At 50.0% G+C, this 107,924-nt stretch overlaps 6 protein-coding genes across 12 annotated transcripts in view; 2 read left to right on the top strand and 4 right to left on the bottom strand.

The window, feature by feature from the left end:
- The window catches only part of St6galnac1 (ST6 N-acetylgalactosaminide alpha-2,6-sialyltransferase 1), a 15,663-nt gene extending 4,489 nt beyond the window's left edge, over positions 1-11,174 (bottom strand). The window contains exons 1-2 of the mRNA XM_042702644.1: positions 11,059-11,174; positions 303-813 (exon numbers count right to left, since the gene is read on the bottom strand). Of these exons, the coding sequence (XP_042558578.1) occupies positions 303-813; positions 11,059-11,174 (627 nt within the window). The remainder of the gene's footprint in view (positions 1-302; positions 814-11,058) is intronic.
- A 15,254-nt stretch (positions 11,175-26,428) lies between these two features.
- Mxra7 (matrix remodeling associated 7) lies at positions 26,429-51,437 on the bottom strand. The gene is made up of 4 exons (XM_042702645.1): positions 51,156-51,437; positions 37,263-37,326; positions 33,683-33,776; positions 26,429-26,955 (listed from the first exon to the last, which is right to left on the bottom strand). The coding sequence occupies exons 1-4, from the start codon at positions 51,435-51,437 to the stop codon at positions 26,841-26,843; spliced, it is 555 nt and encodes a 184-aa protein (XP_042558579.1). The 3' UTR covers positions 26,429-26,840.
- Positions 51,438-58,852: 7,415 nt separating this feature from the next.
- Jmjd6 (jumonji domain containing 6, arginine demethylase and lysine hydroxylase) lies at positions 58,853-64,264 on the bottom strand. 3 transcript variants are annotated; one of them, XM_042702649.1, is made up of 7 exons: positions 63,880-64,264; positions 63,117-63,505; positions 62,295-62,581; positions 61,456-61,553; positions 60,897-60,985; positions 59,845-59,983; positions 58,853-59,210 (listed from the first exon to the last, which is right to left on the bottom strand). In XM_042702649.1, exons 1-7 carry the CDS (start codon positions 64,006-64,008, stop codon positions 59,079-59,081), a joined length of 1,263 nt encoding a protein of 420 aa, XP_042558583.1. In that variant the 5' UTR covers positions 64,009-64,264; the 3' UTR covers positions 58,853-59,078. The 3 variants fall into 3 exon arrangements, with proteins under 3 accessions (XP_042558583.1, XP_042558581.1, XP_042558582.1); XM_042702647.1 differs by lacking the exon at positions 60,897-60,985 and having other exon boundaries at positions 61,418-61,553; XM_042702648.1 differs by lacking the exon at positions 58,853-59,210 and having other exon boundaries at positions 59,864-59,983; positions 60,897-60,990; positions 61,418-61,553.
- A 387-nt stretch (positions 64,265-64,651) lies between these two features.
- On the top strand, positions 64,652-69,910 carry Mettl23 (methyltransferase like 23). 3 transcript variants are annotated; one of them, XM_042702652.1, is made up of 5 exons: positions 64,652-64,712; positions 66,748-66,852; positions 68,902-69,139; positions 69,420-69,504; positions 69,599-69,910. In XM_042702652.1, exons 2-5 carry the CDS (start codon positions 66,769-66,771, stop codon positions 69,771-69,773), a joined length of 582 nt encoding a protein of 193 aa, XP_042558586.1. In that variant the 5' UTR covers positions 64,652-64,712; positions 66,748-66,768; the 3' UTR covers positions 69,774-69,910. The 3 variants fall into 3 exon arrangements, with proteins under 3 accessions (XP_042558586.1, XP_042558587.1, XP_042558588.1); XM_042702653.1 differs by lacking the exon at positions 64,652-64,712 and adding an exon at positions 64,807-64,943; XM_042702654.1 differs by lacking the exon at positions 64,652-64,712 and having other exon boundaries at positions 66,764-66,835.
- Positions 69,911-70,185: 275 nt separating this feature from the next.
- Positions 70,186-73,276, bottom strand: Srsf2 (serine and arginine rich splicing factor 2). Of its 3 annotated transcripts, none has more exons than XR_006151416.1 (4): positions 72,707-73,257; positions 72,197-72,507; positions 71,876-71,979; positions 70,186-71,220 (listed from the first exon to the last, which is right to left on the bottom strand). XR_006151416.1 is itself a non-coding variant. In XM_042702650.1 (3 exons), the coding sequence occupies exons 1-2, from the start codon at positions 73,066-73,068 to the stop codon at positions 72,204-72,206; spliced, it is 666 nt and encodes a 221-aa protein (XP_042558584.1). In that variant the 5' UTR covers positions 73,069-73,276; the 3' UTR covers positions 70,186-71,220; positions 72,197-72,203. The 3 variants fall into 3 exon arrangements, 1 of the variants encoding a protein (XP_042558584.1); XR_006151417.1 differs by lacking the exon at positions 71,876-71,979 and having other exon boundaries at positions 70,186-70,619; positions 71,119-71,220; positions 72,707-73,254; XM_042702650.1 differs by lacking the exon at positions 71,876-71,979 and having other exon boundaries at positions 72,707-73,276.
- A 682-nt stretch (positions 73,277-73,958) lies between these two features.
- Mfsd11 (major facilitator superfamily domain containing 11) lies at positions 73,959-96,400 on the top strand. Its single transcript, XM_042702646.1, has 13 exons — positions 73,959-74,323; positions 74,837-74,892; positions 77,245-77,352; positions 77,842-77,921; positions 78,043-78,139; positions 79,907-79,965; positions 80,675-80,819; positions 84,295-84,335; positions 88,252-88,317; positions 90,673-90,798; positions 93,646-93,820; positions 94,562-94,697; positions 95,409-96,400. Exons 1-13 carry the CDS (start codon positions 74,228-74,230, stop codon positions 95,571-95,573), a joined length of 1,350 nt encoding a protein of 449 aa, XP_042558580.1. The 5' UTR covers positions 73,959-74,227; the 3' UTR covers positions 95,574-96,400.
- The last annotated feature ends 11,524 nt before the right edge of the window (positions 96,401-107,924 follow it).

Consider the following 107,924-nt stretch of genomic DNA (forward strand, 5'->3'; position numbering starts at 1 on the left):
TGCAAAGCCAGCTTGGGCAGACGAATCTGGGAGACTCTTCTCTCCAAAAATCTGTAAGTGGAGGTATGGCAACACACACACACACACACACACACACACACACACACACACACACACACACACACACACACACTGGCCACAGTGTCACCCTTTCAAGGGCTATGGGAAATGCTAGTGCCTTCCATTCACACGCTGTGCCGTGCAGCTCAGGGTTCTAGGCAGACCCTCCTCCTCTCTCTCTGGCCTGGTGTTGCTAGGCGGCTGCCTTTGGAAGGGCAGCCGCAGGCGGGGCACAAACTCACCGTCTGCAGGCCCCCCACGTCCAACCTGTACTCCTCCTCAAAATCCCACCGAGGCTCAGACTTGAAGTTGGCGGCCTTCAGCATCTGGCGTCTGGGGGTGGTGGCATTTAGGGGTGGGGGCGGGGGTGGGGTGGCTGGGGCAGCGGCTGCTGGGATCCCAGCTTCCTTCCTCGGTGTTGTTGCTGTGATGTTCCGTGTGAGCGCTGGCATTTCTGCCTTGTCCTGCTGGCTCACCCTTCTTCCGTGAGTCTCCTTGTCCTGACCTTTTGGTGCCTGCGTGTGTTCCGTGGCTCTGGGCATGGTGTCCTGCTCCTGCCTGGGTGCTGGGCTGCTCCCTGCGCTCCTGCTCACCCCGGCGCTGCGGCCTGTGGGCCCGGGCTGGGTGTCCAGGGCAGTGGTCTCTTGTTCCACCTTGGCCTGGTTTGTCCTCCATCCCTGGGTGGACGCCTGGAACACGGCCTTCCGTAACCACTTCTGAAGCCTTTCTTCAATCTTCTCTACATATTGATACCTTCTGGTGAAGGAGGGAAAAAGAGACACAGGTCAGAGCTGGCACTGGTGGCTCACACCTGTCATCCCAGCTACTCCGGAGGCTGAGATCTGAGCATCACAGTTTGAAGTCAGCCTAGGGGGGAAAGTCTGTGAAACTCTTCTCTCCAGTTACTCACCAGTGGTAGAGTGCTGAGGGACAGTGCCCAGGCCCTGAGTTCAAGCCCTAGTCCTGACATGCATGCATGCACGCACGCGCACACACACACACACACACACACACACAGAAGCATGACCAGGTTTTCTTCCTGTGTCTCTAGCAGACTTCCGGCTGGTGGAGATGGGGGGAAACGGCACCGCTGTCCTTTGGCAGTGGGTCTGGAGACTCACCTCTGACCAGTATTGGAACTGGATGCCAAGACCAGGGTTGCACCCTTCCCCAACGCTGGCCCCTGCTCCTTGGGCCTGCAGACCCCGTGCTACTATTGGGCTACAGAGAACTTCAGGACTGTCACTCTGGTTCTGTCACCTAACACCTGTGCCTCTGTGTCACATTAACTTTTTTTTTTTCCTCTCTGATTCTGGGATATGAACTCAGGGCTTTGTGCTTGTGAGCCAGGTGCTCTACCACTTAAGTCACACCTCTAGCTCCTTTTTGCTCGAGGTCTTGCCTTTTGCTCAGACTAGCTTAGACCTCAGTCCTCCTATTTACATGTCCCACAGGAGCTAAGATGATAAGTGCATGTCATCCAGAAGAGGCCCAGCTTTTTTTTTTTTTTTTTTTTGTAGGTCGTGGGGCTTGAACTCTGGGCCTGGGCGCTGTCCCTCAGCTCTTCAGCTCAAGGCGAGCGCTCTACCACTTGAGCTACAGTGCCGCTTCCGGTTTTCTGGTGGTTTATTGGAGATAGGAGATAGGAGCCTCCTGCCCGAGGCTCAGCTTTTTCTGTGGAGTCTCGAGAGCTTTTCCGCTTGGGCTAGCCTGGAACCATGATCCTCCTAATCTGTCTCCCAATTAACTATGATTGCAGACCCAAACCACTATGCCTGGCTTAACTTTTTTTTTTTTTAGTGCCAGTACTGGGACTTGAACTCAGGGCCTTGTGTTCTTGCTCTGAGCTCCTTCACTCAAGGCTGGTGCTCTACCAGTTGAGCCACATCCCCACTTCTGGCTTTTTGCTCATTGGTTAATTGGAGATCAGAGTCTGATGAGTTTGTCTGCCCACACTGGAAGAATGTAGTCTGTTTTTGTTGTTGCTATTGTTGTTCTAGGGATTGACCCCAGGACCTTGAGGTGCTAGGTGGTTACCACACCAACTATGTGTCCAGCTCAAGAATATAATTTTTTCTTTGTATATGTGGGTGTGACAGTCCTGGTTTGAACTTGAGGCAAGTACTCTACCACTTGAGCCACAGCTCCACTACTGGCTTTTTGGTGGTTCATTGGAGATAAGAGTCTCACAGACATTCCTTCCCTGGCTGGCTTCAAACTACAGTCCTCTCGTCTCAGCCTCCTGAGTAGCTAGGATTACAGACTTGAGGCACCAGCACCCTGCCTAAGAAAATAATCTTTTGGGGCTGGGAAGGTGGCTCAGTGGTAGAGCGCTTGCCTTGCATGCATGAGGCCCTGGGTTCGATTCCTCAGCACCACATAAGCAGAAAAAAGCCAGAAGTGGCGCTGTGGCTCAAGTGGTAGAGCGCTAGCCTTGAGCTGAGGGACAGCGCCCAGGCCCAGAGTTCAGGCCCCACGACCGCAACAAAAAGAAAAGAAAAGAATCTTTTGTTGTGGTTGTTGTGGGTCATGGGGCTTGAGCTCTGAGCCTGGGCGCTGTCCTTCAGCTTTTTAGCTCAAGATGAGTGCTCCACCACTTTGAACCACAGCCCACTTCTGGTTTTCTAATGGTTTATTGGAGATAAAAGTCTCATGGACTTTCCTTCCCAGGCTGGCTTTGAACTATGATCCTCAGATCTCAACCTCCTGAGTAGCTAGGATTACAGGTGTCAGCCACCAGTGCCTGGTTTAAGAATATAATCTTGGGGCTGGGAAGGTGACTCAGTGGTAGAGTACTTGCCTTGCATGCCTGAGGCCCTGGGTTTGATTCCTCAGCACCACATAAGCAGAAAAAGCCAGAAGTGGTGCTGTGGCTCAAGTGGTAGAGCGCTAGCCTTGAGCTGAAGAGCTGAAGGACAGCGCCTAGGCCCAGAGTTCAGGCTCATGACTGACAGAAAAATAAAAGAAGAATATAGTCTTGATGGGCTCTTCATATCCATTTTCTAGGGAGATCTGAGTGTCATGAAGCCAGGGATGAGATTTGTTCTGCACCTCACAGCACCGACAGCTCAGCAGGAGCCTGAGCCCGCGTGGGCCACTCTGCTAAACAAAATCTGGGCTGTCCAGGGCACTGCAAACACTGTGGCAGCTCAGTGAAGCCCTGCTGGGTCTGCCCCACTCTCAACACCCTATGAACGGTTTCCTTGGGCACCTTGATGTGGGCAAGAGGAGGTGAGCGGGGGAGCAAGGGTGGTCTCTTACATGAGAATCTCCTATCTCAAACCAGAGGCGTACACAGCTGATCACGGCCTGGGGGTCCCCAGGGCCCGGGGAGTTGAGCCAACCCCTCCCCCCACACCTTGGAGTCCTGTCTGGAGGCCAGAGAGGTCCAAGGACTCCCCAGAGGACTGCTCTGGGAAATCGCCAATCGTTCGATGACTTCAGTTTTACAGGAAGTCACAGCGACAAACTTGTGTCATGAAGTTTTATTTCACTGAATGCTCTATAATTAGCTACACCAATAATTTCTGGGGATTGAAGTGTTTAGGCAGTCATTTCCTTTTTTTTTTTTGCCAGTCTTGGGGCTTGAATTCAGGACCTGAGCACTGTCCCTGAGCTTTTTTTTTTTTTGGTCAGTCGTGGAGCCTGAACTCTGGGCCTGGGCGCTGTCCCTCAGCTCTTCAGCTCAAGGCTAGTGCTCCACCACTTGAGCCACAGCGCCACTTTTGGTTATCTGAGTGGTTTATTGGAGATAAGAGTCTCACGTACTTTCCTGCCCAAGCTGGCTTTGAACACAGATCCTCAGATCTCAGCCTCCTGAGTAGCTAGGATGACAGGCATGAGCTACCGGCGCCTGGCTCCCTGAGCTTCTTTTGTTCAGGGCCAGCACTCTACCACTTGAGCCACAGTGCCACTTCTGGCCTTTTCTGTGTATATGGTACTGAGGAATGGAACCCAGGGCCTCATGCATGGAAGGCAAGCGCTCTACCACTGAGCTACCTGCCCAGCCCGGATTTCCTTATTCTTTTTTTTTTTTGGGGGGGGTCAGGTCGTGGGCGCTGTCCCTCAGCAATTCAGCTCAAGGCTGAGCCACTTGAGCCACAGCACCACTTCCGGTTTTTTTTTCTTTTTGCTTATGTGGTGCTGAGGAATCGAACCCAGGGCCTCATGCATGCAAGGCAAGCGCACTACCACTGAGCCACCTTCCCAGCCCCCGGATTTCCTTATTCTTATGTTGGAATTTCCTGAGTGTCAGTTTGTGCTGGGGTGGTAAGTGTCTAGGCATCCTTCCTCCATGCTGCGCGGGCCTGGCCTTGCCCACCACCTGTGCAGCTGGCACTGAGTGGGGCCAGCATCTTCCTAAGAGCTCATGGTCCACAGAGACAGGCAAATGGGTCATACAGCACATCCAAGCCGGAAGCATCTTCATTTCCTAATTCTGCTTACTTGAGGAATACAGATAGAAAATATTGTACCTAGAAATAGATGTATGCAGGGCACCAATGGCTTGTGCCTGCAATCCTAGCTACTCAGGAGACTGAGATCTGAGGATGGTGATTGGAAGCCAGCCTGGGCAGGAAAGTCCATGAGATTCTTAACTCCAATTAACCACCCAAATCCTTGAGACTTTTATTTCGAATTAACCAGTAAAAAGCCAGAACTGGAGTTGTGGTTGAGTGAGAGAAGGCCAGTCTTAAGCAAAAAGCTAAGAGACAGTGCTTAGGTCTTGAATTCAAGTACTAGTATTGGCAGAAAGAAAGAAAGAAAGGAAGGAAGGAAAAGAAAGAAAGAAAAGGAGGGAGAGAGAGAAAGAGAGAGAGGGAAGGAGGGAGAAAGGAAGGAAGAAAGAAAGGAAGCTGGGCACCATTGGCTTACGCCTGTAATCCTAGCTACTCAGGAGGCTGAGATCTGAGGATCCTGGTTTGAAACCAGGCAGGACGGATACATCCACCAGGTTCTTATCTCCAATTAACCAGTAAAAAGCCAGAAGCGGAGGAATGGCTCAAGGGGCAAGGCGCCAACCTTGAGTGAAAAAGCCAAGTAAGAACAGAACATGAGGCCCTGAGTTCAACTTCCTTACCAGCACACACACAGACCCCCCCATCCTCCCCCTTCCCCTCCCCCCCGCCTCACACACACAGTGGTTATCTGGTTCTGAACTCCTCTGTGTGCATTCTCAAATGCACATCACTGAGGAGAATGTGGAGGCAAAGAAATGACGGAAGCTCCAAGGTCATTCAGAAGTGTAAACCAGAGAGCGTTGTCTATCCAAACTGAACTTGAGATGTGCACATTGCAAAGGTCATGCGCCAGAAAGGCTGGTAGGGGTAGATGATTGTTTATGAGGCTAAGAGCACAAAAGCCTCCTTTGATTCACAAAGTGATTTTGTAACTGTCCCCTCCCCTGCTCAGGTACAGAGACAATACCAGGCCCTGGCGACTTCTGCCTGCCACGTGTGTCCCTGGAGGGTGGGGCCGGTCACCAGACTCACCTCCCCTCACATCCTCGCCCTCAGCCCCAGCCTCTCCATGCCTCCTGTGGGCCTCAGGCTGCAGTTCCCAGACTCCTCGAAAGAAGTCCAGGCCACCTCCTGAGTCATGCACTTCCAGCTCCCTCCCCTCCAGAACCTGCTTCCTTACCCCAGACCCAAGTGTCCACAACACCCTGGGGCCTCCATTGTGGGCCTCCATCCTGAGCCTCCCCCCCTGGGTCTCCACCACGAGCCTCCATTGCCTCTCTGTGTTCTATCAGCTCTCCGGGGCCTCCTTTTACACTGGAAATGGAAACTAGCCATTCTACTTGGCTTTTCCAACTTCCAAGTTTCTTTTCCCTGGGAAAACCTGGATGCTTTGCATATATAACTAATTAATATCCTGGAACTTCAGCTGTGTCTAGGAGCTGCTTCTTTGCCGAAAAGCTGAACACTGATGGGGGGAGGGTGGAATGCAGAACTCCATATTCTATTATGCTGAGTTCTTCTTCTTCTTCTTCTTCTTCTTCTTCTTCTTCTTCTTCTTCTTCTTCTTCTTCTTCTTCTTCTTCTTTTTTTTTAAAGATCAAAGCCACTTTGTTTTCAGCTGATGAAATCTTACCTGGAACATATTCAGAGGGATATATCTTCTGGGAGCTAAAGAGAAACACTCAAAGGAGAGAGGAATAGGTCATTGCTCACGCTGTCAAGGTATAGCAAGGCGACAGGTACTCTCTGAGCTGCTTCCCTGTTACCTGAAGCCCTGCTTGAGAATCACCTGTCAGGTGGCTCAGGAGGCTGAGAGCCAAGGATCACAATTCAAAGCCAGCCTGGGCAAGGAAATCCTTCAGACTCTTATCTCCAATGAACCGCCAAAAAAAGCCAGAAGTGGTGCTGCGGCTCAAGTGCGAGGGTACTTGAGCAAAAGAAGCTCAGGGACAGCACCCAGGCCCTGAGTTCAAGCCCCAGAACTGACACAAAACCACCAAACAACAACAAAAAAAACCCCAACAAATATGTTCAGAGAACTGGCCCCCACAACACAAGTAAGAAAATGTTCTAAATTAAGCAATGGCACGTTATTAGTCAAGATTCCAGGCATAGCTGGGTGCTGGTGGCTCACGCCTGTCATCCTAGCTATTCAGGAGGCGGAGTTCTAAGGATCATGGTTCAAAGCCAGCCCAGACAGGAAAGGCTGTTCATCTCCAATCAACCGCCAGAAAACCCAGAAGTGGTGCTGTGGCTCAAGGTGGTAGAGCGCTTGCCTTGAGCTGAAGAGCTGAGGGACAGCGCCCAGGCCCAGAGTTTAAACCCCACAACAACAACAATTGGCAGGGAGCTTGGTGACTCACACTTGTAATCCTACCTACTCAGGAAGTAGAGACTGGGAAGGTCAAGTTCTGGGGTCAGCCTGGGCATTGTCCTGTATGCTGAGCATCCTCCATGGGGCAAAAAGGGTAAATAGGAGGATTGTAGTTCTGCTGGCTAGGGCACAAAAGTAAGATGGTTTGAAAAGCAGTGAAAGCAAGATGGGTCGGGGTATGTGTGGCTCAGTTGGAATAGCACTTGCCTAGCAAGCCCAGGGCTCTGAATTCAACGTCCTCCCCCACCCATTATAGAAAAACAACAACAACAACCCAGGAAAAGAACTTTCTGTAACAAGTGTGGTGGTACATGCCTGTAATCCCAGCACTGGGGAGGTGAAGGTGGGAAAATTAAGAGTTCAAGGCCAGTTTGGGCTAAAGAGTAAGACCGTGTCAGCAGCAGCAGCAACCACACACACACACACACACACACACACACACACACACACACACCCTCACACCCCCTCATGCTGTACCAAGGTAGGCTAGGCAACTCTGCAGCGCTGTTCCTGCCTTATAATACAGCTCCTCTGGGAGTTCCTGTGCCAGAGGTGACTATGGCGAGAAGCCCGGCTTCCCAGTCATGGTAAGCTACACTTCATGTGGTCGCTGCACCACTGAGGTTGAAAAGTTGAGCACAGAGCAGGAAAAGCAGCTTATGTGAAACCAGGGGTCCAGAACCGCTGTGATGGTTGACGGGCAACACCAGGGAATCACCAAGATGAAGCACCTCTCCCCACCCCTGAAGACCAGGAAAGGACATGGGGGACAGCGCTGGGTTGAAAGGAAAGGTGAGAAGGTCAGGGGTGGTTTATGCATTCTCAATGACGGGGGTTTGGGGTTTTTTTCCTAGTTAAATATGTCCGAAATGTTTGTGATAGTTTTATTAAAAGCTAAAAATAGTTCTAAAGTAGTGCAAACACACAAAGCCCCAAGTGTAACGGAGTATTGCTTAACTGGGAGTGTGCCAAGGATGTGTAGTTTGGAAACTTAATTTGTGACATTCAAAAAAGAACTTTGCCCCCCCCCCCATGGGTACTAATGGCTCTCAAGTGTAATAGTAGCCGTGTGGAAGGCTAAGAATGGAAGGATGGTGGTTCCCAGCCAGCCCAGGCAGGAAAGTCTCCAAGACTCCATCTCAATGGAAAAAGCTAGGTGTGGTGTCTCACACCTGTCAGTCCAGCTAGAGCAGGAATGAAAAATAGGAGGATTCCAGTCCGGGTGTGTACTCAGGAAGGAGTCAAAGCCCTATCTCAAAAATAACCAGTTAAACAATAGGTTGGAGGCCTGGCTCAGCGAGAGAGCACCTGCTTAACAGGTGTGAGGCTCTGGGCTCAAGTCTTGCCTCTCCCGGGGCTCGCACGCAAAGCCCGGGTGCTGTCCCTGAGCTCTTTCAGCTCAAGGCTACACTCTACCGCTCTATCTCTGGGGCTATACAGCACCACGGCCAGCATTCTGGTGGTGAACTGGAGATAAGAGTCTCATAGACTTTCCTGCCCACGCTAGCTTTGAACTACAACCCTCACAGCTCAGCCTCTTGAACAGCTAGGATTGCAGGTGGGAGCCATCAGCATCTGGTTAAAAAAGAATATTTTTAAAGAATGTAAAACTGGACACACATGGCTGAGATTTGGGGTGGCTTGTCCTAGGGCAAAGTTTAATGGAGGGGAGTTATCCTGGATGAAGGTCTGGGGCTCCGGGGAGAGGGGGAGTCCCAGGAATGGACTAGGATTTTCTGGGACTAGGCTTTGCTCCTCTTTTCTGTCCTTAGACGGTGCTTCCGGGATGTTTTATGCACAGAGGCATGATGGGAAGAGCCAGTGTTGCAAGGCTAATGATAGAGATGCAAGAAGGAAGCAGAGGCCATGTTGGTCCCAGCGGTTTGGGGGTGGTCCTGTCTCTTCACTCAGAGTGGGCATGGGATGCCATCCTGTCCTCTAGCTCTCCAGGCGCCATCGGTGACAATCTATCTCCCTAGAGGTTTGTACAGTCAGTGATGCTGAGTTTTTGAGCCCAGACCTTGGCACCGTGCGTGTGACCCCCAGGTCAGCGTGGGGTCCATTGAGCCTCCCGTGTCTCACAGCACTGTGCACACAGTGACATTTCCCACCGGCGCCGCTGCTTTCTCAGTTTGCAGGGCCCCTGCCTGCTGTGTCATACACTGTCCTCGGGCGTTACGTAAATGCTACTATCCCACAGTGAGTTTATCCCCAGCCTCAGCTTGGAATTAGCTTTCCTCCGCCCTCCTCCTCCTCCTCCTTCTCCTGCTCCCTTCCTCCTCCTCTGCCTGTCCTGTGGTTTGAACTCAGGGTCCGAGTGCTGTCCCTGAGCATTTTTGCTAAGGTCAGCACTGTACCCCTTGAGCCACACCTCTACTTCCAGCTTTTTGGTACTTAATTAGAAATAAGAGTCCTACAGACTTTCCTGCCTGGGCTGGCTTTGAACCATGATCTCCAGATTTCAGCCTCCTGAGTAGTTAAGCTTATAGGCATAAGCACCTGGCTTGGTTGTGTGTGTGTGTGTGTGTGTGTGTGTGTGTGTGTGCATGTTTAAAGAGCGTGTCTCAGGATGTAGCTCAAGTTAGCCTTGACTTTAAGTCCTTCTGCCTCATCCTCAAGTTGTAGGATTACAGGCCTGTTCCACCATACTAGCTTGAGAAACTATGGGAAGCATCGCAACACATATGACAGAACAAGATTAGTATTAATACTTAAAAATCTACACATAGGGAAGAGATGAGTAATCCAATGTAGAGACAAACAAAAGGTCATTCACAGAAAAATATAAGTGGTTAATAAACCTAAGAAGATCACTAAATTCACCAGTGGCCTGAAAAATGAAAATTATGAAAAGAAACATGCTGGGGCCAGGAAGGTGGCTCCGTGGTAGAGCGCTTGCCTTGCATGCATGAGGCCCTGGGTTCCATTCCTCACCACCACATAAGCTGAAGTGGCGCTGTGGCTCAAGGTAGAGTGCTTGCCTTGAGCTGAAGAGCTGAGGGACAGCGCCCAGAACCAGGGTTCAGGCCCCACGACCAACAAAAAAAAAAAAAAGGAAAGAAAGAAAGATGCTTACAGCTATCGGATGACTAAACCTTGAAAACACAAATGACAGTGCTGTTCTAGGAGGGGGAACACCAGAGCCTCCCATCCTCTGGACTAGACTGGAGAGATCAGCTCAATGATATCCATCAACATTGAGCACAACCAAGTGCCACCCCCAACTGCCCGTCTCCAAGTGCCATAGGGACTGACTAATTCAATGTTCTGCAAAACACTACAAAGCAATTACAAAGAAGGGAGGCGGAGGGCTGGGAAGGTGGCTCAGTGGTAGAGTGCTTGCCTAGCATGCATGAAGCCCTGGGTTCGATTCCTCAGTACCACACACACAGAAAAAGCCTGAAGTGGTGCTGTGGCTCAAGTGGTAGAGTGCTAGCCTTGAGCAAAAGAAGCTCAAGGCCATGAGCTCAAGCTCCAGGACTGGAAAAAAAAAAAAAAAAGTTAACCTATAAGTGAATATGATCAAAATATATTCTAGAAATCCATGCAGTCAGGCGCTGGTGGCTCAAGCCTGTAATCCTAGCTACTCAGGAGACTATCTGAGGATTGCAGTTCAAAGCCAGCCCAAGTAGAAAAGTCTGTGAGGCTCTTATCTCCAATGAACCCCACAAAAGCCAGAAGTAGAGCTGTGGCTCAGGGGTAGAGTGCTAGCCTTGAGTGAAAAAGCTTGAAGACAGTGTCCAGGCCCCGAGGTCAAGCCCCAGGACTGGCCAAAAATCCTGAGGATTAACTTGGGGCACAGAACCTCAGCCTCCATGGGAGGGAGGCCTTCCATTGTACTCATCGACCTTGCAGGGTGAGAATGACCTTGGAACACCTAGAAGGCCACCCCCACCCCCACCCTCACCACAGGTGTCCAGGAAGAACAAACTCCCAGGCTCTTATCACTCAGTCCAAGAGGAAACCACCACCCTCTGCCCATCACTTCTCACCGCCTGCCTGGATTCCTCCGTGGCTGCAGCCCCTTCCACCTCCCCACGTTTTCTACCCGTCCTTGTCTGCATTGTCCACAGGGTGCGCGTGGACAGATGGCACCCCACACCACACACTTCCGGTGTCCTGGACTTGAAAAAGAGTGAAACGTGGAAAGGGTGTGCCTCTTACCTGGAAGGCTTTGTGTTAGGTTCTTTGATAAAAGAAGGGAGGGCGAAGACCAAGAAGACCAACACCACCAAAAGCAGGTACCACAGCGCCCGGGGGCCCAGAAGACAAGATCTCATGGTGCAGGGCTGGGTTCTAAAGGAAATGTCTCAGTCCTGAGGTTTGATGAGGCAGCCAAGGCCTCAGCTCAGGCCCCCGGCCGGGCCACAGTGCCAACCCTTTATCCTAACAAGGAGCCACTTGGGTACCTGGTAAACACCACAAAAGGCCAAGTCTAGCCGGTCCCTTGCTAGGGAATGGAGGGAAGTTGCCGTCCGGCTGCTTTATGAAGGCTTCAAGGCTGGCGTGGCTTGAAGGAAGAGGAACTCCTTTGTTCAAACAAGTTCACCTTCCTTCTTTGTCTCTGAAGCCATATCCGATGTGGAATCCAGGAGCTCAGCCCCACGGCCTGAGCGAAGGCTCTGTGTCAGGGTACTTAGTCTTCTGGCTTCATCAGCAAGTGTGGTTGTGGTGTGGATGCCTGATGATCATCACACGTAGTGTCTTGGGATAGGAGTGGTGTCACTCCTGTCTTTCAAGCTTTGCTGTGTGTCCAAAATGATGACCACCACATCTGCTGCTTGCTGCCAGCCTGGTTCTCCAGGCTGCACCTTGAGGCGCTCATGAATCTCTCCTGGGCATGAGTGTCACCCTCATTTAGGAGTTGAGGATACAGCCTCTGTGAACCAGTGATTGCTCAGGATCCCAGCGTGCACCCACCCTGGTCTGGGGAGGGGTCGCGATCGTACTAGCCCAGAGAGCACATCCTCACCCATTGCCAGCAGTGCCTTTAGCGACCACTAACTCTGTTTTGATTGAAGGAAAGAAAGAAAAGAAAAGGAGAGAGAAAACAAAACAAAACACCAGATAACTCTTGGGAAAATGTACCACCCAGAGTAATCAAAGCAGGCCCAGTTTTCTAGGTTTCAGGAAAACTTAGAAAAGTCAGACAGGTAGTCTCCATAAAGTATGTGGAGTATTAAGATGGGAAGCACTGACTTTGAGCTGGACAGGTGTTTCCAGGGAGCCTTGTGGGGGTAGGTGTGGTTTGGAAGGGTGGGGCCTGAGAAGTTCAAGGGCCTGGGTTCAGTGCTCTGGGTTTCTTCTAAGCACAGCTGCATTTCTTTCCCTAAAGCCTTTGGCCTTCTGCCAGGTCATACAGACTGCTCAGAACACTTCCCTGAGAAGGGGTGGAAAGAGGTTAAGAATGTGGTGCAAGCTAGGCAGCCGTGGCTCACACCTGTCACCCTAGCTACTCAGGGAGGCTGAGATCTGCGGATCACAGTTCAAAGCCAGCCCAGATAGGAGAGTCGATGAGACTCTTATCTTCAAGTAACCAGCAATCCCCTCCCCCCCCCCCAAAAAAAAGAAAAACTGGCTCAAGTGGTAGAGCACCAGCCTTGAGGGACAAAGTGAAGAAACAGCATCCAGGCCCTGAGTTTAAGCCCCAGTACTGGCACCAAAAGAGAAAAAAAATGTGGCCCAGAGAACACTGAGATTGACACAGACAAATTCATTGCACATGAAGGAGTGGGGGTGCCCTGCGGACCCCCTCTTCCTCTCTCATAGGATGGCATCTATTCAAAACATTTTTTTTTTACCCTAACTAGTCCTTTACCCTGACTGTCTTTCCTATGCACGCCCCACGCCCAACTTTCTTCCTATAGCCTCTGCCGAATGCTTGCAGAGCTAGGTAAACGGCAGGCCCAATGGGAAGGCATTTTCTTACCCCAGCCTTGGTTGGAATAGAGCGTCTTTCTTCAGAGCTCCTGGTGCTAATCTGTGCTGTGCCTCTCAGAACTGTAGGGATGGGTTGAACCTGCGGATCTGGAGGCCAACTCGTGGGGAGGGATAATGCGTGGGCCATTTCCTGCGTCTCAGGTTCCTGCCCAGGGTTGTGGTGTCTGGGCTTGAGAAACATGTTTTCAGGGAAATCTGACTTTCAGACATCAACACAACGCCTGCGTTTTGGCAAGATCTACTCTTTTATTTTTATTTTTTTCTGCTCTTTACATTAAACCTCTTGACTTTCCTTATAAACCAGCCAGCAGGATATGCAAGAACTCCTATGTACATTGGAACTGTGCAAAGGTCATTTTCAGTAAAAGGCAGTAAAAGAAAAAAAAGTGCCTGTTCCATAGATATGAAACATGACATATTAAAAGAGTTTATTCTGCTTCAGGAAGAATCAACGCATGGAGTGACCCATGAAAGAGAGAATTGTAGGAACACAAATTAATTTAGAGCCAGAATCGAATGACTTGGAAATTAGGGCAAAACTGGTTTTTCTGCAGGGAAGAGGGAAATCAGAGTGTGGAGATAATCTGTGTCTAGCTGGGTGGAGCTGGAAATCCCTCGAAGACAGAGAAGACAAAGTCCACTCACCTAGAGGGTGAGCCCCAAACCCTGCTTTTCCTCAGCCAGCACAGTTTGCAAGAGTCTACGTACACACGTATTTCATACATACATGAGAGCTTCTGGGGAAATGAGGACATCTCAGAGGAGGTGGCTTAGAACTCAACTTTCTTTAAGGTTTTCAAATAAAACATGAAGAACTTGCTGAAGAGAGGCCAGGTGATGGAGGGGAGCAAGGAAAATTCGGGTGGGCAGGTTTGTGGTGCTGGATACAGTTGTGTGTGTGTGTGTGTGTGTGTACATGCATGCGTGGGCCCCTTCCCTGCTGGCACAGGAAGGGAGAGCTGTCCCTACCAATGGAGATTTTCTTCAGTATTGAGGCTTGAACTCTAGGTCTGGGCGTCATCCCTTAGCTTTTGTGCTCAAGGCTGGCACTCCACCATTTGAGCCTTAATTCCACTTCTGGCTTTTGGGTGGTTAATTGGAGGTAAGAGTTCCGTAGACTTTCCTGCCCCAAGGTGGGCTTGGAACGGTGATCCTCAGATGTCAGCTTCTGGAGTAGCTAGGATTACAGGCATGAGCCACCCTCACCTGACCACCATAATCTAATTTAAAAACACTTTTATCATCATTTATCTAGAGAGAGATCATGCCTAGTATATATTATCTTCCTAGCTGGTGCCATATGCCTGGAATCCTAGCTACTCATGAGGCAGAGATCTGAGGATCTTGATTAGAAGCCAGCCCATGTAGGAAAGTCTCTGAGACTCTCATCTTCCATCAACTAGCAAAATAGCTGGAAGTGGAGGTATGGCTCAAGTGGTAGAGCATTCACCTTGACAGAAAAAGCTAAAGCACAGTGTGCAGGCCCCGAGTTCAAGCCCCAGTACTGGCACTGGTACTCACAGACACACGTGTGTGTGTGTACACACTTCATTACAACCTCTGGTTTTCTGGGATCTGGCACTCATTTCCCTCACTTTGGAGGAATTAGACTGAGAGAAAGCAAGGGCACACCCTAGCCTGGAATTATGGTAAGGAGTCTGGCCTGAAAGAAGTGGGAGGTGAATGAATGGCTTTGCTTGTGAGTGAACGCACTGCACCTTCGCTGAGAGCTCAGGAGCGCTGGGCTCCCGGGTGAGTGTTATAAACTGTGTGGCATTGTCCGAGAGAAGGCCCGTGGTGCCTTTAGACTGGCATGGGCAGTGCACCTAGACAGCTTAGGCTCCAAAGGGTTCTCTCCACTGTTCCCCATGCCAACCGGCAAGGTTGCGGGGTGTGGACACCCTAAAGGCAGAGGGTGGGAGCCACGTGCATAACCACCCAGCACAAGCACCCAGAGCGGCCAGGTTGGAGAGGAGCTGCCTATTTGAACCCTCCAACAGCATGGCCAGGGGCACAGCCGTGAGCCAAACAGCCCAGTCCCGTCCGCGTCAGGGCTAATTCTAGAACAGAGCGTGAAGAATCCATTGGACTTGGAAGGACACGGAAGTGCAAGGTGATTGCTGGGCGCGGGCAGCTCACCTGCGGAGCTGACCAGGGACCAGAGGGACACAAGCTGTGACAGACCCAGGGGCAGAGGCCGGGCAAGGCCAAGGCGGCAGGAAATGCCAGGCCTGGGATGCCACCTGATCTCTCAGATGAGTCACACCAGCGTTTTGGAGCGGAGGGGACAAGAAGGTGGTACAGAAGCTAGAACTGGGGGAACAGCATTGAAAACCCACCCATGGCAGATGCCGGTGGCTCACGCCTGTCATCCTAGCTACTCAGGAGGCGGAGGTCTGAGGATCTCAGTTGGAAGCCAGCCCAGTTCACAGCCAGGCAGGGCAGGAAAGTCCATGAGACTCTTATCTCCAATTCAGGACCCAGAAAAGCCAGAAATGGAGCTGGGTTGCAAGTGGTAGAGGGCTAGTGTTGAATGATAAAAGCTCAGGGACGGTGCCCGGGCCCCGAGTACAAGCCCCAAGACTGGCATCAAGCAAAACAAGACTACAAAACGCTTGTAACTTCTCCACAGAGGAGGAAGAGAAAGAGGAAACAAGGTTACAGTATTTCTGAGGAAGCATTAGACCAGATCCTCAGGGGACCCTCAGAGAGAAAAGACAAAATCCCCTTTCCCACCTCCCTGCAGCCACAAGTCAGCCGGGGCAGCCTCCCAGACGGACTGGGGTGCGGGGGGCGGGGGTCTGCCCTTGTGGGGTGTCTCTGGCTGGAGGATGAAGGGTACTAAGGACATCGAGGTACCAGAGACAAGGAAGGCGGACAGCCAGCAAAGGCTTTTTTTTCCTTTTTCTTTTCTTTTGTTTTCTGGTCATGGGGCTTGAACTCTGGGCCTGGGCCCTGACCCTCAGCTCTTCAGCTTAATGCAAGTGCTCTACCACTTGAGCCATAGCACAACTTCCAGTATTCTGGTGGTTTATTGGAGATAAGAGTCTCATGGACTTTCCTGCCCAGGCTGGCTTTGAACCACGATCCTCAGCTCTCAGCCTCCCGAGTAGCTAGGATGACAGGCGTGAGCCACCAGTGCCCAGCTTCCTTTCTCTTCTTGCAGAGATTCTTTTTGTGTCGTTAAGAGATCGGAGGGTTAGAGGAGCAGCTCTGTTGGTAGAGCACTAGCCAATGAGTGAAAGCAGCAGGTGCTGAGTTCAAGTCTATATCTCAGACCTGAAAAATAAATAAGAAATGAGATTCCATCTAATGCCAGGGGGGAACCCAGGAGAAACAGAGTAGGCTAGTGCCTGACCGAGGCCTTCTTTAGTAGGAGTGTGTGCCCTGAAAACAGGATGGAGCCCCTGAATTACTACAGGTGATTCCACACGAAGTCATGTCAAAACAGTTCAAGCAACAGCTGGGCATGGTAGTGCAAGCCTGTAGTATCAGCCCTTGGCAGGCTGAGGCAGGAGGATGGACAAGTTCCAGGCCAGTCTGAGCTATATTGTAAGACCCTGTCTAAAAACAAACAAACAACAAAAAACAAAACAAGGCAAAGCAAAACAAAAGAGCAACAAAGTCCAATCTTCTGGCTCCCCTCCCCGCCATGTTTAATTCAATGATTTTGTAAACATGCCTATCCCTTGTAGTTGTCCTAGACAGTCCAGCTTTCTTGCTGCTTTTCCAGGAGACGCAAATGATTTGTTAGGTTTTCTAGAACTCACTAGATTCTGCCTCCGAGGACATATACATATGCTTACTATTATGATCAATATGGTCCTGCTGAAAATTATGGCAGCCAGTATCCTAGGAGATGGCACCTTGTTAAAACAGGAAGACAGCAGCCCATCCTGCCCAGTCTGGGTAATGTAAGCAGCCAGGGCTAGAGCGTGCTGCTCTAGAATCTCAGGGCAAAGGGATTATTTCTACCCAAACCAGAACAAAGGCGTTTTTTTCATTCAGGTTTTCAAACTGGGTCCTTTGTGCCAGCAGAATACTACATTTCAACAATCAGGGCTACGAAAAGCCAGTGGATGACATGGTATCTTCTCAGGCCTGGGCCTAAAATCTTCCATAGCCGTGGGGGCTGAGGGCGGCCCCTGGGCAGGCTTGGGAAGCACAGTGAGAGTCAGGGAGCAGGAACTGGGGTACCCCCGAACAGTCTTTCATGAATCTCTCTTTAGAAACCCCCCCCCCCCCCTGCCCCGTCATGAGGCTTGAACTCAGGGCCTGGGCACTGTCTCTGAGCTTCTTTGGTTCAACGCTAGCAACTTGAGCCACAGCGCCACTTCAGGCCTTTTCTGTTTATGTGGTGCTTCAGGCCTTTACCCAGGGCTTCATGCATGCTAGGTGAGCACTCTACCACTGAGCCACCTGCCCAGCCATCTTTAGAATCTTGAAGATTCTAAAGCAGAGACAGAAAGATGAGAGGAAGAGCAGACAGGGTCACAGGAGGGCTGCTGTCCTGTCCACAGGGGGCAGAGACCATCCCACCTTCCAGAACATGGCAACAGAACCTTCTCCAACAGCCGAATGGAAGGATCTCTACCCAGTCCTGCCTTGTGCTGGTCATATTCTGGTCCTGATATCCATCCCACGGCAGCTGGAAGCCTGGCCACAGGCAGCCCTGTAGCGTGTCCTGCCGCCCACTGTCCAGAAGGCTCTCACCACAAAGAAGTATGCGCCCCCCTTAGGCCTGCAGCGGGATGTGTGCCTCTTCCAGGCCTGTAGCTTTGGGCCTCTCCAGCTCCATGGGAGCTGAGCTGTGGCCCCAGGGTTGGGCTAATAGTAGCCGTCCAGGACCCCAGGTTACATATCGCCAAGGAAGACTGTTCTGGTGAAGAATAAAAAGAAGAAGGAAGCCACGTGTTATCGGCCACACCTGTAATCCTAGCTCCTCAGGAAGCTGAGTTCTAAGGATTGAGATTCAAAGCCAGCCTGGGCAGATAAATCTGAGTCTCTCTCTCTCTCTTTTTTTTTTGCTTATGTGGTGCTGAGGAACCGAACCCAGGGCCTCAGGCATGCAAGACAAGCGCTCTACCACTGAGCCACCTTCCCAGCCACCAAGTCTGAGTCTCTTATCTCCAGCTAACAAGCAAGAAGCTGGAAGTGGAGGTGTGGCTCAAGCAGTAGTATGCCAACCTTGAGCCAAAAAAGTGAAGGGGGAGTTAGAGATCCTGAGTTCAAGCCCCAGTACGGGCACTCAAGCAAAGGGGTTGGAGGAAGGCTCAGGGGGTAGAGCACCAGCCAAAGAGCAAAAGTATCAGATGCTCCGTTTGAGTCCTGGTCTCAGAAAAAAAGAGAAAGAAAGAAAGAGGAGGAGAAAAAGAGCGAGATAAAGAAAGGGAGGGGGAGGGGGAGAGAGAGAGAACCGACATTAAGTGCATCCAGTGACCTGCTGCCCTGAATTCCTTTATAGCAGGAAGTGGCCAGGAGCATCAGCCCCAGAGTTAGGCAGGCCCCTGAGCTGCCTGTGCAAAGCAGCTATTTACTGTGTGTTTACTGTTAATCATTACCAACGATGTTTTCCAACACCTTCTGTTCCTACAGATCATCTGACACTTCCCGGTCAATTGGCTAACACCCCAATTCTATGCTGGCACTACCAAGATACCAAGAGCACGGTAAATCAAGCAAAAACAAATAAAAACCTCTTATAAAAATGAGCAAGGGGGCTGGGAAGGTGGCTCAGTAGTAGAGTGCTTGCCTTGCATGCCTGAGGCCCTGGGTTCAATTCCTCAGTACCACATAAGCAGAAAAAGTCAGAAGTGGCGCTGTGGCTCAAGTGGTAGAGCGTTAGCCTTGAGCTGAAGAGCTGAGGGACAGCGCCCAGGCCCAGAGTGCAGGCCCCATGGGGGCGGAGGCAGGGGGCAGGTGCGCAGGAAGCCAAGCGCTGGTGACTCACATCTGTAATCCTAGTTACTCAGGAGGCTGAGATCTGACGATCATGGTTTGAAGCCAGCTGGGTCAGGAAGTTTGTGAGACTCATCTCCAATTAATCACAGAAAAAGCCAGAAGTATTGTTATGGCTCTCAAGTGGTAGAGTGCTACCTTTGAGCAATAGGAGCTCAGGGACAGTGCCCAAATTCAGAGTTCAAGCCCCAGGACCAGGAAAAAAAAAAAAGAGCAGGAGCCAAGAGCCTGTACTCCTAGTTACTCAGAGCTGAGATCTCAAGATCAAGGTTCAAAGCCAGCCCAGGAAAGGCCATGAGACTCTTACCTTCAATTAACCCCCAGAAAGCTGTAAGTGGAGCTGTGGTTCAAGTGGTAAAATGCTATCTTTGAGCACAAGAGCTGAGTTCAAGCCCCAGAACTGATAAAAACAAACAAACAAAAACCCCACCAAAAAACCTGTGCCTAAAGACTGAACTTTAGATTCCATTATTTCAAACTTACTAATTCTCTCCTTTTTTTCCTCCCCCAGTCAAGGCTTTAGGAAATGCTGCTGCTGAGTGAGTCCTCCCTGGTCCTAGCTTGGTGGTCCTGGGTTTGTTGTTGTTGTTGTTGTTGGTCATGGGGCTTAAATTCCGGGCCTGGGCACTCTCCCTCAGCTCTTCAGCTCAAGGCTTGCATTCTACTATTTGAGCCACAGTGCCACTTCTGGTTTTCTGGTGGTTAATTGGAGAGAAGAGTCTCAGGGACTTTCCTGCTGGGCTGGCCTTGAACCACAATCCTCAGATCTCAGCCTCCTGAGTAGCTAGGATTACAAGTGTGAGTCACCAGCTCCTGGCCCTACAAATAGTTTTGACACCACAGTGGCATGATGTGGATGGTGTATTTGGTCTCCTATACCTACAGTTTCATTCCTGAATGCAGACGCATGGAAGCTCCCTGCACGTTTCCATCTCAGGGCCTGTTTCTCGGCAGCTCAGGCTCAGGTACCAGATTCTAAGGGAACATGGGAACTATAATAAGAAAAAACAAAACAAAGAGCCAGCTAGGCATTGCTAACTTGTGCCTACAATCCTAGCTACTCAGGAGGCTGAGATCTGAGGATCAAGGTTCAAAGTCAGCCCAGGAAAGAAAGTCTGTAAGACTCTCATCTCCAATTAACCACCAAACAGCCAGAGCTGGGGCTCAAGCAGTAGAATGCTAACCTTGAGCAAAAAAGCTTAAGGGATAGTACCCAGGCCCTGAGTTCAAGCCCCAGTTCAAGTACCCAGCACACACACACACAAAGATAGCTAGTACTGATACGTTTTCCCACTGAACACAATGAACACAGTACTTGTTGAGACCAGGGCCCAAATCCCTTTTGGTTTCTCCTTGGTACATGGGGACAGACACACATACTTCATTCCATCCATCTGTATTGATAATTTTCTACGGCCCTTTGCAGAGAAAAGCTCCCTTTGTATTTATTTTTGTGGTGGTATTGGGGCTTGAACCCAGGGCCTTGTGCGCTTTGCCTCCAGCTTGTTTGTTGACGAAGGTGTGTGGTTGGCTGTCTAGGCTGGCCGTGTCCTGCCCAACCTCCTGCCTCCATCTACTGAGCAGCGTGGACCCCCACACCTCGCTCTTGGCCCCTTTCTAAGCTGCGTTGAGTGCTGTTTTCTTCTGCGAAAGGAGGGTGACACCCCCATAAAGTGGTGAGGGTGGCTGAGCACCTGCAGTGATAGAACCGCCACAAACCCTGAGAAGCTAGCGGATTCCATCTCACCTTGCCTTGAAAGCCCAGACCCAACGTAATCCCGTCTGCATTCAATCCCAGGCTCTCGCCCGGGGAGTCTGAAAGGATAAAAGGGCCAATTCATTCCACTGCACGTTCTAACTTGAATCCCATGTGCTTTACCCTCTCCAATGGGCTCTTTTCTTCCTGGAACAATTTTCCTAATTTCCCTCACCCCGCCAGCTGCTTCCTCTCCTGAAATCTGCTTTGTGGCAGAAAACCAGATAGCACCTCACCATTCTAAAGTGAATGTTAGAAAACATTCAAGGAGCTACGCGTCTGACAGCCTGTCAGCACAAACTGTCCCACTTCGGAGCGTGCCACAAAGAATAAAGTGCTTTAAAGGAATGAGAAAAGCGCTGTTTTTCCCTTTCAAAACACGTTGACTGCACATGAGGTATTTAATGTGGTTTGGTGACCTTGCTACGGCATTTCACTGGTAGAGAACCTAAGCCACCCCCAGGCCCAAAGATGCCAGGTTGGTGGGGACCTGGCCCTCCCGGGGTACACGGCCCACCCCAGAGGACCTGGCTCTGCTCTGGGAGGGACACCAGGCACACAGCCCCGGCCACATCCTGGCGCCATCCGGGTTTATGTGTGTGCACCAGGTTGCGTCTCTTCTGTGAACAAGGCAGGAGAGGACACACGAGGACTGGGTGGCTTGACACCCCCCTGGGCCACACCCTGCCCGATGCCCCACCAAAGCACCCAGCCCGGCCCCCACCCCATGGGTGGGATTGCCAGGTGCCGCTCCTCATTGGGTAACATCCCTTGTCAATCATGGAGGGAATGAGCCCTTGGGTCTGGCTCATCCAGATACAAGGCTGGTTGGAGAGGGCGATGGATGGATGATGGATGGATGGATGCAGTATCCAATGACAGTCGAAGCTGTCACTTTTGAGGAAGACTGGCAGATGCTTGAACCACTGAAGCACTGTGGAGGGATAATCGGCTGTGCTGATTGGACAAATCTGTGGGTAGGTGGTCTTCCCTAAACACAGATCCTTGTGGTATATAAAATGGGAGACAAGGCCTGGGAAGGTAGCTCAGTGGTAGAATGCTTGCCTCACATGCATGAGGCCCTGGGTTTGATTCCTCAGCACCACATAAGCAGAAAAAGCCGGAAGTGGTGCTGTGGCTCAAGGGGTAGAGCGCTAGCCTTGAGCTGAAGAGCTGAGGGACAGTGCCCAGGCCCAGAGTTCAAGCCCCATGACCACCAAAAAATAAAAATAAAAAACAAAGTAGGAGACTAATTGAAAGGGTAACCTTTGTCTTCAGGTGAACATTTTGGCTTGTGCTAAGGTTCTTGAATTTAGTAGGCTTCTTTCAGCGTTATCTAGATGATTCCTATCAGGGCTGGATAATAGTAAATGTGTGCTGCTTGGGAATTTAAAGCTAGTATTAAATAGTCGTTGGATAGGAAATGGGTTGATGTGTGTGTGTTGATACTAGGTCTTGAATTGAGGGACTAGGCACTGTCCCTTAACTTTTTCGTTCAAGGCTGGCACTCTACCACTTGAGCCACAGCTCTACTTCTGGCTTTTGGGTAGTTAATTGGAGATGAGTCTCATGGACTTTCCTGCTACAGCCGGCTTTGAACCAAGATCCCCAAATCTCAGCCTCCTGATCTTAGCTAGGATTTATGCATGAGTCACTGGTGCCCAGCTGAGAAGAAAATATTTTCTAGACATGATCAATCTCTCCCTCCTCCCTGTGGCAAAAAAAAAAAAAAAGAGTTACTGTAAGGACGAAGCTCCAGCTAACGCAATGGTTTGTCAGGAAGGGTGGAAATAGTAATAGAATATACCTGGTGGGAGCCTCAGAGGGAAAAATAGAAAAAGTGAAAAGGATGGCGGTAATAATCATAAACAGTCAAAAACCTGGAATTTTCCAGGGCTGGCTGCTGCCCTGCTGGCTACCAGCATTAGACTCAGAAGGGCATGCTGTCAGAGCGGGCCTCAGACAGTAGCTGGGAGCCCCGCAGGGCTAAGGATTTTTGGTACCCTGCCTCTCCTTATCTCTCCCTCAAGGCTGTGAGGAAAAGGGAAAGGAAACAACTTTCACCTCCTCCCAAAAATTAAACCTTCCCACGTACCAGCTCTTCTGCAGGGAAAGAGCCTCGGCCTGATCTCTGGTAGGCCGACGGGCCTGATGGGTGGCTGTGGCCCGGCCCTGCAACCCTGCAGCTGTGCTCAGGCAGCAGAGCCTCTGCTGCTCTTCAGCAGTGCCTGCTTCCACTGGAACAAGGCCGCTCTGCCAGGACCAGCCATTCTTCCTTCCAGGCCTAGGGATCTGCTTAGACTATCAACTTGGACTGTTAGACTATTAAGTACCAGGAGATCCTTAGGACTGATGTGTTTTTTTTTTTGTTGTTGTTGGTCGTGGGGCTTGAACTCTGGGCCTGGGCGCTGTCCCTCAGCTCTTCAGCTCAAGGCAAGTGCTCTACCACTTGAGCCACAGCACCACTTCCTGTTTTCTGGTGGTTCATTGGAGATAAGTGTCTCACAGACTTTCCTGCCTCGGCTGGCTTTGAACCACAATCTTTAGATCTCAGCCTCCTGAGCACCCAGCTTTTCTTTTTTCTTTAAAGGTATTTTTCCTTAAAATTTAAAATTTGTGGAAACCCTTATCCCTCCCAAAGAGTTCAGAAATATAGACATTTTTTCATTTAAAAAATGTGTTAGGTTTGGCACAGTGGCAGGTGCTTGTAATCCTTGGAAGGTAGAGGTAGGAGGATCAATACCTGAGATTGGCTCCTAAGGAAAAAAAATGTAAGATCATCTGGAAAATAAGTGACACAAAAAGGGTTGAAGGTATGGTTCAACTGTAGAGCAAGCAAGCTTGAGGCCCTGAGTTCAAACCTCAGTACTGCCAAAAACAGTCACTTTGATAATGGTAAAAGATGACAGAATAGACATTAGGCCACTTTGGGCAGGCAGTGAAATCCTCAAACAGCCAGAACGCTGGGCTGAGGTCACACTATCACTTAACAGGAAGGAAAGAGTTTTAGGGTCCAACAAGGAAACTCGCCTATAGATTGCACTCCTGGATGGGACCCTTAAACTTGCAACATCACATGACTTGGAACATTTCTGTCTCATTTTACCTTTGAGGTTCAGAGCTATTATCTTCTCTTCTATCACAAAGTTCACTGGAATCTCATTCCCTCCTTCCCTCTTTCTTTTCTACCTTCCTTCCTTCCTCCCTCCCTTTCTTTCTTTTCTTTTTCTTTTTTTGTTTTTGTCGGTTGTGGGGCTTGAACTCTTGGCCTGGGCACTGTCCCTCAGCTCTTCAGCTCAAGGCTAGCATTCTACCACTTGAGCTACAGCGCCACTTCTGGTTTTCTGGTGGTTTATTGGAGATAAAAGTCTCATGGTCTTTCCTGCCCGGGCTGGCTTTGAACCTTGATCCTCAGATCTCAGCCTCCTGAGTAGCTAGGATTACAGGCCTGAGTCACCGGTGCCCGGCTCCCTTCCTTTCTTTCTTCCTTTCTCTTTCTCTCTTTCCTTCCTTCCTTCCTTCTCTCTCTCTCTTTCCTTCCTTTTCTTTCTTTCTTTCTTTCTCTCTCACTCTTTCTTTCTTTCTTTCGTTCTTTTCTTTCTTTCTTTCCTGAACTGAAGCAAGCTCAGGTCCTTCTTCCATTGAGCTAAATCCTTAACCCTTCTTTCTTTTCCCCCTAGTACTGAGGTTTGAACTCAAGCACTAGTTCTTGCTGAGCAGGTGCTTTACCACTAGAGCCACACCCACCCAGCCTTTTATGAGAGACTTTCTTTGAATGTAGTGTGACACTGGGATGTGGTAAGATCTAAATGTGCCAGATTGTGTGTGAGGGAGCGTGCAGTGAGAGTCGATCATGGGTATTTGTGAACTCTGATGCCATAGTAAGTTAGAAGATAAAGGAACTAGAGTCCAATTCGGTTATGGTCTGGTGGCAGCTGTGCTCCTGGTGTACTTTGCCGGAGGTTACCGTGCACGCACCATAGAGCCAGGATGCAGAAGTTATAGAGCCCTCGGCAAGACCGGGAATTTATATTCAAAGTAGGAGAAGGCTTCCTAACAAGCCAGCCATTTTCCTCATGGCTGCAAACCTCAGCCCAAAGTATCGCAGCCAGTCAGAAACCCACATGTACTCTCTCTCTCCCTCTTTCTGCCTATGCTGGACATGAACTCAGGGCCTGGGCACTGTCCCTTAGCTTTTCCCCTCAAGCTTAGAGCTCCATCACTGAGCCACAACTCCACTTCTGGCTTTTTGGTGGTTAATTGGAGGTAAGAGTCTCAGGGACTCTCCTGCTGGGGCTGGCCTCAAGCTTGAATCCTCAGCTCTGAACCTCCTGAGCAGCTAGGATTACAAGCTGAGCCACTGGTGCCTGGCTAGTTGGGTAGCTTTATTGCTGAGTATATGAACGTTCCTTCAGTTTGTTTTTCCCACAGCCATGGGGATTTTGACTCAAGTGCACCAAGCTATTCCTGTTTGGTGTGACTAGACCACAAGGACCCATGGATTGAGGAGTGGACACGGAGATCTCCTGTGAGTTGGGCAGCACAGCCTAAGGGGAGAGTAGGAGGACAAGGCTGCTACCTTGTCTGCTCATGTATGTCCAGGGACACGGAGGGAAGATACGTCAGTGCTTCCTGGAACCTGGGAAAGGGAACAAACAGTCCTCAAACCACAAAAATGTGAAAAAGCTTTCCCACTAAAAAAAAGTGGTATTTTTTTACTTCCTGCCTTCTTTCTCTCTCTCTATTTCTTCCTTCCTTCCTTCCTTCCTTCCTTCTCAAAGAGAGGGAGAGAGCAAGAAAAGGGTGACATTGTCCAAAAAGAAATGTACTCATTACCTGACTTATGTAACTACAATCCCTCTGTTTATCACCTTTACAATAGCAATGAGAAATAAGTAAACATTTAAAAAGCACCAACCATTGAAATAAAGTTAAATTTAAAAAGCACGTTTGGCCACTACAACAGATGGAATATGTCCATAGAGGAGCACAAAGAATGGTACAGATGGGAGCAGGTCCCCAGCATTTCCCAGCTGGCGAGAGGTGATGCAGCAAACCCCACAGTCGGTGTTAAAATAACGCTAGCTGGCACCGGTGGCTGACGCCTGTAATCCTAGCTACTCAGAAGGCTGTGATCTGAGAATCACAGTTCTAAGGCAGCCCAGGCAGGAAAGTCTGTAAGACTCTAATCTCCAATAAATGACCAAAAACAAACAAAAACTCCAAACCCCCAAACCCTACCCCAGAAGTGAAGCTGTGGCTCAAGTGGCAGAGGACTAGCCTTGAGCAAAATAAACTCAGGGACAGTGCCCAGACCCTGAGTTCAAGCCCCAGGATGTGAGTTTTCCTTAGTAATGAAAAGTACATCTCGGAGCTTTCCTAGTTCCTCCCGTGTCCTCTTCAACACAGCTCGCCCATGGCCAATGAGAAGCAGGACCTGCTTGAAGAGGCCCTGCCATTTCCCCCACCTCAGCCACAGCCACCCACAGGACCTAAGTCCCCTCTATCCCACACACTATCCAACAGGACCCTTTGCCCACAGGCCTGTCTTCTCTTTAGCGAAGAGGCCTTTGATCTCATTAAAGGTAGCTGGGGATGGAAGGCAGGGCCCTGAGCATGCTGGACTTGTGTTCCCCCTCCCTCCTCCCTGGCTGCAGCCCCAACCACACGTGGCATGTGTAGATCTAGGGCACATCTGTACTCAGGTCCTTATTTATTTGACTGATTGATTGCACTGGTACTGGGGCTTGAACTCAGGGCGTGGGATCTCTCCTTCAGCTTTTTCACTCAAGGCTGGTAGTCTACCAGGTGAGCCACACCCCCCACTTCCAGCTTTTTCATTGTTGTAGATTAATTGGACATAAAACGTATCAAGGACTTTTCTGTTCAGGCTGGTTTTGAACTGTGATCCTCAGATCTCCACCTCCTGAGTAGCTAGGATGACAGGTATCAGGAACTGCTAACAGCCTGCCCCAAAGCCCCCTCCACTCCCTCCATGTGCTGGGCGCCCAGCACCAAGCCCTGAAGTCAGCTCTAGTAGGCCACCAGCTGTGGGTCTGCACAGAGACAGGTCTGGGTCAGCTGACCACAGCCCACATCACAGCTGGAGCCTCTTCAGCAAGCCCACGTGCTCGGCGTGAAAAAAAACACGTGTGAAGAGCTCCATGTGAACTCCTCTAAAAGGACACATCCACTGCAAGCACCGTGCAAATCCATCTCTAATGCATGTCTACGTCTATGTGGATAAGCTAGGCCCGTGGGAGCCTGGGAAATCCCAAGTGCGTGGGTCGGGCTACATGTCATAGAGCCGGAGCTGTTCCTGCACGTCTCCGTCGGCCATCTCCCCGAACGTCTCCTTGTGGTCCTTCATGAGCTTGAAGATGGCAGCCAGCTGTTCCTTCTGAACTCTGTCGAGAAGAAAGGAGAAGAGGAAGAAGGTGTTTCTCACCTCGGGGGTGGGCTGGGGCACGCTCCTCTCGTTGGCTACTGCCTTTGCTTTCTGGAAGGAGGGGAACTCCAACACCAAGCAAACCTTACCAACCATGCAGGAGCAGTTTGCCCAAACACACTCAACCCTGAGATTCCCACTCTTTGGTGGACCGTGGAGGGTTCACTTCGACTCATCGTGCCTCAGTTTCCCTCTGGGCCACACTTCATTATTGACTCTTACAGTGAGACGAGGAGGAAGAGAGCATGCCCCTTTAGGGTCTTGTCATCCTAGGAAGATCCAGGTTAGAAATGGTTTCAGACGAGCCAAAGATGGAGGAAGAGCAAGATCTTATTGGGTGATGGGATCATCCAGATGTGAGCATCCAGACAGTCAGGCCACAGGGTGGGTGGGCTGAAATCCAGCCCATGGGATTTCCCTGCTCAGAAAAAAGAGGCGCCTTTTTCTATTTAGCACAGAGGTGTCCCTTGGCCACCAGGCTGCGGCCCCACCTTCCTACCCCCAAAACACTGGGAAGGTCAGCTGGGGGTGAACTAGTCTTGGTTCAACTCCAACTCTGTTATCTTTACGAGGCTCCGCCACACCATCTGACGAGCATAGGACAACACCCCTAGCAAACAGGAAGCAGCCGGAGTTAGGCGAAGTGTATGGTTTTGTTTGTGCCATCCTGTACTGGACAGCAAGGCTGGCTACTGCGTCCTGGCTCTGGCCTACAGTTCCGGTTCTTTGCTTCTGAAGTTCCTGCTCTCCACACCGTACCTCCTGGCACCTTGAGCGAACCTAAGCCACACTGTGTACTCCAGTCTCTCAGCCAGGGCCAGGCTGCAGGCCCCAGTGGCGGGCTGCCCACACCCCCACCATTACAGGAAGGCTAGTTCCTTAGAGCTGGGATTTTTGCTCATCCTAACACATTTCTTTGCTATAAATCCTCCCCTCCTGAATCCCAAATCCTCCATCCAGCAAGCAGTGGGCTTTGCTGTGTGGCTGTAGCATCAAGAAGCGGAAATGAGGCTGGGTGCCGGTGGCTCACACCTGTCATCCTAGCTACTCAGGAGGCTGAGATCTGAGGATAGAGGTTCAAAGCCAGCCCAGATAGGAAAGTCGGTGAGACTCTCATCTCCAGTGAACCACTAGAAAACTGGAAATGGGCGCTGTGGCTCAAAATGGAAGAGCAAGCGCTAGCCCTGAGCTAAAGAGTCCAGGGACAGAACCCAGGCCCAGATTTCAAGCCCCACGACCACCAAAAAAAAAAAAAAAGAGGTTGACATGCAGAGATTCTGGTTGGAAGAGGGGCTCAAGGAAAGGGACCATGAACCCAGGAGAGGGTGTGCTTGAACCCCCAGATGGAGCCACAGTCAGGCACGTGTGCGGGCATCTCCCCGAAAGAGTACAAGCTATTTTGTGTGTATTTTCTGGCTGCAGAGTAGCTTTGCATTTTAAACACAGAGAGCACACAACTTCATACTCTACTAGGGAGTAAAAGCTATCAATGAAAATTTCAAGTTATTGGTTTTCGAAGAGATTATTTTTAAACCCAAGGTAAACAGAAAAAAAAACACACAGTAATCAAGGTCATCTATGAAACAGTTTATTGGACTGAAGAAAGGCTGGATATTCACAGCCAAGTTTCAGGAGTGTGTGAGGCTTGCTGTACAGGCCAAGTTCAGAAACCTACCTACCTAGATTGAGAAGTCACTACTTTCTAGAAGGTTCCAGCCTAGATAGAGGTGTTGCTATTGCTATTCAAGATTGAGTGAGTACATGTGTTCATCTCGTGGCTCTGTGTCCTAAGTTGGTTGCCTGTTCTTCGAATCCCCGAACCCGAGACTTTAGGCTCAAGGACGCTTTCTGCCTCAGGAGCTGGCCTTCCATGGAAGGCCATTTTCAGAAAACTTACTGCTCTACAAAAAATATTCTCACCAACAAAATCTAAGAACTACAAAGTCGTTTTTGGTATAGTATAAATACTGTCAAATACAAAATTCCAGCACGCTAACCTAGAACAGATCTGATGATCTGCGGAAGTACTACCTAATCTATCAATCTCACTATGAAAAAAAAATGCATAGTCTGGAAACCTATTTCTCTTTACAAACACTGTTTTATGGCTTCGGCAAAGCAAAAGTGGGAAATGTGGCTGAGCTAGTCAGAACTTCAGTTAAAAAAAAAAAAGGCCTCTTTGTAATTAAGAGGGCTGGACCTGAGCCTCCTCTGGGTGGGAAAAAGAACCCAGTGCCAGGGGCTGGGAAGGTGGCTCAGTGGTAGAGCGCTTGCCTTGCATGCCTGAGGCCCTGGGTTTGATTCCTCAGCACCACATAAGCAAAAAGAAAAAAGCCGGAAGTGGCGCTGTGGCTCAAGTGGTAGAGCGCTAGCCTTGAGCTGAAGAGCTGAGGGACAGCGCCTAGGCCCAGAGTTCAGGCCCCACAACGGGGACCCCCCCCCCCCAAAAAAAAAAGTACCAGCAAAAAAAAAAAAAAAGCACTCAAGGGGCTGGGAAGGTGGCTCAGTGGTAGAGCGCTTGCCTTGCATGCCTGAGGCCCTGGGTTTGATTCCTCAGCACCACATAAGCAAAAAGAAAAAAGCCGGAAGTGGCGCTGTGGCTCAAGTGGTAGAGTGCTAGCCTTGAGCTGAAGAGCTGAGGGACAGCGCCCAGGCCCAGGGTTCAGGCCCCATGTCCGGACCCCAAAAAAAAAAAAAAAAAAAAAAAAGAACCCAGTACCAGGACAGCACACCCCAGCCCCAGAGAGAGCAGGAGAGATGGAGGGCAGCAGACGGTCCCTGATGGAGCTGGTACCCACAGGCCAGCCCAACCTCAATTATCTGCCAGTCCCTAAAGTCTGTGGCTTGGAGGGCAAAAAGAGGGGTGCTGGGTTCAACTCTACTGTGATTGGAAGTGTTGGAGCTGATGCAATCGGAGGTATCTTGGGGGTGGGGGGGTGTGAAGGAAGGATGTATAGGGAGCAAATCCGAGTTCAAGGTCTGAGCTGACACTCGATGCACCTAAGTGGAGTGACCATCTCCAGAGAGCAGCACCAAAGGCATCCCCAAAGATGCTGCTAGCCAAGGGGAAGTCCTGACAGGGGTCAGCATCTCCGCGCCCCTCCCCTCCGGGGTGGGGGTAGGGGGCAGGCTCCTCTCTGGGGGACTTCCACTTTTATCTCTCAAGCTTTTAAGATGCCAAAAGGAAAAAGCCTTCTGGGGGAGGCTAAAGACAACTTCATTATTCTTCAGTTCTGCAGAGAGAAACAGGAAGAAAGAGAATGTGTTTTACTCGGTACATCTCGCAGGTCTGTGGGTGTGGAGAGGGGGCCGTGGGGGTGGGGAAGGAGGATGTTTGGGACTGCAGAAGCCATCCTGGAGTGCATGGTGAGTTCTCACACACCCAGCCTGCCCCCATCACCAGCAGCCACACAGCCTCTGAGGCCTCCTGGACAGGAGCTGGACGGTCCAGTTGATCTTTGCTGTGTGGCTACACTAGCGATGTTTCTCCTACCCTAGATCATTCCTGTGGGAACTGGCATGCTAGGACGTGCATCCCCCTGGAGGCCGCAAAGCAGTGCCCAGCCGCAGGGAATTGGTGGAGCACGCACCGGGGACCTGATTTTGTGCCTCTGGCGCCCTCTCCTGGAGACTGCAGTCAGCGTGCATTTCCAGACACTGTCCTGAGACGGAAGAACCAGAACCGCGCTTGGCAGTGTGGTTCCTCCGCTGCCCTTTTCCTTCCTCACTTCCGCCTACCAAACCCCTGGTCTGTTGCTCTAGGGTCACATCCATTTCCAGACAAGTTGGCGCAGCCCTGTGGGCCTGCAGATGGAGGGGCAAGGGGTGCGGCTGGCCTGGCAGTGCCAGCCTAGCCTCCTAGCTGGGTCTACTTCCCCTGTGATCCAGGGGAGCTTACAGCTGTGCCTGTATTTTTTTTTTCTGGCCAAGCTAGGAAGCCAGGCCAGGCTTGCCAGCTTCACGAGTCCTGCAGGGGGTGAGGCCTGTGGTCTGGGAGCCGTCGTCAGCCTGCAAGCCGACCATCCCAGCCGCACTGAGCTGGAGGTAACTCTCCTGGAAGTGCAGATTTGACACTCAGAGGCGGAGCCAGTGGGGAGAAGCACAGGACCCTGCAGTCCCCCAGGCGGACCCCGAGGCGAGCACTGGGGGCACTCTGCGGGGGCAGCAGCCCCACCTCTGGCCTGCAAACCTGGCCACTTCCAGCCCCTGGGCTGTTCCTGCGTTGGGGACGTGCAGTTGAGCTCCAGGGAGCCCTCACTTGGGGCCCTCTGCTTCCAGTCCTGCCTCCCCAACACCTGGCTCCAAAAGCCACTGCAGAAGTGGGCAGGGGCTGGGGCTGGGTCTTGGGCTGGGTCTTGGGCTCGGGCTTGGGCTGGGGCTGGGGCTGGGGCTCGGGCTTGGGCTGGGGCTTGGGCTGGGGCTCGGGCTTGGGCTCGGACGCGGCCAGCGTGCATGCGTGGAGGTGGGAGGAGGTGCGGCGTTTCCGTGGGAACCGGCTGGCCCCCTGGGCTCTGAGCAGAGGACCACAGGGACAGCTGCACCCGCTGGCCCCGGGGCTCAGGCAGTTGACAATGACCTGCACGCAGTTTCCAGAGGACAGTGCTAATGTGGCTCCCAGGACTGCCGGGCAGCCCTGAGAGCTCTATCACGAAAGACTAAGGCAAACTGAGCAGCCTCTGCAACCCAAGCATCCCTGGAGGGGGGACGGGAGGGGCCCCCAGGCAGCCGCGGGCTGGGGCCCCATGCAGGAAGGAGCAGGCAGAGGAGGCAGGCATGCACATGCAGGGTGGGGTGATGGCGGGATGAACATGAACTCCAGCCCCTCCTCAGCTCCAGGTGCACAGTGTGCAGATGAGGCGCAGGGACACCTTCCTCACACCCAGAGCACCTCCTCAAGAGGTCTTCAAGTGTGGGTGGTGGTCCTGAGAACGGTGGAGGAGACCTGGGGGGGTCCGCAGACACCCCCACCACCCCGGCCCATGGGCAATGCAGTCTACTGTCTGTAAACGACACAGAGCCCTTCTCGCTCCCAGTCTCTGGGTCCTGGCTCTGGATATGAAGGCAGTGGCAGTCTGCCCCCCCCCCTCCCCTGCACCATCCGCTCCCTGGTCTCTCCTAGTCTAATGGCCTCTCCATAGTCACAGAAGGTAGACAGAAGGAGGCAATGGCACTGTCACAGCCGCTGTCCACAGGGACCTTAGAAGATGGCGGCTGCTGAGCCCGCTCTGTCTCTCATCCCAGAAGCTGTGAGCCACCCTTGTCTGCTGCCCCTGGTCAGCTCTGCTGCTGAGCCACAGACCACAGGGCCAGTGGAACGGCTGCACTCACAGCAGCTGGTAGGGTCGCGTGGGGCCCAGCCTGGTCTGCAACTCGGATTCCAACAACCAAACCTGTCCACCCTGCCACACAGGAGCAGACAGGGCTGCATGTCCAATCAGAGACCTCACCTTCTCCGGGTGAGATGGAGGCTACATGGCGACCTAAGGAGACTCACGGTGATGCCGTCCACAGCTCTGGGGGGTGATGTGATGCCCCCCAGGCTCACAGGGGGAGAGAGGCACTAGCCTCCAACCAGCTGGTCCAATAGGCCTGCCAGGAACTTAAGTGAACCTCCAGGACCTATTCCTCGGTGCCCAGAGATCTCATGCAGAAAAATGAGGTGGAAACGCGTTAATCGGTTATGGGGGTGATGAAGGGAGGTGGCGCAGCCCACGTTGGTGATGCTGGGGACACATCAGCAGACAATGAGGGAAGCACCACTAGTCTAAGAAACCGATCTTCTTACCAAAGGGTGTGCAAGAGCATTTGTGGCTCAGGACCTAGGGAACTTGCTAGAGGGAAGTGAGGTCAGAGGTCAGCTCAATCCTGAAATATAAAGGCAGCAGATGGGGGGGGTGTCAAACCAAGAGGCAGCGTGCTCAGCATGGAGAAGCCGAGGCCCCCCACAGAGCGGCTCGCGGGCACTGCCAGCCTCACCCCTGGGTGAGGAGCCCCCCTGCAAAGCCAGAGCTAGGCAGGCAGAGGCTGCGGGGTGGCGGGGTGCAGCCACAGGCGGGTGGTTGAGCTGCACATTTCAGTCGCTCTGCCCTCTGCGTACAGCTCCCGCTGAGACAGGGCTTGAACCACAGGCTCCAGACCCCACTGCGCAGGGCAGCGCGTGCACGCGTGGAGGGCAGTGTGTGTGTGTGTGTGTGTGTGTGTGTGTGTGTGTGTACATAGCGGCAGCCTACAGCCAAGGAGCAGAACAGATAGATAATAACACCACTGCCAGCACTGGGGGGGGGGGGGCGGCGGGGGGGGGGGGGGGGAGGAGAGCTGTTAGATGGATGAGCACCAAGAATCCCGGCTCTGTCTCCAAGTGATAAATTGGTTTTGTCGTGGACTGTACATGTAAGTGAACAGCTGGGTCTGTTCCCAGCTTTCTTCTGGCATCTCATTCTCTGTTTATGGTGGGGGAGAGTGGGGTGGAGCTAATGCTAGACGCGGGCCCTAATGCCCCCCCCTTCCGCCCCCGCCCCCCTAGAGCTCCTTGCTTGATTGCAGCCTGGCTGAACTGCCAGGATAGGAAAGAACCCCAAACCAAGAGGGATGGAGACTCCGTGGAGGCGAGGTGTGCAGGAGCCCCGCCCCTCCCCTGGCCCCACCCCTCGGTGCTCTAAAAGCCCCGCCCCCAGAGCCTTGCCTACCTCTGCTCCTCCTCCAGCTCTTCTTTGGTCATCATCTTCTTGTACTGGTTTCCTCTCAGTTGGCCCGGGCGGTACTTAAAGGAGAAGGCCTCTGCTACGGAGGGAGCCAAGAGTGAGCCATGGCCATGTAGGTCTTCCCTCGCCAACAAGGAAACCCCACGTGATTCCCTTCACCACCTTGACCTCTTCCATCTCTCTGTAGTGCAGAGCTAGGAAGTGCTCTACCACTGAGCGACAGCCCCAGCCCTCTGACCAAGAGGGGCAGGCCGGTCCCATGCCTGACCCCTGGGCCTGCTTGGGAACAGTCCCAGCCCCTGAGGTACCAGGAGCTCCCCTGAGCGCCTGCACCCAAGCTCATCCCATCCCTTTCCATGGAATGCTGTGGCTCCTCACAAACCTTATTCCCAGCGGGGGCGGGGGGGCACACAGGTGAAAAGGAGACACCGCCCCCTCCATGGGATCTGCCCTCTCCAAAATGACACTTTGCTCCCCAGCAAACAGCCCAGTGTCTGCAGGGCTCTCTGTCCCTCCTCTCCCTGTGCTGCTGTGCGCCACGCGGGCAGCTCCTCTTCCAGTTGCTATTCTAGAAGTGTTCTATAAGTATTTCCTGCTGCCCCTGCGGGGTCAGGAGCTGCCGCCTCCACACGTCTCCTCAGGACAGGCCTGGCCACCTTGACCTCTAGCTGGTGGCAGTCACATCCCATCAGGCAGGCTGAGGGGGGCTCAGAAGGCAAAGGCCTCTGGGAGGAGGGGTTCTCTCTGGGCTGTGAGGAAGAAGGTTCTAGCTATAAATTCAGAAGAGGTTGATTCCCTGTTGTCCACACCTCACTCAGGTCGGAACTGGTGGCTTCCTGCCACCCCGCCAGCTGCCCAGGGACTGGGGCTAGGAAGCCATCACTACATCTGCCCCTAACTTCTCATTCATTCCACAGACACTCAGTGCTGGGGACACCAAAAGAAGTTACTAGAACTTCCAGGAAGCAGATGCCTCCAGGCTTAGCGCTAGAAGCTCCATGCCTCCTGGCTGGTGGCCACCAGGAGCTTCTCCTGGTTTGGACAGATAAGGCCCAGAACCTGACCGCTACCCTGAGGCAACGTGGATCCTGGGGAGCAGGGAGCCAGGATGCCAGGGGCATCCCCCAAACTCACTCACAGTCCTGGCGGCGGCAGCTGCAGATCGAGCTACCACCAACCCTCGGTGTGGACCCAGCAAGGACAATTGACAAGGAAAACCAGCGCCTTTGCGGGGGGGGGGGGGGGGTCCCCTGCGTCGCTGTGCCAGAACGGTGAGCCTGAAAACTAGCCATGGACAGGGGACCAGGTGATGCATGGCCACATCCAATTCTGCTGGCCCAGGAGGGTTCAGCCCGTGAGTCCCAGGGGAGCAGAGGAGCCCGCCGGCCCCCCCTCCAGTCTGTCAACCTACCCCACCCCACCGCTTGCATGGCTTAGGGAAGTCATTTTAGCGACACTAATCAATTAGCCTGGGACACTGAGCTGCTCCCTTCGGAGGGGGCCGGGACCCCTCCCCCTCAGGCTGCCTCCTGACAGCTGCGGCCAGCAGCCCCCTCCCTCCGCCCTGTTAGAGTGGAGGAAGGCTGGGGGCTGGGGAACAGCTCCACGTGGGGCTGTGCATCTGTGAAGATGAGGACCCTTGAGCTAGGACGGCTGACAGGGGGTCACCCTGTCTCCTCGCTTCAGCCTCCTTTCTGTGTCATTACCCACAGCCCTGCTGAGCCTCTGGCTATGCTCCTGCCAGTAGCTAGCTTAATGCCACAAACAGGCTTGCTTAAAAAAAAAAATGTGTGTGTGTGTGTGTGTGTGTGCCGATACTGGGGCTTGAACTCAGGGCCTGAGCGCTGTCCCAGAGGCTAGAACTCTGATACGCCTCTACTTCTAGCTTTTTTGGTCCTTCATTGGAAATAAGAGTTTCACATATTTTCCTGCCCAAGATGGCTGCCAAGTGCCATCCTCAGATCTCAGCATGCTGAGTACTTAGAGTTACAGGCATGAGCCACTGGTGCCCAGCTGCTAAACCTGCTTTTTAGTTAATTAATTTTTTTGGTGGTACTAGGGTTCCAATTCAGGACCTTATGCTTTCCAGACAGGCATTCTACCACTTAAGTCATGCCCCGGCCTTTTGTGGTTTATCTACGAGATAGGGCCTTGCATTTTTGCCTAGAACAGCTTGGACTGCTGTCCCCCTATTTATACCTCCCCCACAGCTGAGATGATGAGTCATGCCATGGTGCATAGGTTTTTGTTAAAATGGGTTCTTTTTGTTTGGGTTATCCTGGAAACTTGATCCTCCAGATCTTTGCCTCCTCCATAGCTGGAACTTTAGGTGTGAGCCACCATGCCTGGCAGGATTTTTTTTTTTTTTTTGGATCCGGTTGTGGGGCTTGAACTCCGGGCCTGGGCACTGTCCCTCAGCTCTTCAGCTCAAGGCTAGCGCTTTACCACTTGAGCCACAGTGCCACTTCCGGCTTTTTTCTGCTTATGTGGTGCTAAGGAATCGAACCCAGGGCCTAATGCATGCAAGGCAAGCACTCTACCACTGAGCCAACTTCCCAGCCCCATGGCAGGATTTTTTTAAATTAGAAATATGTACTTGCAGGCTGGGAAGGTGGCTCAGTGGTAGAGTGCTTATCTTGCATGCATGAGGCCCTGGGTTCAATTCCTCGGTACCGCATAAGCAGAAAAAGTTGGAAGTGGCACTGTAGTTCAACTGATAGAGCCCTAGCCTTGAGCTGAATTGCTCGAGGACAGTGCCCAGGCCCAGAGTTCAGGCCCTATGACTGGCAAAAAAAAAAAAAAGAAAAAGAAAAAGAAATATGTACTTGCTGTGCAGATCTGAGAAGTGTGGCCATTCTGTTATTTTCTGCTCCAGTTTCTTTTGGAAGGAAACAGAAGCCCTATCTACTGTTTTGTTTTTGTTTTGTCGGACATGGGGCTTGAACTCTGGGCCTGGGCTCTGTCCCTCAGCTCTTCAGCTGAAGGCGAGCGCTCTCCACTTGAGCCACAGTGCCACTTCTAAGGTTTTTGTGGGTTTGTTTTTGTTTCTATCCACTGTTTTGTTCTGCCTGTCGTTTTGTCCTGCCTGTCTGTTTAGAGCTACTTGCAACCCATGGGTTTCTGCTGTGTTCTCTCCCTCCCTCAGTCCTCCTGGAATGAACAACACAGGCCTGGCAGTACGTGTCCAGTGCTCAGGGGTTGGCAGACCCCCCTCTCGTCTGCATCAGCGCCAGCCAGAGATGGCTTTCCAGGGCTTTCCTTTCACTCACAAGGCGGTGGTGAGGTATTTGGAGAGAAACGTGAGATTCACTTGGGTGGGGAGGGGAACGCTGAAGGCTGAGCAGAGGCCACTGAGCTTTTCCTCACAAGAGGCCCAATGCCTGGAGACAGGCATTCCACAGCAGCAAGGAGGGACCAAGGAAGGACCGGGAGGGCAGAGGAGGTGGGTGGTAGGCTAGGCCCTGGCCTGGGCACCCCCAGTCCCCTCCCACCACCAGCACTGGGCAGATCCGGCTGGGCCCCTCAGAGTCAGGCAAGGACTGCAGTGCAGGCAGGGCCTACTCACCATCCTCTTCCTCGGGCCCTGCAGGGGGCGGGTCCTTCTCGCTGTCGGAGTCCGGCTCCTCTTCCTGCAAGACAATGACAGGGTCAGGGCAGGCAGAGGGCGGGCCAAAGTTCAGCTCTGGCGGAAGATGGGGTAGAGGCGAAGCCATTCTCAGGAGATGTGAACTGCCTTCCAAGATGGGGACATGGGGGGCGGGAGGGGGGGAGGAGAGCCTCAGAGGCCCACTGAGGCGGCATCTAGCAGCAGCGCCTGTCCTGGACGTGGAGGCTGTGCTGTCAGAGCACGTGGGGGTTGGAGGCTGATGGGGGCTCCTGGTTCAAGAAAGATGTTCCTTTTTTGTTGTTGTTGCCAGTCCCGGGGCTTGAACAACTGGGCCTAGGTGTGGTCCCTGAGCTCCTTTTGCTCAAGGCTAGCACTCTACCACTTGAGTCACAGTGCCACTTCCGGCTCTTTCTATGCATTTGGTCCTAAGGAATCGAATCCAGGGCTTCCTGAATGCTAGGCAAGCACTCTACCACTCAGCCCCCTTCCCAGCCGGAAAGACGTTCCTGTACCTGCACCCTTAGGACTTCAGCCTCGACCCTGGCCAGACAGTGCTGTCTGGGAACTTGGGTGCCGTTGCTGGGCGGGGCTGGGAGTCCCACTGCCCATTTGCAGGGATTAGTGAAACAGAAGCACTGAGAAAGCTGGCTGGGCTGGGCTGCCCAGGGACCTTGGCCCTTAGCGCAGGCTGTGAGAAAATGGCTAGTCTCTCCCTCCCCCTCCCCCCTCTCTTTCTTTGGGGACAGGGGAGAGGGAGGGGCTGGAGACAGAGTTCATATGTATCCTGGGCTGGTCTTGAACTGGAGGCCCTCCTTCCTGCCTCCCCTTCCCTGGAACTCTAGACTGGCGTCTGCAGGCTCAGACCACCACGCCTGGCTGATGTCATCTGCTATCGCTAACCCTTTGTGTCCATTTTCCCAAAATTGGAACTCCACCTCTCCAGCCCATCTCGCCCACACAGGAAACTCGATACACAGATGCGAGAGGAGTCCTGCACTGGGGTGGCCCGGGCAGAAGGAAGGAGTGACTTCAACTGGCAGGAATGAGGATGACAGGGACGGGGATGGGCGGTGAGGGGAGAGGAGGACGGGCTGAAGGAAGAGACTTGGAAGTGTGGCTGGCAAACGTGGACAGGAGGCAGATTCAAGAAGGAACACAAGTCCTGGACAAATGCAAACCTAGGCCCTGGGCAGCCTGGGGCCCCCGGGGGCTAGACAGGCCGTGGCGGTGTGACTCCCCAATAGAACGGCCTGCGCTGAGCTGAGCCAGGAGGCAAGGCTTTCTCTTTCACCGTGAGTCACAAATGGCAAATGCCTGAGCCTTGAGCTCTTCAAAGAAGCTTCCTGTGCCCCACAAAATGCTTCCTGGAGGGTCTGTATGTAACAGTGTGGCCGGGGGCGGGGGGGGGGGGCAATACCTTCCCGATTTTGTACAGCAAAGTGTGTGGCTGCAGGGATCCAGGCAGGTCCCGTCTCGGCTCAGTGATGGAGCACACCCGCCTCTAAGGATCTGCCTCCAGTCTGGAAACATGTCTATTAAGATGGATACAATGAGCCAGGCGCTCTCACACCTGTGGTCTGAGCTACTCAGGAGGCTGAGAGCTGAGGACCGAGATTCAAGGAAGCCAACCTAGACAGAAAGTCCATGAGACTCTTATCTCCAGTTAACCAGCAAAAAGCCAGAAGTAGCTACAGTGGTAAAGCACCAGCCTTAAGCAAAAAAGCCAAGTAAGAGTACAAAGCCCTGAGTTCAAGCCCTGTATACACACACACACACACACACACACACACACACACACACACACACACACTTATACAATGACTCTTTGTGAGGCAGAAACCCAGACAGAGCTGGAGATAATGAAATGTTGATCCACAGAATTAAGTATCTTCTGGCTAAGTATATCTGGTGAACAGTGAACAAGTTCACTCAGACATTCCCTAGTCTGTTGTATCACAGGGCATGCGTACCAAGCAGTGCTGAGCATCCACAGAGGTATCTGTGTGTGCAGATGGACAAGGGCCCTTGATAGGCCAATCATGCAGAGGCAGGGGTGTGGCCTGAGGGGGTAGAGCACCTGCCCAGCAAGCGCCAGGCCCTGAGTTCAAACCCCAGTACTGCCGAAGAGAGGGAAAGAGAAATCTGAGGGAAAGCGGCAATGTGCAGGGTGTTGGGTACTCTTGGTGCAGGCATGAGGAAGGGAGTCAGCCCTGTGCTGGGAAGTACAGGCAGAAGTCTGCCCACTGTGGCTACCTGTGGGGAAGAGGGCGTGGGGAAGGCTGGTCTTGGGGAAGTCTGGTCTTTCTGCATTGTTAGTTTTTATTGAGGCCATTCAGGAGGGTCCTAATGTTTCCCCCTCTTCCCTCCCTTTTTTGGTGCTGGTTCTGGGGCTTTGGGCCTTGTGTTCTCATTCAGCTTTTTCCGCTCAGGACTGGTGGATCTCAACCGCTTGAGCCACACTTCCACTTCTGACCTTTTGTGCTAGTTAACTGGACATAAAGGGTCTCATAGACTTTTCTACTCAGGGTGGCTTTGAACTATGATCCTCAGGTCTCCTGAATGGCTGGGATTACAGGCATGAGCCACTGCGCCTGGCACTGTGGTCCTCCTGAAGGGAAGTCTGTAGGCACACAGGACCTCAGGCATGCATAGACAAAAGGCCCCTTGAAGGCTTCAGGGAGCAGCCTGCCACCGCCATTGTGCTGGGCTTCGGACTTGATGCAGAGCATCTGGAAAATAAATGTCTACTGTTGAAGCAGCCAGGCTGTGGTATTTGACCACAGCAGCCCTGCCAAACGACTACAGCCTGCTTTCAGGAAAGCAAGCCACATTCATGAAAACTTTGCCCCCGAGACATAGAGCTGATGGCACCCCAAGGCAGGCTGGGCCTCGAGAACTGTGAATCGCCGCCCCCCCCCCCCCCCCCCCCCCGGCAGGCAGGGTGAATGCACAGCCAGTCTCCACACACACCAGAGACCCAGCTTATCCTTACGGAATGGAGACATTGGATTGTGTGGTTTTTGTTTTGAACTGTTAGTCCTGGGACTTGAACTCAGGGCCCGGGTGTTATCCCTGAACATTTTTGCTCAAGCCTAGTGCTCTACTACTTGAGCCACAGCTCCACTCCTGGCTTTCTGGTGGTTAATTGGAGGTAAGAGTCTCATGGACTTTCCTGCCCAGGCTGGCTTTGAACTGAGGTCCTCAGATCTCAGCCTCCTGAGTAGCGAGGATGACAGGTGTGAGACACCAGTGCCCGGCAAAACCATGTTTCAATAGCAAGTACTCTGGGCTAGTTTCCCAATTGGGCTTTTTCCTCCACTGAGGTAGGAGAGGCAGAAGAAAGGGCACTGCCTCCCACTGCCAGGACTGGAGACTGAGCACAGAGCCGCAGAGGGGACGGCAGCTTCTCCAGACCACTGAGGCTCCACTGGCCCACTGCAGGCAGCACATGGCCATTTATGGCTGCCCTGGCTGACGGCAGCGTGATGGGGTGGCTGGGGCGGGGCTCAAGTGGTAGAGCAGCTGCTGAGAAGTGTGAGGCCCTCAGTTCACACTCACTGCAAGAAGGGACAGGGAAGAGGTAGAGATGGATGTCTGTCTGTCCCTGGCTGCTGGGGAAGTTGCCTGGCTCTGGCTGGGGTGGTCCTGTCCTGGGTCCTGCAGGGTCTGGGATTTGCCCCTTTGGTCCCCAGTCTCCTGCGGTGCCTACTTAAGAGTCTTCCTGAACCTCTGCCTACTCTCCTCCAATTCACTCTGCTTTGAGAACACATTAAAATCCCACCTTGGGGCTGGGAAGGTAGCTCAGTGGTAGAGCGCTTGCCTTGCATGCCTGAGGCCCTGGGTTCGATTCCTCAGCACCACATAAGCAAAAAGAAAAAAGCTGGAAGTGGCGCTGTGGCTCAAGTGGTAGAGCGCTAGCCTTGAGCTGAAGAGCTGAGGGACAGAGCCCAGGCCCAGAGTTCAGGCCCCATGACCAGACCCCAAAAAAAAAAAAAAAATCCTACCTTGCTGGGCACTGGAGGCTCACACTTGTAATCCCAGCTACTCAGGAGGCTGAGATCTGAGGATGGATGTTCAAAGCCAGCCTAGGTGGGTAAAGTCCCTGAGACGCTAATCACCAATTAACCATCAAAAAAGCTGGAAGCAAAGCTGTGGCTCAAGTTGTAGCGTGCTAGCCTTGAGCAAAAAAGCTCAGGAACAGTGCCCAGGCCCTGAGTTCAAGCCCCAGGACCAGCACAAAACAAACAAATCACAATATATTTAAAACCTTTGATGATCTCCCAGCAATCTGGTTTTTAGTTGCACACTTCCGGAAGCCCGTTACCTTATGGTGTAGTCTGCCTCTCTAGGCCATAGTAACAGCTCTGGAGCAGGTTCTGCAGGCAGAAGCTGATGTGCTAAGCTCAGGGTAGAGATGAGGAATTGATGCCTGCCGCAGGCAGAAGCCTTTCTTTCTTCCTGTGGGTTTTTCCACTTATTCACTTAACAAGAACACCCCGGAGCCCACTGGTGTGCCGGCGCTGGGGATGTGGTGCAGGGGCAGACAATGCACACTAAAATAAAAGATGATCTCACGCTGAATTAAATGCACTGAAGAAAGCCAGACAGGATGGGATGGCTGGAGAGAGGGGAGGAGGGAAGAGGAGGGAGGCGGCGACTTTCCATCTGATAGAGGACCCAGGCTGGGAGGGTTATACCAGGAGGAGACAGACACTGGAGGGTCCAGCCCAGGCGCCAGCCCAGGGTACTGAGCACCAGGAAGGCGCCTGTGGCTGCAGAGCTCAGGAGGGAGCAGGCTGCAGGATGGAGCTCTTGGAGCTGGGCCCTGGGGTGGGGGTACATGGGGCATCAGAGAGCCCCAGAGGAGGGGGGCTTGGAGAAGCACAAGCTGGGCCAGCCAGCCAGGAAAGCGGTGCTCCTACGGGATGCACGGAGAGGCAGAGATGACGGGAGCTGGGCGAGAAGGAAAATAGACCAGGACCGGCCTGGGCTTCTGGCCTGAGCAGTAGCGGGAGTTGTGGTGGGAGCTGGGGTGAGAGGAGGAATCTGTGGAGGGCGGCGCACACGCTGACAAATAAATCCAAGCCACTCATTAGCCACCCAAGAGGAGAGGCAGAGGAGGCCGCTATGTGCAGGCCAGGGCTGGGCTGGGTGGATGCATCCGGTCTCATGGTGGTGGAGGGGCAGCTGGTAGGACTGAGGAGGCAGGACAGGCCCAGAAGTCCTCGGGCTGACACTGGGCATGCGCTTTTCCAGTAGAGGCAGAGAGCAAAGGCAGAGTGCTGGCTGAGTAAGGTGCAGCTCACAGGGCAGAGAAGGCAGTGGGAGCTGGGGGAGGTGACAGGTAGGGACATCCCGACCAAAGGCAGCCATCCTTCAAGACACATTCACAAGCCTTAAACACTCTCACTCAGACGAACAGAGCCCGTCCAACTCAACCCCATCACATGACCACTTTATAGCAAGGCTCCTACAAAAAGGGATTACAGGACACCAAAAGCCTCAGAAAAACAAAGAAAGACATACAGCAGCCTGCAGGATCTCCAACCCTTGTCAGGAATGCACAGTAAAAGCCCAGCCTCCGTGTTTTGGGATAGAGAAGACAAGGAAGGCAACAAAGTCAGATATGAGAGGGCTGGAGACCCCAGGTTGGGAAAACTAGGAAGAACGAGTTCTGATCATGACCCACTCAGAAAAGAATACAAGACAGGAGCTGAATACTGAGCTAACTCAGTGGTTACAATACTTGCCCAGTATGTACCAGGCCCTGATTCTACCCCCAACACCACACACACACACACACACACACACACACACATACGCATGGTTTTCTGCACTGGAGTTTGAATTCAGGGTCTAGGTACTGTCCGTTAGCTTTTTCATTCAAGGCTGGCATCACTTGAATCACAGCTCCACGTCCAGCTTTTTGCTGGTTAATTGGAGATAAGAGTCTCACAACGTTCCTGCCCCAACTGGCTTTGAACTGCAATCCTCACATCTCGGCCTCCTGAGCAGCTCAGATTACAGGCATGTGTCTCTGGTGCCTGGCATTTTTCAAAATCTTTTGAGGAGAATTCAACCAGAGGAAAGGATATTGAGTTCAGACTCCCCAGAAACAGCAGGTGGGGATGGTTTGACCTGGAGCAGGGCTTGCGGTGGATCATTTTTGATAGATACACTGGGCAGAGGTACTTTCTGAAGATTAATTAGGAATCTTTCCCTGGCAGTAGTGGCTCACACCTACAGTCCTATCTACTCAGGAAGCTGAGATCTGAGGATCACGGTTCAAAGCTATTAATTAAGCACCAAAAAATAAAAAGTCAGAAGTGGAGCTATAGCTCAAGTAGTAGAGTGCTAGCTTTGAGCAAAAAAGCTCAGGAACAACGCCCAGGTCCTGAGTCCTAGCTCTAGGACAGGTGCCAAAAAAAGAAAAAAAGAAAAAAAAAAAGAATTCTTTTCAAGGGCAAAACTACGCTAGTAAACACCACTCCCCACACCCCCACACCCCCAGCCACCGGCTGGCCTTCTACAGTGTCACCCTTGGCATGTATTAAATGAAAGAAATGTATTAAATGAAAGAAATTCTGGTATCCAGGGAACCACACCCAGGGCCCACACATACATGCTAGGCAAGCGTTTCTATCCCTACATGGAAGAAATGATTCATAAGTTTTAAATACATTTTATTGTAGTATGTTATTATAATTGCTCTATTATTAGTTCTTGTTGATCTCTTAGTGTGCCTATTAATAAATGACACGGCATCAAAGGAGTCCTTGTGTAGGAACAAGCAGGTGTGTGTAAATTTCCCTGGTACGTGGTGGGGGTTTGGAATTTAACAACCAAGGCCAGAAGGCGCCTGTCTTAACCTAGTCACAAAATTAGGCCCTGGCTGAGAATATCTCCAGGGTAGTCTCTGCCACAGCTCAAGCTAGACCAGAGTGTTAGCAAAGTGTTCAGGGATTTGGGGGGGAGGGTGGTCCTAGGGCTTGAACTCAGGGCCTGGGCCTGGGCACTGTCTCTGAGCTTCTTTTTATCCAAGGCTAGCACTCCCTGTGTTCAGGAAACACTTCAAAATACTAAACGTAAGTCGGGTTCCAGTGACTCACGCCTGTAATCCTAGCAACACAGGAGGCTGAGATCTGAGGATCGCTGTTGGAAGCCAGCCAGTGCAGGAACGTCTCGGTGAGACTCATCTCCAATTACCCACCCAAAAAGCAGGAAGTGGAGGAGTGGTTCAAGTGGTAAAGCGGCAGCCTTGAGTGGAAAAAGCTAAGGGACAAGTGACCAGGCTCTATGTTTAAGCCCTAGCACTGGCAGGCACGCGTGGGCATGCACACGCACACACATTCAAACAAACATGCACAGACAAAGGTCACAAGGCTGATGGCTGGAAAGGGAACCCCTGTGGGCTATAAGAGACTTCAAAGGTCATTTCAGTCACTTTACAGGTGAGGAAATGGTCCAAAGGGCAAATGACCCCCTTAATCTCACGGCTAGGTAGAAACGAACAGAATAATAATAATGATAATAATAATAATAATTAATTAATAATAAATTTGAGGTACTGGGGTTTGAACTCAGGGTCTTCTGCTTGCTTGGCTGCTGTTCTACTACTTGAACCACACTCTAGCCCTGCTTTGTGTGTGTGTGTGTGTGTATGTTGGTCGTGGGGCATGAACTTTGGGCCTGGGCACTGTCCCTCAGCTCTTCAGCTCAAAGCTAGCACTCTGCCACTTGAGCCACAGCGCCACTTCCAGCCTTTTCTGCTTATGTGGTACTGAGGAATCGAACCCAGGGCTTCATGCATGCAAGACAAGCACTCTACCACTGAGCCACCTTCCTAGCCCAAGAAGCCATCTTAAAGCCGAACACAGGACAACCATTTAGTTCCCACTCTGACAAAGTGAGGCATTTTTTATCTAAGACTACTTTCTTAAAAAAAAAATAATAATACAAGTGGCAGAGCGCTAGCTTTGAGCTGCAGAACTGGGACAGTGCCTAGGCCCAGAGTTCAAGCCCCATGACTGACAAAAAAAAAAAGTAATACTTTTAGCTAAGTAAAAATTCTGACTGCTGTGGCTCAAGTGGTAGAGTGCTAGCCTTGAGCAAAAGAAGCTCAGGGATAGCGCCCAGGCCCAGAGTTCAAGCCCCAGGACTGGCTTAAAAGAAAAAAGAACCACACACAAAAATTAAGAAAGCCTCCCTTTTGAGCTACAGGACATAGAAGTGCACGCTAGCCCCTCCCTGTGCAGCTGACGCATCAAATTCTATGTTCTGTTTCCCCTGCTTAATACCAACTCGGTAATTAACACAATGTCCTCATTAACAGGCATTTTAATTCTCCTGAAAATCGCTAGGCCTATGAGGGACCAATGTTCCTTCCTACGTCAGAGCACAGCCCCCCAAGAGACAGGGGTCTGGGGAGGGAGTTAGGGTTAGACAGGGTCATGACTGAGGCTCCCAAGAGGCTCAGACACCAGAACTTGCTTTTGCTTGGCCAGGAAGCAGGCAGCTGTCCAAACGCCAACCAAAAATCGAAATCTCCTGACCCCTTGATCTTGGGTCTTCCAGCATGGAGCAATGTGAGCTAGCTACCTGGGGAGGAAGCCCCCATCCACAGCATTTTGTTCTCTCACTAGCCCAAGGTGACTAAGGACAAGACTCCACAGGGATGGAAACAAAACACATATTAGGCCTCTACTGTTTGTTTGGGCAGGAGAACAAAGGGGGGCTCATGTTGGCATGGCAACTGTCAGGGCCAATGATGGGGAAGATCTGCCCCCGCCCCCTCATTCCAGGTACCACAGCGTCCTGAGGCATGTGTGGTGATGAGAGGCCAGGTCAGGGGACATGGGGGATCCTAAGCAGAAGGACTTGAGAAGACAGGCCCTTGAGTAGCAAACCAGACAGACAGTCAGACAGATAGATGGACAAAGGCTGCTGTCTATCCATTACACAACCACCACCATCAAAGTACCCCCCAAAAAACAAAACTCTAAGCTCTTTCTGAGAAATTCTTTATTGTTTATTTTTTCCCCAATCTTCCTTCCTTCCTTTCTTTTTTTTCTTTCTTTTTGGGGTGGTGGGCAGACCAGGACTCAGACTCCATACCTGATGCTTTTGCTCACTTGCTAGCACTCTACTGTGGAGCCATGTCTCCAACCCCTGTTGTTTTCCGAAGTTATATCTGTATGTGTGAAAACTTCCAAACCTATTGAAAAGTACCCGAACATGGTGTCACTGAACCATGACATATCATCCTTAAGTATTTCAGAACCTTCTTAAGAACAAAGACATTTTTTCTGTATAACCAGAACACTTGGCACCACATGGAAGAAATTCAGCACAGATTCAGTACAATTATCTAATACATCCCTCATTTAAAATATGACTTGGGGCTAGGAAGGCGGTTCAGTGGTTAGAGCCTGACTCCCTATGTAAGACCCTTGGCTCCATTCCCAAGACTGGAGGAAAAAAAAATCTGTTATCTCCCAAATGTCGTTTGTAGTGCCCTACCTCCAATCCAATCTAGAATCTACAGGATCAAGATTGCATTTATCTGTCACATTGCTTTTTTTTTTTTTTTTAATTGTCTCCTGTAATCTAGAAGAGTCATCCAGTCTGTGTGTGTTTAAGCCATCAACCAGCTGCCTGGTACAAAAAAAAAAAATCCCTACTCTAGGACTGAAGCTACTTTAGATCATTTTTCTTTCTTTGTCGATCGTGGGGCCTGAACTCTGGGCCTGGGCACTGTCCCTCAGCTCTTCATCTCAAAGCTAGTGCTCTGCCACTTGAGCCACAGCGCCACTTCCAGCTTTTTCTGCTTATGTGGTGCTGAGGAATGGAACCCAGGGCCTCATGCATGCAAGGCAAGCACTCTACCACTAAGCCACCTTCCTAGACCCTCATATGGGATCTTGATATGTTGCCCAGGCTGGCCTTGAACTCCTGAACTTCTACTTAAGTCCCCTCCCTGCCACCCCAAATGCTGAGACCACAGACCTATGACACTGCATTGGGTTCCTAGTTTGTTCTCTCTCTCTCTCCTCCTTCCTTCTTCCTTTCCTCCCTCCCACCCTCTGTGTGTGTGTGTGTGTGTGTGCGCGTGCGTGCGTGCGCACTCCCCAATACTGGGCTTGAACTCAGACCTCATATTCTTGCTTGGTTTTTCCATTTGGCTGTTTTGCTCAAGATTGGCTAGTGTACTACCATTTGAGTCAAGCCTCCAATTCAGGTTTTTTGCTAGTTAGGTAGAGCTAGAGCCTCATGGATTTGTCTGTCCTGGATAGTTTTGGGCCATGATCCCCTGATCTCAGCCTCACAACTAGCTGGGTCTACAGGTCTGTGACACTGCATTTGGCCAGTTCTGGAGCTTAAGGTCTGGGCCTGTATGCTGTTCCTGAGCTGCTTTTTGCTCAAGACAAGCACTCTATCTCTAAGCCATAACGCCACTTCTGGCTTTTTTGAATAGTTTATTGGAGATAAGAGTCTCCTGTAGTTTCCTGCCTGGGCTGGCTTCAAACCTCAGATTCTCAGATCTCAGTTTCCTGAGTAGCTAGGATTATAGGCGTGAACCATGGGCGCCTGGCTTCCAGCTGTATTTTCAAATTAGAGGTAGGACCTCAGTGCCAACAAGTCTGATGACCTTAATCTTTGTCCATGGCCGCTGTTGGGGGACCCTGGGATACAAATACAGGGTTGATGTCATCAGGTAAGAGGTGTGGCAGTACCAGCTCAGGTCCTGGGCATGGTTGGCTCACAGTTCTCTGCAGGATCTTGTGCCTTTTCCCAGCATCCCTGCCCTGGGTGCCCAGTGCTGGGAGGAGCCCCATCTGCCCACTGGGCTTTGATGATCTCATCCCCATTCCTTCAGTGGGCACTTAGGACCTCAGCACCCCTCCCCTCCCCCCCCAGGCCCCTTCCTACTGCTCCGCCCTTGGCGGCCCCAGTGAGCCTCCGCAGCAGCTGGAGGCTGCTTCTCAATAATGAGCTTTGTGAATCAGAGGCAGCAGCTGCCCCAGACTGCCCAGGGCCCACTAGGAAAGAAGAGGATCAGATTAGAAGGGAATCGGTTAATGGAAACCAAAGAGGGAGGGAGGGAGGGAGGAAGAGGCGAGTTAAGTAAGCCTTGCTCTCTGGGGGCTCTGACTTCCTCCCAGACTTCAGCCTTCATGGAAGGACTGTAACGGAGGCTGGATGAGGGCATCTCCTCCTTTCCTATGCCAACCTGACTCACTTGTTTTCCCCAGAAGGCCTTCTTCCTGCCTGGCCTCCCAGCTCTGAAAGTGTGGTAGTAGGAAAAAAGCATTGTAAATTCTTGGAAATACTATTTTTTTTTTTTTTTTTGGTAAGTTGTGGGGCTTGAACTCTGGGCCCGGGTGCTTTCCCTCAGCTCTTCAGCTCAAGGCGAGCACTCTACCACTTGAGCCACAGCGCCATTTCTGGCTTTTTCTGCTTATGTAGTGCCGAGGAATCAAATCCAGCGCCTCATGCATGCGAGGCAAGCACTCTACCACTGAGCCACCTTCCCAGCCCTCTTTTTTTTTTTTTTAAACTTATTTTGTTTAATTTTCTTCTTCCTCTTCTTCTTTTTGTCATAGGGCTTGAACTCTGGGTCTGGGGGCTGTTCCTGAGCACTTCAGCTCAAGGTGAGCACTCTACTATTTGAGCCACAGCGCCACTTTCAGTTTTCTGGTAGTTAGTTGGAGATAAGTCTCATGAACTTTCCTGCCCAGGATGGCTTTGAACTGCAATCCTCAGAACTCAGCTTCTTATGTAGCTAGGATTAAAGGCATAAGCCACCGGTGCCTAGCTAAACTATAATCATTCTTTTATAAATTTTTCATTGGTTGTGAGGTTTGAACTCAGGGCCTGGGCACTGTCCCTAAGCTTCTTTGCTCAAGGCTAGTGCTCTACCACTTGGAGCCACAGCTCCAGTTCTTTAATTTTCTTTTTTTTTTTTTTTTTTTTTTGTGGGTCGTGGGGCTTGAACTCTGGGCCTGGGCGCTGTCCCTCAGCTCTTCAGCTCAAAGCGAGCACTCTACCACTTGAGCTACAGCACCACTTCCAGTTTTCTAGTGGTTTATTGGAGATAGGAGTCTCACGGTCTTTCCTGCCCGGGCTGGCTTTGAACCACGATCTTCAGATCTCAGCCTCCTGAGTAGCTAGGATTACAGGTGTGAGCCACCAGTGCCTGGCCTTTATTTAATTTTCTTATCCTCAAATTTATTTTATTTTATACCAGAGTTTGAGCACAGGGCCTGGTGCTTTACTACACACACCACACATCCAGTCTGGCTTTTTGTTGATAACTTTGAGGATGGAGTCTTTCAAGGGCTTTTCTGCCCAGAATGTCTTCAAACTTCCATCCTCCTATTTCAGCTTCCTGAGTAGCTGGGATTACAGCTGTGAGCCACCAGTGCCTGGCTTAAAATTTAATTTCTTTAAAAAAATTACTATTATTATTTAGTCAAGTCTATTTCAAGAACACTTCTAACCAACTTCTTCCCTTAAATCTACCTCTGGGAGATACTTCTGTGTCCTCTCCCTGCCCCTGAACCAAGGCCATTTGCAAAGTAGTCAAGATCTCTGGTTCCCATAGGCCTCCTTAGGGCAGGAATCCCAAACATGGAGGCAAAACTGACACAACAGCACGGGTCCAAACCCCCACTTGCCGTCTACAAGGCCAGGGAGGGCTGGAGCCTGCCAGGCCAGGACCACAGGGCACTCCATCAGCCCTTCTCAGCACTGCTCCGAAGCCACTCTAATGACACAATTAGTCACCAACTTGTCAAGCAAAACGCCTGCAAGAGGGGGGTCTGGCACACTCGCTCAGCTAAGACACCCAGCCTGGCTGCCCCTCCTCTGATCTCCCCCAGGGCTTCTCTCCAGCATAAATCATCGTGCTCAGTAAAGAACAGAGTGGGTTTTCCAAGACACACTGACCAGGAAGCAGAGGGCATGTCCTGGATACCGTGCCCTGCAAGCTGAGAGGCTGAGGAATGAGAACAAAGTGTTAACAATCCCACGGAGTCTCGAGGTGGTAGCCTGAGCCCAGTCCTTTTCCAACCCAAGGAGATTTGTCTGAAAGGGAGGATGAGCGGGTGAGGGGATGTCTGGAGAGGCAGTGTGGTCAGGGCCTGGCTGATGGCAGAGGTGGGGAAGGTGGGCTGGAGGGTGGGGGTGGGCGCAGGGCGCAGACTGTCTACCTCCTGGGGAGTGGGGCTGGGGGCTATGCCAAAGCCTACTACAGCCTGGAAAGGACAACAGGAGGGTGACAACAATCCAGTGGCTTTTCTTTCAGTCCGGTCCTAGGAAACCTCACAAAAAAAAACATCACATTGACTCTGGAGTCTGGATTTCAAGTTGGCCTAAGGAAAGGCAACTTTCCTTGCTCCTCCTCCCCGCCAAAGTACCTTCTACGAAGCAGCAAGCCGATTCCGTTTCCAATGTCGAAGTGAGCCCCATGCAAGTGGCCTGGGGAACGGGTGGGTGCGAGGGGTGCGAGGAGAGTGCGGAGCAAAAGGCCAGAGCTCGGAGTGGGAGGCCTGTCCTGAGGCCTCCCTCGCATCCCCCCCTCCGCCCTCCCCCCTCCGCCCTCCCTCCTCCCCCCCCCCTCAGCCCAGAGCCCGAACCCCGCCGGGAGCAGGAGGGAAGGACACAGCCAAACTCCCGGCTCCCCGCTTCCAGAGGAGTCTGCACCCCTGCAACTTGTCCCGCCGGGCGGGACCCTCGTCTCCCGCTGGCCGCGGGCTCTGCCCCTCGCGGGCGGCGGGGCCTGGAGACTCAGGCAAGGACCCAGGGCCGCTGGGGCGGGGCGGGGCGCCGAGGGGGCACCCCGGTGCGTACCTGCCTCGCCTCTGCCTCCTGCTGCTCCGCCTCGGCCGGCGCCGCTGGGGGCTCCCCGGGCCCCGCGGGCTCCCCCGGCCCCGCCGGCTCTGTGGCGCAGGGGCCCGGCGACGGTGGCGGCGGCGCGTCTGCACCGCTGGCCTCGGCCGGGGGTGCAGGTTTGGGGGGCGCAGGCTCCGGACCCGCGGCCGCTCCGCGCCGCACCAGCAGCCAGGCGAGCAGCAGCGCGAGCACGGTGGCCAGCGCGGGCAGCGCGGCCAGCAGCTCGGCCGGCGCCTCCATCGCGCCCTGGCCGCCGAGTGCCCGCCTGCCCGCCCGGACCTGGAGGGAGCCGGCCTGCCGCGCCCGCCACCGCGCCCCGCCCCGGGGCGGGGCCTGCGGCAGGCCCCGCCTCCTAACCACGCCCACGGGCGGAGCCTGCCGCTCGCCCCGCCCCGAGGAGGGACTCAGAGGCTAGCCATTGAGACCCGGAACCTGGAGAAAGCACCGGAAGGCAACCTCGCGTGGGCTGGCCTGACGCGGTGGGCAGTGGGAGGATGTCACGGACGGACTGTCTTCAGCATCCGTCCAGCCCTGTAGTTAGTTCATCTCAGAGCCTTTCGGAAACAGGGGTGCCGGCTGGGGAAGGTTAGGAAACTGGCCTAGGAAGACTCCTCGCCTCCAGAGACAGGAAAACCTTAAGGAAGCCAGGTGACTGTGGGCAGTGTAACTGCTGCCTCAACCCTTAGCCTCCCCTCAAAGCCTTTTCCTGGAGGACCAAGACCCCTGACCTAGGCCGGTGAGCAACCCTTTCTGGATGGACCCAGTAGCCCCCAACACCCGCCTTGTCCCAGAGCTGCCCCTCCCTGCCCCCCCCCCCCCCTTTCTGGAAATCAGTTCCAGGTCCCCTGGGGTGAACACACGACTTCCCCTCCTGGAATGCGTGCAGAAAGCTGTTGTAGGTTCTCTAGATCCTCCCAGGGCTGCTGCTGAATAGTGGGTCACAGATAAACTTGCTGCAACCCAACAGCCAACTCCTTACAACTCCTCATGCTCCCTTCAGTTACTGGAAATAAACACTGGGCTGGAAGTTTGTCAGCCACCAGGAGGAGGGCTCAGGTCAGGAATGGTGCTGCTAGTCCAGCTACTGGGGATTTCTTGAGCCCAGGAATTCGAGACCAGCCTGGGCAGCATAGTGAGACTTCCAATACAAGAAGTAAATTCATTAATTAAAAAAAACAAAAAAGTTCAGTTTACTTAGCGTGCACTTAAAACTGTCATAGGATGTAAATGTGATACTAAAGTACTTCTTTTTCTTTTGCATTGCTGAGGATAGGACTCAAGACAATGCTAGGCAAGTACTCTACTCTTGCAGGGTGGGGAAACTTTTTCTGCCCAGGGCCTTTTGGAGACTTGTAAGAACACTTTCTGTGTGTGTGTGTGTATGCGTATGCGCGCGCCAGCCCTGGGGTTTGAACTCAGGCCTTGGTGCGGTCCCTGGGCTTCTTTTGCTCAAGGCTAGTTCTCTACCACTTAAGCCACAGCTCTACTTCTGGCTTTTTGGTAGTTTACTGGAGGTAAGAGTCTCTTGCACTAAGCCGGGCGCTGGTGGCTCACGCCTGTAATCCTAGCTACTCAGGAGGCTGAGATCTGAGGATCACGGTTCAAAGCCAGCCCGGGCAAGAGAGACTGTGAGACTCCTATCTCCAATAAACCACCAGAAAACCGGAAGTGGCGTAGCTCAAGTGGTAGAGCGCTCGCCTTGAGCTGAGGGACAGCGCCCAGGCCCAGAGTTCAAGCCCCACGACCGACAAAAAAAAAAAGTCTCATGCACTTTCCTGCCTGGGCCTCAGATCCGAGCCTCCTGAGTAGCTAGGATTACAGGTGTGAGCCACCAGTGTCCCGCCTACAGATTTCCTTCTAGTGGTCAATGACAAAGAAGGCACCCATTATACAGAGCAGGATGGTACTGTCTCTAGGCTGCTGGCTTTTGGCTTCTAGGGAACGCTGGCTAGAGTATGGACACTATTTTAGTCCTTGTCTCCATGTTTTATTAAAGTATACTTTTAAGAGACCTTGTTTTGCAGACAAACATTTTCTTGACTTTCAAATGAATAGGAAAAGAAAACAAGAATGAAACAATGCAACACGGCCAAATCCAGTTGCTTTATTCAAAATGAACGTTTTATCCACATAAAAGTTAAAAATACCAGCCCAATGGCAGACTCCTCAGAGGTGGGAGGGAACAGAACCCCAAGACTGCTCAGTGGTCTGACAACTACTGGAGGCCTGGGTGCTCTGGGGCAGCCCAGTTCTTCTGTGGTGACCAGTGCCGTCACCAGGGAGACGGCAACTAGGCTGGGAAGAGGGGCATGGGACTGGGCATTCTTTGAGTGAATAATGAGACATATTGAAAGTGGGCCTAGCCACTTTCACCTAGCCTTACTAAAAACTACCATTTTTATCAAAACCCAAGCAGGGCAGGCAAGCAGAAGCAGCCAGCCTCCACTTGAACCCATGACAGTACCAGTACATACATCAAAACAACTTCTCTGTGGGAATGCTACATCTAAAGAACCTATGGCTGTGTCCTCGAACACCTACTTCCTAGACACCTCTTACAACACACTGCAGCATCCTACTCCATCCCATCCTCTGAAGTCCAAGCTCCAAACACCAGCACCAACCACATACTGTCGCATTCTTTTTTGTTGTTGTTGGTTGTGGGGCTTGAACTTTGAGCCTGGGTGCTGTCCCTCAATTCTTCAGCTCAAGGCAAGTGCTATACTACTTGAGCCACAGTGCCACTCCCAGTTTTCTGAGTGGTTTATTGGAGGTAAGAGTCTTGTGGACTTTCCTGCCTGGGCTGGCTTTGAACCGTGATCCTCAGATCTCAGCTTCCTGAGTAGTTATGATGACAGGCTTGAGCCACTGGTGCCAGGCTGATGCCACATTCTTATCCTACAAAACATGACAACATTCCTTGATTCCTTCCTGAAGAGCTAACACATGCATGTGGTTGGGGACCGTACTTGGTTTTCTGGCTGTGGAAGTGCACACACCAAGTCTCAAACCTGACCTGCTGAGCTTGGGACAATGGGACACTTACTGTCCACCAAGCTCTACCAGATCAGGGGCCTGGGCTTGTCCCTGCCCCAACCCCAGCACTGGCCCTAGTACTCTGCTGAGCTGCAATTACTAAGGAGGCGGTTCCAAGATGAGGTAAGACGTGGATAATACTCTGCACAGTGGCTCTCCCTGAAGGGTGCCCCAGTATCTCGGGCTTGCAAGCTGCACAGGTGCCTGCAACTATGCTACTGGCTTGGGCCTCAGGGTGAGTGATCAGGGTGGCTCCTAAAGGTCTTGGGCCCCTCTTCTTCCCATCAGATTGCCTCCCCAGGACTCAGCTCTCTGGTTTGATAGAACCAGTTGCCCTAAGAAATAGTCTAAGGCTGCCTCCTTCCCTCTCCTATGACTGCCACCACTAGAAGGAGCTCAAGCCAGGTGTGAGGAATGACAGATTAACTCCCCAATGGGAGCCATGTCCTTGGTTCCACTTCTACCTCGTCCTGATCACCTGGTCACCACTCCAACCCTTCATCACACATAGAGCCCCACCTTGTCTCCATTCTACTTCCATAATGGAGTGGTTGCCCACAGGAACAGTAAGGCCCTCAAGAGGCAAAAGCCACTGGCAGCAGGGAATCTAAATGACAGACACTGCAGGACAGATGACCGAGGCTGATGGGTGAGCCAGAGGCCAGGAAGCACCCCTGGGATCTGAAGAGGTGGGATGCTGATCTTTCAACTTCTGATTCCTGCTCTGCCACCCAGGTCATGGCATCACACCCCCTGCTGACAAAAAGCTTCTTTTAAAAAAACAAACCCCAAACCTGTTTTAAGCTCACTGTGTGGTCCTGGCTATGAACTGCTAAGCTCAAGTGACCCTCCTGCCTCCATCTCCCAGCAGGGGTGGACCACTGTGCCCAGCTTGTTTCTGGTTAAGCCTGAAAATGGACAGTTGGTGAGGGGCAGCGAGCCAGGCCAGCAGCTATACTAGGGGAGAAATGCTTTCAGATGGCAAGTCATTTAAAAAGCAGGAGGAGGAAGAACACAATCCAGTCTTCTCTAACCACACCTATGCACTTTCTGGCCCACGGGGGGACAGCAGGCCCTGTTTCTGGGAGCCAGGACAGCACTGCCTCTGTGAAAGGGAGAGGGTCTCCACCAGCCAGCCGCACAACTGGGTTGGAGTTTCATGGGGCAGAAACTAGAACTACCACCACCAAGGACCAGCTTCCTAGAGTAAGGCCAGTGCCAGGACACAATGACCCATCCGCCAGAAACTGAACACCCAGCAAAGACCTGGAGCCTGCTGGACATTCCCAAGTTGGGATGGAGAAGCAGCACTGTGCCCACCCAACACATCTGCAGATGCTCCTGACACCTTCAAGTGTGGCCTTGAGTCTCCCTCATCAATTTGAATTTAGTGACAGCTTAAGGCAAGCAGGTGAATTCAGAGAGCAAGAGAGGAAACCTGTTGGTCATCCCAGAGTCTAGCAAGGCTGTTCAGAAGTGAGCCCTGGTGGCTTATGCCTATAAATCTAAATACTCTGGAGGCTGAGATCTGAGGTTTGTAATTTGAGGTCAGCAAGAAAGTCTGTGAGACTCATCTCCAATGAACAACTTCCCCCCACCCTCCCCAAAAAAGTGGCACTGTACTAGCCAGAAGTGGTAGAGGACTAGCCTTGAGTGAGAAACCTAAGAGACACTTCCCAGGCCCTGAATTCAAGCCCTGGTACTGGGAAAAACAAACCAACACCAATCCACAAATCCTGCAGACCAAAGGCACTATCTCTGAATTCTTCTCTGTGGTCACCCGCCTGCCTGACTGAAGGTCAAATACTTGGGGACACTAGGTACCAGGTCCCTATGCGTGAATCCTGTGTGGGACAGAACGAAACCTGTCTCCTAGAACCTTCACCCAACTCAAGCTGAGGCAATGAGATAAATGTACTGAACACCTTCCTCACCACCCCACTTGGCTTTCCTCCCATAGTACTGGGGTTTGAACTCATGACCTGTGCTTGCTAGGCTATCACTTGCCATACCTATCCCATTTGGTACACAAAGACCACAATGTCTTATCTGCTGTCCTCCCCCCCCCCCGCCCCCCCCTTCAAAACAAACAAACAGCCTTGAGGTTTCACAGCCACTCTGGAGAAAGATGAGATGAGAACCTGACAGTTCTGAGCAATAAGGCGAGGTGCTGGGCACACAGCTAGGTCACTACCTCCAGTGCAGCTTTGGGCAACCGGTGCTATCCAGGAGGGCAAGAGTACTCCTTACAAGACTGTCCATGCACAGATCAGAGCCACTCACTACCCTGGTCTTGACTTGGATATGGTCAGCTGATCCTTACCACTACAGTGGGAATGACTCAGAGACCCTCCAGGCTCATGATCAACCAGTGCCAAATCTTAGCCCAAATCACATGACCCTTGGTGTTTCACTGAGCCTAGCTGAGCTTCAGAATCTAGAATCAGAATCAGAATGAAGCAGTAGGACTAGCTCGGCCTCCACAAGTGTCCCTAATCCAGCCAAGGAAAGCACAACTACCTGGCATCAGCATGTAGATGGCACAGACCCAAAGCTGGACAGCATCACTGAAAGCAGTCCCTGATGTCACTTAAAAAAGATGGTCAGGATTTCTCCAAGCCAACCAGGATTCAAACAAATTAAAAAACAAGAGGAGACACTTAAGCAGGGATGAGGAAAGAAAGCTAAGGCTGAGAAAGGCCTATCCTAGATACAAGCTCCCTTACTCAAGACATCTGACTTTCCCTATGGAGTTCCAGCCAGACTAAATTCAGAAAAGGTGAGAGAAAGGAACATGGGCCTGGACTTTCATGATACATATAAGAAGCCGCTCAGCTGCTCAGAGATAAAAGCCATACCAACAGTATCGCCAAACTCCAGCATTTTATTGTATTCTCACAACTTCACTTTTTTTTTTTTTTTTGCTAGTCCTGGGGCTTGAACTCAGGGCCTGGGCACTGTCCCTGAGCTTCTTTTGCTCAAGGCTAGCACTCTACCACTTGAACCACAGCACCACTTCCAGCCTTTTCTGTGTATGTGGTACTGAGAAATCAAACCCAGTGCTTCATGCATGCTAGGCAAACACTCTACCACTGAGCCACATTCTTAGCCCCAACTTCACTTTTTCTGGGGGGAAGGGGAAGGGGCTGAGGTCTGAATTCAGGGCCTTGAGCCATGCCTCCAGCTCTTTTTGCCTTAGGATTTTGTTCTTTTGTCTAGGACCTGCCTAGACTGTGGTTCTCCTAAGCCAAGCCTCTCTCATAGATGGGATGACAGGTGTATGCCACCATGACTGGCTGACTTTGTTGAGATGAGATCTTACTAACTTTTGCCCAGGCTGGCTGTAAACCATGATCCTCCTGATCTTGCTTCCCCAATAGCTAGAACTATAGGTATAAGCCACCAGGCCCATCCCACAACCTCATTTCTTAATATCTCTATCAGTGCACTGAGCAAAAACTTCTTTGTGCGATGAATATTTCACTGTGGGACTGCTGTCACATCAGGGGCAGGGAATGGCCAAGACTCTTTTAATGTACTTAGATACAATCTAGCTTGTTTCATAAAAGACTTTTTTTTTGTTGTTGTTGGTCATGGGGCTTGAACTCTGGGCCTGGGCGCTGTCCCTCAGCTCTTCAGCTCAAGGCAAGCACTCTACCACTTGAGCTACAGCGCCACTTCCGGCTTTCTGGTGGTTTATTGGAGATAGGAGTCTCACGGTCTCTCCTGCCTGGGCTGGCTTTGAACTGCGATCCTCAGATCTCAGCCTCCTGAGTAGCTAGGATTATAGGCGTGAGCCACCAGTGCCTGGCAAAGACTATTTTAAAGACATGATTAAGATATGATTGTGCTGGTGCCTGAGGCTCAAGCCTGTAATCCTAGCTACTCAGGAGGCTGAGATTAGATTAGGGATCAAAGCCAGCCTGGGCAGGAAAGTCTATGAGACTCCAATAAACCACTAGAAAACTGGAAGTGGAGCTGTGGCTCAAGTGGTAGAGTGCTCACCTTGAGCTGAAGAGCTGAGGGACAGCGCCCAGGCCCAGAGTTAAAGCTCCCAGGACAGACCAAAAAGACAAAGATGTGATTCAGATTAAGAGCCTTAGGAGCTAATCGTAGTAATGCATACCTGTAATTCTACTACTGGGAGGCTGAAGCAGGAGTTTAGGCCCAGTCTGGACTACAAAGTGAGATCGTATTAAAAAAAAAAAAAGTTTCAGAAGAAAAAAAAAAAAGACTAGCAAGGAAGAGCTCCTATGCCTAATGCCTGTAATCTTTGCTATTCAGGAGACTGAGATCTGAGGATTGCAGTTTGAAGCTAGCCAAGACAGGAAAGTCCATGTGACTCTATCTGTGGTAGAGCACCAACCACCCTCCAGTAAAAAAGCTAAGCCCCGAGTTCAAGCCCTAGTACCAGTGTGCACGCACGCGCACACACACACAGAGAAGCTTTTTGCTGCTGTCCAGTTTGGATGAGCACCCAAAGTAACCAGGTCAGATGAGAGAAGGGTAAGAGGCCTTGTTCAGGATCCTCAGGTGCCAGAGGCTGTTCTGATATTCCCCTTCCCACTCTAGGGGCACCAGGGAGGCTCCATACTCCCAAAGGAAAACTGACCAAGATGTAAAATGGATTTGCTTTTATTAAATAGGTAAAGGGTCTCAATGGCACCACCCACATGATCTTGCCTTTATGACAGAGAACAAACCGTGGCAGCAGATGCTGTGGGGCTTCCTACTCCAAGATCCTCCTCATCCTCCGGCTCGTGGCAGCCCTCCTCTGTGTGCCAGGCTGCCCTCCCCAGGTCCTGCCCCTCTGAGTGTGTCCTCTCCACCAGCAGCTGGGCGTGGTCACCTGGAGGAGCTGCGCTCTTTGCTCACACAGTCGTCGTGCGAGGTGGTGTCCCCGTTGCCCACCACACTGCATGTCCTCCTCTTCTTCCTACGGTGCATCATCCCGTCGCCTTCAGACCCAGTCTCACCCTGGACACGAGGGAAAAAACAAGAATGGATGCAGCCCACTTCCCCACGCTGCGCCTGCTCTGGGGACAGCACCATCCTTCCTCCCAGAGCAGAGCTTCTGCCAGGGACCCTACTCACTCCCCGAGACGCCAGTGCCCCCCACTGCTCTCTCACAGACCCCACTGCCACCTCCCATTTGGCATTCTGTAAGTGCAATATGGGCTCCGTACCACCACCACAGAGCAGAGCTGATGTGTCCAAAGTCAGCCTTGCCACAGAAGAGCAAACTGACGTGTAAGAGCCAATGACCACATCTGCTTAGGCTGCACGACTCTCCCACCAGCACTGATGGTGGCTAATAAAGCAAGCCATGGGAACTGTGCTGTGTCCAGGGCACAGGCTGAGGTCAGACTGCTGTGAGTCTTGGCCTGTCACTGTCCTCTGCTAGCTGTATGATCTCAGGCCATTTAGGTCACAACCTTCCCAATGACTATACATGTCAATAACTGCAGTATTGAACAATTCACCAATGCTAAAAGCTGCAAAAGGGGCAGAAGTCCCCCTGGACAGTGATGGTGGCGCCGGTAGCCCTTGAGGGAAGGACTGGGATGGAAAGCTCATGTCTAAGGCCTAGAACAGGCAGGCTGGGCCTCACCTCTGAGTCTGAGTCGGATGAGCTAGAGCTGGAGGAGCTGGAGGAGTCACTGGAGCTGTCAGAGGCAATCCCTGTAGATTCCTGGAGGTCAACTGCATCAGCCAGGACTGCCAGCTCAGGGTGCTCCTGTTTCAAGATCCTGCAGGGTAAGAGATGGAGTTGTTTTCAGTGCAAGGATGGGCAGTGCCGCTGCACTCGGGAGAGTCAATATGGAGGCCTGCATCCACTAAGAAAGAACCAGCTTCTAGCTCATCCAGAGGTAGAGACTTGGCCCACACTAAACCCCATGCTGGGAACAATCCCTCCCAGCCCAGTTTCCTGAAGGAAAACTACAATCAGTTTCCCATTGCCTGTGCCGAAGGCAACTTTCCCTTGAGTTAGTCTTCATTTTTTTTTCCCCTTAGGAAAGCTGTTCCTATACCCAGTTTTGTTCCCTAAACATTTTCTGGCCTTTTTTTTTTTGTGGCAATACTCAGTCTTGAACTCAGGGCCTGGGCGCTGTCCCTGAATTTTTTTGCTCAAGGCTAGCGCTCTACCACTTCAGCCACACCTCCACTTCTGGCTTTTTGATGGAGACAAGAGTCTTATAGACTTTCCTGCCTGGGCTGGCTTCATACCTTGACTCTTATTTCTCAACTTCCTGAATAGCTACAATTATATATATAAGCCAACAGTGCCCAGCAGGCTGAGTTTTAAAAAACAAAACAAAACAGAATAAAACAAAACAGTCTTTCTGCAATGCAGCACTGATGCAGGAGCAGGACTTGGGTAGATTCTACTTGTAAGAGCAGAAACATGAGGTCGCACAAAAAGACCATGCCCCTCACCTGGCAGAGGAGCTGAACTAACCAGAGCAGCAGCCCTGCCTGGCATCTACTGCAGACAGTGGCCAAGGATCTGCTGTGGAGCGACCTTACCACAGGACACAGTGGCCTAGGGGCACAGTGAGTGGGCTTCAAGTGCCCAGAATCCGGGGGAACAGAAGCCACCACCCTTGCTGGCGCTCTCAGCAGGGAGGCGGAGTACTGATAGAGCCAGGATCCCTCTCTTACCCCGAGAGCTGGTCCCTCCAGGTCAGGGTTGGGACACAGTGGCACGGGGTGGCTGGGGGTGGCTTGCACTGCCGCTGCCCGTGCTGTATCTGGTCTGTGGATAAAAGGAGGCGCTAAGTCTCCAGGGGAGTCACCTCACAAGAACTGAAGGTAACAAGTGCAAATGGGGTAAGAAAAAGAAATACCAAACCAAGCCTACACAAAAGAGCTTCTTTTGCTAGTATTAGCTCTGAAAAACAAAAGAAAAAGAAAACGAAACAGAAACCACCCAGTCAGGAGCCTTCTGAGTGGCCTTGGGTCAAACAGGCAGAGCCTTACCCTGCCGTCTAAGGCTACCAACCCCCGACAGCAGGCTCTTCCTAGGGCCATCTGGGTTATCCACAGGTTGAGACAGAAGCCCCGTTCACTTTCCCCAGGCCTCTCTAAACTCAATCGGCACTTAGTATTGCAGTGGTAGACTTATTTCATCTCTGGGGTAGGGATAGGAACACAGCAGAAGCAAGAAATAAAATGTCTCTCACCTATACCACTTCCTTGATAACTTTGGTCTCCCTCTTACCGTCTTGTGCCACACAACAGGGAAGTTGGTACTGCTGGCAAAATTCTGGGTGATGGCAATGGTAGTGTCGAGATTGAGGACAACATGCCACCAGCCCCCTGAAATCCAACAAATGCACAGTTCAGTGGGTGCTGGGCTTGGATGCCCTTACTGTATGATGTCCACTCCACACATCGGGGAGCTCAAAAATCACACAATTCGACTTATCTAATGCTTACATTACACTTCATCCAGAGACTGCAAAAGGGCAGAGCCACCCTTTCTAGGGCTGCTTTCCTGTTAAAAGGCACAGCTGAGCAACTGTGACAGACTATTTGGCTCACAAGACCTAAAATGTTTAACTTCTGGCCTTTTACAGAAACAACCTGTTGACCCCTTGGTAATCGAATGCTGTGACCAAAACTGGAAAAAAAAAAAAAAGGTCTGCAACTTCTAGGACACCTACTGTAAATCCCACGCTGCTCCCCCTACCAAAGTGAGTGCAGTCAGCTAGCATGGGATTCCCACTCTACTGGGCAAGCACCACACTACATATAATCACAAACCCAACTTACAGAACTAGGTACCAACTACTACAGTAGGAAAGGATACCAGGCAACTATCAGGAACAGACACATGCAGTGTAGAGAAAAGCTCCCTCTACACTTGAGATGCAGTTACCTAGTACCCCTACCATGAGCCAGTGCTCACACAGGCCCTAGTGCAAACCTTTTGCACACATGTGCACTCTAAATAATTCCACTCCAAAATGACAAAACAAATTACTATAATCAAAGAAACGACTTGGGGTGAGGGTGGGGCTCAGGAAGGATACTGACTTCCTTCCAGTTCATGTGTACCTGGCACAAAGACAGTCTCTCCTGGTTTTTGTAAGATTTCCAGGGGTTTGAATTCAGGTGGCCAGGTTGGAAGCTGAGTCCGGGGATAAATAACATTAAACCAGGTAATTGCTTCATCTTGTTGGTTCCCTCCTTCCTCTCGAGTCACCTTGATGAGTTCTCGAGGAGTGCTTGTAGGAAACAGGCACCAGCGCTTGTGGCCCTGAACCAAGGCATTCCAGGCGCTGGTTCCCAGAGGGTCAATGTGAATCCCGGTTCCAGAACGTGGTGGCCCCATCACAAACCACCTAGAAAATGGAAAACACCCAAGAAGACAATTTGACAACATATATATGGAAGTGTTAACCTTAAATTGCAAAAATCTCCCGTGTAGATCAATGGGTCACATTCTTTTTCTCTTTCTTGGTGCTAGTAATGGGGCTGAACTCAGGACCTCATGCTCTTTCTTAGCTTCTGCTTAAGGCTGGCACTCTACCACTTGTGCCACACTTCCACTTTTGGCTTTTTGCTAGACTGCCTAGGTTGGCTTCAAACCCCGATTTTTTTTATCTCAGCCTCCTGAGTAACTAGAATTACAAGTGTGAGCCATCAATGCCTTGTTTGTTAAGTTTTCAGTTTGACTGCATGTTTAAATTACCTGAGGAGCTCAGGAATCCTGATGTACAGATAGACCCTACTCCAATGATAAGGACGAATGTGATCATGGGCAGCCGGGAACAACTGCTGTTTTTTAAAGAGTATCAGCAGATAGAACTGAGGTGTGCAGAGATGCTATTTTTGATAAACCTGGTAACCTAACCACTGAGCTGTGGAACACTTTACCTGTAAGGGGGCCTGCGCTTCTCCCCTGCATATTGGAAAAGGTCATCGGTGAAAAACTTGGGCACCTTGTAGTCTTCCAAAAGTTTCCTTCTTTTGGGATGTTCACCATAGCTGCTGTCAAAGATGTAAAGGGGGCTGTCATCCCGCGTGCTCTCCATGTACTCAATGTAGTACTTCATCTTCATCTTCACGGAGTAGCCATCGTTATCCTCACCGCACTTGAACTTCTGGTTCCGGTATTTCCTTTTCAGGCGCTCCAGAGTCCATTTCTCTTGCGCAGACCAGCCCTCCTGGGCATTCAGCAGAACCACGGGCTTGTAAGGTTTTTCGTAGCGCTCCACAAATTCTCCCACCGACAACTGTAAGGCGTCGGCCCTTTCCACGTTATCCTAGGACAATTAGAAAAGATCGCGGCCGTTAAAAAAAAAAAAAAAAAAAGAGGAAGAAGTCCCGTGGCGGGCGTCCCCACCCAGGAGTAATGAACACTGACACGTCTCGACGACGAACCACAGCCTGGCTTCTGCAGGGGGGGGGCGGAGGAGGGAGCCCCACGTGCGCCCGAGCACGTCGCACCCACAGCCGTCCGTCGGGGGAGGCGTGAGGTTCGCGAGTCCCACTTCGGGGCTCTGACAGCCCGGTCTCCCGCCGCCCCCCGTGGGTCAGGGGCCTCTCTGGGCGGGAGGCGGCGGGCCCCAAGCTCGCCGAGCCCCGGCTCCCCCGCGCCCCCCGGCCCCGGCCCCGGCCCCGGCCCCGGCCCCCTCACCGCCACGGCCGCCGGGCTCAGCGGGAAGCTCTCGTAGTAGTTGTGCCGCGTCCAGTCCAGCGAGTCCTTGAGCTCGGGCCGGGCGCTGCGCTTGGCCTCGCGGATGCGCTTCTTGCTCTTGTGGTTCATCCTGCCGAGTGGCCGGCGGCCTCCCCCGCGGTCTCGGCGCCGCTCGCTCCCCGCCGCGAACGCGCCCTCCGTGGCCCCGGGGCGGCGGCGACACCCAAACGCCCTGCGATCCGGCCCGGCGCCTTTAAAGCCGCCTTCCAGAAAATTCACTCTCCAGACACCTCCCGAGCTTCGGGTTGGGCGAGAGGCAGTCGTCCTCCCCGCCCCGTCGCCTCTCGCGGTCCGCCATTGGCTTCGTCGTCTGCAGAGCCCGCCCTCACGCGCGCTGGGAGGGCGCCATGATGGGAAGGTCGCGCCCTCCTGGTTAGCGACGCCGCCCGGCCTCTCCCTGCTGCGGCGTGCACACCACTTCCGGCAGCACGTCGCCTCCCTACGGTCCGCTTCCGGCTAGGCGCCTCAGCCTGGTAGCACCGCCGCCCGCCTCTCCCGGCTGCGGCGTGCTCGCCACTTCCGGTCTCACGTCACCTGCCTTCTGCCCGCTTCCGGTAAGGCGCCATGATGGGAAGGTCGCTCCAGTCGCTGCTGCCCTGCCTCTCCCCGCTGAGGCGTGCGCACCACTTCCGGCTGCTTGTCTCCTCCTCGGCATCCGCTTCCGGTCGGGTCTCTGGCGCGATCTTGTATTGTGTGTCTCTCGATCCCGCTCTTCTTTGCCTGGTCGTCACCCGGAGAGTCCAGGAACGGAGGGAAGCCCGTCTTGCCCCGTGGTAGCGGCCAGGCGGGGCGGGGCGGGAGGCCACGTGGCGCCCGGGCCGCGGAGACGCGCCGTGCGCCGCGCGCAGCCTGGCAGCCCGGCGTCCTGTGCCGCCGCCCTGTGCTCGCCGTCGGTGGGCGAGCGCGGGGTCGGAGGGCGTGCGGCCTGGGCCCGGCGCTTTCGGTTCACGGAAGCGCCGGGCCCCGGAGCTGAGGGGGCTGTGCTGGAGGTCCGCGTCCCGCAGGTGCGTGCAGCGGCACCCGCGGGGTGGGGGCTCCGGGTCCCGCGGAGAGAGGCGTCGACCCGGGCCCGGGTCTGTGCGGATTCGCTGGGGGTAGTGTGTGTGTGTGTGTGTGTGTGTGTGCGTGCGTGTGCGCGCGTGCGCCTGCGTGTGTGTAGAGGGGAGGACTTCTGCTTTAGATTGGCTGGAGGAGCAAAAGGTTGGGGACTGTGCTAAAAAGGATTCAACACACTGGCCATTTCCTGCCCAAGTATCTCTCTAGGTCCCTATTGTTTACCTTGGTGTTGTGGTAAAGCTGAATCAGTTCTTCTTCTGCGCGCGCTGGGGATGGAACCCAGGACTCGGGAATGCTGGGCCAAAGCTGCACTATTGAGCTACATCCCAGCCCCATACGTCTCACTTCTCTATATAAGTTTTGAGACTAGGCCTTCCAACCCACCGTGCATGGCTTCCTCTGAACCCAGAGCTTCCTCAGCTCTCTGAATAAAAATAAACGTGCCGTTCATCTGTTTTTGCAAAGCACTTTCGCATTCTGGTGTTGGAGTACTAACACCTCCCTTATAAACACATGTCAAAACAGGAAGAAACAGCTTGGGAGAAGTTAGGTGGAATAAGCTGGGGTTTGGTTGGTGGCTCACTCCGGCAGTCCTAGATGAGGATAGCAGTTCAGGGCTAACTTTGGCAGATGTTTGTGAGACTCCTCAAGAGTTGGCTGTGGTCTGGGTTAGAATCTGGCCCATAACATACTTTGAGCCTGTAGAGAGAGACTTGACCTCAAAAATAACCTGCAAATCCTAGCAAGGGTGGTTCATGCCCATAATCCTAGCTACTGAGGAGGCTGGGGTCCAAGGATCATGGTTCAAAGCTAGCCCAAGCAGGAAAGTCCATGAGACTCTGATCTCCAATTAACTACCAACACACACTCCCCCTCCCAAAAGAAAAAAAAAATATGTAGAGCTGTGGCTAAAGTGTTAGTGTGCTCTCCTTGAGCAAAAATAAAGCTCAGGAAAAGCACCCAGACCCTGAGTTCAAGCTCCAGGACTGTCACAAGATAAAACTGAAAAGCCACTACTGGAGGCATGGCTCATTGGTAAGAATGCTTAACAAGCTTGAGGTCCTTAGTTCAAACCCTAGTACTACCAAGAAAAGGTGGGGAGGCTGGGAAGGTGGCTCAAGTGGTACAGTGCTTGCCTTGCATGCATGAGGCCCTGGGTTTGATTCCTCAGCACCACATAAACAGAAAAGGCCGGAAGTGGCGCTGTGGCCCAAGTGGTAGAGTGCTTGCCTTGACCTGAAGAGCTGAGGGACGGACGGCACTCAGGCTGAGTTCAGGCCCCACAACCGACCAAAAAAAAAAAAAAAAGCCTTGCAACCACCCCCGCCTACCTTTGCTTTACTGTTAGTAGTATTTCCCATCCCCAGTTATAATGGTCCCTGATTAAGGGGTTGGGGATGCATAGTGGTGAATGCTTTCAGTCAGCACTCTGGAGGCTGAGATCTAAGGACCACAGTTGAAAGTCAGCCTAGGCAGGAAATTCCATGAGTCTTATCTCCAATTAACCATCAGAAAACTGGAAATGGTGCTGTGACTCAAAGTAGTAGAGTGCTAGCCTTGAGCAAAAAAGCTTAGGGACAACAGCTAAGCCCTGAGTTCAACCCCCATGACTGACCAAAAAAAAAAAAAACCCTATAGAATGAGTCAAATGAGTGTTGCAGAGTGTACTTTATCATATGGCGTTATGGTTTTATATCCCCAAAGGTTGTGAACCAGAAAGCAAAAGCCTGACACTCAACATGTTCTTTCCAGGTCCTGCATCTGCAGTATGGAATGTACATCTGGCCCTGTGCTGTGGTCCTGGCCCAGTACCTATGGTTTCACAGAAGATCTCTGCCTGGCAAGGCTGTCTTAGAGGTACATGGCTCCTGAAGTTTCCAAAATCCTAGGTTATATTGAGATTTCTGTCTACTTGATTGTTACTAGCCTTTGTTAAAGTATTTGAAAGTCAGGAGCAGTGTGGCTGACAACTTGAAAGGTCCCAGTTATGAAAGCTTTTTTAAACATCTTTAGAGTGTTAATTCATGTGACAGACCATTAAATGATTTATAAAGCCTGGAAATAGTTACTAGTAGGCCCTTTACAAGTTGATTGGTCCTACCCTAACAGTATGTGCTGGTCTCCCTTTGTAGTCTAGGCTGACCTGGAATTGGCTGTTTTCCTGCCTCAGCCTCCTGAGTGCTAGGATTACAAATGTGTATCACCACATGTTTGTTTTTGACAGTTGTGGGGCTTCAACTCTGGGCCTGGGCACTGTGCTTGAGCTCTTCAGCTCAAGGCAAGCACTCTACCCACTTGAGCCACAGCACCACTTCCAGTGTAGTGCTTAGGAATCAAACCCAGGGCCCTCATGATGCAAGGCAAGCACTCTATCACTGAGCCACCTTCCCAGCCCCATAGCAACAGTTTTTAAGGCTGCGTCTAGGTGGCTTGCTGGGTCACCCAGCTCTACTAGGATACTTGAAGTGTTTTTCACGTTTCAAAAAAGGACAAATTTGACAGCTTACCAACAAATTTCTCAAGAGTTTTGGGTAGCCAGGAAGCCAAGGCCTTTGCCCTCCTCTCCCAGTCATCACACTGATGTTTTAAGTTTTCGAAGCCAGTCTGGGAAGGTGGTTCAGCCATAGAGTGCTTGCCTAGCATGCATGAAGCCCTGGGTTCCATTCCTCAACACCACATACACAGGAAAAGCTAGAAGTGGTGCTGTGGCTCAAGTGGTAGAGTGCTAGCTTTGAGCAAGAGCAGCTCAGGGACAGTGCCCAGGCCGAGTTCAAGCCAAGCCCCAGGACTGGCCAAAAAAGTTTTCAAAGCAATTTTTGGGTGGATATAAATATTGACCATAACATAGTCCAATCCACTTTTGGAAATGTTGAGATTAGCTTCAAAATGTTTCCCATTCTCTTAGCTGCTCACCACTCTACCTAGTTTGAGATTACTAATGCTGGAAAGTAAATCTTTGAGACAAGTCTTGCCTACTGTAGCCCAGACTGACCTTGAACTAGTGCTCTCTTTGCCTCTGCCTATACTATTTGGATCCTCATGTTTTGCTCAAATAAGTTTTAGGCACCTGTATTTATGAGCCCGTTCTTGGTATTCACCAGCATGTTTACAAAGGGCTTTATTTTCTAGGCTTTACTAGAAAATCTCCCTTAAGTTGGTGTGGTGGCAAACACCTGTAAACAGAGTACGCAGGAGCTGAGCAGGTTATATACTTGTCTCGTAGAACAAGGAAAAACAAGCCTTTTTGAGTAGAAAACTGCTATACATTGACCTACAGAATAGCAATTAATATTAGTAGTGACAACTCTAGCTGGCCGTGCATTCGGCCTGGATGCTGCCTGACCCTCTGTGCTCAAGGCTAGCTCTCTTATCACTTGAGCCACAGGACCACTTCTGGCTTTTTCTGAGCAATTTATTGGAGGTCTCACAACCTCTTCTGTGGCTGGCTTTGAACATCCATCCTCAAATGTCAACCTTCTTTGAGTAGCTACTATTACAGGTATGAGCAACTAGCACCCAGCTTTCCTGGTATCCTAAAGAATTCAAAGCTTCTTTTAATACTTGAGGACTGAAAATCATTATGGGAAGAAACAAGTGGATCAGTATCTTTACAGGCTTTAATTGCCCTACGCTGCAGAGTTAATGTGGAAGCTTGCCCGACAAGCACATATTAAATTGTACAGAGTAAAAGGTTTCACCACATATTACTTTATACTTCCTTGCCTTTTCCTCCTAAGACACTTCCCTAACATTGGTTTCTTTCTAGCCTAATCTTATAGTAGTGCTTTGCTTCATTAGGTTTAAAAATTACGAAGACAGATCATGGTTGAAAATGCAAATGATTATCCACCAAGCCTTCAAAATAGGATTCCAGTCTTTGAATGCCATCTTTCTATGTTTTACTAGATTGGAGCTGGAGTAAGCCTTCCAGGAATCGTGGCTGCAAAATGTGGTGCTGAAGTAATACTGTCTGACAGTTCAGAACTTCCTCACTGCCTGGAGATCTGTAAGCAAAGCTGTCAATTGAATAACCTGCCTCAGGTACAGGTCATAGGAGTGACATGGGGCCACATCTCTCCGGATCTTCTAGCCTTACCACCACAGGACCTTATTCTTGCATCTGATGTATTTTTTGAGCCAGAAGGTAAACTCTTGCTTTATGTGACCAGAGATGATAGAAAAGCCCACCTATAATCCTAGCCACTCAGGAGACACATCTGAGTATGGCAGTTCAAAGCCTGAGACTCATCTCCAGTTAAGTCACCAGAAAATTTGAAGTGGAGCTATGGCTTAGTTGTAGAGCACTGGCCTTGAGCAAAGAGCCAAGGACTCTTCTCACTCAGCAGAGTTAAAGCCCCACAACTAACCCTCCCCCCGGCCCCCCCCAGAGGGGGAAAAAAACCTAAAAGCTGTTTTCTCTTCAGATTTTGAGGACATCTTAACTACAGTGTACTTTTTAATGCAGAAGAACCCCAAGGTTCAATTGTGGTCAACATACCAGGTTAGAAGGTGAGTATTGAACGATCCTGGTTTATTCAAATTCACGGGCAGTTTTTCAAGGAAAACCAATGTTAAGTTTATGCACTAATTTATTTCTTCTAAGTGCTGACTGGTCACTTGAAGCTTTGCTCTACAAATGGGATATGAAATGTGTCCATATTCCCCTTGAGTCCTTTGGTGCAGACAAAGAAGAGATAGCTGAATCTGCCCTTCCAGGAAGACATACTGTTGAAATGCTGGTCATCTCCTTTGCAAGGGACAGCGTATTGAAATACTGATTAGCCTGGCCACTTCAGCTTCTCAAGCAAGTAACAGCCAGCATCAGCCAGATCTGCTGGCCTTAAGATTGTCACTTGTTACCTAGACTACACCCATAATCAGGAAACTAATAAAATTAAAATACTCATGAAGCTTAGATTTGGATTGCTTTTTCTTATGGTGTTGGTTGGGGTGGGTATTGAACCCTGGGACAGAGAATATATGCTAGGCAAGTTCAGCACTGAGCTCCATTCTCCACTGCTTATCTTTAGCCATGTGTAAATTTGAGGAAGTCAAAGGTTTTCACTCAGTACTGGAACTGCTAAAGCATCTTACTAACCTTTGTGCTGTATGCAAGGGCAGTGGCATCGACATCATAGGTCTGTGAAATAAGTGGGGAAGGAGGGAAGATCAAGACATTCTGAGAAAAGCTAACACCAAGAAAACATTTTAATTAAACTACAGAAACAATGGTCATAGTACAGAATATTCATAAGCAAAACGATACACCATATCAAGTACGTACAAAGTTACAAACCATTTGCTTCCTTAACATTTTCCATATTTTAAGTTTACACACAAGGATGACCAGATTTACCATTTTTGGGGGGGGAAAAGGGAAAAATGTATTTATCATCAGCTAGATGTGCTCACTGTATGCTCCGTTATTTATATGCAAGGCCCGGGTGACTGGAAGTGCAGTTGTCAGGCATTTTAATAAACTGGACAGCCCCATTTGTTTCTGCACGACAAGGCATCTTTACACAGGAGCAATCAGGAGAAAACAGGAAACAGCCAAGCACTCTGCACTGCAACACGCCACCTTAACAGCTAACCAGCATTACTCAACTGCTACACAACTGCGCCTAGTGCACAAAAATACATAAGAGAAGAGATTAGAATTGTGTTTGGTAAACAATCCTTTAAAAAAAAAATCTTCACCTGAAAAGTTTTTATGCCAATTTGGGTTCAGATTACCATTTAGATCTGAAGGTAAATAACACATATCAACAAATTTACACCAACTTTTGTAGGTTTTTAATTTTAAGGAATGAAGGCAATGTTGAGTCAATCTGTTGCCAGCTTTAGGCTGTGTGTAATGGCTGCACAGTTTCCTTTTATAAGTCAGGAGGCCACAAATTAGGTTACCAATCTGTTTAATTTCAAACAAAAAAAGTCAGCACTATATATGAACAAAATGAAATTTTACCTCAAATATCCAATCCAATAATGAAATCTGAAGTCGTTCACCTCACTAAATTACAAGAAATTTGAATAACAGCAACAAAATGGCACATAAAATGAATTTGCCACCTGAGGCAAAGATAAAACAAGTAAAAAGTTAGACAAATGTTACAAAATAACCTTTTCAATAGCCAGTTGCTTGTTCCAAGGACTCTTCCGTGGACCGATGGACTGAGTGTGGTCCTTTTCCCCCAAGTCCTGTTATGCTGCTTGCCGATCCATCTAGGTTTGAAAAGAAAAAGGTTTAGTTTACCCTCTACTACGACAAAGATACCAAAGTATATGTGGTTTCAGTTTCAGGCATGTACTTACTAAGGCTCTGGTGAAACAAGTAGGTACACTAAGGCTCCACCCAGCCATTATCACATTTTTTAAAAGGCCCAACTAGGACAATTTCAAAGGCTAAAATAACCAGCACTTGCAAGTTTGAATTGAGTTCTTGGCCAAATAACCAAGGTGAAAAAAGTTAGGGAGGGAGAAAAGGAAAAAAAAAAAAAAGGGTGGGTGGTGGAGGGAGGGAAAGGGAGCTGTATCAAAACAAAACAAAAATTTGAAATCAGAAAGTTATTCTAAGATAATTTTTTTTCAGATGAAACATCTGGCAATTGAAAATGTCTTTATCCGAGCTATTCAGGGCCCTTTCTTTTTTTTTTAAAAAACAGGACCAAACAATTTGAGAGTTAAAGACACACTATCCTTCTCCCACCCAGTGCAATACCTGTAAACTTTCTTTTGGGGTTCCAAAAGCTCTTTGCTTCCGTAATTGCAATTGGTTTGCCACATCCATTAGAGTTAGAAGTCCCAGTCAGTACAACAATAGTTGAACTGATCGTCTTTCTCTAAGAGGATAGTGCATCTTTAACGTGTAAAGACAAACCTGCTCCAATACACGCCCACAGAAACTGGTCCCTGGAGGATCAGCCATATCAGTTAAAATCTGCAATACTGGCCAATATTCTTTTATCAAACAGGAGACCGCAGCTTTAAAGGGGAAAATGCAGACGTTGGATAAAAACAGCAAGAAATAGTCATTTTCATTAAAAGGTCTCAAACAGTTCACGACACAGCCATTATCTAAGCTTTCCACATCCAGTGCAGACCCCTCTCTTCAGTCATCGCTCCCAAAGCCGAGTCACCTCGAGCCTCAGTCTCCCCACGCGGTGCGCACGCCCACTGCCGCCCCGCCCGCGGACATTACCATGTGCTCACGACGACACGGCGCCCTCTTCTTCCGGAGACTTGGGGGGGCTCTTGGACCGCGACCGCGACTTGGACTCCCTCTTGGACACGGGAGGCGGGCTCCGGGACCGGGACCGGGACCTCGACCGCGAGCGGGATCTGGAGACCGACGACGACTTGGACTTGGATCTTCGCGCAGATCGCGACTTGGAGGTCGAGCGCGAGCGGGATCGAGTGCGGGAGCGCGACTTGGAGCGGCTGTAGCGGGATCGGCTGCGGGACCGGGAGCGGCTCCGACTCCGGGATCGGCTGCGGCGGCGCCTCCGTGGGCTGCGGGCGGACGCCAGGCGCGCTGGTGAGCTGGGGTTCCCGCCGCCGCCCCGGCCCCGCCCGCCCCGCCGCCATTATCTCGCTGCCAGGCGCCATTTCCCTGGCCGCGAGGCGGGGTCTCGCGTGGCCCGGCCCGGCCTCCGCCCGGCCCCCACGTGCTCCGCCGACCTTTGTGCGCCCGGCCGCCCGCCCCGCTCACCTGCGGCTCCGCCGTCCGTAGCCGCCGCCGCCGTACCTGCGGGGCGGCGGGCCGCGGCGGCTGTGGTGCGAGTCGGGGGGGCGGCCGTAGCGCGCCATCTGCACCCGCAGCTCGCGGCCGTCCAGCACCGCCCCGTCCATGGCGTCCATGGCGTCCTCGGCGTCGCGCTTGTCGTGGAAGCGCACGAAGGCGAAGCCGCGGGACTCCTTGGTGTAGCGGTCCCGCGGGATGTACACGTCGCCGACGCGCCCGTACTTCTCGAAGACGCGCCGCAGGGTGTCGGGCGAGGTGCGGTAGGTCAGGTTGTCCACCTTGAGGGAGGTCATGCCCTCCACGTCGGGAGGCGGCCGGCCGTAGCTCATGGTGGCCGCGGCCCGGGGCCCCGCGAACTGGCGCCGCGACTAGGAGACCAACGCCCGAGCGGGCCCGCGCGCACCCCGGGAGCCGGGCGGGAGGCGCCGCGCCGCCTCGGTGGCGGTTACCGCCCGCGTGTGGCAGCGGGAAGGGCCCGACGCGGAAACGTGCGAGCACACGACTCCGGCGGCGCAGCGAGCCGAGCAGCAACTGAGCCGCGGCGCGCCCCGGCGCGCCTTTATAGCCTTCCCCAGAAAATGGCGCCCGCGCCACCCGGAAATGAATCCTCTGATTGGCTCGGCCCGCCCCGCCCGGTAACGTCTCTACCGCGCGCCCCGCCCCCCGCCCGACGCGCCTGCGCAGACCCCGGCGGGCGGGCCGAAAAGCGCGCAGTCACTGCTGACGGGAGGGGGAGCGGCGTGAGCGGGCAGTTGGAAAGCCCGCGAAACGCTCTTTCCGCCGGCGAGGTCGGGCGTGACCGCTCGGGCTGGAGGAAGGGGAGGCGCTCCCCACCCCCGGGTCCCGCCTTCTTCTCTTACCAATGCCCGTCCTCCACGCGTCTCTTCTCCGCCCGCAGCCCTGCCTCTGTTGGAGGCGTATCCCTGCCCCTATTTTCCCGTCCGTGTCCCTGGCCTCCTCGGACCCCGCCACGTCAGTCACGGACCCCCTTCTCCCAGCTCCCGCCTGCTTTGCGCTGGGACCTGCTCCCCAATTTCCCCTCCCCCCCCCTTTCCCGGGCATGGTCGGTGGGGGCGGGGAGGGAGCGATTGAGGGCTGAGCGCATGCGCGGCCCGCAGACCCGAGACTACCTTTCCCGGCGGGCGCTGCGGCTGCAGTCAGCTGACGCGTCCCGTGACCCGCGCGGATTGGGGCCGGCGGGCGGGGGCCGCGGCACCGCAGCTGCTCGCCCTTGCCCTTAATCCCCGCCGCGGGCCCCTCCGGCCCTCGTGGGCGTCCGTCTCTTCCTCCCTGTGACCTCCTCCCGCGGATGTCCTAACTCCACCCGAGGCCCGGGACGCCCGGTCCGAGGCCCGGGCCGCACCGCCGGGCCCCCGGGTCCGCTTCTGCTCTCACCGTCTCGTTTCTTTCCCCAGGGTTTGCGGGGTTCACCCCGAGGAGAGCTGACTGTCCGGGGCCGCCGCTGACCTGCGGCACAGCGGAGCCAAAATGTCCCCGGAGTCTAAAAAGCTCTTCAACGTCATTATCTTAGGAGTTGCCTTTATGTTTATGTTCACTGCCTTTCAAACTTGTGGGAATGTGGCGGTGAGTGGAATCCGTACCCCCTCCCTGGAAGGGCCTATCTTAATGCACCCCCAGAACGACCATAAACTTGGAATAGCACGCGTACATTGCACCTTCCCACTTCCCACGTGGGCTGCTTCGTTTTCTTCGATTAGGCTTGATTTCACGGGACAAGACATTTCTCCCTTAATGGGACGTTCAGATGACCCTTTATTTTCGGGCTTGACTCTGGCTGATGCTGGTCCGAGTTGTTTTGTTTTTTGTCTGTATTGGCTCCACGTTGGTGCTTGGATGGTTAAGGTAGTTAAAAAAAAAAAAACCTGGGCACTGATAGAGCTGGCCGCTCTCTCCCGGCCCCACCGTTGATGTGTCCTGTCCAGTCCTGTTCTGTCTCCTGTCATAGTGGACCTGTAGTGTTGAATAGTGACCATTGTGAATTTTGACTTTTTTTCTTTTTGAGTTCTTGCAGTTAGACTTTACAAGGGGAAGGGAGCTTGAAAGCGTTTTTGTTGACTATTTTTATCTTCTACACAGCAAACTGTCATCAGGAGCTTAAATAGCACAGATTTTCATGGCAGTGGATATACCAGGTATTGTACTGTACGCTGCTTTTCCTTTATATAATGGTAGTTGCTTAAGTCTTGTCAAAGTCTCCAGCAATAAAATAATGACCTGAGTAGTAGTGATTGCTTCCCATTCCCCTTCCTTTTTTTTGGTATTTGGAAGTAGATAACACAGAGATGATGAGTTTAGATTTCCTGTGGAAGTAGAAACCAGGCTTGAGATCCTGGCTTCACAACCTGATCGCTTTACCTTGAGCATGTTATTTCCTTGAGCCAAGTTGATTTGCTCAGACGAAGGACATAGAACACTTTCCAAAGTGGGGGACAAATAATAAGCACTCAGGTATCACAACTACATGCTCCCAATCCTGAACAGGTCAGGTGTTCATGTGATTCTTGAAACATTTGAGTTTTTCATATTTGAAATGTCATTACTATTTCATTTGCAACTTGGAGTTTGACTAGGAGTTTTTAGATTTTTTTTTTTTTGGGGGGGGGGAGGCTGGTCGTGGGGCCTGAACTCTGGGCTGTCCCTCAGCTCTTCAGCTCAAGGCTAGCGCTCTACCACTTGAGCCACAGCACCACTTCCGGCTTTTTTCTTTTTGCTTATGTGGTGCTGAGGAATCGAACCCAGGGCTTCATGCATGCAAGGCAAGCGCTCTACCACTGAGCCGCCTTCCCAGCCTCAAGTTTTTAGATTTTTGTTAAGATGTTGACTGCCAATTTTACAGAAAACAAAGAGGAGTGGAAGTATAGCTTCAATGGTAGAGCACTGCCTTGTAAACATGTGGAGGACCTAAGTTCAAACCCCAGTACTACATACATAATACATGAAAAGGCTTTCACAAGTCACTTTCACCTTGTGATAGTAACTGGGAATGTAGTACGTACAGGTATACACACATTTCTCAATTTGACAAAAACTAATTGATACGTTTATCTGTACAACATGTGTTTTGAAATATGTATACATTGTGGAGTGGCTAGATTGAGCTATATAAACACATTTCTTATTTTTTATCTAGGTATAGGTACTAGATTGTGATACCACTTGCCCCCAAACTCTTCTTATTTTGATTCTTTGTTGCTTACCTGAAGCTTTGAAGATGACATTTGACAATAAAGGAGTCCAGTTTCCCAAGTGATTAATAGCAATACCATAAAATTTTTGTAGCCTCAAGTATTCTAAAGAATGAATGAGAAATATATTCGATAGTGAGAGGTTCATGAAAGCCAAAGAATAATATACTATGAGTTTACAGATTCACACACTGGCTAGTAAATGAAATCAGGACTCTCAAAATGGTTTTGGTCTCATTTTGCACACACAAGAAAAGACATAGTAGGGCTGGGTCAGTAGTAACTGAGAAAAAGTTCAAGTGGAACCGTTATTTTGAATTAAATAGATTCTGTGCTTTGTTATTCATAGCAAAGAAATGTGTGTAGTTGTCAGGAACTAAGTTTGTATAGCAACTGCTTGACCCAGTCCTGGATTCAGTCACATTGCCAGGATGGGATACTGGCCTACACCATTCACCAGCAACCCAGTTAATCTGTTTAGCACAAGTTAGATCAAGAGCTCTACTCCAATTTTCTATAATGAGAATAATATCAAAACTTTCTTCCTGGAGCTCTTAGGCTAAAAAGAGGTAACATCTATAAAGTCTTAGCCCTGTTATATGTTCTCATTTACCAGTTGCATTGAAAATTGATTCAAAGAGACATCTGAGCTGTGTATAGTGGCTCATGCCTGTAGATTTAGGAGGCTGAGAGCTGAAAAGGTTTGTTTAAAAATCAGCTTAGGCAGGAAAGCCTTTGATGCTCTTTTCTCTTAACCAGCAAAAAGCCAGAAGTAGAGGCATAGCCCAAGTGACAAAATTCTAACCTTCAGCTAAAAAGTTAAGAAACACTATCTATGCCCAGAGTTCAAGCCCCAGTTATTGACATAAAAGAGAGAGAGGGGGGCTGGGAAGGTGGCTCAGTGGTAGAATGTTTGCTTTGCATGCATGAGGCCCTCGGTTCGATTCCTCAGTACCACATAAGCAAAAAGAAAAAAGCTGGAAGTGGCGCTGTGCCTCAACTGGTAGAGCACTAGCTTTGAGCTGAAGAGCTGAGGGACAGCGCCTAGGCCCAGAGTTCTGGCCCCAAGACTGGACTCAAAAAAAAAAAAAAAAAGAAAGAGAAAAGAAACATCTGATAGTATTTCACTATTTTGTTCAAAAGAAAACCTTAGTATGATAATTCAGTTGAAAGAGATAATTATAAATTCTAACAAAAGAACATGAATGTTTATTGCCAAACATTCAGACTGAGTAGAATTTTGAAGACAGTCCTTAAACATTCTGTTCTTTTTCTCCTTTATGCGTGTTATGTGTGCAGCATGGCTATTATTTATAGCGTGTTCTCCGCTTCAAATTTGATTACACCATCAGTGGTTGCCATTGTTGGCCCTCAACTCTCCATGTTTGGCAGTGGCTTGTTTTATAGGTGAGTAGTGCAAGACTTTCACTTAGAACATTTCTAGCATCTTTCAGGCACACGCTGTAAACAGTCCTCTTCCTACCCCCCACCCTGCCCTGTGCTGGGGATTGAGCTCCAAGTATTCTACTTTTTTTCTGGTACTTCAAGCCATAGTACTGGCACAATCCTAAATATCTCCTTGCAGATTGAAAAAAAAAACTTTCTTTGAATTACTCTTGCTTTCTATCAAATAGACAGGGAGTCAAGTGAAATACATAAATCCTGCAAGCTCTAGAGCTAGAGTCCATTATATGCTAAGCTATACACAGAGGCCACTACAATCTGATAAAAAGTCAAATAACCAAGGAAGAAACAAGCAGCTCACATCATCAATACCAAGGCAGTGCTTTGCAGGTTGAGTTTAAGAGGGCTCTCCCAGCTGACTCCTAGAAGGCATGCTTGGCTTTGTGTTTCAGGTATTGTTTGACCGTAATACATTGACCTGTTATATTTTAGCATGTACATTGCCGTTTTTATCCAGCCTTTCCCATGGTCCTTCTACACAGCGTCAGTCTTCATTGGAATCGCAGCTGCTGGTGAGCATGTTTGTTTATGTTGAATCTCTTTCCTGGGCCCTATAAAGGGTACCATTTAGGTGTATAGTATGTGAAGCCAAGTAATTTCATTCCCTTGATAAACTTTTGGTTTGAATTTTAGTACTTTGGACAGCACAAGGAAACTGCCTGACAATAAATTCAGATGAGCACACTATTGGGAGAAACAGTGGGATTTTCTGGGCACTCCTGCAGTTTAGGTAATAATCCTTTTGGATCTCAATCAAAGTTTCCTTTGGTTTTGTTTTTTTGTTTTTGTTGTTGTTTCATTTTATTTGTCCTGCCATCTGTTAGGTCTTGATTTCATTGCAAATGCAGATTTTCCATGTTGTAGTTGTAGGACCTAAGTTCTAGCTGAATATGATACAGATGCTTTTTACTTATTTTTGGTGGGGAGGGATCAGTCATAAGGGTTGAACTCAGAGACTAGGCATGCCATCCCTGAGCTTTTTCACTCAAGGCTAGTGCTCTACCACTGTGAGCCACAGCTGCACTTCTGGTTTTGGGGGGGGGGGGGGGGGTTAATTGGAAATAAAGAGTCTCGTGCATTATCCTAACTGGGCTGGCTTTGAACCATGATTCTCAGATCTCAGCCTTCTGAGTAGCTAAGATTAAAGGCACGAACCTACCAGTGCCTGGCAAACAGGTGCATTTTAATGGAATTATTTAAATTGTGTGGAAATGACTTTATTTGAACTTAAGATTTGTAAGGAAGTAATATTCTGTTTAGCATCTGCTGTATTTGAGGGATTGGGGGATTATTTACTTAAGTTCACATTATCCCCAGACAAACTCCTGAGGTAAGAAGGTATCTCTGCCCTACAGAAGAGAAAACCAAGACCAAAAGTCATTATCCAGTTTAAACCATTGTTATCTAGATGAGCTACATTGCTTAATAGCTCTGGGAAGAAACACTGAAATTTAGCCTTTTTTTGTTGGGGGGGGAGGGTGGGTCCGGTCGTGGGGCCTGAACTCTGGGCCTGGGTGCTGTCCCTCAGCTCTTCAGCTCAAGGCTAGCACTCTACCACCTGAGTCACAGCACCACTTCCAGCTTTTTTCTTTTTGCTTATGTGGTACTGGGGAATCAAACCCAGGACCTCATGCATGCAAGGCAAGTGCTCTACCACTGAGCCACCTTCCCAGCCCCAAAACACTGAAATTTAGAAGTGAGATTTAGTTACACCACTATTGAATGAAACACCATGTTTCCTATTTCCCAAGAAAACAGTCATTGTTTTACTGTTTGTTGGGTTTCATAAATCTGACCTGAGGATTTACCTTTATGAATTTTGCCTAGAATTTTGGCCTTGATAATGCTTAATAAATGAAAATGACTGTTTTGAGAACAGCCTTATTATGTTTCCCAGACTAGCCTTGAACGCTCAGACTCATGCATTCCTCCTGCTTCAGCCTTCCCCTGCAATCCTCCTGCCTCAGCCTCCCAAGTAGCCAGAATTGTAGGTGTTCACCACCTTGCCCTTTGCAAGTGTTGAAGTGAATGATTGCTTGCCAAGAAAGTATGATTGCTTAAAAAAAAGTACGGTAGCTATGCCCATAAGTCCTAGGTTCTTAAGAGATTTCTTTAAAACTTAGGATTTTAAAAGTAGCCTAAGTTTCTACCCAAGAAATCATTTCCAGGGTTCCATGAAGTCACATGTTTCAAAGTGAGTCAAGTCCTCTGTAGGGTGGTTCTGAGTCAGGTTACTGTCACATGCATGTCACTGGAATTCTGTCTGGGTCAGTTAAGTGTCTCAGAAAGTCAGGGTAGAGTTACTTTTAAATAACCCAGCACAGGTAAATCCCTTCAAAAATAACCCAGCACAGGTAGATCCCTTCAAATTCACGTCTTTTTTTTCTCTCCCTCTCCATCCCGTCTGTCCCTTTCTCAACAAATAATGACAACAATTGTGGGTTTTTTGTTTAACCATAATAATTTTCTAGCAATCACTTTCTTTTCTCCCCCCCAGCTTGTTCTTTGGAAATCTCTACATATATTTTGCCTGGCAAGGGAAAACTCAAATATCAGGTTTGCTTTCTTCATGTTGCTTTATTTAGGTGTGTTCAAAGCATAATAGCATCTCTGCAGAAATACCCATTATTGTCTTACTTAAATATCGTACTAATGAACTTCACTACCCAGGGTTCTCTCAGATGTTTGCTTTTAATGGGCTTTTTGCATGGATTATGTTATTAAATGAGAATTACAGTTATGACTATTTTGTGGGATATCTCAAAGGACAAGAGCAATTGTGCTATATGCATCTTTACTGGTCAGTCCTCAGGAGCTTTTCCCTGCTGTTTTATCTGTGTACTTCTTTTGCTGTTTTCCTTTTAGCTTGTTAGTATATCTCTATCTGAAAGACAAAGGTAGAAATGCCAGTTTGTCTACTCATTTTGTTAGGTATTTTGTTTTATTTTGATTTTTTTGGTCAGTTATGAGGCTTAAACTCAGGGCCTGAGCACTGTCCCAGAGCTTTTGCTCAAGGCTACTGCTCTTCCACTTTGAGCCACAATGCCACCGATTTTTAGGTGGCCTTTCCTGCCTGGACTGGCTTTGAACCTCCATCCTCAGTTCTCAGCTGCCTGAGTAGCTAGTATTATAGGCATAAGCCACTAGTGCCCAGCTCTCAGTCTTAAGTTTTGACTAATTCATTAAAGAGGAACATCAACAAGAAAGTGTGTACAGGTCACTTAATTCTAATACTGTTTGGTCATTGCTGTCTTCTTTTTCGTAGAGAGTGACCGGAGAACAGTGTTCATTGCTTTGACTGTGATCAGCCTTGTGGGGACAGTTTTGTTCTTTCTCATTCGGAAGCCAGATCCTGAAAACGTCCTTGGAGAAGATGAATCTTCCGAGGACCAGGAACCAGAAATCAATGAGTAAGAAGCTGGAAACGTTTTTCCTTTTGTATGTGAAAAGAGAGTTTGAGTAACTCTAGAGATTACAAATCTGCTTTGCTGGAGCTGGTAACTGATAGTGTATAGGCTACACAGAGACAATGCTTTAAGGTAGAGCTGTGAGAGAGGAGGAAAGGAGGGAGGGAGGGAAGGAAATCTTTATAGAGGATTCAAATCCAGTCCTACCTTTGCCAGTGTGTGACCCTGGACTACAGCCATAATCTCTGGATGCCTCCCGGCCTGCCTTTCCTCTCTCTCTTCAGCCCCTGTTCCACCCCCCCCCCCCCACGTTTCCATGTATAAGGCTCTAGTCTTTCCCTCAGCACCTGTTCCTGCGATCCACCTCTATAGCGGTGGTAAGAGAGGGGTGGTACTGCCAGCAGTTGTCATCACTAGACGCTTGGCTTACAGTACCTGGCTTTTGTACTACCCTACTGACCTGTGTCGGTGGTTTCCCCAAAGGTGTGCAAATGGGGACGTAAGCATGAAGTCCTTTGTGTAAATCATCTGAACTCTTTTTTTTTGGTGCCTATACTGGAGCTTGACTTCAGGGCCAGGGCATTGTTCCCGAGCTGCTTTTGCTCAAGACTGACACTCTGTGGTGTTTCATTGGAGATAAGAGTCTCACAGACTTTTCCCGGCTGGCTTTCAGCCATGATCCTCAGATCTCAGCCTCCTGAGTAGTTAGGATTACAGGCATGAGCCACTGACACCGAGCTTTACCTGAACACTTTTCAATTGTGACAGTATTTGAAACTTTGTAGAATTGTCTCTATTTGAATAGAAGAAATGAGGACGTATTCCAACCATCCACCCTCATTTTTCTTTGCTTATGAGTTGTTAAATTGCAAATCTTGTCTTACAGCTTTTTTATCTATCAGAACTTTTTTTCCTCATTGAGATAGGTTTTTGCTACATACCCTGGCTGGACTCAAATTCAGGATCCTTCTGTCTCAGCCTTGTTTTTTGGTGGGTCCTGGTCGTGGGGCCTGAACTCTGGCCCTGGGCACTGTCCCTCAGCTCTTCAGCTCAAGGCTAGCGCTCTACCACTTGAGCCACAGCGCCACTTCCGGCTTTTTTCTTTTTGCTTATGTGGGGCTAAGGAATTGAACCCAGAGCCTCATGCATGGCTCTACCACTGAGCCACCTTCCCAGCCCCCTGTCTCAGCCTTCTGAGTGCTGGGACTACAAAGCAGGTGCCACACTCTGACTATTGTTTACATATGTGTATATCATATAGATACATATAACCATGCATGTACTGAATAACAAGGTTTCTGTCAGCCATGGACTGCATGTAGAGCACGGGCCCCTGAGGTTAGATTGCTTGGTGAGGCCAGCCAGCTGAGTTCCCATGAGTGCCCTCTGTGGTATTTGCTTATTAAAATTGCCTAATGAGGCATTTCTCAGAATGTTGTCTGGACATTGACAATTATGTTTAAAGCATGGACTAGTAGATATTGGAGAAGATGAGGTCAGAATATTGCTTTGCTTACTTAGCATTTATCTTTAGCTTTGTCTCCAGAAGGTAAAACTTCTGTGTCTTTGTTTTGCAGATAGCACTGGACCATGTGCCAGCCCTCCCTTAAACCTGGCACAGTTAGATTATGCAAGAGGAGATAGGAGTTTGCACTTGAATCTTGGTGTGTTTGGAAGCCTTTGGCGGTGTAGGCAGGACCTGGTGGTGAACCTTACAGAAAATGCCAACAAGCAGTTCACATCTGCCTTTTTATCTCAAGTTCATGTAGTATATATCTGAGGACCTAGAGCTGATGATCTCTAGATCCTCCTACCCTTCCTGCCTGCCTGCCTGCCCTGCCTGCCTGCCTGCCTGCCTTCCTTCCTTCCCTCCTTCCTTCCCTCCTTCCTTCCCTCCTTCCTTCCCTCCTTCCTTCCTTCCTTCCTTCCTTCCTTCCTTCCTTCCTTCCTTCCTTCCTTCCTTCCTTCCTTCCTTCCTTCCTCCCTCCCTCCCTCCCTTCCTCCCTTCCTCCCTTCCTTCCTCCCTTTCTCTCTTTCTCTCTTTCTTCCTTCCTTTCTTTCACTCTTTCTTTCTTTTCCTGTGCCAGTAATAGTGCCTTGGCTTTTTTACTCAAAACTGGCAGTCTACTTCTTTTTTTTTTGGTCCGGTTGTGGGGCCTGAACTCTGGGCCTGGGCGCTGTCCCTCAGCTCTTCAGCTCAAGGCTAGCGCTCTACCATTTGAGCCACATGGCACTCTACTTCTTGAGCCACAGTTCTACACAATACTAGCTTTACAATGGTTAAGTTTCCTGGCTGTTAACCACGATCTTTAGATCTCAGCCTCCTGAGTAGCTAGGATTACAGGTGTAAGTCACCTTTTGTACCAGTAATTTGATTATTCTGAAGCCCCAGCCTCTCCCTTAGGTAGATAGTGAGGTACATAAATAGGTAGATTGCTTTCTTTTCTTCACTTTTTTTAACCCCTCCATCTTTCCTTTCCTCCATCTTTCCCTGTCTCCCTCCTTCTTTCCTTCTTTCCTATATTATTTAATGATCTGGGGATGTAAACTTGGCTGATAGGGCAAGAATTTTAATTTTTTTTGCCATAATCTTTTTATTAGTCATACCTAAAATTGCATTATCTCACTGTCTCCCACAGGTAAAAAATAGAATTATTTTATAAATAAGGAAATGAAAGTAATTTGTCAAATCACCTGACAGTGGCCAAGTCAGGATTCCAAAGCCCATGTTATTTTTGTTTTGGTTTGTTTTGGTTTGGTTGGTGGGGGTGTGTGTCATGGGGCTTGAACTCAGGGCTTGGGTGCTGTTCCTAAGCTTTTCTGCTCAAGGCTAGCACACTACCACTTTTAGCCACGGCTCCACTTCTAGTTTTCTGGGGTTAATTGGAAATAAGAGTCTCACAGACTTTCTTGCTGGGGCTTGGTTTCAAACCTCAATCCTCAGATCTCAGTGTCCTGAGTAGTGAGCCACCAGTGCCTGGCCAAAGCCTATGTTTATAACCAGAAGGTTGCCCTGAATATCAGCCATGTCACACAGAAGGTAGTCATGCGTTTGAAGAATGTTAGTACTGGAAGGCTTATTTTTACATAATACAGACGATGGGAAATTGAGTACCGGGGGATTATTATAGCAAGCTAGAATGCTCTTGTGTTCTACCTGCAGTGTCGCTTTTGAAACGGGAGTAGTCAACATTTGTAGTAAGCTTATCCTGAGCCTTGTCTTTCACTGCTCACAGTAGCGCGGTGCTGGGCAGCAGGTATGATGAACACAGTTTATGTAGTGAGGCCTGGAGCCGGGAAGGGACCCCGGGAGCAAGGAGCATTCAGAGTCATCGCAAATATGTGCTAGCCCACATAGAGGACAGAGCTTTTTTTTTTGGACTTAAGTGAACTAGATAAGTATACAGTTGGGTAGGATGAGGCTGTTTGCTCTCTTTTTAATTGTCAAGGGAAAAATTATTTCATTTTATTTCCTCAGGTCTGCCCAGAGCAATATGACAAAGGCAGTAGAAGCATTTAGTAAGTATTTTCTGTGTCTGAAATTCAAGGTCAATTGGGGAGTGCCTTTAGTTGTTTTGCTTTTCCCTTTGCCCTGGAATCTTGGGACTAGTGGTTCCCCAGGGTTTTTATTTTTCCAGGTATGCAGCTCAAAAATACATGAGTCTCTTTCAGTTGCCTAACATGGGGTGTGGGGTTAATGTAACATGACTGCCCTCCTGAGCAGGTGGGGCGGGAAGGAAGCTAGGCTCTCAGGAGAGGACAGGGTGAGTTCACACAAGAGGTAAGAGCAGATGGTTTGCCCAGCCTGAGATCAGACCAAGGCTGCAAGGAGCAGTGGTTCTTAAGAGCTGTCCTACTCGTCCTCTGATAGATCTCTCTGGTCAGGAACTCTGCTAAGCTCTCCCCTTGCTTTCCTGATTCTCACAACAGTTTGTTATCATCATCTCCATATTAGAGACGAGAAAATTCTTCAAGAAATTGTCACTTAAGACTAAAGGCTCAAGGAGAACATGAAGCACTGAGTTCAAGCCCCAGTACTTGTGGGGGGGAGGGGAGGAGATGCCACTGAGTCTTCCGGTCTGCTGGTTCTTTTCCTCTTGGGTACTGTGCACCAGTAGTTCCGGTCACAGACAGGGCATTTTAACCAGTGGCCAGTGCATGGAAATGGGGAGCCGTCTGTGTGGTTGGGAGTGTGATAAGTTGAGGGAGCATGTGGTTATCAGCATCCATGCTTTAACTTTGACAGGCCGGCAGCATCTTGCTGACAAGACAACAGGCTATTGCTAATTTGGGTTTTCAAGCTGGTTAAAAGAAGAAGAAGAAGAAAATTACCCCAAGTCAGTAGTAGATGGCTGAGCTATGGCTTGAGTACAAACTTTGAGCCAGTGGTGGACTTCAGTGGCCCCTCAGCCACAGGCAATGGCATTTGATTTGAGGCTCTCTTGGTCGAGGGCAACTATCCTCCATTGGGAGTAGCCTTTCTGGGCCACAGTCTGAGTAAGTCTACTGTTAACTGGCTGGTCTTAGTGGGGGACAGCCCCTATGGCTGCTAAGTTTGACTGGTTGTTACATTGATAGAGAAATTGTTGCTCTAATCAGCTGGCCCAGATGACACAGGCGTTTTTGCTTTTGGCAAGGATTTCCTATAGCCTGTTTGTTTTTTATCCCCCCTCTGGTTCTAGTCCTGGAACTCAGGCGCTGTCCTGAGCTGCTTTTGCTCAAGGCTGGCACTCTGACACTTGAGCCACAGCTCCACTTTCAGTTTTTGAGATTTTTTTTGTTTTGGTAGTTTATTAGAGACCAAGAGTCTCCTGAAGCTGGGCACTGGTGGCTCATGCCTGTAATCCTAGCTGCTCAGGAGGATCGTGGTTTGAAGCTAGCCCAGCCAGAAAAGTTCATGAAAATCTTCTCTTCAGTTAACCACCAGAAAAACCAGAAGTGGTGCTGTGGCTAGAGAGCTAGCTTTGACCAGAAAAACCCAGGGGTAGCACCCAGACCCTGAGTGACCACCCAGCCTCATAATTGACACAAAAAAAACAAAAAACAGTCTCATGGACTCCCCTGCCCAGTCAGGCTTCAAACCATGATCTTCAGATCTCAGCCTCCTGAGTAGCTAGAATTACAGGTGTGAGCCACCGGTTCCCAGTCCTGTAGCATGTGTCCACTGAGGCCTGAACCTTGAGTAGAGACTATTTCTTTTTTTGGGGGGGGTGGGGGGTCTGGTCGTGGGGCCTGAACTCTGGGCCTGGGCGCTGTCCCTCAGCTCTTCAGCTCAAGGCTAGCACTCTACCACTTGAGCCATAGCGCCACTTCCGGTTTTTTTCTTTTTGCTTATGTGGTGCTGGGGAATCAAACTCAGGGCCTCAGGCATGCAAGGCAAGCACTCTACCACTGAGCCACCTTCCCAGCCCCGAGACTATTTCATTAAAGCTGTTTTACCAGGCTTTTTAGTTTGTGTACTTAGTGCATTTCAGGAAATCCTTCATAATTATAAATTAAGTTACATGTAGAATTGGGTAGGTTATAACCTGATCACCCTGCAAAGTCTGCCTCTCAGCTTTGCAGGTCTAGGAACATGACTGTCAGTAGATCCACTATTGATCAAAGGGCACAAGTTAAATCAGCTCACAGAAATTGAGATTTAATAACGTGTGAAAGCTTGTAATACTTATTTATTTTTGTTAGTCATGGGGCTTGAACTCCGGGCCTTGGCACTGTCCCTCAGCTCATCAGCTCAAAGCTAGCACTCTACCACTTGAGACACAGTGCCATCTCTGGTTTTCTGATGGTTTATTGGAGATAAGAATCTCATGGACTTTCCTACCTGGGCTGGCTTTGAACCGTGATCCCAGATCTCAGCTTCCTGAGTGGCTAGGATTACAGGCATGAGCCACTGGTACCCAGTAGCTTGTAATATTTTAAAGCGAGCTCTTTTGTTTTTGGTTTTTTTTTGCCTGTCATGGGGCCTGAACTCTGGGTCTGGGCACTGTCCCTCAGCTCTTCAGCTCAAGGCTAGTGCTCTACCACTGGAGCCACAGCGCCACTTCCGGCTTTTTCTGTTTATGTGGTGCTGAGGAATCGAACCCAGGGCCTCATGCTTGCAAGGCATGCACTCTACCGCTGAGCTACCTTCCCAGCCCCAAGCGAGCTCTTTTGGACCTGGCTGTTTCCTTCTTTTTCTCAGAGGCCTAGAAGGCCAAGCTGGCTTGTTGATGTGCCTCAGGGTAGGAGAGGGAGATGGGAGATAGATAGCTTCGGGACTTATGATGTTTCTGGAGTATTTAAGTGAGATTTTTATTTGTTTTTATTATCTAAGTGAGATCTTTAAAATTTATTTTTGAGAAGTGATAAAGTTCTTTTGTTAGACTAATTGTCTGGAAACAGGACTGAGCTCTACAAAAAAGGAATTGAGGACTTACACTCTGATAAACTTTAAAGCATTCTTCGAATTATTTTGAAAACACTGAAACAAAAGGCAAAGTTTATGACATAGAAGAGTGCAGGGACACAATAAAAGCAAGTCTTGGCCTAGCATGGTGTCGCACTTATTTCCAGCCACCCAGGGAGGCAGAGGTACGAGGATCTGTTCCAGGTTGGCCTGGTTAAAAAGCCTAAGATCTTTCTTTTTTCTTTTTTTTTGGGTCCGGTTGTGGGGCCTGAACTCTGGGCCTGGGGGCTGTCCCTCAGCTCTTCAGCTCAAGGCTAGCGCTCTACCACTTGAGCCACAGCGCCACTCCTGGCTTTTTTCTTTTTGCTTATGTGGTGCTGAGGAATCTAACCCAGGGCCTCAGGCATGCAAGGCACGCGCTCTACCACTGAGCCATCTTCCCAGCTCTTAACAAAAAAGTAATCAAAGCAAAAAAGGCTTGGGGTATGGCCCAAGTGGCAGAGTGCCTACCTAACAAGTGTAAGCCCTGAGTTCAAACATAAAAGTTTAACTTGTCAGGGCTGTGGCATACTCTAATCCTGACTCAGGAGGCTGAGGATCATGGCTCAAAACCAGTCTGGCTAGACAAATCCATGAGACTCTTAGGAAGTACCCTAGCTTTTATATGGTCAGCGTCCCTCCTTGAGGCCAGCCTTCAATCTGCCCTGTGATGCCCCCAGGAAGTACATGCTGCCAGTGGCCCACTTTGACCCCTGCCTTCCCAAGTCTTTTCCCCTCTTGTTTGGTTCTGTTTTTTTCCACATGTTCCTGTTCTAAGAGCTGAAGAATACCTTGAGAAAAATGGTACTCAGCGCATACTTAAGCCCTTGAAACAGTCTGTGTATTGGGCAGATTTAGTTCATACCTTATGAAGTTTAATCTGAAAAAACTGTAACTTGAGTCACAACATATTTGTTTGCTGGTTTTGTTACTAGTGAAGAAATGGTTTCGGACTTGTACAGATAAATTTGGATGTATTTAAGTCTCCTGACTTCTTTGTCTTTGCAGAAAAGTCTCTGAGGTTGTGTGTCACCAAGGAGATGCTGCTTCTCAGTGTTACAACCGCTTACACAGGTAACACTTGCCCCCATCTTGTCTGTCTCTCCCTGTGTCCGCCTTGTCGCCCCCCCTGCCAACTGTGTACCCTGCCCATCTCACTGACTCCTCTAGGAGGAGACCTTGGAACATTGCAGAAGAGCCAGATCTCTTAGTTGCCCAAACAAACAACAGAAAAAACTAGCACAAAGAGCTCCCTGAGGTTGGGCCTGGATAAAGCGTAGGGTCACCTTTGCTGTATTCTGCTGAGGATAGTTTGTGCAAAGACAGCAAATGCCAGGCTCATGGCTCACAAGAACCAGCAAATTTAAGGCAGTTGGGAGCGCTGCAGGAAATAGCCAGGAACATATCACTGAAACTATGTACGCTAGGAGCACTTCTTTGTGGTAGTAGGATTTCAACCCAGATCCTAGGGCTTGCTAGGAGGTGCTCTACCACTGAGCCATTCCTCCAGTATTCATTATGCCACCTGGGCTGGCTTGGAACTCAGACTCCGCCCACCTTCCCCAGGTGCTAGGGATCCCAGGTGTATGTGGCCAGGCCCACTAAGATCAGGTAATGAATTGGAAGCAGGTGATAATGTGATGTGCTGACAGGTGGAGCCCTGGGGCTTGAGAATAAAGAGGACGTCATTTCCTTTCCAAATGTGCTGCAGTGTACCATTTAATACTTTGCCTTGTGTTTTTAGGAGAAATAGAAAAACAGAACATCTCTTGGACTAGGGACATGGCTCAAGTGGTAGAATGCCAGCCTAGAAAGCATAAGGCCCTAAGTTCAAACCCCAGTACTCCCCAAAACAAAAAAGATCCTCAAATCAAACGTCTTTATGATTTACTTTGAAGATTTTTAACACTAAGGAATTAAGGTTACTGACATCCTAACTTTTTACTGTAACTTTAGGAATTTTCTTTTCCTAGAAGGAAGGTTTAATGAAACTACCATGTGAGTACTGTGAATAATGAATGGTGGAGTGGTTTTTCAGTGTAGCAAGAATAGTTGAACTGAATGAGGTGGCTCACGCCTGTGGAGATCAGGAAGATTGCAGTTCAAGGCCAGCTCAGGCAAAGAAGTAGCACATACACATACCTGTCATCCCAGCTGCATGGAAGCATAAATAGAGGGATCACAATCCAGGACGGTCTGGGCATATTTGAAACCCTAATGTAAAACTAAGTAGAAAAGGGCTAGGGGGCATGACTCAAGTGGTAGTGTACCCACATAGCAAGTACAAGTTCCTAAGTTCAAACCCCTAAATATGGTTGAAAGAAAAAGAATGGGACTAGTTCTCATAAGAATAGTGTTCACTGTTACAAGTTCATGTTAGTTATATCCTCTGTCTCTTGCCTCCCTATAAGCAGAGTGACAGGTTTCAGCCTTAGGATACCTCTTTCTTGAGTTATATGAGTTGTTTTGTGTTGGTCTTGAGGCTTGAAATCAGGGTTTGGATATTGTCCCTTGAGCCACAACTCCACTTCTGGCTTTTTGGTGGTTATTTGGAGATGAGAGTCTTAGGGCGGGGTGCCGGTGGCTCATGCCTATAATCCTAGCTACTTACAAGGCTTGAGATCTGACAGTTGTGGCTCAAAGCCAGCCAGGCAATTGCCGGTGAGACTCCAGAAGTGGTGCTGTGGCTCAAGTGGTAGACCACTAGCCTTGAGCACAGAGGCTTAGAGCCCAAACCCTGAGTTCAAGCCCCAGGGCTGGCAAAAAAAAAAAAAAATTCTTAATGGACTTCCCTGCCTCAGCCAGCTTCAAACCTTGGTCCTAAGATCTGTCTCCAGAGTAGCTAGAATAACAGGCGTGAGTCACCAGTGCCCCATGAGTTGTGTGTTTTTATCTGATCTGTTTGTCAACTGCTTTCTTGTGGTGTCTTAGCTTACAGTGCTATCCCAAATTACTGTAGCCCCGGTGGTTGAAGTAACAGGTATTGTTTCTCACAGTTCTGGAGGCTGAGCATCTTGAGACCAGGCTGTCAGCCTGGTCAGGTTCTGGGTGAGGGACACTTCCCAGTTTAGAGATGGCTGTCATCTTGTAGGCGCTCATGGGAGACAGAGAAAGCTCTTTGGTGTTTGTCCAAAGGACACTAATCACATCATGAGGTTCCACCTTCGTTGTGTAGTTGATTACCTCTTGCACACCACTTCTGCAAATGTCATTACGTCCTGGGGGGTTTTAAGATCTCAAGTCCACACTGTGTGGCTTATTCCCTTCCAACAGTTCTGTGAATAGCAGAAAGTCAGGTTGTGCCTGGAAGGTGCATTTCAGCCCCTATGCGTTGTTCTGTTTTCTTTATTTATGTAGACAGGAAGAAAAACTAGGGAAAGGAGGATGTAGATGTAAAGCTTAATTAAATCTGATTTTTCCCCCCCAAAGGTCTGGAATTAACTTTTTTCTCTGGTGTATATGGAACCTGTATTGGTGCTATGAACAAATTTGGAACAGAAGAGAAAAGCCTGATTGGACTGTCTGGAATTTTCATCGGCATTGGAGAAATTCTAGGTTCGTTACATGCAAAATACCAGTGCAGTGCTGGGCACTGGTGGCTCAAACCTGTGGTTCTAGCTTACTCTGAAGGCTGAGATCTGAAGATCACAGTTGAAAGCCAGCCTGAGGAGGAAAGTCTGTGAGATTCTTATTTCTGATTAATCACCAAAAAGCTGAAAATGGAGCTGTGGCTCAAGTGGTAGAGCCCTAGCCTAAAATAGCTCAGGAACAGTGCTCATGCCCTGCATAACAAAAGAAGAAAAGAAAGAAACCATAAATACAGCCTGGCTTAGAATCCTTGAGGAGCAAGTCTAGGAACCCTGGCTTGGTAGCTCTGATTCTCAGTACCATTTGTGTGTCCATCAGTTCAAGCCTGTCTCATGCCAACTCTAGAATTAGGGCCTAACTCCTGGCGAAAGACAGAATTTAAAAATAATAATAAAATCTCAGTTGTCTCGTTCGTGTGTGTTTGTGTGTGTGTGTATATGTGTGTGCGTGTGTGTACACAGGCCTCAGTAAGTCCACTCCAGAATGCCCCTCTGCTTTCTACTGCTAGCAGAAGCCCCTCCCCTGCTTCCTGTTTGCTTACTTATTTACTCTTAGGATGGGCCTGTCATTTCCTATTTTTCCCAAATGGTTTATCACTCAAAACAGCACCGAATTGTTATGGTGCTGCTGTGGTCCCAGCTGTGGCCAGGGAGCCATTCTGAGTAGGCTTGTGTGTCCCAAGGGCCTCTGCCACACAGGTGTCCCTGGCTCCTCTGGCCTTCCCTGCCCCAACCCCTGGAATCCCCCAGACTCATGGCTCCAGAGTACCTGCTGAACAAACAGGCTGAGCAAGCAGGAGGCCCTGAGTTCAAACCCTAGTATTAGTTCTTGCCTCAGTGATCTCACTGATACCACAGAGATAGTAATTTTGTGTATGGCTATTACTGTTTTGGGACTTTGCATTCTATTGCATTAGTACCTTGCTGTGTGAATATTTTGTTTTTGTTTTTGGTGCCTGTCCTAGGGCTTAAACTCATGGCTTGGGCTCTGTCCTAAAGCTTTTTTGCTCAAGGCTGGTATTTGTTGAACCACAGCTATACTCTGGCTTTTTGGTGGTGAATTGGAGATAAGAGTCTGGTAGATTTGTCTGCCTAGGCTGGCTTCAAACTGGTATCCTCAGATCTCACCTACAGATGGGGTTTTGTGTGTGTTCCATTACAGTGAAGCTCCTCTCCAATCAGAGCTCTTGCTCTTCTTACGTTTTTCTTTTTTCTGTTTTCTTTTTTTTTTTTTTTAGTGCCAGGTCTGAGGCTTGAACTCAGGGCCTGGGTGCTGTCCCTGAACTTTTGTGCTAAGACTAGTGGTCTACCACCTGAGCCACAGCTACACTTTTGGCTTTTTCTGGTGGTTAATTGGAGATAAGAGTCTCACAGACTTTCCAATGAGGCTGGTTTTGAGTCGCGATCCTCATCTCTAACCCCCCCTGAGGAGCTAGGATTATAGGCGAGAGCCACTGGCACCTGGTATGTTTGTTTTTCCATCTGGGCTTTTAGGACTAGTTTGCCTAACTCCAAGGAAAACCTCACTGGATCTAAATGGAGATAAAATACACTTGATGTCCCCAACTTCCATGAGATGACCTTTGCCCTACCCAGTGCCCTGTGAATGAAGTCTCCCAAGGGTCTGGATGGTGAAGCGCCATCCACTCCCAGGGCAAGGTCCTCCCTGATAGCGCGGGTCCTACTGGTGGTTCTTTTCCCTGGCCTCTGCTAATGCACTCCACGATGCTGAAGATAAAGAGCGCCCCCTGCTGATAGCACGGGGGACTGCTGGCTCTATCACAGACAGCCAGTCTTAGCTCTGTTAATACCCAGGCTCCTTCTTGTGCTACAACTTGATTAGGAAAGGATCTGCCAAAATGTTCTCCAGGGGCTGTGCCAGCCAGAATCCTCACCAGCATTTGGTGGTGTCAGCACTACTTACTAAAATATATTTTTAATTCTTTGTGTGTGCTGACGCTGGGCCCAGCTTGAGCTCAGACACACACTCTCACTGGGCTTTTTTCCACTCAAGGCTGGCCCTCTACCACTTCCGCCACACCTCCACTGATGATATATCTTTGGTACATGACTGTAGATTTTGACACATGGTACAGTGTGACATTTCAGTACATCTTTGGTCAGTGTGTAATGATCAGGGATTAGGGGAGGGTAACCAACACACAGCCTTCATTCGTTTCTTTGTGTTGGGAAAACTGGATGTCCTTTCTAGTAGCTACTTTGAGATATTCCACTGATTTCCACCAACTATAGTTAGTCCACTGTGCTATGGAACAGTAGATGTTTTCAGCTGCCATCCTTCCCCCAGTGTGTTAGGGTTGGTACCCAGATCCTTGGACATACTAGGCCAGCACCATGCCACTCAGGGTGGTACAGATTTATGTTTGTTGGTACAGTAAGAATTTTAAAAGTGACAACTCGTGGTCTTCTGTCCTTGTGCTGTCGAGAGTCTATGCTGTTCCCATTGTGAAACCTTCATGAAGCCCTTTTCCCTGTGGAAAAGGGGTCGTGGTCTCTAGCAGCTGTGATTGAGCGGTTGTGCCCTTTTGAAACTTCTGTAAGTTTCTCTTATAAGCTGTAATTCAAAAGAGGTTGCTTTGGGGGTATAACAGTTCATTCGAGAAGAGCAGGACCATTACAGAACTGCTACTTCATATTCAGTTGTAGTCATTAGTATCTGTTCGTCATTGCTGCAAGTGCGTTTGTGGGGAAGATATTGGACAGTTGAGGACATTCATTCCTTGGATTAGAACTCAGAACTAGTTAAATAACTTGCTGGTACCATTAGTGATATGTCTGCCATCTTGGTTTCTAGGTGGAAGCCTCTTTGGCCTGCTGAGCAAGGATAATCGTTTTGGTAGAAACCCAGTGGTGCTGTTGGGCATCCTGGTGCACTTTATAGCTTTTTACTTAATATTTCTCAACATGCCTGGAGATGCCCCAATCGCCCCTGTGGAGGGAACCAACAGCAGTGCCTACATCAGACCAAGGTATAGTTACCACCACCACCCTTGACTTGAGGGAGGGTGGGTGGGAGGAAAGGGTCACTGGGTATTTGGAAGAGAGCCCTAATCCTCCTCAGAGAGGCTCTTCTCTTTAAAAGGTCATCTGTCAAATGTTAATGGAGCCAGAATGAGTTTAAGTAGAAATCCTTAGAGATTCCCAAGTTATTTTGCAATGGTTGCTTTTAACCTTTTCTCCTGCTAAATCTGCCTCCTCATCAAGGAAGGAGCATAGAGGATCTGATCTGAATTTTATATTTCTGCATTAGTAGTAACCTATCCCAAAGTTAGGGCTTGGAGGAACAGCAAAGGGGAGAAGGGTGGTGAGGGAGACTGCCAGCTGGGGGTTCACAAGAGTTTGGAGGCAATTGGTTGATTGCATTCTACTCTTAAATTCATTATAGATACAGATGTTTGTGTATGTATCCATAACTCTGAGTGGAGCAGAGCCTAAAAACCAGTTTTGGCGTCTCAGATAGTAGACTAGAGCTTGCTCAAATGTGAAGCCATGTGCATTTGAGTCTAATTTCTGACCGTAAATCCTACTGTAGGAGCTGGAGAGTAGCATGTTCCAGCATATGCAAGGGCCTGGACACCAGCCCCAGCATTGCAAGACAGACCTGAAAATTCTAGGATCCATTTATCTTTGTTCCCACATGGTTAAATGCTTTTGTGGGTGAGTTGCTTTTATATTTTAAGTAGCTCTGAATCAATCTGTATTTTCTTTAGCAAAGAAATCGCCATCCTGTGCAGTTTTCTGTTGGGCCTGGGAGACAGCTGCTTCAATACCCAGCTGCTCAGCATCCTGGGCTTTCTCTACTCTGAAGACAGTGCTCCAGCCTTCGCTGTCTTTAAGTTTGTTCAGGTAACCATCCAAATCATGTTGAAAGTGCTTTGCCTTCATGCTTACCTGTTTTTATTTGGTCATTTCTTTTATGGGTTGGGTTTTTTTTTTTTTAAGGTATGCATGTGCCAGTCTTGGGGTTTGAACTCAGGGCCTAGGTGCTGTCCCTGAGCTCTTGTGCTCAAGGCTAGCACTCTATCACGTGAGTCCCAGCTCTTCTTTTAGCTTTTTTTTGGTGGTTAATTGGAGATAAGAGCCTCATGGGCTTTCCTGCCCAGGTTGACTCATTTCTCAGCCTCCTGAGTAGCTAGCATTAGAGGAGTGAGCCACTGGCGCTTGGTGCTATTGTGGTTTTTAAATGGAAATCAGGGGATTTTGGAGGGATTTTGAGTAGAACCAGGAAGCAGTGAGCTTCCCCCTACTTGGAGACAAAGAGTGTCCATTCTGGTCTCTGCGCTTAGATGAGAGATTTCCCTTCACCCACCACGCAGACAAGTGCTTTTCCCAACCTGCATGTTATCGGCAGCGTGCTGCTGGAAGGAGGAGAGGCTGATCTCTGCTGTCCACAGAGCCCGTGGTGCCTGCCTGCTGGGGAGGTAGTGACAAGTGAAGTTGTGTCTGCGGGGAAAGCGAGTGCTGTCCTGGGGGTCAGGAGTATCGGAGCTGGCTATGGAGCTGCCTATGGAGTCGTTCAGCCCTGTGGGCACTCTGATATGTCTCATTTCTTTGTAGTCCATCTGCGCAGCCGTAGCGTTTTTCTACAGCAACTACCTTCTCCTTCACTGGCAACTCCTGCTCATGGTGGTGTTTGGGTTCTTCGGAACGATTTCATTCTTCACTGTGGAATGGGATGCTGCCGCCGTCGTGGCCCGGGGCTCTGAGTACCGAAGCATTTGATGAGGTGCCGGGGAAGGGAGGCGTGTACCTTCGGAGACCGCGGCTGCTCCAGAGCTGGCTGCAGAAGCTGTCTAGCATTTCCACAACGCGTGGATGATGCGAGTGTGGAAAAATCAAAGCCTGAGACTGTTCCATCAGACAGAGTCGGTACTGAAGTTTACAGCTGCTTGGCTACTTAACAAGCGGAATAAGGGAATCCTGTTGTGTGGTTATAATTGTTCAAAGATGTTGTTTTCTGATTCACCTATCTCAAGTTCTTTATAATCATGTTAGACAGTGCAGAGGTTTTCTTCTCTCTCCTGTGCCCATTGAGCCATCCTGCCATTGTCCTACAGAGAGCCTCGCTGGGCGAGGCAAGCTTGCTGTGTGCTACGGAGATGCCCAGGCCACGCCACACGGGCACTGTGGAGCAGTCCTATGCTGAGGTGCATCTGACTTCAAAAAGATGGCTTCCTCTTGGAGTGCTTCGCTCCCAAAGTTCTCTTACCTTCCTCATAGCAAGACGGGCCAATTAAGTATTATAAAATGAGGTAAACATTGTCTCGCTTAAAATGTAAGTGCAACATCTGTGACAAAAACAAAAACATTGGAAAGTTAAGCTAAGGGAGGGCTTTTGCTAGTCATTTTCCTGAAAGATACAATGCAAACAACAACAAAAACCCCAGCAAGTTCTAGGGCTAAGTTAGACCCCCTCAGTCGCTGTGCTACAGAAATGGGGCAGAACTATTTGGAAAATGTTTAAATGCAAATGTTCACTTCCTCCATAAAATTCTGAAAATTGCAATATACTTCAGAAACCATAAAATTCACCATTTTAAAAAAGAGTACAATTTCATGGGCTTTTTTTTTTTTCTTCTTTTTAATTGTGCTGGTCCATGGGCTTGAACTCAGGACCTGGTGCTGTCCCTAAACTTTTTCACTCAAGGCTGGCGTTCTTACCATTTGAGTCACACCTCCACTTCTAGCCACTTCCAGTGGTTAATTGGTGTCTCATGCCTGTAATCCTAGCCACCCAGGAGGCTGAGGTCTAGGATCACATTTCAAAGCCAGTCCAGGCAGGAGACTCTTACCTCAATTAAACACCACAGAACTGGAAGTGGCACTGTGGCTCAAAGTGGTAGAGTGCTAGCCTTGAGCAAAAAGAGCTCAGGGACAGTGCCCAGGCCCTGAATTTAAGCCCACAATCAACAAAAAACAAAAAAACATCAGTGGACTTTCCTACCCAGGCTGGCTTTGAACTCAAGCTCCTTAGTAGCTAGAATTATTTCTGAGCAACAGGTACCCATCTTCATGGGTTTAAAAAACAAACAACAAACAAAAAAAAAGCCTCTTATTTACAGGGTTGTATACTCATCACCATTATTAAATTCTAGTACATTACCATACTTCATTATACCCTGCCAAAAGTTTAGAAATGTTATCATTGACTTGAAAATCCAATGAAATGCAATGAGTTGATTTTCAGGTGTTTTTTTTTTGTTTGTTTTTGCTTTTGCTGGTCCTGGGACTTGAACTTGGGGCCTGGGCTCTGTCCCTGAACCTCTCTCTGCTCAAGCCTTAGCACTCTACCACTTGAACCACAGTGCTACTTCCGGCTTTTTCAATTTATGTGGTACTGAGGAATCGAATACAGGGTTTCATGAACTCAAGCACTCTACCACTAAGCCACATTCCCACCCCGATTTCCATGTTTGATGACAGGAATTGTTAGCTTAAATTTTTAGGGAATCTCACCTTTGGGCAGCTCTAAATTCTCCTCTTCCAGACTTAAAATTGTACTTGTCTTTTTCTTGTGCAATATTGGAATGTGAACTCAGGGCCTTATGTTTGCTAGGTAGGCATTCTGCTTCTTGAGCCATGCCTCCAGCCGTTGTTGTGCTTTATTTTTTAGGTAAGATCTTGCGTTGGTTAGCCTTGGACTGCAGCTCCCCTCCTTAAGCCTCTTATATAGCTTTGGATTATAGGCACATACCACCACACCTGGTTTGTTGGCTGAAATGGGGCTTCACGCCGGCCTCAAACTTCGTTCCTCCTAATCGCTGCCTCCCGTATAGCTGGGATGATAGGTATGCACTGCCACGCAATGCCTGATATTCTTTCTTGAAGTTGAGGTAACCTCAATTAGCTTAGTTGGCCGTATAAGAAAAATTTCTAGGGGCTGGGAAGGTGGCTCAGTGGTAGAGCACTTGCCTTGCATGCTCAAGGCCCTGGGTTCGATTCCTCAGCACCACATAAGCAAAAAGAAAAAAGCCGGAAGTGGCGCTGTGGCTCAAGTGGTAGAGTGCTAGCCTTGGGCTGAATTGCTGAGGGACAGCGCCCAGGCCCAGAGTTCAGGCCCCATGAACGGACCCAAAAAAAAAAAGAAAAATTTCTAAATGCCTGTTTAAGACATAGCAGAAATGGTCTGCTATCTTTGGAAGTGCATTATTGTTTATGTAGGTGTTAGGCTTTTCTAATGAAAGTATAGTAAGTTCCCTCCCAGCCTAGCTGTTTGTGAGCACACACGCCAGTGCCCCCAGGTGTGCAGCTGATCTGGGCTGCGGCTGTCAGGGCTGCAGCGCCGTGTCCCCAGCTTGCTTGTGCCATTGACAGCAGGAGTTTGTCACGGCTTGTTGGCCTAAGGGTCCTAGCTTCGGATAGCTCTAGTCTGCAGACTGCCCTCTGTCCCCAGTCTTCCGGAGCTGTCCTCCAGGCCAGCCCTCTACACGGCAGCTGTCTTTACCAAAGAATGCTACAGGAAAAGCCACGGAGTCAGAGCAGGGCAGAATTCCTCATCCCACCACCCTGGCCACATGGTACGTGAAATGCCAGTGGCCAGTCCCAGCCTGGACTCACGCCTGAGTGGGTTCTGGGGCTGCCCATCACCCCGGGGCTCCCACGAGCGGACCCCCACCACCACAGAGCATCTGCACAACCAGGTGAATGATGGGTTTGATTCAGGAAGCTGTATCCTGTGGCACTGTGGGGTTCCTGCTGATTCTGATCAAAGGGACCTGGAATGAAGCGGGGTGTTGGGGTATCTGGGTCGGGAATCCAGCTTGCCCTGCCTCCCCCTTGGTTTTACTTATTTTAAGCTTGAGTATGTATATGTGCGCTCATGAATTCAGGGCTTAAGTACTCTTGATTTTCTTTTTTGCTCAAAGCTGGCTTTCTACCCCTTGAGCCATAGCTCGCTTCTGGCTTTTTGCTGGTTAATTGGATGTCTCACAGACTTTGCTGTCGAAGCTGGTTTTGAACCATGATCCTCCGATTTCAGCCTCCTGAGTAGCTATCAATTCTTTAAATGAATGTACGTGAGTTGTTAGGGGGCTTGTTGTGACATTTCCACATAGTGTTCCCCTGTCAGCCTCACCGCCTCTGTCACTCCTCCATCCTCCTTCCTTCCTTCCCCTTCGGACAATTTCAGCAGGTTTCATTGTGCTATTTTCATACATACAAATAAACTATATGGACCATATCTGTCCTCATTCAGCCTCTTTGTTAGCCCTCCCCTCCTGAGATTGTGCCTGTGTCCCCTCAACCAAGCCTGTTCTGTTTTTCTGTCAATCATTTCTGTCTCTCTCTCTCCTTCCTTCCTTCCTTTCCTCCTTCCTTCCCTTCTCCCTTCTTCCCTCTCTCCTTCCCTCCCTCCCTCTCTCTCTCTTTTCTTTCTTTCCTTCTTCCTTCCTTCCCTCCTTCCTTCCTTCCTTCCTTCCTTTCTTTCTTTCTTCCTTTCTTTCTTTCTTTGCATCAGCCCTGGGGCTTGAAATCAGGGTCTGGGAACTGTTCCTGAGCTTTTGCATTCAAGACTAGCACACTACCACTTGCACTGTAGCTCACTTCTGGCTTGCTTATTCGTTTATTTATTTGTTTATTTTCAGATCCTGGGGCTTAAACTCAAGGACTGGGCATTGTCCCTGAGCCTCTTTGTGCTTAAGGCTAGCTCTCTACCACTTGAGCCACAGGGCCACTTCTGACTTTTCCTGAGTAGTTTATTAGAGGTAAGAGTTTCACAGACTTTCCTGCCCGGCCTGGCTTCAAACTGCAATCCTCAGATCTCAGCCTCCTGAGTAGCTAGGATTACAGGCTTGAGCCACTGATGTCCAGCAAGGTGTCATTTTTTTTGTTGTTTTTTTTTCCCTGAAGCCTCACAGTCAAAGCCAGTTTGTAGCAGGAAAGTAAGTCTATGAGACTCTTTTTTTTTGAGGGGGGGAGGTCCGGTCGTGGGGCCTGAACTGTGGGCCTGGGTGCTGTCCCTCAGCTCTTCAGCTCAAGGCTAGCGCTCTACCACTTGAGCCACAGCGCCACTTCCGGCTTTTTTCTTTTTGCTTATGTGGTGCTGAGGAATCGAACCCAGGGCCTCAGGCATGCCAGGCAAGCGCTCTACCACTGAGCCACCTTCCCAGCCCCTCTATGAGACTCTTTACTGCCAATTAACCAGCTAAAAGCTGGAAGTAGAGCTGTGGCTCAAGTGGTAGAATGCTAGTCTTGATTTTTTTAAAAAAAAGCTCAAGGATAGCGTCCCAGGTCCTGAGTTAAAGTCGCAGTACTGGCACACATGAAAAAGTTATTGTCCTCAAAACACTAACAGTAAGATGAGCACATCCAAGAGCTCCACTTACGTATGTCCCACCAACATTGAGAGCAGCCACTCATACAGTAGCCAAACAAGTGGAAGGTGCAGGAGCGCGCATGGCACATGGGAGGATACAGGACACGTGCAGGGATGATGATGGCCCACCGTCCTCGATAAAAAGGAAAGAAACAGATCGCTGCAGTGCAGGCAGGCCTGGACCTGTGCTCAGTGAAAGGAGTCAGTCACAAAAGGATAAACGTGGCAGGACACACTCACATAAGGTGCATGGCTATCAGAACTTGCAAGCAGGAAGTAAAATGGTAGGGTGGGGAGGAGAAGTGCATTCCTTTGTGAGTGTAGAGCTCCGGGATTTTTTTTTTTTTCCACTTCAAGGCTAGTGCTGTACCACTTTAGCTATAGCTTCACTTCTAGCTTTTTTTTTGTAGTTCATTGAAGATAAGAGTCTCATGGAGGGGCTGGGAAGGTGGCTCAGTGGTCCAGCGCTTGCCTTGCATGCCTGAGGCCCTGGGTTCAATTCCTCAGCACCACATAAGCAAAAGGAAAAAAGCCAGAAGTGGCGCTGTGGCTCAAGTGGTAGTGTGCTAGCCTTGAGCTGAAGAGCTGGGGGACAGCGCCCACACCCAGAGTTCAGGCCCCACGACTGGACCCAAAAAAAAAAAAAAAAAAGTCTCATGGATTTTTGTGCCCCAGCTGGCTTCAAACCACAGTCCTCAGATATCAGCCTTCTGAGTAGCTAGGATTACAGGCATGAGCCACCAGTGCCTGGCTAGAGTTCCAGTTTTACAAAATAAAATTTGTGGAGATGGATGGTGGTAGTTGTGTGGGAAGTAATATACCTAATGCCACTGAGCCATACATCTGCCTGTGTGCATGTGTGTGTGCATGGCTGTTGTAGGGCTCGAATTCAGAGCCTGAGCGTTATCTCTGAGGTTGGGACTTGAACTCCTTTTTGCTGGTTAACTGGAGGTAAGAGTCTCAGATTTGTCTGCTTGGGCTGATTTTCAAATTGTTATCCTCAGCCCTGAACCTGTTGAGTAGCTAGGATTATACACTGAACCCTTGAACTACACCCCCAGCCAATAATATACTAAACTTTAATTTTGTGTTAACCTAGGAGGCCAAAAAGCTAGCATGTTTGGGTATTCCGTGACTCGGCTTTCTTTCAAGAAGCTAGCATGTTTGAGTGTTCCGTCACTCCGCTTTCTTTCAGCTTTGGGTGCAGGGTGAGAAAACCCACCCCGGGCACTGCCCCATGTGTCTGATGGAGAGGGGGTTTGTTGTTGGCATTAAATCTGGAAGTTCTGGTGTTCTGGGCCTTCATTGTGGGTGAGCTGGCCTGGAGAACTTAAAGGATGCTGCTCACCACTGGACTGAAGCCCAGTCCAGAGAACATAAGCTCACTTGTGCTTTGATTCTCTTCAGTTCCTAGGTCCTATTATTTCCTCTTTAACGTGTTGGTATACACCCCAGTCCTTCCAGCATGTTGTTGATATTCTGCCTGCTGCCTTTTTCTTTTTTTCTTTTGCAGTTTTACATTTTGAAAGGGTTCTTCAGGGATAATTGTCAAATGAACTGTCAGCCAAGTCTTGATGACTCATTGTAGACACTGAGAGTGTTTTAAGAACCTCTCCCCGCCCCCCCCCCCCCCTTTCGTTTGTAATCAAGTGTTTTCCCTTGGCTTGTGGGTGTGTAGTCTTCCGATCTATACTGTGGATGGAGTCCTGCAGGGTTTAGGGGGCTCTGCTCCGCCGATACCCAGAACCCACTGCGTGCGCTCAGCCATGCAGCTAGGATTTGTGCTTCAGCCACAGCTTGTTTCAGACTCAAGGACATCATTCCGGCACGGGCAGATCCTTCCACTTAGAAAATATTTTGGCTCAAGTGGTAGAGCACTCACCTTGAGCAGAAGAGCACAGGGACAGCACCCAAGCACAGAGTTCAAGCCCCACAACTGACCAAAAAATAAAGAAAGAAAATATTTTGGTTCATTATGGCTGTTTGGCTCCATGAGGTCTTGTGTCTCCTAGACAGATTAGTTTCCTTACTATTTTATTCCTTTGGGGATCAGTGTAACTACAGAAACTAGGGAATAATTCTCCTCCTCCTCCTCCTGCACCACCACCTCCTTCTCCTTTCTCCTCCTCCTCCTCCTTCTTCCTCTTCCTCTTCCTCTTCCTCTTCCTCTTCTTCCTCCTTCTTCCTCTGCCTTTTTCTTCTCTTCTTCCTCCTCCTCCTCCTCCTCTTCTTTCTTCCCTTCCTTCTTCCTCCCTCTTCCTCCTCCTCCTTCCTCCTTCCTTCCTTCATCTTCATCTTTTTGTACTGGGACATTAACTCCTTAGCTGTTCCTTAGCTGGTCCACTCAAGAATAACATTGTAACACTTGAACTACAGTTCCACTTCCAGCCTTTGTGTGTGTGTGTGTGTGGGGGGGGGGGGGGTGGTCATGGGGCTTAAACTCAGGGCCTGGGTGCTGTCCTTGAGCTTTTTTTTCTTTTGCTCAAAGTTAGCACTCTACCACTTTTGAGCCACAGCTCCATTTCTGGTTTTTAGGTGGTAAAGTGGAGATAAGAATCTTACAATTTTTCCTGCTTGGCTGGCTTTGAACTGCTGTCCTCAGATCTCAAGCCTCTTGAGTAGTAGGATTACAGGCGTGAGCCACCCATAGCCAGCCCATTTCCAGCTTTTTGATAGTTAATTGGAAATAAGTGTCTCAGGGACTTTCCTCCTTGGTTGACTTCAAACTTATCCTCAGATATCTGGTAGCTAGGATTATAGGCATGAGCTACCACTGCCTGGCCTTAATTTTCTTTATTACTATTTTTTCAAGCCCTGGAGCTTGAACTAAGGACCTGGGCATTGTCTATGAGCGTTTTTGCTCAGAGCTAGTGCTCTACAACTTGAGCCAGAGCTCCACTTTCAGATTTTTTTTTTTTTGTAGTTTTTTTTTTGTCGGTCGTGGGGCTTGAACTCTGGGCCTGGGCGCTGTCCCTCAGCTCTTCAGCTCAAGGCGAGCGCTCTACCACTTGAGCTACAGCGCCACTTCCTTTTTTTTGTAGTTTATTGGAGATAAGCAATCCATGAACTTTTCTGCTTTGGCTGTCTTCGAACCATGATCCTCAGATCTCAACCCCCTGAGTCAATAGGATTACAGACGTGAGCCATTAGTACTTGGCTTAATTTTATTTATTTATAGATAATAGTAAATATATTGAGTGCTTTTTTTTTTTTTTGGTCTGGTCGTGGGGCCTGAACTCTGGGCCTGGGCACTGTCCCTCAGCTCTTCAGCTCAAGGCTAGCACTCTACCACTTGAGCCACAGTGCCACTTCCGGCTTTTTTCTTTTTTTTTTTTTTTTTTTGCTTATGTGGTGCTGAGGAATCGAACCCAGGGCCTCAGGCATGCAAGGCAAGCGCTCTACCACTGAGCCACCTTCCCAGCCCCTTGAGTGCTTTTTTTTTTTTTTTTGCTGGTACTTTTTTTTTTTGGGGGGGGGGTCCCGTTGTGGGGCCTGAACTCTGGGCCTAGGCGCTGTCCCTCAGCTCTTCAGCTCAAGGCTAGCACTCTACCACTTGAGCAACAGCGCCACTTCCGGCTTTTTTCTTTTTGCTTATATGGTGCTAAGGAATCGAACCCAGGGCCTCATGCATGCAAGGCAAGCACTCTACCGCTAAGCTACCTTCCCAGCCCTGCTGGCACTTTTTGTTGTTGTTGTTTTATTTATTTTTGCCGTACTAGGGCTTGAACTCAGGACCTATGCACTTGAATAGCTTTTTTTGCTCCAGATAGTCATTCTATTCCCTGAGCCATACCTCCACTTCAGTTTTTTGCTGGTTAATTGGAGATGAGTCTTACAGACTTTTCTGCCTGTGGGTTGGCTTTGAACCGTGACCCTCAGATCTGTTTCCTGATTTGCTAGGATTACAGGCATTAGCCAGCGGCATCTGGCTACACCAGCACTTTCATTCCAAGCGAGGTACCATTATTATACTCATAATGTGCAAACGAAGGCACAGAAAGTCCAAGATACATACCCCAGAAGCAAAGCTGGTCAGGGATGGGGCTGAATTGACCCCATACAGCCTGTTTAAGGACCTCATTGGTTCATAACTGCATTGCAGCCAGGGGCCAGAGGGCCTGTCACCACAGGATGGCAGGACTTGCATGGCAGAGGCAATACACGAACTTGTTTTCAAGTTACTAGGTTACTGCGGGTTCGGGGTGTGGGGGGAGCAGCATAGCAGGCGGTATAAGGGTCAACAAGGCTCCATAACCACTGAACACTGAAATTGTGCTCTTGCAGGGCATGGAAGCCCCCAGAGGGGGCTTAAGAGGCCAGCGAGAAAACACTTAGCAAGAGAGGACGAATTGCCTTTGTAATCACCCCTGAAACCCCCTCCACGGACAGCCACGGCGCGCTCTCCGCCAAGCCATTCATCGGTGGGTAATAGCCAGGTGACGATGGATGGTTGCTGCTATTCATCTGTTTTAAAGGAAGGAAACGGCACACATAATCACCTGCCTGAAAAGGCCCCTCGTGGTCTATCATTATTTGTTTCCTGGCTGCAGCACAGAAAGAAGAGCGCATAGCTGTCTCTGTAGCCTCCTTACCGCTGCAGAACCGATTGACTGCCGCGAAATAACCGGAGACGCGTGTCTGTGTCTCGATGCAGAAAATGTATTTAGGATACTTCTGTATTGAGCCCTGTGTGAGTGCCAGAGCCCTCTGGGGTGGTTGCTATTAGAGAGGACGTGCTTCGCATGCAGGGGGCTCTCCTTCCATCCCCAGCACCACCCCCTCCCCGCCCAAGCAAACCCACAGCCGTACCCATACCCATCTCAAATGAAAGAGGGTAGTGGTCAAGGGATGGCTTTGTAAAGAGGATTGTGGGCTTCATTTAGGGATGAGCAACAGTAAGCATTGTGAGAGTTGGCAAAATCATTCGTTCATGCCAAACTCTGATGTGATGGGGGTCACACCCATGCACACATACACGCACACAAAAACTATGATAAAAATCTACTAGACAGTACCTGGGCATTGGTGGCTCAGGCTTGTGATCCTAGCTACTCGGGAGGCTGAGATCTGAGGATCATAATTCAAAGATAGAGCAGGAAAGTCCAGGAGATTCTTATCTCCACTTAACCAGCAAAAAGCTGGGAATGGAGCTGTGGCTCTTATGGTAGAGTATTAGTCTTGAGCAACAGAAACAAAGGGACAGTGCCCAGGTCTTGTGTGAGTTCACACAAGGCACTGGTGGCTAGCGCTTGTAATCCTAGCTACTTAGAGGCTGAGATAAGGATCATGATTCAAAGCCAGCCCGGGCAGGAAAGTCCATGAGACTTCAATTAACCACCAGAAAACCAGAAGTGGCGCTGTGGCTCAAGTGGTACAGCACTAGCCTTGAGCTGAAGAGCTGAAGGACAGTGCCCAGGCCCAGAGTTCAAGCCCCACAACCAAAAAAAAAAAGATTATATAGTATGTCCAAGTGGGATTTATCCCAGGAATACAAGGTTGGTTAGATATCAATCCCCCCCAAAAAAAACACCACCAAGTACGTAAGATGCAGTTTAACTCAGTTGTGACATGAACTGCCCAGCTTCTGTCCAAGCCCCACAAGTTAAAGGCTTAGGCCCGCCGGACCCCTCTTCCCCCCACTTCAGAATCTGCCCACAAGGTGGTGTGTGTGTGGTGGTGTGTGTGGTGGTGTGTGTGGTGGTGTGTGTGTGTGTGTGTGTGTGTGTGAGTGATCATTTGTCAAAACAAAGTCCCAGAACTTAGGAAAGCCTTCAGCTTCTGGCACCTAGCACATCTTTTCCCTCCTGGGACACAGATGTGCTCAATAACCAGGATTCTCCCTGGACCTCGTATCAAAATTTTATTAGGTAGATCATGTGATAGAATCATAGCCCATCAGTAAGGAACTCCATCCTGCTAAGTCAAAATCCATTTAGCACCCAAACTCCCCAACAGTTAGCCCTCTGCTTAACTCTTTTTTTTTTTCCTTTCTGGGTTGTGGGGCCTGAACTCTGGGCCTGGGCGCTGCCCCTCAGCTCTTCAGCTTAAGGCTAGCACTCTACCACTTGAGCCACAGTGCCACTTCTGGCTTTTTCTGCTTCTGTGGTGCTGAGGAATCGAACCCAGGGCCTCATGCATGCAAGGCGAGCACTCTACCACTGAGCCACCTTCCCAGCTCCCTTCTGCTTAACTTTGTGATTGGGTGGCTGAGTGGGAGCCGTGGCTCACTGCTCTTGCCCAGAATCATGAAAGAGGACATAGCTCATATCAAGCCTGGGAAAAGATCGAAGTTCAAAACATGAAACAGGGTCTCTGATGAATGCATGTTTTTCTTGGTGCTGGTACTGGGGTTTGAACTCAGGGCCTTGTGTTCTTGCTTGACTGTTTTTTTGTTTTGTTTTGTTTTTTGGTCGTGGAGCCTGAACTCTGGGCCTGGGCGCTGTCCCTCAGCTCTTCAGCTCAAGGCTAGCACACTACCACTTGAGCCACAGTGCCACTTCCAGCTTTTTCTGCTTATGTGGTGCTGAGGAATCAAACCCAGGGCTTCATGCATGCAAGGCAAGCACTCTACCACTGAGCCACTTTCCCAGCCCCTTGCTTAGCTGTTTTGCTCAAGGCTAGCACTCTACCACTTGAGCCACAGCTCCACCCCCAGCTTTTTGGTGGTTAATCCTGCCTGGGCTGGCTTCAAACCTCAATCCTCAAAACCCTAAATAGGATTACAGGCATGAGTAATAGTCACCTGGCCTACAGATGGCTTTTATACTATGATAAAGTTGGAAAATTTGGTTGAGCATCAGTAAAAAGGATTTGTGCCTAGGTGTGCTCATTCATAGTGAATGACGATATGTTCCTACATTCATAACATGAGTGACAGGTCACTCTTGTCAGGAAGTTTCTAGAGCTATCCAAACTTGAACAAAAATCACAATGCCTATGTTTTTTTTATTATACTATAACAATATACTGTATCAGTAGAAAAAAAGGCAAACACTTGAGGATCATGTCACTAGATGAAAAAAAAAAAAAAAAGACAGCCAGGCATCTGTGCCTGTAATCCTAGCTACTCAGAAGGCTGAGACCTGAGGATCTTGCTTCAAAGCCAGCCAGGCCACAAAACTCGAATAAACTATTCAGAAAACCAGAAGTGGTGCTGTGGCTCAAGTGGTAGAGTGCTTGCTTGAGCTGAAGAGTTGAGCAATAGTGCCCAGGCCCAGAGTTCAAAACCCCATGACTGACAAAAAAAAAAAAGACAAAAATCTAACATTCATGATGGAAGACTGGCAACCACTTCTCCATGAAGTATGGAGAGGCAACTTCTTCATTGTAACATGGGCACTGTGGAAAACCCACAGCAAAGGCCCTGCTTAAAGGCCAAAGGTCCCATGCTTTTCCCCGAGATCAGGATCTCAGAGCATGAACACGCAACCCAGTCAGCTTCCCAGGTGCCTTAGTAGATGTGCCTTAGTGAATGAGCCCTGGGGGTGTCGTGCTAGCCCGATGCCTGCCTGCCTTTTCCAGAATTCCGCCTTTCGTGCAAAGTCCTTACCACAGGTCTCCCTGTATGAACTGGAAATTGCAAGGTATCCAGACAAGGCTGGTTCAAATCCAGCTGCAGCTGCTAGTCTGAACACTTCTGCTCAAAGATGGAGAAAACAGCAGAGTCTGATGCAGAACAATCTCCCTGCCCTTACCCACGTCACGGGGAGTGAGGAGATGAAAAAGGACCTCAGGGCTGCGGCACAGTGACGTTTCTGGTC

Source organism: Dipodomys spectabilis, unplaced genomic scaffold (genome assembly GCF_019054845.1).
Source record: "Dipodomys spectabilis isolate Male_0828 unplaced genomic scaffold, ASM1905484v1 ptg000329l, whole genome shotgun sequence".
NCBI classification, from domain to species: domain Eukaryota; kingdom Metazoa; phylum Chordata; class Mammalia; order Rodentia; family Heteromyidae; genus Dipodomys; species Dipodomys spectabilis.

What these genes read in the sequence shown, in the direction of transcription:
- Mfsd11 (XM_042702646.1), top strand. Translation starts at nt 74,228, where the DNA reads ATGTCCCCGGAGTCTAAAAAGCTCTTCAACGTCATTATCTTAGGAGTT. An exon ending in CATGGCAGTGGATATACCAG is followed by an intron (nt 74,893 to 77,244) that starts GTATTGTACTGT and finishes TTATGTGTGCAG; the next exon opens with CATGGCTATTATTTATAGCG. An exon ending in TGGGCACTCCTGCAGTTTAG is followed by an intron (nt 78,140 to 79,906) that starts GTAATAATCCTT and finishes TCTCCCCCCCAG; the next exon opens with CTTGTTCTTTGGAAATCTCT.
- Jmjd6 (XM_042702649.1), bottom strand. Translation starts at nt 64,008, where the DNA reads ATGAACCACAAGAGCAAGAAGCGCATCCGCGAGGCCAAGCGCAGCGCC. An exon ending in CTGTTGTGTGGCACAAGACG is followed by an intron (nt 60,986 to 61,455) that starts GTAAGAGGGAGA and finishes TCCACAGACCAG; the next exon opens with ATACAGCACGGGCAGCGGCA. An exon ending in CATCCGACTCAGACTCAGAG is followed by an intron (nt 59,211 to 59,844) that starts GTGAGGCCCAGC and finishes CCTCGTGTCCAG; the next exon opens with GGTGAGACTGGGTCTGAAGG.
- Mettl23 (XM_042702652.1), top strand. Translation starts at nt 66,769, where the DNA reads ATGTACATCTGGCCCTGTGCTGTGGTCCTGGCCCAGTACCTATGGTTT. An exon ending in TGTATTTTTTGAGCCAGAAG is followed by an intron (nt 69,140 to 69,419) that starts GTAAACTCTTGC and finishes TTTTCTCTTCAG; the next exon opens with ATTTTGAGGACATCTTAACT. An exon ending in TCAACATACCAGGTTAGAAG is followed by an intron (nt 69,505 to 69,598) that starts GTGAGTATTGAA and finishes ATTTCTTCTAAG; the next exon opens with TGCTGACTGGTCACTTGAAG.
- Srsf2 (XM_042702650.1), bottom strand. Translation starts at nt 73,068, where the DNA reads ATGAGCTACGGCCGGCCGCCTCCCGACGTGGAGGGCATGACCTCCCTC. An exon ending in TACGGACGGCGGAGCCGCAG is followed by an intron (nt 72,508 to 72,706) that starts GTGAGCGGGGCG and finishes GTCCGCCCGCAG; the next exon opens with CCCACGGAGGCGCCGCCGCA.
- Mxra7 (XM_042702645.1), bottom strand. Translation starts at nt 51,437, where the DNA reads ATGGAGGCGCCGGCCGAGCTGCTGGCCGCGCTGCCCGCGCTGGCCACC. An exon ending in AGGGCCCGAGGAAGAGGATG is followed by an intron (nt 33,777 to 37,262) that starts GTGAGTAGGCCC and finishes CTCCCTCCGTAG; the next exon opens with CAGAGGCCTTCTCCTTTAAG. An exon ending in GAGCTGGAGGAGGAGCAGAG is followed by an intron (nt 26,956 to 33,682) that starts GTAGGCAAGGCT and finishes TCTTCTCGACAG; the next exon opens with AGTTCAGAAGGAACAGCTGG.